Source organism: Amblyomma americanum, unplaced genomic scaffold (genome assembly GCF_052857255.1).
Source record: "Amblyomma americanum isolate KBUSLIRL-KWMA unplaced genomic scaffold, ASM5285725v1 scaffold_19, whole genome shotgun sequence".
Taxonomy (NCBI): domain Eukaryota; kingdom Metazoa; phylum Arthropoda; class Arachnida; order Ixodida; family Ixodidae; genus Amblyomma; species Amblyomma americanum.
In genome coordinates, this window is record NW_027526491.1 from 1328713 (window position 1) to 1472891 (window position 144179).

Sequence of the window (144179 nt, forward strand, 5' to 3'; positions counted from 1 at the left end):
CTCGCGGTCACACCGCAGTACCAACCTTGAATCCTAAACCGCCGTTCCACTTCAGCGAAGATTCCCTCCGCGTTTGGCCGCGAAAGCAACAGCCAAAATCCAGCTCGCGTGGATATCTTCGTAGTAGTAGCTCTATGCGTTCCACGACGTTACAGTGTAACGACGTTCCGAAGTCGAAATGGCGAACTTTATACTTAGGTCATTAGGTGGCGCCCTCTCATAACAGAATACTTTTTATTTTAGTTAGCTGCATGTTTAAAACATGATCTTACTTTATAGTTGGCAATTTCACATAATTGTTTTTTTTTGCGCATATACTATGTAATGTTTTTTTTTGTACGGAACTACCAATAAACAATGGCTCATGTCCACTACCTCGTGTTTCCGGATCGCCGCTTGAATGTGCACAGCTTTCGGTTGTGTTAGTGGTGTGGAGAGCTTGGTAAAGTCGCGTGGACGGCGCAGGTATGCGGTTGGAGAAAGACGCCCTGATCGCCGAAAGTCACGATGGACTCCGGAGGAACACCTTGGAGCTGTTCCTCAGCTGCAGGACAGGCGACCTTGCCCGGGTGAAGTACGCGAAAAATCGAGCACCCAAGTCGACCCTTTGTCGTGTGTCGAATCCGGCATGGCATGATGACAGCTGTCAGCCTCCCGTCATTCACTTCTCCCTTATTTTTCTGAAGGTACCTCGTCGAAGAACAGGAAAGCGAGCTCAACGTGAGGGACAGATGGGACGGCACACCTCTGTGAGCGGCTCGATATCGCGACCTGACAAATTACTCAGGTTGCTGGTCGAAATCGAGCAGTCATTTCCTTTTCACAATTTCTTATTTCTTTTTTAGATACTATGCCTGTCTCTGCGGCCACAAGGACGTCGTCGAATATTTACTCTCCCAAGGTGGGCATTGTCGCGGGTTTCGCGCGCACACAATTCATAGCATGCATGCACGTTTTTCGTATTAATACTTTCATTCACATGGGCAACTGGCGTGGTTATCGTTTCTTTAACATTGATATGCCTATTGTGCACCGTAAGGAGCTGGATCTACTGATGTCACATAAAATGATATTCACCAGTGTCCCCATTCATTTCCCCTCTCCAAGTTTCACTTTATACCGGCTGATCGTGTGTATGTGTGTTCAGGTAGCATATTGAGGTTCGGTTAAGTTCCACCGAATGCACTGCCGATCAACATCACTGAAAAAAAAAAACGCACATATTTGTTCCACATACCTCATATTGCAATGGGGCTAACAGTGCACTTAAAAGGAATGAGTTGCTTTTAATCGGTATGCTTTTAAATGCTGTACATGAGCTCATGCGTGTTTTTGCTAGCTTATCTCTAAACCTATTGCTATACATAGTGTGCTAATTTTATGCGTGCAGATTTGTTCCAGCAGCTTTCCTTTCGTGAGAGCACGCATGCTAGTTTACCTTTTCTTTTTACCGCACTCATTCGCAGGCGCAAGCTGTGTGGCCAACACCTTCGATGGCGAGCGCTGTCTGTATGCATCGCTGAGCCTGGAGATTCGAGATCTCCTGCGAGACCGAAAAGTGATCACGTCGAACACGATGCGCCGGGACACCTATGATGAATTCTTGCGCAGGTACGAACTTCTTTAAATTTTGCCACGATGTTGGACAGTTCCCGTTGTGGTATATGCAAACGATCAGGGCTGACTAGCCTAACAGCCCCGTGACCTCAATGACCAGTTCTGCATATATGGGCATTAACCCGTTAACCTTTTCTATTTCACTATATGCCTTATGTCTGCTCGTGACCGGCCCCTGTTTTACTCGCTTTCCGTTCTGAGCATGCTAACGAGCAAGCTGGCAGGACAAGGCACTGTATGCTGGTCCTTACAATGAGTTTCATGTCAGCTAGTTATCGAGGTGCACTGCAGGAGAGTCCCCATCAGTATGATTTCAATGACGTTGCGATGAGGACAGAAAATTCAATATTGTGGCTATTGCTGTCACTGCCATATCAGTGAATGTCACACATTATGTACTAGCTTACTGGTATGCCTAATGTACTGGGTCTTCTGTTGGTTTCGGAAAGAGGTATACCACACACTTTTCCTACCTACACCACGAGCTTGCTCTTACTCAATTTTAGAACGCAGCTCCTAGGCACCCGTTCCTACATTCCGTGTCGGCGTTGGTGTTGTCGGCGTAACCGGTTGTCCATGGATGGATGGATACGGCTGTTGTTTGATTTCTAACCTTGCTTGAACATCTGGTCCAACATCCAAGTAGCAGAGCGAAGCGCCACCTGGAAGGTGACTGCCACGGGAAGATGCCGGAGAGTGGTTAAAAGCATAACATGCCACCTGTCAGCGATGGCAGGTGTCGCACGAACAGCTGCGCTCAAATTTCGCATTACCGGCTATCATCAGTTTTTTGTGCAGTCTGTCAGTTTTTTGTGCAGTTTTTTCTGCTTTCAGTTACGTATACCAAAGTGCATGACTTTGCAGAACATCAACTTGCAGGAGTTCAGATGAAACCTAAGATCTGTTTTCTTACTTATTTTGATATACTTTCACATCCACATACTGACTTACATGGTACATTGTACAGTCACTGATGGTGCCCTGCTTCTCCTGCTGTGGTCTCTTTGGTGTGACAAACACAGTACATCTGAATGAATGTTCCAGCTGCCAACATTAGCTTTAAACGTACCGCTGGAATGCTTTTGTGGGTCAGTTGAAAGTTGTAACAGCAATGCAAGCATCATTTAAAAGACTCTGAACACAAATCCGTCAAGGTCTTGTTCTACTGACAGCCAATAGTTTCAGTTCTCATGGCTCTGTTGGTGTTTGTTTGAAAGCAAAAGATGCTCTCATTGCTGCAAAATTTGGAGCTAAAGCCGCAACATTTTTGTTTCACTGCTGCAATTAAAGCTTGGCAGTGGTGGCATTAAGGTTGATGGTCTTGCATTGCTTAGTATTTGATTTCGTGCTAAAGCTGCATGAGTAATAGTTCTAGTAAAAAAAAAAATCTCATTTATGTGCAAGTAGCTATTTGACTTTTTTTACCCCTTCTGCCCCGCTTCTGCTACAGAGGTGACGTTTGCTCGCTTCATACTAACTTGCGCCGGACTTCGGGAGGCACGCAAGCAATACCTCGGTATTCAGGGTTACCACCACAGCCGGCCACCAGACACTCGGATCTGGACTAATGGACCCCAATACCGGGCCTTGTTGGCATTTATAGCCGACACCGCCTTGCACAAGTACATATAACTCTCCTATGCACATATAACTCTCCTATGCCGAAGGGCATATTTGCGCAATAATAATAAAAAAAAAGTGGTGACCGATTAACCTAGGCCAACTTTAATTGTCCTCTCTAACCCTCTTTATTTGTTACTGGTGGCACAGTGTGCAGCATGGTTCGAGTGAGCAACTGTAAGGTGGAGAAAGGTGGCAGGGTTTGAGTGGAAATCTGCTGGAGGACATTTTTTTTTCTTCTAGATTCCCTGTCACCATACCTGACAGCTGCATATGGTACTGAAATACTAGACGTCAACAGGCTCTGCGGCCACTGCCAATTTTCTGTTTACAGCCTTGCAAGTTCACGAAGTTAGCATGCATTGAAAGTGAAACTGCCAAAACAGTTCTTTGAAAATGAAAACACCAAGTATTGTGGGTGCACTGCGTTGTCTTGGGAAGGCATGGTGACGAGAGAGAGTAGACCAACTGACGTGTAGAGTTGGTCTCAAAAAGGGTAGCATGGCCCTTTGTTCTCCTGGAAGTTCTTTACAATAAAAAAAATCCAGTCTACAATGAAAATTTCATGCTTGCAGGTGCTTGGAGGACAGTCAGCACTGTGATGTATCATTCAGTGTACAAGGGGAAATAATTCCTGCTCACCGCTGTGTGTTGGCGGCACGCTGTGACTTTTTCCGCCGTTCACTGCTTGACAAGTGGGCAGGACGGCAGTTGATTCCAGTTACTCACCATGCAGTAAGTGTGCCGTAATGCTGCCTGCAACAACTTGCCATTCTTTCGTAACGTCGTTTATACTAAGTATTTGTCCTCTGCAGCTATGTGGTTAGTATGTGCCAATTTTTGGGGCCCCAGTCACTGCGGCATACCCCTGGTTTCAATCACAGGTCACCATTTCGTCTACATTTGCCACAAACTACTTCCCGTGCATGTTAAAGGGGCCATGCAACAATATTTAATATGGAAGAGCAGTCGGTATTTTATCATTCGTCATCGCAACAGAAAAATTTTTAAGCTACTGTTGTATCGTAGTAATGATAATTAGCAATGAAACAGTACACGTAGCATACGGTCGAGCCGATCTGTATTCTCCTACTTCGTCGTCTTCTCTCCCCCCATGCGCGCGAGTGCGTGCAGCGCACTTGCCACACTTCATCTTTATCACATTTCCGCCGCACTTAAAAAAAACAAAATGTCTAGCGGATGTCATAGTCTTTGAACCATGCGGGCCGCTTCTTTTTGCGAGTACTTCGGCGAGGCGGCGCAGGAGGTGAAGCCGCAGTTGCCGCTGCGGATTTACTACACAAGGGTTGAGGAGCGGCTGCCGATTCCGGAGCAGGCGGAACGGCTGGCATCATATGGATTGAAGGCGCGTCCGAAGAAGGACCCTGGACCACGGTTCCGGACTGTGGACTGGGCGGCGGCATTCGGTTGCCGTCGATAGGCGGCGAAATATCAGCGAAAAAGGCCGCTGGAGCTGAGGAGGACAGTTGCTGCTGAACTACTTCTGGGCGAACCGCAGAAAACTTGGACGAGTGCCACACTCGCCCATCATCCAGCAGATAAGATGCAGGTCCACGCTGCTCCACAACCTTCCGAGGCTCCGAAAACCGAGCTGACAGTTTGCCTCGCACATTTGGTTTGCGGACACGCACGTACTGGCCAATCTGAAAGTCACGACACTGGGCGCCACTCCGCTGGTCCGCATAAAGCTTGTATTGCGCTTGTTTCTCGTCAAGCCTCTGCCGCAAAAGCTTAAGCGCTTTTGTCGGATCCATTGAGAAGGACTGATCTGGCAGTCCTACGACGTTAAGTCTTGTGCGGGGCAACCGGCCATGAAGTAGGACAGCTGGTGCAATTCCTGTCGTGGCATGGGGCGTACAGCGGTAGACACCGAGGTAGTCCACAATCGCTGTACGTAGGTCGCGTCGCTCGCACAGAGCTAGCTGAATGTAGGACTTAAGCACTCGATTGAATCGTTCAACGAGTCCATTAGCTTGGGGATGGTACACTGAAGAGTAGCAATGGCGTATCCCCCGTTCGCGGAGGAAAGTTTGCATGGCCATCGATGAAAATTGAGGTCCGTGGTCAGAGACAATCTCTTGAGGGTAACCCTCACGAGCGAAGAGGCCAAGCAGGAATTCTTGAACGGTTTGAGTTGTGATGGCATCAGCGAAGACAACTTCTGGCCACTTACTGTAATAATCCATGAGAGTAATCGCGAAGCGGCAGCCACTGGGAGCTTGGTCGAAAGGCCCCACGATATCAATGGCAACCTTATCCCAAGGTTTCTCTGGGAAGGCGACAGGTTGCAGAGGAGCTGCCACCGGACGAGCCGATTTGTCACAGGACTGGCACACGACGCATGTCCGTACCATTTCTTCGACGTGCTCGTCCATTCGCGGCCACCAGTAGAGCTCTCGCAGTCGACTTTTCGTGCGGCTGATCCCGGGGTGTGACTCGTGCGCGATGTCCATGAGGCGTCGTCGCAAACTTTCGGGAACGACGAGCCTGTCACCTCGGTACAAGACGCCTTGCACGACGGACAGCTCCGAGCGCAGGAGATAGTATGGCCTAAGGTTCTCCGATAGGGATTTCTTGTCCGGCCATGTCGCCGATGTAAACTGAATGGCTTGAGCAACTGCCGCGTCGCTGATGGTTGCCTCTTGAAGCTCTTGTAGAGTCACGGCTGGCGATAGCAGGCAGACGAAGTCGTCGTCACTGGCGTCGAACTCACTGGGCTCACTGCACGATGTGGTCGGTAAGGGAAGGCGAGACAGAGCATCCACAATAGAGTTGTCATTGCCTTTGCGGTACTCTACAGTGTAGTTGTAGCACAACAGGCGAGCCGACCAACGTGAAATTCGCAACGGCCGATGGCCCGTTCCTTTCGTCGACAGCAAAATGACAAGTGCACTGTGGTCGGTGCGTAGAACAAAAGGCCGGCCCCACAAATACACGTGCCACCGTTCGCACGCCCAAACGCAAGCTAGGGCCTCACGTTCACCAACAGAGTACTTTCTTTCTTGGGGTGTCAAGGTACGGGAGGCAAACGCAACAGTTTGCAGGGAATGGCCGTTGTCTTGCTGAAGCACTGCCCCAAGGCCATATCCGGAAGCGTCAGTCGTTAAGACCACGGGAAGGGCAGGATCAAAAAAATGCAACACGTCACATGACGTCAACATGGACTTCAGTAGTTTGAAGCTTGAATCCGCAGCAGCAGTCCAAGTGAAGGCGGAGTCGCTGCCTCGAATTAGGGCGCGCATAGGCTCAACGACGTCGGAGTAATGCGGGATAAACTTGGAGTAGAAACCCGCAAGTCCAAGGAGGGAGCGAAGCTCGCTGATGCTAGATGGAGTCGGAGCCTTCGTAATCGCCTCGATGGCAGAAGAAAGCGGAAACAGTCCTTCACCGCTGACAACATGCCCCAAGAAAGTGAGCTTCGGAACATCGAAGACACATTTGTGGTTGAGCTTGAGTCCAGCTTGGGACAGGCGCTCGAGAACAGCACGAAGGTTGGTCAGGTGCTCCTGTCGGGAGGTGCCATGGACTATGATGTCGTCGATGTAGAAGAGGACACCTTTGCACCCTTTTAAAATTAAGTGCATCATCTTCTGAAAAGCCGAAGGCGCCGAAGCAAGGCCGAAACACACTCGTTTGAAGCGGAAGAGGCCATCATGGGTAATGAATGTGGTCAATTCCCGACTCTCAGGGCTAAGTGGTACTTGATGGTAAGCCGAGGCAAGGTCTAACTTCGAAAAACGCTGTGACCCGGCCAAGCTATGTAGAAGTTCTTCCGTTTGAGGCAAAGGAAAACTGTCGACCACAATAGTCTTGTTCGGCTCACGCAAATCGACGCACATTCGGATGGAGCCATCTTTTTTCCGAGCCACGACTATGGGTGAAATCCCGTTCAATGAAAACCCGTTCAATGATGTCTTGAGCTTCAAGCTTCTGGAGTTCCTCGGACACCTGCTGACGAATGGCAAACGGCAGCCGTCGGAGCTTGCAAGCAACAGGAGAAACGGAATCCTGCACTCTTTGTGCACGTAGCCACGAGCAACTCCGAGTTCCTTGGAGAAGAGATGTTCGAAGTGTGGACGTAGCTCAGGAGGTAACAGAGGCGTATCCGGTGTCATGGAAAGACATTCCAACGATGCACCTTTGATCTTCATTTGTAGAGCGGCAATGGAATCCAGGCCCAGCAGCGTTGTGCCTCCCGAGACAACGTACAACAGGATGCAGGCGGTACGGTCGTGGAACTTTGCTGTGGCAACAAAACACCCTTGGACTATAATCCGAGACTTAGAATAGTCCAATAGTTGAACTGCAGTTGATTTAAGCGGGAAACATTTAGCGAAGAATCGGTGGTATAGATCTTCAGAAATAATTGACACAGATGAGCCGGTGTCAATCAGGAAGCGGATGAACTTGCCTTCAATCAGGACTGATGCGAAAATTCCGTTTTTTTGACTTTCAACATTGAGAATAGATGCACTGCTGGAGCCATCCGGCATCGACGATGTGTCAGCAGTATCTGCAACTTGCTGAACTTGAACAGGACGGTCGGACAACTAGTAGAGAGAGTCGAAATGGCCCACCTTGCCGCACCGACGACACTTGCGGTTGCGGGCTCGGCATGCAGGGTTGTTCGCTAGGTGAGTTGTAGAACCGCAGCGGTAGCACATGCGCTCTGGTATTGCAGCAGCAGGTTGTGATGGTTGACTTTGGCACTTGCAGCAATGGGCCTGAGGTGGTGTTTGTCTCGATCCACGCTCGCATCTCACACGATGTACTGGAGCGTCCTCCTCAGCCAATTCCCTGGCTTCCCGAGAAGCTTGCTCACACTGTCGAGCAAGGAGCATGGCGCGCGACAGAGTCAAGGAGGAGCCTTCCATGAGTAGGCGCTCACGCAGATGGCAACTCGAGGTCTTCTCCACCAGCTGGTCCCTGATCATATCGTCCGCCATGGTCCCAAACCCGCAGTCGGCGACAAGACTGCGAAGGACAGCGACGTATTCATCGGTTGTCTCTCCTGGAGCCTGAACTCGACGGCGAAAGCGATGACGTGCGGCGATTACATTCACGGACGATTTGTAATGCACCGACAGGATGGATATCGCCGCATCAAATTCGTCAAGGCGGGGCGTCTCGTCACCGGAGTGCGAAGCCGCAGCTGTAGGCGCTGGAGGGGACGACGGCGGCGCCAATGTATAAAAAATGCGCTGACCTTCCAGTCCGAGGCAATTCAGCAGGATGGCCTTCCGCCTGTCCGCGCCCAGAGTAGAGGCACCAGAGGCCAGCATGTAATTCCGGAACGCCAGCTCCCATTGCTCCCATGGAAGGGCAGGACGACCAGGAGTCGGCAGGAAGGGTGGTGGTGGCTGAAGCCCAGAAAAGCTCATGACGGATGGTGAGCAGGCCACGTGAAGGTCCCGAATCAAAACAGCATCCTCGTCGCCAAAATATGTTGTATCGTTGTAATGATAATTAGCAATGAAACAGTACACGTAGCATACGGTCGAGCCGATCTGTATTCTCCTACTTCGTCGTCTTCTCTCCCCCCATGCGCGCGAGTGCGTGCAGCGCACTTGCCACACTTCATCTTTATCACAGCTACCTTCGTTAAAACCAAAGATACCTGCGATTAAAAATGACGCTCCTCCTCTCCCGCTTCAACCCGTACGTGCCGAGGCTCCACACACACGAAAATGAATAAATAAACAAAACAGGTCGGGAGTGTGTCTCGTTCTGCCCACGCCACTTGGGCACACCCAATGAGAAGGCTCGCTCAGATTCCCTGCTCTGTGTCGGCGGGAGAACTGTGGCTAAGAACACATGGTGGGATGTCGCCCTAATCGGCTGCGAGCTGAGACTTTAAAAAAATTAATTGTAAATTGTAGGTATATGCAGAGCTTTTAAATTTGACTCGAATACTCACAAAAAAAAATGCTACAGATTTGTTGCGCTAGAATATGATCATCAAGATCATTTCAGGGTCCTTTTAGCACTACGTTATATTGCTGACAATTTATTTACCTGAACAGTAGCACTGAAACATGTTCTTTGCATTTTGTGAGGAGAAAACATTTTGAAGCCCGATGATAATCATTCTTTCGGTTTGATGTATTGCTTAATCTAAAGTACTTTGGGCATGTTGGCTGAATTCTGTGATGTGTGCACTTCTCAAGCATGTGTTGCTTGTAATCTTTTTATTGAATGTTCTTTTTGTTTGTTCTGTTAGTGTGCAGGAAAGCAGCTTTTCCTCATAGTACAGAATCGGGAAGTTTATGCTTTAAAATGAACCATTTGTTCTGATAGTGTCATGCACTAGTAACATCTGGTGGCAAGGAATGCAAGCCATGCTTTTTATTTTTGTTGCCCTAAACATAGGTCACAGAGCAGGGCGAAGAGTTCTAAACTCTTGCTGAAGATGGATTACAGGCTTTTATCAGTGTGCTTCACTGTGGAAAACGATAGAAAAATGAGTAGCTCAGTGTGCTTTAAATTGTGTGTGTTTGCTAAAAATGTAATAAAAAATGCTATAAAAGATGCAGCTCATGGGTAGACACAGTTACCTTCCTAGCTACTAGATGCCACTGGCATGCAACTGGTACCTAGCGCACTCTTTTGTTCTCTTCAGGTTGATGGTGCTGTGTTCAGGATCATCACTCAGTATCTGTACACAGGTGGGTATATTAAGTGATAGTTTTCAATAAGCATGAAGCAGTTATCCGCAAGCTGTTAGAATGCTTCCTTTTAAAATGATTTTGTTGAATACTTGCAAGTTTGCCCACTAATTAGTAAATTGTAGTCTATGAGGGACTTTGCTGGCTTAGTGTGCGACTCTTTCTTGTTTGTTTTTATTATTATAATTTACTTTTGTTGATATTTTATCTAGTCTGAAAAGGAAAATTTTGCCTTCTTGCCTTTCCTCTTGTTATGAAGTCAGGGTAAATGCCTAAATTAACTGCTATGCAGTTTTTCTCAGCATGCAAGGAGTAGCGGTCGCATTTCACTAAGGCAAGGCGCTATGCTATTTTCTGCACGGGAGCCAGGCTCACAAAAGGATTTTCTTGTGTGTATGCATTTGAAACATCATTATCTCAGTCATTATTAGGGCAGTAGAGCCAGGCCAGTAGTTGTGAGCTGATGGGGAATGTGGGCAAGTCCGTGGTTATAGCAAGAAGCCATTGCTGTTGGGACCACTGCAGCTTTCTGCACACGGCTACTGCTTGAACAATGCAGCTGGATGCAGAATAGAAATTAATGAGCTGATGCGCTTCTCTTGAACATCAGCATTGTACAATACTTGAGTGCACTGTCAAGCCACTAAGGGGAGCAAAGCAGTTTCATACAACATAGCTTCGTAAGCTGTCACTGTGGCTGCGGTAGCGTGTTCAGAGAGAAGTGTTTGTTGCTCCAAGCTATGATCACCTCCCTTCCATGTCATCCTCCCGAGTGAAATGGTCTGGTTGCAATACAGAAAGACTAGTGCACCTATGAAAGTGCTCAAAAGCAGCTTTTGTTGCGCAATCATGTACAAGCGCAAAAAACAAGGACAAAGAAGGACTGGACAACTGGTCCTTGTTTTTTGCGCTTGTACATGATTGCAATGCACCAACTCGCCCAAAGGTCTGTGCTTTTGGTGCACAAATTAAGTTTAACATGGCCTGGTGGGCTTAATGTTCAGTGGGAGGCAGCTTCAGAAATGTGGCTACTTCAATGGAGTTCCCTTCTTATCGAAAACCATCATGTAATGCGAGAGCAGAGGTGTTGCCAAAGGGTGTGCACTTGAGCGCACAGCCCCTGCTATTCAGTTGCTTGTCACTATAGCACATTTCTTGCTGACAGATTCAAAGCTGTTTCCAGAGCTCGTATCTAAGTAAGCACTGATACGTTGTTGCATTACTTGCAGGCCGACTTGAGATGCAAGCCAAGCATTTTGAGAGTTTTCTCGAGCTTGCATCACGATGCCAGCTCATTTCTCTCATTGCGGATGTCAAGGAAGCTTTAGCAGAAGTGCTGAATCAGGGTGAGTGAGTGCGCATGCGCTCAAGCACGGCTGTGATTTGGAATGTTTGGACATGTCGTTGCCTCTGAAGCCAGATAGGTTAGCTGAACACATAAATGACAGCAAAATGGGCGCATGGATGCTTCACACTATGAGATTGTCGATGCTGCTCGACGCATACTGTGTCGCATTAATCGCTTTGATCTTCTATTAATTTTTCATTGATCTTCACATTTAATAGTTGTGCTGTATTTTAGCTACCACTGAGGGAACCATACATCCATGGGGCAGCCTTTTGTGAAGGCCTGCAGGATGAAGTAGGACTTAACTATGGCTGATGACTCCAGCTGTGACTTTCACATGTCTTGTGCCCCCGACAAGCACGTTGGCACCTTCCTTCAGTGTGTTCAGCGAGTATAGCTTGTGCTAACCACTACTTTGTTTAGAAATGACCATTTGAGGACTCTGTTGTGCCTTTCATGTGTGAAGTACAATGGTATTTTCACATGGAGTTGCTCTGTGTCATCACAAGCATTCCTCTAGATTGTGCTGGGACTGTACAGCATGCATGCCTTCCTGTGCATGACATTATTTGGCTTTGGGGGTGCGCTTCAGAACACAGACCTAATCTAACCTATGTGAACACCTTTGACTGTGCATTGATTGTGTGCATGCAAGTGTGCATGCAAGCATGCATGTGTATGGCACTTCTTTCATTGCTGTCATCTAGAGTGGCATGTCAGGTGCATAGACAAGGTAAAGCCTTCACCATGGTAAAGAGTGCCTCTCAGTGTCTCTCTTTTCTGTAAAAATTGGGCTTTATAAGTCAGCATGGTCCTGATAGGGCCCATCAGCTGACGCTTCATGGTGAAGCCTTGTTGTTTCATTTAGGTGAACTACTGGTGTCCCTCAGATTTTTTTTTGTATAAAAGAGAGTTTGATTGAAACTAAAGTTGAACATATAAAAGAGGGCTTGACATTTGCAGAAATCTTAGGCTCAGTGACCTGGCCCAGTTATACGATAGCATTATTTTTCAGTAAAGATGCAGACTGAAATCTGCAATAAAGACAGAGTCGTACGGTATGGGCCAAGTACTCACAGTGGTGGTGCATTGAGTGCATTTCACCAATCACACTGTTGTGGTGCAAAAGCATTGAGGTTTTTAGATTATGTTTCTTGATAACGGTACGATAACAGGTGAGGATTTAAGCTTTCCTAACCTCACCTAGATTGCTGGGAGTAGTAGGGATATCGAAAATTTTATGGTTTGATTGGTACATACAGCATTGAACAGTATGTTCATGAAGCATTGCTCGGAACATCATAGATTTCACATTACTGTGTGATGGCTTGTGCATTGGCGCGATGTACGTATAAGTCCATGAACTAGTGACTGCGGAATCACAGCACTGTGCTCACCCTTTCACAGTTAGCACCATGCAGTCATGGCACAAGGAAGACGTGTTTCTGCATTAGGGCTTGGTGTTGGAGCTTAGAGTTGCTCACTTTCCTTGCGCAACAACTCTCAGTGTACTTACCCAAGCAGCAGAGGTAATCGGCCCAATATTGGAACCATATTGGCCAAGTCCGGCCCTACAAAGTAGCAGAGTGAAACCATCCATTTCCAATATTGGACTGATTACCTGTGCTGTTTGGGTAGTAAGTAAGTTCTTTTTTCCATGCAGGAAGCCAGAGAAGTGGTGTCAGCGCAGAGAGTGAGACCATCCTTCTTGAGCCCACACATTACCGGGAGCAGCTTCAGAGGGACTTCTCCACATTGCCCGTTGAGCTTGCATCAGGGGTAAGCTGCTGGGCTGATTTGTTATTTTTCTGTTTCTTTTTTTATTAATTTTTGTAAGGTCACTTGTGCTCTCTACTTGTTCATTCATCCATGTGCCCATTCACTCACTTGGCTTTTATGGTGCATATACAGGCTATGCAAAACTGGGTAGTGAAAAAGCAGCAGTGAAACACAACCACTGGAAACAGCTAGCTCAGCGGGGCGTGATAAGTCTGAGCTGGCTTGAGCTGATGACAGTTTCTCTTTGCCAATGGTTTGCTGGTTTTTTTTTAATTATGAGGCCTTTTGGTGAAATTTTCACAAATCTTACTTGTTGATTTGAATATGTTCTAGTATACGTTCATGAGTAATGAGTGCAGCAGGAAGTGATTTTTGTGTGTGTTGTGTTGTGGTTTATGGCACATAGGCAACTGAGGCCATCATGCGCCAAGAACAAGCTGTAGGAAAAGTCTTTTGTTGAATATTATAGAAGTGCAAGAATCACCCTTGCTCTAGCGGCCCTCAAACATTAATATTACCCAGTGAATATAGGTGATTTTTGCTTTGAATTTTTATTTTCTCTGTTATTAATTAATGGTCAATACATTACTGTTGCTGCACTTTACCAAGGGTGGTGGAGGCCTTTGTTGGGCCTTCTAAGTACCATTAGTCCAGGCCTTCCCTTGCAGGTTAAGGAGCGAAATAAAGTGAAAGTCAAAAAGACAGAGTAAAAATTATTGCAGGGTTTAGTTGTATCCCTGCAGGAATTTTAATACTGTTACTTCATTCAGTTCCCTCGGGTACATATACAAGTATTATTGCTGTTGCTAATGGCGAAGGCCTTTAAAAGTTCACACACATCTTGTCCTCGCTCTTTGCTCAGTAGCATTAGCAAGTCTTTGGCACCACTGCATTACAAAGAAAAGTAATTGTGACATCAAACCAGCCGTAGAAAGAAATTTGACAAGGCCAAATGCGAGAGATAAAATGACTTGGACTTCTCAAAATTTTTTAGGTCTTATCATGTATGTGTATTAAGTTCCAGGCTTTCATCATCAATTGTTACTTCACCATTTTTATCTTTTTTTTTGGTCGGTGTCATTATGGGTTTGTTGTGCATTTTCAGCAGGTAATTTTTTTCTGCCAATGAGCTTAGAAGCAAACCTGTCATTGTATTTATGTCAAAATGTTATTCAGGTAAGATGGTGAAAATATATGCAATGTAGTTAAACCAGGAGCTGTGGTAAGGCTTTTCAGACCATTGACAACAAGATGTATAGCATTTGCTCATTTTTTGCATGATGACAGTGTAGTTAGTTTTGTGTTAATGAAAACCTTTATTTTTATTCTAAGTTTAATAATTTGTCAATGGTGACCATTGCCTGACTGAGGGACCTGTTAAAAAAATGTGGCTGTTAGTTGCACAGCAGATTCAGTCAAAAATTATCCTACTTTTATATATTTAAATTAACCTGTTTGTAGTAATCTGCTTGTGCCAGTCTGAATTACTTGTTGCGTAGAGGTACGAGCAATGATGTTTACATGCCTCAGGTCACTGCTGGCGGTGCTGCATTCCCTGCTGAGGAACATAACCATGCAGACATCTGCATTAACGTGGATGGTACACACTTTCTTTGCCACAAGGTAAGACATACCTGCTGCATACCTTTGAAGTACATCTCCGCGTCATGATAGAAACGCACCTTAAGCTTGGGGGCACTGGTTGTAGAGCCACTGGCTAGGTAATGCCCCGCTTATGGTACTTTGAGTCATTGAGTCAGATATAGGGTTGTTCTGTAATCTGTTTGGTTTTTGTGGGAGCAGTGAGCATGGAGAGCTGAGAAGGAAGAGAGTTAAGTATTTAGTTTGGAGATATCAGTGTATGCGCTTGCTAGATGTGTCTCTTAATTTCTGCAAGCAGTTAGTTAAAATTCCCTAATTAGTTGAAGCAGTTAAGTTATGTTGTCCTGTGCATCATGCAAACACAATCATATCCCCTTTGGGCGCTGCGTCCACATATGTGGACGCGACCTAACGCAAGGCTAATTTCCTTCTTTGAATAACGCGCTCTTACGATTTTTACCCTCCCTGTCAAGTTTGTGGTGCCATCTCTTGTAGCTACAGCGAAATATGTTTGTAAAAAAAGAAAATATGTGTCTCACATCATTTGTCGGAAGGACGAGTAAATACCTTGTACTTTTTGCATTCTATCATAACAAATGATCGCGAATGATGCAATTTAGGGCTCAGAATGTGTCGATAGGTTAATGTAGAAACGGCACACCAATTTTCATCCTCATAGACGATGAAAAAATGCTGCGGTAGATGTTCGAAGTGGCGTGTCCACAAATGTGGACATGGCGCCTTAATGCAGAAAATATCAGTGGCGTTTTCTCCCCACAACGCGCTGTTTTTTTGTGCACGTATGGCACGAAATAGGCTTACTGTTTACGGCCATTGAAAACCATGCTTTTACAAAGAGAACGTTGTATGACTCCAGCGCAGAAGCGTTTTTCATGAAAATAGCCTATGGAGAAGCGCCTCCAAAGTGCTGCCGACCGAGCAATGAACATCCGCAGGTCGTCGCAAATAACCGCCAGTTAACTGAGCCACTGCCAACAAACACAGCGCGCTATGACCAATGCTTATAGTCACGGAGGTCTAGGAGGGTCTTAGGCCCCTTGCTAGTATTCAAAAAGGGGTCCGAGGCCACCTGTGCTTGATAGTAGAACACATGAATCCGAAGGAAGCAACAATTTTCAGTGACGGCCAGAACATTTTTTCAGTATCGCTTTGAAATTTTCACTGCAGTCTTTAGCAAGAATCGTTTCATTTTGTATGAAACTTGACACGGCGAAAAATACAAAGTGGCAGCACTACACAAGAAGGGATGAAAAAGGAGAACCCGTGCCCTCACACCATGATTAGTTCAGAGCTGGCCGCTCAGCTCCAAGGCTACAAAACAACAATCAGCACATTGGTAGAGCGAGGGGACAGTTTGTTTCAGGTCTCTGACATAAATTGAGCAAACAATGACCTTTAAAAATGATTTTTCATTTTTGCAAAAACCATGTGGAAAACAGGCCGCAAGATGCTATCTCTTTCTCCCTTTCCACCTGTGCTCGGATCACTCGAGACCCCTTTGATGCATGTGGACTTGAAGCATTACTTATGATGGAAGCAACCATTGGCCCCACCTTCTGAACACGTTAATTACACAGCGGTGCCGACATGAAGGCTGCACATCTAAAGCCACGTTCGGTGCATGAAGTGCCGAATTTTCCTCTGCCTGTCGTCACAGAATGGCTGTTTTTATCTGTTCTATAATTCACGACCAACAGAATAATACCCTGAAGCGCATATTCTCACATCTAAACATTTATTCGTGTCTAACGACCAGTTAAAGAAGGCAAGTAAATGTAGCAGTTTTTACGATCATGTATCAGGTTTAAGGCAGCGTGTCCACAAATGTGGACACGTATAAAATATGCTTAAATATGAATTTTTGCATTTTTTGCACATCACTTCTTAATATTGAGAGTAACTGTATCTTATAGCAAGCGCACTCCTGTAGCATGGCTTCTAGCACAGTAGTGATATTGATGTGAGATAGAAAACGTTGCGGACACAGAATTGAAAACATGACATAAGATGGTTCAATACTTGAGGTACATCCAACGTAGTGCTAAAGGGTGCTGGGCTCCCCCCGCTTGCGGCCCTTCAGTAAGGCAGGCCTAGTGCACTGAATGTGCAGTTCCATTCTTCGACATTTGTGTCAGGAATGCGATGCGTAAAACAAGGGCATGCCATACCTTCACTTGTCACACTTTTTGCAGGGAGTCTCAGAGCATCTTGCTGTGTCTTGCCTCACTGTCTGAAAAATTGTAATTCAATTTCTTTGTACTGATTCGGGACGTGCAACAAATTTTTTTAATGGTCAGTCAATTCTGAAAGCATTTGGAAATTCCGAGATTCACTATCATACCTTGCAATCAGCTGGACAGGTGATGGCATGTTTTTACATCCTGTGTGCCAATCTTGCTGGTAGATGCTGAGAAATAAATGCAAACATAGCTCATTGAGCCTGCTCTGCTAACTGGCAACAAGCTCAGCAAAGCTAGACTTTTTGCACTTAGCCAAGTGCCGCCGCTATAACGTTACAAACCTGGAAAGCCTGGCATTTCTCTGAGCCTAACTCTCACAACTACGAGAAATATAGATTGCTTTTGGGGTTTCTGCCGGAAAAAGTTCAGTTTTTCTGCACCAAAAATGGCACACCTGCTACTGTATCGCACAAAGACAGAAGTGCCGTCCCATTAGAGTACAACCCTGGTGTAATTTCAGGTGTTTTTGTGCAACCGGAGTGAGTACTTCCGTGCCCTCATTGAGGACCACTTCACAGAGGCCAGTCGGCTAGGCAGTGACCAGCAGCAGCTGCCAGTCATCGAATTGCAGCAAGTCACGCCTAACATCTTTGGCTGCGTGCTGCGACATGTTTACAGTAACTCAGATGACAGGGTAAGCGCTTTGTGTGCAGCCGGGATATTTTATATTTTGGGTTTGAATTGGCTTCAGTCCACAATTGACTTGTCTTTTCGGTGAGCTTTTTTTTATTATTATTGGATTCCCTCACAATTTGTGGCACCCCCTCAGCTCAGCCCCACAAGCCCAAATATTTTGAAGGTGCGACAAAGAAAAGATAATTTCACAATAAGCATTGTCATTAGCCAGTGTTTGGTTTACACATTTTTGAGACCACTACAGTTGTGGTGTGCCTTCATCTATGCGAGCTGCTCTTTTTTTGGAGAGGGCGTGCAAAAATTGTGAAATCTGGCTTTTTGGAAACTCATCTTTTAGATTTTTCTCAAAGTTTGTGGCAATATTTTGATTGGGACCTTGGCTACTAAATCAATAAAGTAAAGTTGGCTGACTTGTTTTATTAATTACATAATTAAGCACAGATAAACCCCGATGGTTAGCATTAGCTGCATCTCTTGACACACTGTCAAAGACATTAGCACAAAGCCTTGTGTTTGCGTATATCCCTGGAAACAATTGGGACACCTTGCTTATGGAGAAGGAACATTGCATGAATTCGGGGACAAAGGTATTTGCTTTGCAAGCACTGCAAAAAACAAAAATGATCAAATTTTTGCACTGCCTCAAACTCATTGGCACTCTGTACTGTTTACACATACTAGTTAAGGTTCTGCATAGTATTAGTTTTGAGCTGTGTACCTTGGGATCAATGATATTCACTTCTCACCGTGCCTGTGCTTCTGAATTTTGTCCCTGGGTGTGTGTACAGTTGTGTCCAGGTTGCACCTGCATGTTGTCTTGTGGAAATGGTGCAGACCTCGTCAAGACAGTTACTAATGGTTTTCCCAAATCTTTCACCAAGTGCATGTTATTGTAATTTTATCTTGGCAGGTGAATGCAACCAATGTCTGGGACGTCCTGTGTGCTGCTGATGTGTACCTGCTGCCAGACTTGAAGCGGCAGTGCGGGGCGCAGATAGCACGCTTGCTTGATGTTGAGAGCATCTGCGGAACATTGCGGGCATCGCGGCTGTTCCGCCTGCCACGGTTGGAGAACCAGTGCATAGAGTTCATGGCAAAGCACTTGGCCGAGGTGAATAAGGAAACATAAATGCTCCTTCCAACTGGTGCTGCTTGTTTCTTTATGGCTTCAACACTGCAAACTCTTTTGTTACTGGAAACACTTAAAAGGCAGTAGTCCGCAGGCTTCAAGCAGTAAATTTAAAATTCAAAGACACTTTGTCTCAGAAGCAGCACTAGACAGTAGTTAATAGACATGGTGGAACCAGCGGCCCATGTTGTAAAAGTGAAAACTGGAGATGTTAAAAGCTGTATCATAAAGAAGTACACATGTACTTACTACATGTAGTTGTACGCTGTAACACAGGATGTAGTTGCAAGACATCCCTTCGCATGTTACCAATAAATAACTACTGTATTCCCTCAGAAAAGCTTCTTTATGTAATGTCAAATGGCTTAAAGCACGAACCTGTCCAGAGAAGTGCATTTGATTATATTTTGCACTTGCCTTCGGCATTGAGACAGACCAATATTTTTTTCCATTTCAGGTCATTGAACTTCCAGAATTCCATGAGGCGATCCGAGAGGATGCGAAAGAGGTGAAACTCAGGCAAGAGACCGATTCCATCACCGTAATAGACGACATCCGCTACTATATCAGTGCCAATGCACGAAGCACAGCAGAGATTCTAGATGCCAATGTGAAGTTGAAGCTCATCGATGACCTCCTAACTACACTCGGATTAGATGCCTAAAGTAGTGCAATAGTGGAATGGTATCTGTGCCGTCCACAGCACCCGAGAATGAGTGCTGCTGCACATTATAGCTTACTGCAGCAGAGAATGTGTCCACAGCTGTGAAATTTCTATGCATTGCACAGACAGGCATTTAGTTTGTTTAAACTTTGATAGAATGAATCTGGCTTTGTTATTGGCTACGCACTTCATCATATAAAAATTTTGCGCCTTACATGGAAAGCTGATGCAAAAATTTTGCATGCATGAACTCACAGGACGGTTACGACTGTGTAACATGAAATTCAGCAATAGTGGTCATGTGATGCACCCCTGCACTGGCAGGCAGCGGTTCCAAACAGAGCCACCCGTAGGCTTATGCGACCCAGGTTGACCGCACAACCAACGCTGATGATGGCAACGCGAAACCCAGGGACGGGCGCCATAATGCATTCGAAAATTTTTCAAGCCCTTAAAATTCACCAGTGTCTTAAAGTGATCAGTTACCCTTTAGGGACAACAGGAAACTGCGGAACTGGCTGCCAAACATTGAGGAACTGTACAGTCTTGCAGCTGTGTTGTGCAACATATCTTTGCTGTGTGCAGTGAGCGGTTCATGAACAGTGGTGTGTGTGCACCAAGGATACATATTTATTGCCTTGCAAAGGCTTAGCATGAGCAAAGGATGTGATACGCTGTGTCTTACAAGCAGAGGGCAGCCTGTGGATCTTGGCCATGACAATCCCCCTGGGTCCGCATTCTAAAAGGATTGCTTTTTGGTGAATCACTTTTTGTTGGGTGGAATGTCCTTTACAATGCCATGATGCAACAACACGGTGATGTCGATGGAAGTAGTTGCTGATGTTGCATTTTATGCGGTGATGTTTTGTCTGGTAAAATGACATGCAGTGTGTTGGATTGAAAGCTCAAAGTTCTGCTTTTGGTGTGAAAGGTGACACAAACATATCTGTAGGCATACTGAATGGATAGCAGTATTTCAGAAATGCTCGTGCAGAATGGCTAGTCACATAAATTGATCAGGGAATCAAAAATACAGATCCCAAGTGGTCCTCAATGGTATCTGCCAGTAACCATGTTGCTTGACTGCATTGGCAGAACAAAAGTGACGTGGTAAACTGCAGCATCTCTGGCCAAATATGGGACAAAAGAGTTTGAAAAGAGTTCTTAATAATATACAAATAAATGAGTGCACGCCACTGCATAATTCAAGCATAGTCAACGAGCAATGGCTGAAGCAAATGCTTCTATGTCACTGCTCTGTGTCCCGAAATTTTAAAGGGACACTGAGGACGACTCCATTAATTGTTCTGAGTAAAAATTGATTCTCTGGCTATGCAGTTGATTCTCCAGCAACCAAAAAAAAAAAAATACTTATTTCTGAGGAAGTTGCGTTTAAAAATTTTGCCACCATTCGATTAAAACTCGTGAAGTCCACAAGATGCGTTCTACTTGCATCAGCGCCTACGCGTATACCCGTTTTTCTTTGTTTCGCAGCGCATACGGGTACAACGAGCTTAGCCGAAGATAAATCTACGCACTGTCACACTCGATAGGAGGCCAGAAAGGAAACTATTTTAAGCGCGGTGGGCGTATGGCGCCGACCTCTGGTTTAACTCGGGTCGTGTTCGGCAACGCAGCCGTGGGTTACTAAAGATATGTGGACGGATTTTCGGGTATGGATTCCTATTCAGGTCGCTCTCCTTTTTGCCACCGACTCATGGAAAGCTAGTTTTTTGAGCGTATAACATTATGGTTCTTCGCTTAGACGGGGCATGCCGTGAAAGAAAACACGCACACTAACCACCCAAATGCAAGCTTTTATGCATCTTCGCATATGACATCGCTTCGGACTTCTTGACAACGTGGCTGTTAACTTGGGGGCACTGAGAGATTATCGAAGGTAGCCTCCTATCGGCAGATTACGGCATTACAGCGATAAAGAGACCACTCTCACCGCAAACAGACCTCAGAAAAAAAACAAGAAGAAATACACGTGTGGCCACCACCGGCGGATTTCTGAAGTAAACTGCATACGTCAACACCGTTTTCATTACGCGGAGCTCAGGGGCTATGCTACACCGCCATTCACTTCAAAGCAACAGCAAGCAGTCCGCGGTCTGCATGCCACGAGTTCATTTTAAAATTAAATATTCTCCGCCATTAATGTTTTTTGTTGTCCTACTAACGTTAACATACCCAGAAAGAGGCAGAGAAGTATTTTTGGTTAAGAGCAATAAATCACTAGCGTTTTCCTGTGTCCTCTAAGAGAAGGTCATCCACGCAGGCACAAAGAATAACGGTCTATTAAAGCTAGATTCAACACTTTTGCGAAAAATTTTTCTTTATACATCTGCTATTTCTTACCATGGAATAAAATGCTTACGTTTCTCGCTGAAAAAAAAACATAACAAAGGCTGATTACCACCAATGTGAATAAGCCCACAAAAATTGCCATGCCCATTTTCTATCATGGAGAGCTCGATGTCTGGCATATTCGTGGAGTGCTTCCAATGCAGGGATGAGTTGATTTCGGCGAATATATTAGTCAAGCAGTATGCGTTACATGGAAACTTTAGCCTTGCTGGCGCCCCAGTATTGCGGGTGCCATCAAGTCGATTTACACTATATTTTTCCCCGCTCTTTGTTGTTGGAAAAAACACCGCCGCTCGCCCTTTTCTCCAAGATCTGCCTGTCGGCGCTGCAAATGGTGGCGATTTAGTAGAACAGATTGAAAATAAATCTATGTGTTACCGGTTCAGTTTATTAGCTGCAAACATTATCCTCCGTTGAGTGTCTTTCTGTAATGAGCTATTTAGTTCGTAATCATCCTTTAGCGCAACCATGTTATACGAAGAAACGAACAGGAAGTATACAACTGTTCTTGTGTTCAATATGTACGTACATACCTAGGCGACGATTGCGCATTTGTCACTCAATATTTCTTTTCAACCAGAGTAGATATCATGCAGTCAACAGGGTTTCTTTTTTGTGAATGTTGCAGTGTTGTTGCGAAAATGATGCAAAGGTCTTTGTGCAAGATGAGTAATCAATAGAGCGGACTTTCTAAAGTGTGCAGCTGCGCTCGTTGGTGCAGATGTCGGATGCTTTAATATTCTTCTTTCTTGCAGATCTTTTCTGAAGACTCATTTCTACTACTACTTCTATCCATTCTACCACGCTGTGTGCTACTTCACGGGGTGTATAACATTCTTCGCCGTTGCCAGTTTCAAGAGGAGCAAGATGCCTAAGGTGAAATAATGAGAAAGCTTAGCTGGAGCAGTGGGCTGCGATCCGTGATCATTTCCCGGATGAGGTCTCTGTCTTCAGACTTTACTCATAAAATAGTGGGGATATAACAAGATTCAGGCTACATTAACTGAGTGCATGTACTATGCAAAAAAAAAAAACGTGCGACGCACACGCTGTCACCTTATGTGTATGGCACCGGCAGTTCAGGACGTCACCTTGCCCCGGCCGTTATAGTTGAAAGGAGAGTTAAGTGAACAATATTTTGATATAGAGTCGTGTATTTTGTTTGTTTGTTAGTACTTCAAAGCACCCGCTCAGGCCATTACATGAGGAGCGGACTAATACGTAATTTCATTATTTCTATGATGAATAACTTGAAGCGCTCACGGGCAGCATGGCTAACGGCTTCCGCGGACACGCTGTTCCATTTTCTTGCAGTAAGGATGAATAATGATTTCAGTTGTGCAGAAGTGGATGCTCGAGGTGGATGAACGACTCTCGGATTGCCCATGCGAAGTGAAAGGCAGTGTGCAGGGATAACAGATTGACTCAGTGAGGAATAATAGAACTTGGAGAAAAGGCAAATTCTGGTTATTTTCTCAGGGGATTCCAGACTTGAGGCGGAAGTGGGGGGGGGGGGGGGTATGTTCAATGCAGTAACGCTTGTATGATATGAATATTAAGAATATAGTAATTCAACCACACGGATTTTTACGGACTCAAGCGGTTTGGCAAGGGTTGTTTGTCGGGGGTCCTTAATAGAGCATGGATATTCCAGTTTAGGAAGGACTAGAGTTAAATAGGCGGACAGTTTAACAGAAGGTGGTGCAAGTCGGAGGTTTTTTTTACATAATCAAAGACGCAGTTAGTTGTTTTGGTTACGTTCTTGTCGGTGGTGCGACAAGAGAGATGGTGTGTTAGGCTGATTCTTAGATATTTTAGTAGATGGTGTGATACTGCGGCGCCACATATACTGTAGTTTGGTGTAGGACGTGACTGACGATGAGGAAATAAGATTAGAGTTGTTTTATTAACGTTTAAGTGCATTAGCCAGTTAGCGCGCCAATTTTCTCTAAGTTTTAAGTCATATTCCAGATGGTGGGAGTCCCTGTTTTAAGTCAATGGTACATGGCGCCGTTGTCAGCGAACACACGAAGAGTAGAAAATAGATTACTTGCGTAATCGTTAATGTCGACTAACAATAATAGCACATGACCTGTTCAAGGGTCTTCAGCCGGACGGCACTTAAAATCTTAGAAAGAAACGGAAAGTAAGTGGCTTTACACGTTTTGCTGATGTCGACAGAACTGCTTAGTACACTCTCGGCCACAGTGTAGGTGAGGCCGCTGAAATAAAGACGATTTCTGAGTGATGGCGCGTAAACGTTATTCGTGTTGTTTACAGTTGTAAGTATGAAAAATTCACGCGATTGTCAGTTGAAGCTGACGTCGTAGTAAACCCACTATATCCCAGCAGTACCCACAAATCTCTCAGTGCATATTCCACCACTGAAATTGGTCAGGGAGTGAGGTAGATTTGCCAGTTTGCGATGTCCCGCCGAATAGGCCCATGCGATTTCACCTCCGCTTCCGTTGGGGCGCTACATGTGTGCATCTATAGATGTGTCTTGTGTTGCAGCCCAATGCACGCTAACCGAAAGATGGTCTCCTATTTGTCAATATTATTCAATCTCTGTGACAACCACATGAACACTTTGAGTCGATCGTGAAGCCCGTACAGGGCGTCTGTAACATCACGGCTGGACCGCCCGCCTGCACGGTCACGGTGAACACAACTTCGTAACTACAGTGGTCCTGTCATTGCTGTTCATAGAGCTGCATTTATTCTTTCTGATAAAAAAAAATATTTGCAGTTTGAGGCATGTTTTGTGCACTAGCACAAGATGCATTGCTCGCAAAAAAGCCATCCTGTCTGAGAGTGAAGCCACGGAGTAACCCGGGTAAGCTCGTGTAAGCTTTATATAGCTTCGCGCAAGCTGCAGCCAATGGGAGGAGGACGTAGCGCTTGCTGCAACCGAGTGGAGAAAGGGTGCGAAGATGAAGAGCGAGAAGCGCGGTTTTGTGCACATGCGGATGCCAGAAAGAAGAGGCAGGTGAAAGATCAAGTCGCCAGAGGAATGTGTAGCGTAGCAAACTGTACGTCATGGACAAAGCCTGTCATTCGACAGATTACAAAACCGAACGACGTCCACGGTGAGCTGAACAGCAGCGCAAAAGAAGAGAGCGCAACCTGATTCAACCGATCCAATGGATATAGAGCTCTAGGAGAGATGCCAAAGCAGAGCGGCGAAGGCAGTATAACCTAGATAAACTAGATACGGAAACAGCTGAAGAGCGAGGAACGAGAAGACGATTGGGTGAGAAGGGGCGATTGATGAAGTCGCCAGAGGAACTTGCAGTCGAGAGGCATGTACAAGTAGCTTCAGAGACCACCGAACAGAGAGAACGTGAAGACTGGAACGTTAAAAAACGAGGAAAAGTAGTTATAATTATTGAATGAAAAACGAGTGGGGTGTCTTTTTGACCATAAATAGTGGAAAAGTATATATAGGGGTCCCGTAGAAGTATCTGCGGATATATTGATTGTTAAGGTGCAGTCTTAAGATATGAGGAAAAACTCCGCTCATAAGCAACTTCTCTTTGAAAAAATGCGTTTGTCCAGAATTTCTGGATGGGAAAATGTCCCCATGCATGGCGTTTTTCTTTTAGTGTTCAAAACATCTGAAATTCAACGCTTTACAAAATCAGTTTACTTTACCTGCCCTACAGCTTTCTCCTATTTAACGTGCAAGGGTGTCTGAATTGAGACGGTAAAAAAAATTCCATCGCTAGAGTAAAATGACTTGCCAGTGTGCATGGGCCCGTTCATACGTTGTGTACTCTTGATAAAGCGTGAATCCATGGCATCTCGTTGCCGCACACCCAGTAGCAGCGGTTGCTGTGAAATGTTTATTAACGGGATAGCCTTGAAGTCACTGCACTCCAGAAAACCCAGTGTCGGCGTGGTCGGCGTCGGTGTTGTGAGGGAAAAATCACGGGCATGGCTCTGGCAGGTGCTCCCCAGAGAGCAACCTAGGAGGCAGGTAGGCCACCTAGGTCACGTGACGTTGCAATGTCATCAAAACCTGCTCACCGGATAGTAAGCAAACTACCCACAGTGGCAAGGGGCAGTTTAATTAATGATTGGTCGCTCGGGAAGGTCGACCTGATCCGCATAAGGCCCACCGCTGGTAGCACCTGCCATTGTAGGGCTGTGGCGCATCCCTTAAATGCTGCACCACTGCGTCAGGAGGGGTATGAGGACTCCCAGGGATCTATGAATGTAAAGAAGAGGATGACCTTCTGTGTATATGGGAATTAACCCATTACGCTATCGCGTCATACCCTCTAGGCGGGGCTTAAGTGTCCCCTCCAGTTTTGCTTGTAGCTTATTGAGGAAGGCGTTGATGCAGCCGACGCATCACTAGCAAGCTGTGACATTGAATGCAACAACAATCTACCTGAAATAAAAGAAGTTTGGCAGCCAGAAACAACCGGATTGAGCCTGCACTCGCGCTAACCATTTGCACCAATTCAGCCTCCTGCATCTAAGAGTTGCGGCTTTCCCTCATAATTTGTAAGCTTTCTGCGGCAACTCGGTAGACCTACGCGCACCTCTAGGTACTTATACAGTAGCTCTAGCCCAAACAGCATAGGAGCGCTGCCTAGACGGGCCTTGAGGAAATGTAGTGCGGGACGCGCGTATGCGTGCTCTCACATGTCGGCATTCATCCAGGCTTCCTTGATTGCGGCAATCACGGCCGCCTGGATTGGGCAACTCCTTCGCTCCTCCGGTCTACGTGGCGGTGCCATGACGCACGTGATGCGCGGCCTTCTGGCCGAGGAATTCTGCCCGCATCACGTAGCCTCTGCGTCCGTATAGCGCGTGGGCCGCCGCTAACTGCCTGTGCGGTTCGCTGTGATGCCTGCCCCTCTAGGTGTAAGCGTCGTTTCGGTTCATGTGCCTCGGCAGTCACGCAAATACGTGTTGCCGCACTACAGAGCGATCGACAGCGACGTCGTTAAGAAACTTACACTTAGCGACCGATGATGCGATTCTCTGAACCAGCCGTCGCTGACCTGTCGACCTTGAGACGCAGTAGCCCCGTAGCGACAGTGACGTCACGTTAATCGATGACGCTAAAATGACCCTAAACGCTCTGAGGTGCAGCACGCTGCAGTTTTTCTAGACTCCCTCCCCCGGTTCATGTGTGGCAAAGAAGACAATGAAAAGCTGAACGCTTTTGAACCGACCGAGCGACCAATCGTCCATGTCGCGTTTGGTTAATGACTGCGTCTGGACCCGAAGGCAACGGCTGCTCTCCGGCACGTGAGGACGCAACGAGTGACTGAGTGGCTGACGCTTGTACCTGAAGTGTACCCGACTGCGAGTCATTCGACTTTCTTCCCTTCCTCCATGTCAGCATTAAGAGCAATGGCGCGAGAAAAGTTATTCGGCGACACAGATTGTAAAGTTCGCGTCGACTCATTTCAAGCCGAATTCGGCTACGCCCTTCCGCACACTCGTTAGCAGCCGCAACTCACCAGCGTAGGAGCGCTAGTACACCGTGAGGCATTCCAGTTGAGGGGCAAGGCAACAATAACACAACTGAGGTAAAGTGATTGAAAGCAATAAAGCAAGCAATAAAAAATACAACCATTGCTAAAACCAACAGCTTAGGTACAAAGGCAAAACTCATTAAAAGATGTTACGCACTGTTTAACCACGGTTACACCCAAAGGTCGAGAGATCGCATTTTTGCAATGTCCGAGGCCAAATTTGGAGGTTGCCATCGTGTCGGGCGCGCCTAATTATGATTGGAAATCGACTATGATCCAAATAGGGCAATGTAAAATTTCGGGGGTGGGTCTAATGTTGGTTGGGGAATCAGTGAGAAAGCACGGATTTTGTGCTAGGTGGAAGACGATGATGAGCTGGCAGTGTCGCCGGACGGAGCAGATGGGAGTTGACGAAGGCGGCGTACTGCAGTGCGTGCGCAGCGGTAGAGTGTGGTGCAGTTCAACACGGAGGTGTGCTCGCCTGGTGGTCTCGCACAGCATTCTTTGAAGCTGATCTGTTCCCACCGTGGCGGGTTCGTCTCCCAGTGGTGGATTTATTTCTTTTTCGATCTAGGCACATTTCGACCTTGTTTAGACTGAAGGTCCATTTCAGACAGCGGACCGGCCACGCGGTGTTGAGCATTGAGAAGGTGCATCGAGAAAAGCTATTGTCTAAAAATAAAATAAGAATGGCTGGCGGTTAAGCATTGCGAAGCACAAAATACTATGCCAGACCACAGTGGTTTGAGGGTGGACACCACCGCCATGTATATGAAAGTGCGATTCAGGTGTTACGGCCAGTTATGCGCCTTATCTCTTTTTTTCACCGTCAGTGCCAACTTGCGCAATATGCGCTGGCGGGCTGTGCTCCAGCTCCGCGTTTGTGTTGCATTGCTGTCAACGGGAACTCGCATTCCTCTAGAGCCCTGTTTTTGCCACAACGTTGTCTGCGCCAGCGCACGCAGCGCACCTCTCTGTGTCACTATACCGCCGCATAGCTGAAAGCGCGAATATCAGTTTGATACTTGAATTAGTTGATGTAGACCATGGGCACACACACGGTTTCGCTCTATCTGTAGCAGGGGCTTCAAAAGAGAAATATCGTTTACCTTCACATAATTTCATTCAACGTGCTGTAGAGGCTTACAAGTCTGAGTCGTCAAGGGGTCGCTACGCCTATTAGCTCAAGACTTGTCCGCTTACGATATCCAGTAGGACGGCGCGTCTCACAGGTAATGGTTCTCGGCTGCTGCAAATTTTCCAGGAAGTGTTGGTATGAAGCTGATAATTCGTGCGCTGAGTGTCGCGCCCATATACGACGTTACGTAAATGTTGGTTTATGCTGTCACGCAGAAAAATACAAAACAAGCCTCCCATTTCTGGATTAACAGCATGTTCTGAAAGCTGGTCATTTGAAGAAAAAGGTTGCGTACAATGCCAAATTTTTTTAATGATTACCGCCGCACTGAATATGCATTTCGACAGGCAGCACGTTTGAATTTTTGAACATAGGCCCTGAATATTTTTTACTGCAATTGGATTCAAAGGTTACCCTGCAAAGGTAGTCGAAAAAGTATTTAGAAAATTCCGCGCTCGGACTTCAGATTTTGTGAACAGCGCATGTAAATCCCCATTTGCGGGGCCTATTGAGAAAATAAATCAAATAAAGCAGGTGCATGTCACTTTCGTGAGCAGAAGCATCGAGCAGGCTGACCACTTTGCGTTCATGTCAGGAAACGGCCGTGAATATTCTTTATGCGTGTGGAGTTTTTACGTAACATGTATGCCACCTGCCATAAGTATAAATGCGACTGCTGAATAGACATGATTAAGAAAATGAAAAGAAGAAACCCGAAAGGGGAAACAAGGCTAATTTAAGATATCGGTATCAGATGTATTCACGAGGACGCGATTTTTAGGAATGAAGTAATGGTATTCCAAGTTTTGCAGGAGCGACTGAAACGACATTATTCACCGTGAAAGACGTTATTGTGAAGTATTCACGTTGCCTGGTTATGCAACACGAGTCTGTAATGCTCAAAAGAATAGAGCAGTTGCCGTATTATATCCAGAGGGAGAAGATTACTGATTTATGGAATGCATTTTGTACACAACCAATATCTCTTCAGGTGCTGCAGGCCACAGCATGGTGCATTGCTGTCGCCTGTGGGATGTGCTGTATCTTCATGAAGACGGTGTGGTACCGCACCAGAGACCCCACCACGGAGTTTGGAAAACTATCGGCAGCGTTCTTCGACCGGATCTTGTGGTCCATTTTCTTGGCCTGGATCACCCTCTCCTGTGCCACGGGACGAGGAGGTATTTACGACAGTTTAGCATCCCTCGAATTAAGGGGTGAAAACATATTTTATGGACACTGCAGATAGGAAATGCCACAATACTTCAGTGAGAATAAAAAAGTTGCGGTGCAGGCGAGGGAGCTCGTGAAAATATAGAGAGAAGGGGAAGAGCACGACATTGTCCATGTTTCGCCAGAAGTCTTCCTTTCGTAAAAATATCTCAGCGTGAAATGTAACAAAGTGGCCATTCAGCGTCAGTGTCAGTGTTATGTGAACTTTCATACGGGCCAAACTCTTTTACAGCGATGCTAAGTCACATACATAGAAAGAGTCACGCACTCATACATAGTCACTGAGGCGAGCGAGGCTAATTTAGGCAGAGGCTTGCAACGTTCTACGCTGCGACATATGTCAGTGCGTGTGTGGTGAGTGTGCCCATAGCAACAATTAGGCGAATGTTTTTCTTTGGCGGTTTTCACACTCAAGCGAAGCTCCGCGTGCAGAGCGGCTTCATAATTTCCTTAAAGTCCGGCATTTTCACTGTCTGGTGAAGCAAATTTCTACGCCCTGGACTGCAGGAAACTGATACTTTTGTCTTTGGATAGCCCCAAACTTAGGATATGCCGAAAAAAGCAGAAAAAAAGTCGAGTCTAGTACTGCCTAATTTATAACGTGGTCAGATACGAGGGCGGTAAACACCATATTGCTATTGTGCGCACACGTATTTATATTCATGACTGTGACGTGAACGATTGAAGAAATGCACAAAAAATGCAGCGAAATTTGTGCATTCATTCTTTCAAGGTGTAGAGCAACTCTACCGTTAGGCGATCAGGGTGCATGCCAAGTCGGGTTTTCCTGGCGTCTATGTTGACCTCGACGCTCTTTAGCCGTGTCCCAAACTCCATTATTCACAACGAAATCTCCTCCGATTGGCAGTGTTTTATACCAGCAAAATGACTTCCCTCAGGACGGATACGTCGACGCGGCCATTTAAATGTAATGCGTAATACGAGCTCGTTCTTAGTGCCTCGCTGTGGGTCTTGCCCAGCAATGCTCACCAGCCAGCACTACGCAGCTTCTGCCGTGGCCCACGAGACTCTGTCCTTTAGTCGTGGCTGCCGTAACTATCCCAATTGAGCCACCTCGTTATCACTGGGGCTATGGTACACCTTACCCCTTCTAGATATTCGCAGTGAAAGCACCTTGGGTGATGCTACGCCTCAACAAGCTTGGCGGGGTCTTCATCACGCATATCACTGTGGAGCAAAGATTGCTGCTTTTGTTTACTCTGCCATCATGTCAACTATAAGAGCTTGACCACCAAATTGAAATTACGAGAAAATCCCAACTATTGATAGAATAGTAAGACATGTGCTACGTTGCGAAAGAGTTTCCCAACTAAGCCTCGAATTAGCGCTCTGTGTAGAACGCTTAAGGCGCAGTTGTATTCATGAAACCCTCATTTGAACGTGCCGCGCAAAATGCCTGAGAATGTCCGGCACTATTACGACTATAGTCAAGACCCACCGCCGTCACTAGGAGGATGAGGCGCCCTGCTAGTCAGTACGTTGTCGCGGAGTCTCATCCCAGCCGCAGAAGCACCATCGTAATGAGGGTGAAATTCGAAAAACGCCCATGTGCTGACCACTGAGGGCTCCTCCAAAAACCCTAGGTGGTGCAAATTGCACCATATCCCTCCACTACGGCGTCCCCAGTAGCCCTGTTGGAGCTTAGGGACACTAAACCACCCATACAACACTCTGGCTTTTGCTAGAGCATCAGGTTTGCCTTGCTTCTTTTCTCCTTCTTTCTGCTTACCAAGTTTCCCAATGAAACATGCTCTTACTTTAGCCTTTAGAATGCCAGAGCTTCGGGCCATTTTGTGAGACATGTCTAAAGGAGGGAAACGAGACCTTGATAAGGACGTAAGGAAAGCTGCATGCAGATGAGACGAGCGCTACTATCAATTGCGCATGTTGCTAATAACACTCGTCATGTCTGCACCGCTCCTTGCGTCCTGTCTAAATCTTCTGTAACCTCCCTTCGACACATTAGAGCCTGAACGAAACATGGAATCGTTCAAACGACTCTAACGGTTCTCGTTCCTTATGACCACAGAATGTCGTTGGGCAATGCTAAACTTTCACTGCTGCTAATAAGGTGCTCCATGGTTCTCTTCTTTTCACCAGTCATGTTGTCTGTTCCCCTAGGCTTTCTCAACAAGTTCCTCTCATGGAGCGCCTTCACGCCTCTTAGCAGACTGGCCTTCGGCGTGTACATCATCCATCTACCCTTCATACACCTGTGCCTGCACATCTCCCGGGAGAGGATATTTTTTTCGCACTTCTCTGTGGTGAGTGTCTGGACCAAAAACGTTAAGCTTTTGAAGGTGCAGCGGTTAAATACACTGGCCAAGGACATCGTTACTTAGGCCACCGCATATCTATACCTAAAAGCAATCCCCTCTAGGCATTTCAGAGCATTTGCGAAGGGCGTGCTAGTACTTCCGGCTCACCGTTTCCGTATTGCTGTGCCACCATGCAGATAATAATGCGCATCGCGCATGCACAATCACCTATTGGCAGGCAACGTAGTTGCAACACGGCTACGAATCTTAAGAAATGTAATGCGGGCGCGGAGCGTGTCTAGCATGCTGCATAAAGGAATAAGTCCTTTACCGCTTCAAGAAAATGGGTATTACTCTCAGTGAATTTAAAAAAAAAAATGTTTTATAGCAGAGAACAGAAAGGTAGAAATTTGTCTATAATTAAGCAACGAGCATCGACTTCAGTTGCATCGCGCATACATTAGTTGCTGCCATAGAGGAATGTCTGGCGGTAGATTTAGTAGTGTACCATAGCGGCTATTTTCAATCGTTGAGTGCTTTCTGCTCCTTGGCGCGTTCTTCGTTCGTACATAGGCGGATGAGTTAGCGAGCTTATATGAATTTGCGCATTCTCGAGAATGTCTGTTTCGGTGGCCTTTCTTCTTATCCGTCATGTCCTTTCTAACTTTGTAAACCGCACATACCCGAGTTTTATTTGAATCACTTGAATAAAAGGAGCTAAATGAAGCCAACTGAACCACAAGAAACTCAAGGAGAGCCCAATAAATCCTGTAGAGCCCAGAAGAATTTCAACGAGTTTTTTTTCTCAATATCAAGTTTTGTGCTTCGAATCTCTTAACAGCACAAATTAAACTTCGGTCATAACCGGGTAAATATCTTCATTGCTACCGCAATATAATGACATCTTCTGAGGGCACCAAGCGCTCTAGCAAAGAGAGTTCTTGCGAAAACCCTGGAAAGAAAAATAATTAATCTGAAGCTTTCGGCTTGACTCAATTTAGGACTTACATTAATTGAATAGCAGACACTCAAGAGTCAGAGTGATTGTGATGCGAGTGCAGAAAAAGACACCAAGCATTCGATCTCCTGTGCCTACCCTGCGACCCCAATGCGCAAGGAGGACGGCATATGTTCCAGGTACAACACGACGTTGCCAGGTTGCATTCTTTGCAGAGTCGCGCCGATCGCGGAAGCCATCAGGCTGAAAGTGCTTGCTTAGCATCGTACGTATCGTTTAGCATGAATGGCGGTATACCTGTCGGGCATCATCAGCGTTCCACCAAAATATTCCTGACTGTACCTTTCGCGTGGCCAGGTGTCTCCTGGAAAAAAGCTTTCAATTCCTTAATTGTAGAGTAGATAACAAGATATACCTCTATGTATTTATTTCTTTAAAAACACGCTGACAGAGGCCGCCGCTACACATTCAAAGCCTTAAGCGTCACTAGAGGCGCCAAGTTCAGCGATCTTATTCACTGCCTGCTCTTTGAGGAAACATGGTGGTTGCAAAAGTAGAAGAATTCTCTTCTGAAAAAATCCACCCTGGTGGCTCAGTACCTTTGGCGTTCACCTGCTGATCCCAAGGTCGTGGGATATAATCCCGTCCGCGGCGGCCGCATTTAAATGGAAGCCAAGAGCAAAAATGCCCGTGTGCTGTGAATACGTTAAATAACTGAATTAAGGTCTGAATTAAACCGGAACTATCCTCTACGGCATCCCTCATAGTCCATGTGTCGCATCATGGCGTTGTACTCCTACTACCAACACTGATCTTCTGGAAAGAGAGCGTCTGCTCAATTACAACAGCATCCCTAGCTAGTCAGGCTTTTCACTCGTTTCATCACGTGCTAATTGGCACCGTACGTTTACACGCAAAGTTTAAAATGAAATTTCTTCACAGATCACGCACTTTTACAATAGGCATTTGCTTGTAAAAGCCTGCCACAGCCTTACCCTTTGACATTGCTTTATTTACTGCTTGTCCACACAGCATTTATTTTTACATTATCTTCAAGGCACCATTTGTCCGGTATAGTATATATGTATCCTAATCAGCATTTGTTCTCTTCAGTAAACCTAAAACAACACCGAGACAATACTAAGTGCAAAACTTTTGGTAAGGAATCCGAACTTCCCAGAACGAAAAAGTATGGTCGTGTTCTCGGGTCATTGTAAAGTTTGAAAAATACAGGCAGCCTTTGAAATAAACACATGTTGTGTGTCTCGACATCTTTTGTGTACGCTGAAAAAAAAACGTTTCACCAGTTCTGCAGATTCAAAGCAAGTCGAGAAGTTTATCTCTGAAGAAAATATTAGATAAGTTGTTTTTTTTATTTTATTTTCTTTTTTAAGAACGCCTCCAGCCTTACATATACTATGATGTCATAAGAGCTGCCTATTTTTTGCAGCCGAAAATTAACTGCCAAGGACTGTGTGTCAGATATCACTGCCTCTGAAACGCTACCTAGTAGTTCTAACGTGTGGAATTGGTTAAATTTGGTTTAGGGGCAGAAGAGAAATCGCAGCGACTGAATGAAGCTAAATGTGCGTCTTATTTCGTGTTTTGTGCAGGTTTCGTTTTTCTTCAGCATGCTTGTGTGGAGCTACCTACTGAGTTACCTTCTGTTCATCTTTTGTGAGGCGCCGACAGGACGCCTGGACAAGCTGATTTTCGACCCTCAACGCCGCAAGACTGAGGGGAGAGAGAAAGACGAAGCGCCGAATGACAACTCTGTGCAAGACAAACTTCCGGACGCCGTTGTGACGTTCAGAGATAGAAAATTGGACATTTGGCAAACCAGCTCCGAGAAGAACACGTCGAATGGGATTCTTCCTGGGAATTGCAGCCGAACAAGCTGCCACCTTTGACTTTACTGGTGATGCCATAATTCATGCAAGCGGTGGAGAAGCGCTCAGAAAAGAGTCTTCACCGGGGATGAACGCGATGGGTGATAACGCTCTAGTTGCGCTTTCAGCGCATTTGCAGAGCACAGGAAAAGTAGAGCAAACTGGAATGACGTTTCAAGAAGTGTTTCTTGCTTCAGCGTCCACATCTAACGAAAAATCTGACGTCGGTGGTGACAGAACATTTCATCCCTTCTCTGGAGGTGCCAAAAATAAATGACATGTGTAAAACAGCGGAGCTCTATATCATTCGGCTGTTCCGCTACCCAGTCATTTTGCTTATAGCCACATCGAGCAAAAAATGCACTTCTGCAACAAACGCTTTTATCCTCATGCTGCCTGCTTGTATGGCGAAACAGCGTTTAAATATGCTCCCGATTTTACTTCTTCTATGTATATATTACCCCCGAGAAAAGGGGTCCTTTAAGGTAATAAATTGAACTAAGCTGAACTGCTGTAACCACCTTCAAAGATGAGTCGTGTACGAAACGACGTTTCATGCATATATCCTCTCGTCTTTACGCGGATATAAACCTCGTCATTCACTGTAAAATTTTCGTTAATAGCGTTATAAGCTCCTCAGGTTAACCGAGCGAAAGTTTTGTGAAAGCTTTTGCATCGAAAGCTGTATAGTTTGAGTTTGGCCATACAGCCCTGCATTTTGCCTTGGACTCTAGAAGAGTCAGCCGCAAGACCTTAATTACTTAGTGATTTGATTTAAAATATCTTCCTTATTTTCATTTGATTGAATCAAGTTATGTTCCGTCCAATGCCACCACCTACCATGATTGGCAGGTGGATAAGTAGAGAGAGGGAAATGCCCTCTCCACGTTTAGGGGAGGCGACAGGTGGCCAGATCAAATTTCCTAGCTTCGCATGCGCACGGCTAGGCCTTCTCGTACGCTTGACAGTGTAGATTCGATGGCGAAATTCAGCGCTAAGTGGCTTAACCAAAAAAAAAAAAACTATTACAACTTTAGCTGATTCATGGGCTAAGCAAGTAAGCTTTGCTCTACAAATTCCATCTGCCCCCTCCCCCCCCCCCCCAAAAAAAAAATTCGATGCGAACAGGTAGGAGCAAAATAACAAAAAGGCGTCAGGTTCTCCATCTGCCACCTATGTAGTATGTAGAGAGATATAAATCACGCACCCTTTGTAATGTTCATGGTCCTCGCATAACAGCGACTTTCCGATTAACTCCCTGAATTGTTGCTTCTTATTAGTATCTCATCCTCGCCCTTCCGCTGCCCTTGTGTCGGAAGACGGCGCGTAGCCATGACGGCAGCGTTGCAACATGATGCTGCATCTCGTAGGCCGCAGTTCTTAGGCGAGTCTTCTGTTTCCGTATCGCGATGAAACAACATTTACCAGAAATAAAATGAGAACGACCGGAACGCATCGCAGGTTTAGCTTTTCTTGGCACCTTCACTTCCCCTTATTCCTGTCGTAGGTAGCTGATGTAGCCGCTCGGCATCCTTACATGGACCCAGTGACGCGGTGTGAGCGTTTCGTGATATGACAGTAGAGGGTTACAAATTCTCACATCCCCCCGGAAGATTCCTGGAGAAAAAATAACCTACTTGAACGAAGTCCTCTTACGCTTTATTAGATGACAACAAGGTCAATCTTTTTCCATACACCGTTATATCCACCGTAACTCTGCTGAATTTACAAAACAGGGAACAGGCAAGAAAACTTAGACTAAACATCAGTTGCAAATGTCATCATCAGCAGCAGCACCACAAGCTCCTTCCTATCAGTGCATAACGAAGGCCGGCAATGACCTCCAGTTAACCCTGCCCTGCGTCATCCCGGGTCCGAACCATCCCCGAGCACTTCCTTACGTCATCTGCCATCCCGACTTTATCGCACCCTGCTGCATTGGACTTTCCCTGGAATACACTCTGTTACCCTAAGCGGCGATCGAGAGTACATTTTCCTCCTTACTTTAATTGACCATGCCCATTTCATCATTTTGATCATAACTGGGGTATAAATAACCCGTGTTTCGTCCGGTAATAAACTCTGCTCTCTTCCTGTCTCTTAACTTTACCCTTATCACTGTCCTTTCCATAGCTCGCTGCACTGTCCTTAATTTATATTCAAATCTTTTCGTCAGCCTCCAAGGTTCTCTCCAATAGGTGAGTACTGGCAATATACAACTATTTTATGCTTCCCTTTTGAGAGATACTGATGAGCAACTATTCATGAACTCACAGTACCAGTGAAATGCACTCCGCCCTTCTATTATTCCCCTAGATCTTTTCCTCTCATGATCAAGATCTGCTGTCACTACTTGCCCTGGATAAATGCATTCCCTTGCGTCTACAAATACCTCGCTGCCAATCGCAAACTGTTGGTCTCTTCCTAGATTGCTCAAAACTTTATTTCATTCACTATAATTCCTATCCCCACCATTCTGATTTCAATATTAGTAATCAGTCATGCACTGAAGTTCTGCTCCTGTAATTACATTAGCAGTTTTTAAAAAATACAGCACAGAAAAGAGCACCATTTGTTGCCTTACACCACTACACAGCTACATATGACAGTTCACGTCCCCTTCCATGATACATGGGACAATTTCGTTCCCCCTCAGTGCTTTGTTCGCATTCCACCCATTGCCACGCATCGGAACTGCAGTCTCCGTTGACAGCAAAGGGATGTCTTCCGCGGGACAAGGATAACTGGGCGCCGGAACAGAAAGGATTAGTGCCGCTGCTCACCCTAAGCGCGGGCGTCACGCCTCGACGTACATTCCTCGATTCCCCCCCCCCCCCCTGGCATGACCGCTCCTGGTAACAGGTGCGCGGGGGGGGGGGGGGGTCCCATCGGCCCTGTGGCCTTCCACTTAACAGTCTGTTTAATAATATTTCATAAATGTCTGAGCTCCGATTACCGTGCCCGATAACCAACCAGAGTGCAGCCCTTTACATTATATTAATGATGTCGTTAATGACAGTGTATTTCTTGCTCCTTCATCTGAAGATGAAGTTGTTTCTCTGTTGAGTTCCCTTGACAACAAATCTGCAGCTGGCGAAAATGATATTAAACCTTACCAATTAAAGTAGTTGCCAGTGTTATTTCAAAGCCCCTAACCCATATTTACAATCATAAGCTATCCCTTGGTGTTTTTCCACAAAGATTAAAAATTGCTCGTGTTACATTAATACACAAAGGTGTTAAATACTGTGAGTTAAACAATTACAGACCAATCTCAGTCTTATCACTGTTCTCCAAAGTTTCATAGCGTATCCTATATAAACGATTTAGTACTTTTTTATTGTCAAAGAAAGTTATCGTCGAACAGCAGTACGGATTTCAAAAAGGAAAGTCAACTGAAACGGCCCTACTGCGCATTAAAGACAAAATCATTTGTGATATGGAAGGTAAGTTTTTTACATTTGGAATTTACTCAGATTTTCGGAAGGCATTCGATTCTATACAGCACCATATTTGTGTTCAACACGATCGAAACATATGGCTTTAGAGGCATCACACTAAGTCTTATACGAAGTTATCTACATGCGAGGTCCGAGTTCACGTCCATACACGGCGATGCATCGGGGAAAGGTAACATTAAATACGGCGTTCCTCAGGGCTCTATACTCGGCCCGTTGTTATTCGCTCCGTATATAAATGACATCGTTAACATTTCGTCAGCGGGAGAAGTGTTGCTCAATGCTGATTATACAAGTGTACTTTTTTTCCGGAGGGAGCCTTGAGGAACTTGAGGCCACGTCAAACACATGGCTGCATGAGCTCAGTTTATGGGTATCAACAAACAAGCTTCAAATAAATACAAAGAAAACAAAATAAATGATATTTTCCTTAAAAAATAAGCCCAATGTCTTTAATATAAACCTGAACTTTAATGATGCATTGCTTGAGCGCGTAGATCGTCATTCATTTTTAGGTGTTACTTTTCAGTCTAACCTAACGTGGTCCTATCATGCAGAAAATATAAGAATGAAAGTAGCGAGATGTATTGGAATGTTATGCCGCCTTCGTAATCTTGTCCCTCCCAGGCTCAAAAAGCAGCTTTATTTTTCACTTTTACACTCACACTTTAATTACTGTGCCTTAGTATGGGGAACCGGAATTAAGACTGATAATGATAGACTATCTGCACTGCAGCTAAGGGAAATTCGAGCACTATATAAATATAATGTACACCGTGTAACCTTAATGAGAACCCAAAATATCCGACCTTTTCACGAAATATACATAGAGAAATTATCTGCGTACATATTTTCTGAAGTATCAAGCAATTACAGTCGATTTGTTAGTCATTATCTAAATAGAGATACTGGTCACAATTTGCGTAGGACTTTCATTGTTATAGAAAAGCCAACGACAAATTATGCTAAACAGACAATTGATCAACAAATTATAAAATTATGTAATAATTATCCAGACATTCTCGAGATCGCAAAAACATGTAGAAGTCTCAGAACTTTCAAACGCAGAATGCGACTTCTGTTCACTTCAAATAGAAGGCCAAATGCTTACGAATAATGATTTCAGATTGCATAGTTATTGTGTTCTGATTTCTATATGTGCGTACAAAGTGTTAACAATAACATGTGTTTCTCTTTTTTTTTAACTTGCCACATGCTTCATGTGCATTTTTGTACGGTGATGATTGTTATGTCCAATTGTATATGCACTGTCTACATATATTTTGGAACCGCTGCTGTTGCACCCAGTGGGGCCAGGGCCTCGTTAGGAGACTAATTACCTCCTTTTGTCCTCCCCAGGGGCAGTACCATGTATTGCCCATGCAATAAGCAAATGAATAAATAAAAGTCAGCTGGCAGTGGATATCAGTGGCCGAGTATGTTCTCATGACTTTATTGCAGATCAATGTGACCAACATGTGCGGCGGTCCCATGAAGCGATTCGCTGTCGTTGATTAGTGACGGATAGGTTTGCAACATTGCCAGCTGTTCTCCCTCGTCATCTCCGTTTTTCCTTTTTGTTTTAGTCCTCGATAGGCATTTAGCCCTGGCCGGAGTTTCCTGCTCTTCAGCGTCCATATCTGCTGCATTGTCATTGTAAGGGATCTGTGGATGACCGCGGCTTTGTTGGAACCATCCGTCGGTTTGTCGACGGCTCGGCGCCGAGAAGAGGTGACTTCCCTGTTAATCCCCGTCGGTGGGTGGGCAATAAGCGTCCAGGGCGAGGCAGGCGGGCGTTGACCGGCCAAGGCAAAGACCGAGCCAGCGGGAAGGAGGGGGAACGTTTTTCCCGGAACTCCCAGAGGGCCCCGTTTTGCGGCGACAATGCGGCTGCGTGCGGAGACACGAGCAGTGACTCTGTCGAATCCGTCACCCCCCCTCGTCCGTCTAGGTCCGAGGGGTCATCACCGGCGGGCGAGACAGGTCTGGAGGCTAGCGCTTGACTGAGAACGATTGAGCTTAATAGGAGGTGGTGGCTTAGCGCGCAGACAGCGCGGACGCGAACGGCGACGAAGCCGGAGGACGGGGCATACCAACGGGTCCCGAGAAGCGGGCCGCCTTAATGAACTTAATGAAGCGTAGATGTACAGAGGGGATGCTGAAGCGCGTTCAGAGGCAGCGACGACGGGCTTTCCATATTTTGTGGGGACGCCTGTCAACAGTCGTCACGAAGACGAGTAGTTTGCTACTCGCGGCGGTAGCGGCTTGGTTGAGGTCGATAATTGGCGTAAAGCTGGGAGCCGCCAGGGTCACGGGTTCCCAGGCAGCCGGCGAACCTTGAGAATGTTTTGGTGTATTTTCATGTTTCTCTTTTCACTTTGTAAGGGAGAGAGTTTGAGCAACACAGTGGAAGTATGGGGCAGGGCAGGTAAACCTAGTGGACCAATCATTTCGAGGGTCCATTCCCGGAATTACATTTTCTTATAGCAATTTTGATGTGCTGTGTATATTATTAGGGAGAGTGTTTGAACCTTGCCGAAACTGGAAGGTGTGCCATGCAGTTTGTAAACCAATCATGAGTCAGTTTGTTGTGATTGGGTGATGAAAGGGGTTGGTCTTTAAAACCGGACCCCGGAGCCTGGGAAATTGTTCTAGATTTAGATCCCTTGCATCTTCGGCGATGCCAAGGAGAGAAGATTTTTCCTTAGCCAGTTCCATGTAATCATGCTTGCCGTTTATTCTGTTGCAAATATCTGAATTCCTGTATAAAGCCTTCAGTTTACCTTCCTCAAGTCAATTGTTGCCGAATCTCGTCTTTTCACGGGCTCATAGCCGCCAGGGGGAGCCACAGCGCCGCAAACCGGATGGACACCCAGGAAACTTCCGGTCTCCCCGCGAAGCGAGCGAGCGAGCCGCAGGGTCGAGGCGAGTTTTTCTTTTGTGTTTGTAGCACGGCCAAAGTACGGCGCGGTCGCCCTGTTGCATTATGTTTTCGGGTGGAAAAACATCTTCCGTGACCCCATCACGACGTGGACCGTGCTGTTGTGTGCCAGGTTGCAGCTTGCGACCTGGAACCAACCTCCTGTCGCAGGTGCGCACTTTCAGGTTTCCGGCAGACGCCGAGCGTAGAAACGCTTGGATAGCAGCAGTTCGGCGGGACCGATGGATGCCTACGAAAAGCTCCCATGTTTGTTCTGCTCATTTCGTTCAAGGTGAGAACAGATTTATGATGTCTGCTTGTGCCGCAGCTAATTCCTGCACGTCTTATGTGCGCTTTGAGATTGAACGTTGACTGGATTGAACGTTGCGGGTTGGCAATCGTCGCGACCGCATTCGCCTAATCAGCGGCTGCATCTCTAGCAGTAAAAATTGCACCGTGAAGTAAGGAAACACTGTTTTGCGGTTAGTTGTGCGTGCAAGGCGTCGCTTAGCCATTTCCAGGGCAATTAGCCAGCTTGTGACGCTTGCAGTGCAGTTTCGATCATGCAGCAATGCGAGTGTGTGTGATTTACGGGCATTTAAAGTCCCGAAGTAACTCAGCCTATGATAAACGGCGTAGTTGAGTGCTCCAGAATAATTTAGACCACCTGAGGGTTTTGAATGTGTACTGAATTTGCACAGCACACGGTCGCTTTCTAGACGCGTGTCGCGTCAATCAAAACTCTGCCGCTATGGCCGGGATCGAACCTAGGTATCCCGGCTTAGTAATCGAGCGCTTAGTTGATGCTTAGTTTATGAGCGGCAGTTCTTGCTGCGATGCGGGCCCAAGCATCTTATTGTTGTAATGCCTAACTCGGTTGGTGTTCTTTTATGCGCATATCTGGCGCGATTGCTCAGGCGTCTGTTGCTAACCTTCTGGTCGTGTGTTCGATCCCGTTCGCTGCATCAACTTTTCTACAGGGACGAAATCCAAAAACGCTGGAGTATCATTCGATGCACTTTTTGTTCTACTATTCTCAGCGGCTGGAGAAATTAATTCGATCGCCTGCAAGTGCTGGTAAAAAGAGTGAAATGCTTCCAACTTGCTTGATTCAATATTTTTGTGCAGTTTCTTACTTACAAATGCAGAACGTAAAGTATGTAATCATACCAAGGAACCCTTAGTGTTTCTTCCTTTTCCTAGAGAAGTCCTGGGCAATATTGCTTTGGTGCATTTCAGCCAGTTTTTTTTTGTTTTTTTTTTGCATTTGGGAGTGCACATGTGGCTACTAATTTTCAAACATTCTTTTCTTTCTTTAGGTAAACCATCATCTGACCCCACACATCCCGACTATGTCCCCTCCATATTTCCTTATCGTGCCTCGGGAAATGTGGCCCAGAAAATTTCTAGGTTCCAACGCGCTGCTCGAAAGGATGGATTGAAGGAAGCATCCAGACCTGCTGCATGTAATCCTGGGCCAAGTGTGCTTGACTGTGGGCTCAACACGACTGGCGCAGGACAAGACGCGGATGATACTGCACTATCTGCGACTGCAACTGTTTCCGTGGTAGAGAATTGCCACATGGAAACAGAAACTGATCTCAGCATGCAGAGTATATCCCATCTTATTGAAGAGAATGGCAGGCTTAAGCAGCGTTTGGCCTCTCTGGAGGAAGAGTGTTCAGCAGCTAAGCAAAAGGCTGGTGAACTTGAAAACAAGCATACAAACCATGCTATTATAACCAAAGAAGTGGTAATGCAGTCAGCCAAAACAGTAAAGTTTTACACAGGGTTTGTATCTACAGCCATGTTCACTGCTTTCCGCAGTTTGTGCTGTCAGCATGGAAGCCGTCATGTGCCACATGGCTTGATGCAGAAACACAACTCATCATGGTACTCATGAGACTTCGTTTGGGTCTCCTTACCCAAGATTTGTCATGCAGATTTGGCATCTCAAATGCCACTGTCAGTTCAATTTTTCATGCATGGCTTGATGTTCTTGCTGCAAACATGACAAAGTTGATAATCTGGCCTTCCCGACAGACACTTCAAGCTAATCGGCCAGCGGCGTTTCAGGACCCTTTTTTTGATGGTGTAACTGGCATCATTGATTGTACTGAAGTATTCATACAAAGGCCGATATTAATGACAGCAAGGAGCCAGACATATTCTCATTACAAACACCATAATACAGTAAAAATACTAGTTGTAATATCACCTTCAGGAGCAATAACTTTCGTATCAAAAGCATGGGGAGGCAGGACGCCTGACAAGGAGATTACTCTACGCAGTGGTCTCCTAGACAAGGTCAAGGAAGGGGATGTTTTTCTTGTTGACCGAGGATTTAGATGCGGTGAGATGTTTGCTGCACGAGGTGCAACACTCCTCATGCCATCACTGACTAAGAATCGTGCCCAGCTACCTGGTGCTGAGGTCACAACGTCTAGGAAAGTCTCTAGCGTGCGCATCCATGTTGAAAGGGCCATACAAAGATTGAAAGTTTTCAGAATTTTCCAGACTGTGCTGCCTTTGAATTTCGTGAAGAGGACTGGCGACAAGAACCTCGCAACCATAGATAAAGTGGTGGTGGTGTGCTCTGCTTTAGTTAATCTGCAAACCCCTATCATTAAGAATTCTCAGCGCAGAAGTGCTTCATAACTCTCTTCCACGAAAGTGCGGTGCTGTGAGGAAACATGAATACAGACATGCTGTGATGGAACAGCAAATGCTCATGTGTGTGTGACCATACTGACAATCATTGCATATAGTTTCATAGTGTGTACTTATGTTTTCGACTACTTCCAGTGTGTCTGCACTACGTGTACACACACTGTGACAGAACAGCAAGTGCTCATGTGTGTGTGACCATGCTTTTCATTGCATGTATTTATCTTTTCTACTACATCCAATGTGTCTGCACTGTGTGTACACAATAATTCATGTTGTTGATGTTGCCCACATTGATCTTTTCACATTTGTTTATTCTATTTTCTTGCACTCTCTGCAGTCAATTACTGCATATTGTTTGACTCAGTTTTTAAGTATTTCCTGTTGCTTGTTCTCACATGTTGAGAATTGGGCTTTTTGTTTTCTGCTTGTATAGTTATTCTGTCCTCAGAGCAGGTGTTCAAATTTTTACTTGCTGTTTGCTTCTGTATCAGTTTTTTTTTATATGTTCCCTGCTTGGGACGTGAAGGCGTACTGTATTTAAAATCTATTATATTTGAGTTTGCACATCCGACAAATGCATCCGACATTAGTCCTTGAAGTGAACATATTTTGTCAAACAAGCAGTGTTTATCTGCCTTTCGAATGTGATAAAATATAACACTTGGAGTGTTCAGCAAAAAAAAAAAAGCTTGTGCTTAAGTTGAGATGCTGTAAGCTACAGGGTTAGCCTTGAGGTTTCTGCCTACAATTGCTCCACCGTAGCGGCACCTACAGTAACTAAATTACATAATCTAGCGCGAGCGCGACCTGTATGCGAGGCCACCCATTGAACATTGGAAGCGTATAGAGAAGCCTCTGCTGCTCAGATTATGCAACAAACTTAGACCGCTAAGACACAAAGCATCAGTAGGGAACCCACACTCTAACCTTTGAAGGGCAGGTTTTTATTCATCCGACAGGATAACAACAGGTTGAGCCGTACAAGACCCTAGCTTCTTGAGAGCTGCCTGAATGGCAACGCTTTCAGCTGTTGTGGAGGACGCGACTTCAGTAAAGCGAACAGACCCTGTACACTTCAAAGAGGGAATGTGAAAAGCAGCAGCACTAGCTCCTCTGGCCTTGTCCTTACTCATCAGCAGTCTGCCCATTATGTTGACATGCAGTGCAAATCCATTGTCGAGGTGTGCGTCTAAGTTTTACACACTTGAGGTGAAACGTTGCCTCACAGAGTGAGCATTCCACAATGTGGCCCAACTTGGTGCCTCGGCAGTGACATGTCTTCTTTGCACGTTCGATTTGACTGAAGATGTGCATTGACTGTAGTTCCGGGAATATGTAGGTGAAAAAAAAGTTTGCTGCCTTGAGTTTAGTAGCTGCCCAAAATGTCTCGTCAAAGCTTATGATTTCTTTTGTTAGAGAGGAACCTGTAAATACCACAAAATATGCCTGACACAGCCCAGTTAGAGCCATTTGAGCCTGAATTTGTGTGTAATAGGCATGGTTATGCTTGAGCTGCAAGTCTTCATTCAGATATGCCAGTTTAGTTAAGCCCTTCGTCAGTGAAGCATCTTTCATAGTTGCAGGGCATTTCACTTCTATAGTACTGATTTTGGACAGCATGAACAAGACACTAGTGCATCTGGAGATGCTCCAATAAAAGGCATGCTCCTTGCAATAAAAAGACCACAGTCTCGAAGACTGAAGTCCACATGTTTTTGAGACTCCGTTTCTATAAATGCCTGCACAGCTTTCTTCTCTGTTTCGGAGCCCCACCGCAGGTTGGAAACTTGAGGCGTCTTCACGTATCCCATAATCTCCGCAACAAGGCCTGCTGCACCTGTGCTGCATGCTGCGACACGGTGCATTACAGAGGCAGTGATCCTCCCTCGACGTTCTTGTAACCATCTTGGTGACCTTGCTTGGCCTCGAGTAGCTTCCTCAATTTCACTACAGCATGCAGCTGTCAGTTCCACTTTTTTTCCCTCGTCTATGTCGAGGTCTTGGTATATTTCAGCAAGGGGCGGTTTCGCAGAGAGTTGCTTGCATCTGCCCACTCGTACAGGTTCCAGGGCAGCTGTCTCAGGGGCAGAATCTGTGTCCTCGCTGTCAGAGATTGAAGTCAGGATCAAAGTGTTTGGTGCAATTTCCTGAAAAAACAGTATTGGAATTAGTGCCCTATTTGCAATGTCAGTGGATCTGGTTCTTTACAGTTGCACAAACAGTGAGCATTTTTTGTGTGTGTCCTTTCTCTACGTATGTATCAAAATTTATTTAATGAGAAGTCCTTACCTTCACTTGATGAAGAAACCTTGACACTTGCTCATCCGTGAGCACTGGTACTGAGTAGTCTGGTGCCTCGCTGACTTGGGGTGGTGCACGGCCTATTTTGGGCTTAAAAAATTCAATCTCCGAGACTGGTGCTGCCTGTGGAAAGTTCAGTGTCAATTACAATTTTGCTCACAACTCTGTTCATGGCAGAATGAAAACAAAGACTTACTGTGCTTCCCTTTGATGCCTCAATCCATTTACATACAACATCAGTTGGGGACGGGTCATTCAGGCCATACTGCGCAGTTGCCTCAACTCTAAACAAGAGTGCAGCCACGTGTGTGTGCAGCATTACCCAAGGCTGAAAAATAAGTAGGAAACATGAGAAATAAAAAGTTCACAAACAACTGTAATTATTGGTGAGAACTGTGGCCCTTGAAAAAGTTTAAATGCCTTGTACAAAAGAATGCTGGAGGGTGAGATTTGACGACTTTTGTCATCCACAAGGCAACTCGATTAGGATGAATGCAACATCATGCAGTCAAGCATCGACAAATGATCTGGCTAACTATGACATGAATATTGTCGCAAAGTAGTGGCTTTAATAAAGCAGACTTGCATGGAGACCAATAACAGCTGCCTGAACAAACGGATTATTGGGCTGAGTTGCGCCCCACGAATGAATAATATGCGTCGGTGATCACAAGCGCTCTCGGCGATCCTCGAAATAGACAGTATGGAAAGTTACAGATAACATGTTACAAATGACAAGTACAATCTAGAACAGCCCAGATGCGGCAGCGTGTCACAAACAAAACGAGATAATTCTGGACAAATCTGCATGCGGCGAGCAAAGCGATAAAGCCGCGCTCGGGCGGCTGTTAGCACAGGAAACAAAGTTTACAATGACGAATTACGGCAGTATGGCAAACATTTCATTACACGCGCATAGTTAGGCGAACAGTAGCGCTTTTCTGCGCTGTAACGCAACTAGTACAGAATTTTCGAAAACGGGAAAGTCTCCATTCTTTGTGGTTTGATTCATAAAAATGAAAAATAAGGCAAGGTAAAGGCTCATGGCATTGTAGCTCTTATTATGATTCGCCTACTTACCCGGCCATGCAAGTGCAATGCGCACTTTCGATGGTTCCATCCTCCTTCACGATGCACCACGCCTTGTAAGACTTCGAAAGCGTTTGGCTGGCTTCCACAGTCGCCGCAATAACAACAACGCCGTCTCCGTGCGCTCCCGCCTTGAAAGATTTCACTTGCTTCACCTTCCCGCATATGAATGCGTTGTACGCATCTTCAAGTTTGTAAGACTTAAACTGTTCGTTCGTGTAAAAACACACGCCTTCCACAAGATACAAATAAATATCTGCTACTGTCACAGGCGGCAGATTTCGTGGGCCCGATGTAAAGGCGAACCGGACAACGTCGTCGTCGAGAGCGTCAGGCAGCTCCTCACCTCTGAACGAAAGTTTCGCGCGGTACCGCACTTGCGCCTCGGTGTCCAGCTTCTTAAAATAATCACTTGACATTATTTTTGTACAAGCGACGCACAATGAACGTAAGCACAGCCTCAAAACACGCACGGATAGTCGGGGTCTCCGTATCGCGCCGCCTGAAAAACACTGCCGGAAGTTCTTCGCCGGAAGTTTAGTGGGAGCAGCCAATGAGCGCCAGAGGCGCGTGTTTGTAAACAGTGAAAAGGCGTTATTATTAGTGCCTGCACACAGGCGCTCGCGCGCGCATCGGAAGCGGGGTCCGGTTTGCAACAATCGAAGGACAGGGGCTTCTCGGTGACTCTTTTTTTCATGGCCTGAAGCTCTTTTAGGTTCCCGGAATTTTTCTTCACGGTTTGAGTTGCCCTTTCAGCGCTCCCCCTCCCCCCAACCAACACCCTCTATACTAGTCTAGAGGGTGTTCCCCAACCCGTACCTCTGTACTTTCTTAGCCCTCTCCCTGTCCTTATATTCCCGCTAATCGCAGCTGAGGTGCTTCAGGTTTCGATGGCAGATGCCGCGGCTGTTTTCCTTTTTCCCTTTCTTTTCCTTGCGCTGTTTTTTTTTTTCTTCAATAAATAGCCACTAACATGACAACTCGAGAGGGGGAGCGAGCCAGCACCAGAAGCATGGAGATGCATGCCTGTTTTCGACGCCCGTTCCGCCGCGGCGCGCAGGTTGGTGCTTGTGCGCATGTGTTGCAAGCGGCCGCCACAAGGATCGCTAGCGACCACCTCAATAGAAAGGAGGAAAAAGAAAAAGGTAAGGGCAGCAGGCTTCTGGCGCACACGCAGGCAGCTTTCTAAGGAGGCGATGGTTTAGCGTACGCACGCAATTTTCTGGAAATAGCGTATCGTCTTTGCAGGGCTTACGGAGGCAACATGGCGGCACCCTGCTTGCCCACTTCGGTTCTAAAATACCTCTTCATTGCGTTATTCGGCGCTCAACTGGCTTTAAATGGTTGCATTGGCTTCCGATTCTTGTTTTCTCACTCGGACACAATGCTATATGTGATAAGTTGTCGGTAATTTTGAGATAGCAGTCTATTTTCAAGCCTGTAAGCCTAACAACAGACTGTTTATGCTGTCGTCATGGCAACGGTCGTTTGTGCCATGTTTGTATGGCTATTTATTCAGAAGTTTCGGTTTCGCACATGTGTGAGAACTGAAACTGAAGAGCAGTACAGCGAGAGGGAAGTTCTAAAGCCCCTAGATACGCTTTGCTTTTTTTAGAAAAGCTCATGAAGGGACTTTAGGAAGTTCTTTTCTGACGTGCGGTGGCACTAGGTGCTTACTCAAACGTGGCTGAACTTGGGTTTTGTTTGGCCACTGAGTGCCTGTTGCGGAACGGTCCGCAAACGCTCATCTAAAAGCGTCGTTCACGGCTTGGATTTAGCGTGTGCAACCGTCTTGCGTGTTGCGTACGCAAATGTTATACTAAAACTGTCTATTGCTTCCAAAATTACGGTCGTGATCGCTTCTGTATCGAGTTTCAAATGTAGTACTTGCCCAGAAGATGGCACGGTCTAAAAAAGGGATATGGCAAATGGAGCATAAAGAGAACATTAAATAATCGCTTCACTAGCAAGATGGGCAGTGATAAACCGGCACGATGAAGCGCAAGCTTCACGAAACCTGGTGAGAGGATCAGTGGTGAATCCTTTGATGTAGACGGCTCAAGTACGACTGGCTACAGTCTGATCAACTTCGCCATTCTCCGCAGCTTGTTGCAAGACGTCGCTTGAATAAATAGCGCAAGGGAGGAATAACTTTGGAAGAAGCTATTGACAGGTGAGGCAGTTTGGCATCCTCTATAATTGTCACCTACAGCGAAAGCGATGCTCTAAATGCGCTCCAGACATCCAGGCGTACTGCTGGACGTCTTTGAGGTAAATTAAAAGCTAGTTTATGCACTTCGTATTTGGGGAAAAAGGGTGACATCTGGCCGCACCATATGTGTTTTGTAATATTGCCCTCGACAGAATGGATGGAAAAAGAGCGTGTTGACTGGACAGAATTCTCTCTGCTGACAGCAAGGAAGACTGAATAAAAAGAAACACTAAGAAGGGTTTGACACCTGCAAAAAAGTCAGTAGTATACAAACATAAAGCTTCATTTATCTCAAATTGCGTTTTTTATGAATTGCTCAGATTCAAGGTACCTTTTCTCATGAAGCATTCATCCGATTCTAGTGAAACTTTGCCCATCTGTACCACATCCAATCCTATATATTCTGAACTAAAAAATATCACCGATGATATGCGTAACACTGGCAAAAAGTTACACTGGAAGACACCCTGCTGTGGCTCTCTGCATGCAGAGATATTTTTGCAGCACGAACTTCAAACAGAATACGATATGTGTTTAGTTAAGATTTAGCGTATGGGTATTTATAATAACTTTACCACATATCATCTCATTCCTCATTGTGGCTGCAAAGAAAAGGTACACTGAATAATTAAACACCTGAAATCTTGGGAGTGAGACTCAGGAAAGGTAAACCATCTAGACATAAACAAAGTGTTTCATTTCATTCTATACCCAAGGGCATCTTTTGTGAGCACATGCAATTTAATGCAAATATCTGCACTCATTTCTAAAATATTACGTTCAAACTAATATGTGCCATTTACCCTACCATACCTCCTTAAAGTGTGACCATCGGTCAGTAAACGTACTTCAACAAAAATTCTTTTCTATTAGCAGTAGGCATTTACTTCTGGGAAATTGCATAGTTCTACTCTTAATGGTCACGTTTTCTGGGCTACATTGTACAGGTGCTAACTTGGAGCGTGAAGGAGGAAGAATCTGCCACATTTATTGTGAACAACTACACAATGGTGTTTGGGCAAAAACCAGTGGCCCTACTAGCTCGCAGAAATGCTCAGCACTATGTGCTAGAAACAGCAAAAAAAGGGCCCTGGACTGAAAAACTAAATGGTGGTGCCAGCACTGACACAACAAATTCATCAAACGTCTCAAGCAGGTATCAATACAGATGTTTCAAAGAATCTCAGGCCAAGAATTTGAAGAGGCAGCCCGAGATGGAAAGCAGCCAGCCTAATATGAAACCAGAACTTGCATGAAACCACTGAAATTAAGGAATTCTATGAGACTTTCAAAGGTTCTCTGTTGGTGTCAAAACACCATGCACAAAACATTTATAAAATTTCCCTGCTAAATTTGTCTGACAGGGAAAGGCAACCAAGAATAACATTTGTTTCCAGAACGTATACATACTCTAGCGTTTCTAGCATGCCATCCCCTCTAGTCATGAGAGACAGGCTAGATGCGATGTTTTAGATGCCATGATGGGGCACAAAAGAACCTTTAAAATCAGACGGGTTGGAGGAAATGCAGGAAAACGCAGAGCTAGGTACTTCAGGACCACCTAGGGTGCCGCTGAGAAGCAATCACCGTGGGCCCGAGGTTCGGAAGAGGAGGAGCCTTTAGGATGTGGTGGTAAAATCTTTATTGGATGCACTGGGGTGGTTTTTAGGGGAGAGTGGAGGGTTTCACTGCTACATTGCCTAGGTGGTAGTCCTTATTCCGGGACACCATTGACGGTAGCTGCTGACCGTGCTCTTTGAAGCAGAGCCCTCTGGGACTCCAGGTCCAAGCAGAGGACAGCGTCACCTCCCAGCCCTCTCTCATTGGCTCATTTATTCTCTTAATCAGATTTTTCTGGCAAAGTCCATACCATATGATATGTATCTGTCCACTTCACAAAGCTTGCAGTACCCAGAAAAAGTCTGGTCAATGTGTTTTAAAATTGCGGGGCTTAGAAATGACAAAGTTCACAGCTTTCTACAGTGCCGTTTTTCAGTTCTGTCCTTTATATAATGTACAGCATCAAGTATTTTCTCTGCAATGGTCTGTAAAACAATAGTAAACATGCATCACATTGTAGAATTTTCCCATACATGCCAATAATTTACAACTGCATGTCTCCTCCAACTCTGTTTGCATTTTGGGTTCAGCAGCTGAACCGCAACTACATGTCACAAGTAGGAATGCGGTCATGTGAAGCACAAGAAAACTGCAATGCAGTAACTGTCAGCCAACTTGCCATCTTCCAGTCTCCTACAGTAAGTTGATACAAGAGGAGAGAAATTTAAAACTTCGAAGCAGTAGTTCTTGTATGCCCCAGTGATGACATCGCTGTTCTAAATAAAGCGAGCATTAAAATTTCATACCCACTGTGATGGTCTAGTGGCCCAAGGGCAGGGGACCGAATACTGGCGGCCGCATTTTGATGAAGGCAAAATGCAAAATGTGCTAATGGGTTGTGCGATTTCTAAGCACATTAATGAAGCCTAGGCGTTCGAAATTAATCTGGATCCCTCCACTATGGCTGTCATAGCTACATTTTGCAGCTTTACCATACAACACCACACAATACCATACCATATCATACCAAGATTTGGTGTCCTTGCCCTTAATACCAATTTGACTATTTAGAAGATAAAATTAAGTGTAAGGCCATAGAATATGTTGACAGTTGTCTAGACGATCTAAAAACAATGGCCAGAAAGAATAACTACACCTGAAGGCCCTTGTTGCCGAAAATTCTGCCCAGCCGCCTAAAAACGCTAAGGCACTAAAACACAGCCAATACTAGTAGCCACCCGTGCTGCAAAGAACAACAAGTACTCAATTGTTGCCAACAGCTGTACTTTTATTTCAATAATTAATTTCGAATTCCGTCATGGTCAGCCTTTCATGCTCCATAAACATGGAGCACGGGATCAGCAAACAGCTCCTCCCTCTGCAAAGAGAGGAAAAGGAAAAGAGGTCAAAACAACACCATGAAGGCGATATTATAGTATGCGTTTGCAATACAATCCTGGATGCATTGCAATGGACGATTTCTCTTTCCCTGCTGATTTCAGAGCACACGCCACTTTTGCAGCCAAAGCGCCACTCGAAATCGCAAAGCACTAGACCTAGAGCCATCTGCATAATTTTTCAAAACAACCAAAAGAGGGGCATGACCCTCTGTACGGTCTTTGAATATGGCTACTTGGGCACCTGACATTTCACTCAGCAGCTAAGCAGCGCCAAGTCTGATGCACTTTACAAATAAATTGTTTTGCAGTAAGGAAGTAATTACTCATTGGCATCCACCCAAGCACAGCCAAATTGCAAAGGGAGTAATTACTCCCTTATTACAAATTTAACCACCTTGGGGGATTCCCCTAAACATTTGACCAAGAATTGTTTGGCAGTTTTCATCTAATGTATATTACCACCCACAAGTTGACTGAATATCAGTCGGCCTCTACCTACTACATAGTTCACGCCAGCAGAAAAAGTTTACAAAAAGAACAGTGTATACAACTTTTGTCAAAAATGCACAGCGCACACTACTAGCTTCTTAGCCTTGCTCTGTGGCTAATGGTGCAACCCCAAAGCACCAGACCTCTTGAAAATGGGAGGAATTCTCGTCCTCACCCCTGCAAAACTTGGCCCTTTCATGGATGCTTGCACTACGGCAAAGACCTCTGGTTGTACATTTTTGACAAAGCCTGCGATACTGTTCACAATACACCATGTATAATTCATTGTCACACGACTATGCAATGGTTCGTCTCGATTTCTTATGTCAGGGCCTCAGTAACATGTCACAACCTGAAGGTTTGCACCAAGAAATGGTGCAGTGTTGTGATAAAACCCATGTTTGTTTGTTTTTTCTCTAAATTAGCAAAGCCAAATATACGAAGTGTTCAAAGCTCGGCATTCTTACACCTGACTACCTCTCGATCTCTGCCAAAATGAAATGAGCAGCTTTTTGAGCCAAACCCTGCTTAATACCAGGGCATCAATAAGTTAAATATGTCAACCAAACGACTGACAAAATTTGGCCCGAGAAGGCAGAAGGAATGCAGATCCTTGCATGCAATTAAAACCTAAACCAATAGGTACAGCAAGGCAGTGCATTTCATCATCCCAATTTAATTTCAACAGTGCAGCACTTGCATTACAAAGAAGACAAAGAAGTCCACATGCGACTTGCCAGAGCAGTGGTGCCGTGGATGGTCGAGCAGGTGGTCTCTTCCGAGCAAACCGTCACCGTACGCAAGCAATGCCTCGGAGCCAAGCGCACTACTGGACTAACCCGGGCCCGGGTCAGCAGATGGGGAGGAGATGGAAATAGCGGAGATGTGGTGGCACTGTCCCACACCTCCGCTGGAGCTGGAAACACCAACAGCACCAGCAGTAGGTGAGGTGAGACCCATTATGTTCTGAAGGAGAATATCAGCGATAAGAATTTTCTCACTAAACTGCACTCTACAGCACAAAATTTATTGTGTTCCAAACACTTAATACTCCTTCATACACTTCACACCCCTTCACTATGCTGCGCAAACTACATTCTTCTTATTCACTTGTGGCCCTTCCAGCAGGTGCTATGCCCAATAACAATCTTCTCACAGCCGCACCAAGCTGAAGCTTCCCAAGCATCGAGAATGTTCATATGAGGTGGATCAGCCCAGCTTTACAGCGTCCCGAATTCCCTCCCAGTTGGCCATGGGAAAAACTCAGCAAAATATGTGCACATAAATAATCTTCAGCCGCAAATACAGAAATGCATTTCTCATGCTTGAACTTATGGATTTTGTTAATTTCTGATGCTAGGAATTTCATTTCAAAAGAAGATTTTTGCAGCCTGGTGGGTTGTGTCAATACAGTACACTCCCTTTAATACCACCATTAAAATTTTTTCGCGTTCTAAAAAGTGCCCCAAACAAAATAAGAGAATGGCAATTGTGTCCAAATAAATAATTGCCTTGCAGTGAGAATATATTTGAAAATAGAACATTTATTGCCTCATGCATCAAGTGAGCTAGAGAGTGAGGGCAGAAGAAAATCTCATGCCATCCTACTTACAGTAGAATCTCGGTGATATGAACACAGTTGATAACAATTTCGAGATGATATGAATTCGCAAAATTTCCCGACCAGAGTGCATTGTGTTTGATGTGCGGATTTTGCGAACTCTCTCCCAATTGCCTCTACGGATGATACGAACCCGCGAGCCGTGATCACACCCTCAAGCATTAAGCGCTGCCCGCACATTGCCGACTTCGCGATCGCGAATCCCGCGGTATGCACAGAGCACAGTGAGCGGCGGTGCATGGTCCACACACATCGCTGAAGTCGCGATCGTTAATCTCGTGGTACGCGCCGCGTGCATACAGTGAGTGGCGGTGCGCGGCCCGCAAAAATTGCGAAAGTAGCAATCGCTAATCGTGCGGTATGCACCGCGAGTAGTGAGCTGTGGCTGCAGAGCAGCGAATAAATGCCGTCGGCCATAAACAGACCGGTGTGAATGCATTTTTTGTGCTTCTGCATACGAATTTTGTTAGTTTGGATACAAAATTTTGGATGATATGAATTTTTTTGCGACACCGTGAGATTCGTATCACCGAGATTCTACTGTATAAACAGCACTGGTCATTTTTTTTACTTTCTCTCATCTTTTTTAGCCTCTTCCGCCACAAGCGATGGTATTTGTGTTCAGAGCACTCTGAAGGTTCCCAGCTCACCAGCTGGGCGCATACCTTCTGCAGCATGGCTGTAACCAACATTACGACCAGGTGCACCACGCGTATTTCTCAATGCCACAGGCAATGCATGTACAGTGCCCGGGCGCACAAAGGGGTCGGAGGCAGGTTATCTCGCATCGCGCCGCTGGGTTTACGCCGTCCATTCACTGTAATCGATCAGCAGGGCTTAATGGCGTTCGTTATACGTGATTTTGTGCCATTGAAACAATGTGCAGTTTGATGGTCGCGCAGGTCTCGTTCGTTATAAGCGAAAGCTCAAGTGGGGCCATTATATGTGGGCTCGACTGTAGTGTGTGCGTGTGTTGGGTTTTATGGCGCTAAGCAGCTGAGGTTTTCATGCGCTAAACTAAGGGTAGTCAGATCTCCCTGTTGTGCTGGCAGAATAGTTCTTAAAAAATCCACAATTTTCTGATGACATTTCTTTTTTTTGGGAATGAACCACTCGTTAAAAGTCTACTATTGCATTCTCTCCTAAGAGCAAGCTAGGGTGGAAAGGGACATGTTTGTGGTAAAATATTGTAAAGCACTTTTTTCTTCAGTTTTCTATTTTTCTACATGAAAATCAAACATGGTTTACTGTGACCACTTTGACTATGAAGTTGTGCAACGCGCATATGTCCAATGCGAGGATGGCATCACATTACTTCAATAAAGCATTCTTGGTATTGACACGACTTCCATACGCCAAAGATGTGCTTCACCACTCATCATCCCAAGTGAACTGCCATTTCTTATTAGTTTACTCTTTACTAGTTTTAACCAACCATTGTGCGGATTGTTTACATTGTCTAGTTTGCTTTGGTGAGCGCGTGCCGCACAACTGCCAGCTCTTTCATTATCGGCTTTGCTGACATGGCTCGGGACCTAGCATAATTTTACTGTTAGTCTATTTTTGGCTGCTGCTATACTGTGGATTATATCTTCTATTAATGGTTGTACTGCGTTACTGCAGTGTAGCCCTTTTAGAATGCTTACAGAGTGTGTGTTAGACCTCTTGTAATATTTTCCCCGTTGCAACACAGACAACGTAGCATTCGGCTTTGAAGAATGATGAGCTCTGCAATAATCTTATCGTCTACCAGTTGTCTTGTACAACTGCGCTTCCAACATAAACTGCTGTTTTTAACCCGTCTATGTCGAATTCAACGCAGTTCTCATACAAGTGTAAGGTATTCTCACAGGATGTGCTTCGGTGGGGTTTGATTCTTATGAAAGCGTGTCAGAGAAAGATCCCACACTGCAGGGAGGTTGTAACATGGAGGGAGTGCACGGTTTCAGCTTGTGCACCGTACCTGGCTATGTTTCCATAACTCCAGTTCGATGCATTTATCCTCAAATCGCATTAGTAATGGCCTGACTGCTTGTTGTTTATTACCGACTATTGTTCTGGACGTGCACTGGATGACTATGGGCTAGCAGAGGTGGTGTAAAAGTTTGGTCTATTTGGTTTATGGGATTCAACGTTCCAAAGCGACTCGGGCTATCAGAGAAGATGTAGCGGAGGACTCCGGAAAATTTCGAACACCTGGGGTTCTTTAACATGCACTGACATAGCACACTACATGGGCCTCTAGGATTTCGCCTTCATCGAAATGTGACCGCCACGGCCGGCATTGAACCCGGTCTTTAGGGTGAGCAGCTAAGCACCACAACCACTGAGCCACCGCGGCGGCCGGTGCTCTAGAAGTGATCGAATTCTAAGGATGTATGCGCATGTCACCATAGTTCTATATTCAAGGGGTGGCTCAATCGTTTCGACATAAAGGCTAGTTATGGGTGATGTTCTGTGCGCGCCTGTTGCAAGGCACAGTCCCAAGTTGTGCACCGGGTCTAGCTGTTTTAGGCAAGACGACGTCGCTGATCTGTAAATCGTACGCCTTTAATCTAAAGCAGAACATACTAGGGAAGGGTAAGTATGTATAAGGCAAGTCTTGTGGGCACTGAAGTGCACTTGAGTTGAGCAGAGCTAGTCCTTAGAACTAGCAGACATTATGGCCAGTAGCCACGGGCTGATATTGCAGTTTCTAGTAGCATTTGTTCTTTTCATGCGCTTTTTTCCTCACTCGAAGTCATAAAAGTTGTTTCTGGGTCCTAATGCACTAAAACATATCTGAAAGATAGGTGGCAAGATCATCATCATCAGCAGCAGCAGCACGACTACACCAACTGAAGGGCAAAGGCCTCTCCCATGCCTCTCCAATTAACCCGGTCCTTTGCCAGCTGCGCTCTCCCTATGCCTGCGAACTTCTAAATCTCGTCTGCTCACCTAACCTTCTGCTGTTCCCTGCTACGCTTACCGTCTCTTGGCAAGCGTAGCAGTTTGGAAGTGCCACATCGGCCACAAGCGCAGATGAATAGTACAATTTTTTAAAAATACATACAAAATTCGAGTGCTGCTTTCAGAGACGATGTAGTAGAGGACTCCGGTGCAACTTGACTCAAATGTACGGGACCATTCGCAGGTTATTCTACACTTCATATATTTAAACGCACACCACAAATTTCCTGAAACGTGTCGTGCAGAGCCCAATTTTACCCGATTAGATGACACAAGTACTGCTCGCAAGAATGGTCACCAAGTCTCTTGGGCAAAAGCCTTGCTGGACTCGCAGCATGATAGCATATCTGCGTGGTGCTTGTGACACGGGAAAGACCGCGTTGTCTGACACTTACGTAGAGTCCTCCTTTACTTCCTTTATGGGTATGCAGTAAGCAACAACCAAAGGTCGCTCAGGGTAGCAGGGTGCAGTCAAAGAATACAGGCATGGCAGGGGAAGGCATTCTAGTCCCCAGGGGCAATGGTATCAGGCATTTTACGTGGATGGGGTGGCTGTAGCTGGCCCTTAGCACACCTAATTAGAGATCAATAAGAAAGGTTCCATAGCAGACAAATCCTGCCTGTCAGTGGCGATTATCATCATGTGTCTCTACAACATCTCTCTAAATAGCATCAGAACAAGCTCAACTTGCACTTCAACTGGCCGTTTGCTAGAGGGGACCCACTACTGTGCATGCGCATCACCATTCATGCTTTTGACTGCACAGTCAGCAACAAGACTGCACTGAATGAGATGGCGCACAGTGCTGTGTGGAGGCTACACGTGCATGCAGAATGCCAGAGATATTTTATCAGTACACTGGAAAAAAGCTCTGCCTCCCCACCCTCCCTTAGAAAGTAATGAAACAATTCTACATTTTCGAGGCTGGCTCTGCAGGTGGAAAAGAAAATATTCTCGTGACGAAGGAAAGAAGATTACAAGATGAGTGGATGAGAGTGGCACAGATGAGGAGAAGATGGACCTTAATCTGAGCTCCTACAGTAAATGACTTGCACCGAACTAGTGGACATGAGTGAAAACAGCTTCACTCCCAATATAACAGCTATTTGCAACAAACAATGAAGCAGTGATTCTTTAGCTGAGGGAGTCTGAATACTAGCTCTTGGTTTTCAATTAAGGGGTGCAGAGACCGATAAATGAAAGTGTTAACGGACCCCGCCCATGTTTCGTCAGCAGCACCTAATACTTTTGTGTTCTTGTGTTCCCGCTTCAGTTAGTCTGTTCATATGTTTCATCTGACACTGATGGCACAGGTTTGAACTTTTCCACTGCACAAGTAGCACACAAGTCTCAGGGGGTAAATAAAGCAGGCATGCATAGCCTTCACTTCAATGTGTCCTACTGCATGGAGGCTTACAAATGTACCAGACACAGGCTGTCCCAGATCAAAAAACCCTGCTTAAAGGTCCCTCTGGGAATGCCAGGCGGCTGCTGAGGTTGCACTGGACATTCAGGTCTAACGTGCACCTTAGGAGAACCACGACCACTGTAAGCATGGCCGGCTAGAGAAAAGAAACCCCACTTAATATGAACCCATGCCAGACACTCCTTAGCTCAGCATATGGCGCACATGGACTTGGAGCCTAACACGTGCATGCCCAACATGTTTGGCATGCACATGTTGGGCATGCATGTTGCCCAACATTGCATGTGCAAGCAAGACAAGCTCCCAACTCTAGCAGAGTGCAGGAGAGATACGAGAAAGGGCAACAGCTAGTGCTCTTTAATAATAAATACAAAAATATTAGAAATCTCACTTAAGAAGAAACACAACATTGCCAGAAATGTGGTACCAAAATTTGGCCCCAAAAAGTGGTGCCGTAACAAAACTTGCAATTGGTCAAGAGCGGGAAAATACAAAATGAAACCAGTAGTTATTACTAGTACTTGCAACCCACCCACCACAAAGGAATAGAAAATAATTTCAGTGGACTGAGAATATAATTATAACGGAATTGCAATGCTTTCGCATTACTCGCATGCTCCTTAAGTGCCACCCAGTAATTTTTTTTCGGTTTTACCGTGCCAATGTGAGGAACATGCATAATGAAGAGAACAGAAATACTGCTGGAATGGAGAGTACGCCACACGATTTATTCTTTTTGCAGGCATGAGACATGGCAGCATGTGATTGATCTAGGGGGTATACAATATGGGTAGAACAGAGGGCACAGCATGCACTGCAATGATGGACTGGATGGTGTAATGGCTAGCAGGCAGCATTTAGAGCCAAAGGTGCCAAAACCACTAAAATAACACGCACTACGATACTCGGGGTCAACTTTTTGGCAATGCAGCAGAGGCTAGGTAGGAGAGGGAAAGAGATTGACCTTTGTCTCCGTGTTGTGGGGAGTGGACTCCTGAGGCGTAGTGACCCGTACCATCTCTCCCATTCCTCCCTTTTCACCCCTCCGCCCAACAACAAAACCCCACCACCCATGGCATGCGGACAAATGCCAGTCTGTCTGTTTCCTACCTAGCCTCTGCTGCATTGCCAAAAAATGTTGTCTGTTAACATAGTTCCTTGTGCCAGCCACACATGGCCAGACATCTTTTCACTGGGTCATTGCTACAAGAGATTGATTCTCTCCAGTGATCACTCAGCAGTGAGCAGTGAGGTCAAGGCTTGCGGCCTAGGGATGCGGTCGGTCACGTGATAAACGGCAGAGAAGGAAGGGGATAGGTCCTCTGTATTGTTTTCAAGTAATTTTTAACTTGATAGTTGGCTAAATTGGCCGGATATTGTGCTCTTGCAATGGTCAAATTTATTAAAGTTTTCACGGTATACGATCGCTGGCGAGTATTCGGGAATGCACGAATATCAATTTTCGAATAACAATACGAATCGAATATCAAACATATTCGATTAGTATTCGAAATTTCGAATATTCGCACACCCCTATTAAAGAGCTCACAGTGCCTACTGGTTTCACTAACAGCCATCATGAGCCTAACAAGTGCAGCGCTTCCTCCAGGCTACTCAAGGCCTGTACAAGTAACCTCTGCAGGAAACTTCCAATGACCTTTCGTATAGAGCGGTACGAGAGGTTTACAGTCGTGAAGCACCTCCACTGAATGCAATCGCCAACAGCAGAAATGAGCAAGCGTAAAGGCTCAGGTCATATAAAGCATTGAATGTCACATACCAAGCCTGTAGCCATCTGTGCTGTCTGCTGCTCCTGCAGACCTTGGACTGTGGACTGCAGCAATGACAAGGTGGATACGTTGGCTGCAGCACATTCATCCACAAGTTTCCTGGCTTCTGAGGTGTGTGCCACAAATGCAGCCTGGTGTTGCTGAATGAGACTGCACAGTGGTGCTGCAGGCCAAAAGAAAGTATGCGGTCAGATGGAGAGTTCTTATTCATGGCTTAAAAAAATGAAAAAAACCTGAAGGAAACTCAATGCTAGGTAGTCAATCTTTGCAAGCCAACCTTTATAAAAGCCATTCTCTCCTAAAAAGTACCCAGGTTTTCTCCATAAATTCAGTGCGTGGCAGGTAAATTAGACCTGCTTATTTGTATGCTTGATTCATTCTTTCATGACTGTCATAGGGCAAGTGAATTCATGTTTTGGGATAAAGTCTAGGTAGTTGTGCTCTTTGACCAGCTATTCGAGACAATGCCGTCACAACCCTGTGCAGCCTGTCAGCCACGCAAATTAGCATACTTTCCGTGCACAAAATACTACAGTAGTGCCTAAAAGGGCCCTGCCACGGAAGTCAAGCATTAGGTATTTATTCTTTATATGCAAAGCATGTGACATTTTGATGCCTTAAAGGCCAAAGACATCGCCGAAGTCACAATATTGAACATTTTATCTTCTCCAGAAATGCTGGTTTCGAGCCGATTGTGTCGAAACACACTGGCAATTTTCGGCGGTGGAAATAAGGTGGCAGCCAGATTGGGTGCTCCCTTTCAGACTGGCTAATTCTCAGATTGTTTTCTGCTCCTCTAGTGAGTTCCAGCCATTGACCTAATGTCAAAGCGTTTCACAACTCGCATCACACAACCCACTGAACAGATTATGAGCAAAAAGATATAGAAAGGTATATAACAACTTCAAGGATACAACTACAGAAAAAAGCAGCAAATGGCCCTTAGTAGAGGCCCCTTCCAACAAATGGCACTGATCTATTGCCACAACATCACGGTCAACTGCCCAGCACCTGCTAGCATAGCACTGCAGGTGGCTACCAGGAACAAAGTAGTTGACCATAGTGTCACACATTAAACTAACATCATTGGTTGCAAAGCCTCCTTTTAGGACCAATCCCTTGTTCGTTCTCAAAATGCATCTTACTATATTCTGAATGCAAATTGTCTGTTAAGCTCGAGAGGAGTGGATTATTATTACAGATCAAATATTTTGCACTCTTGTATACCTATAGCCCTCCAGCAACACCACTGATCACTAGTTAGTACACACACCAAGGCTTGCAAGCAAAGAGACAGGTTTCGAGTGTGGTGCAGAAAAATAATGCGTGAACATTGCATGTTTCAATTAGATACACGTCAAAAGAACATCGCCACAGCTGAAATCAGACAGGAGGACATGTCATGCAGAAATACTGCATGGTACTTTAAAAAGCCTGGTAGCGCACACATCACAGCACACTTAGGCTGACCACCGGGGGCTGATAAATTTCTTAAACCATGATCAACACACGTGACCATCTGCAGTATAATCTAGTGAACACTTGGCAGTTGCTCAACTCTGCATCTTTCCACTGTACAGTTTCAGAGGTTAAAAAGATTGAAAGGACCACTTTACACAGCAACCTAATTTCCAATTCCGCAATAGAAACAGTCCCTTTACACTACACTATCATAAGAAGTCTACTTCAGCTTTAGGGACCCGAAAGTGCTGACTACACCTCCGTTATTATTCGATGCAAAATCCAAGTGGTAGTGAATTGGGCAAGCAAAGGTACTGTCGAGTGAACCACCTAAAGCTGGTGTCCACTTGAACCAGGAGAAACAGAGAGAGAGACTGCAATGCAAATGCAAAGGCGGCTCTGCTTACTGACTGCTCCAGTGATGTCAGATGGCTGCAGACCTACTGGAGGTCTTGATGTAAGCACCTCAAAACAGCCATGGTCTGTGTCAGCACGGCCCGCTGGAACAAATCAATAAGCCGTACTTGATGTCACTGATGCCAAACAGACTTTTGATGAGCCAAGCACCCAAAATCAAGATTAGCCAAAGGCACACTTATACTGCACAAAAATTTCTTATGCTCCTTTCTTGCTACAAGCAGAAAGAAGACAGAGGATAAAACAAAGGCTTTTCAGCTTCCTCCAGGGCAAAGCTAGCATCAGTGCTCTCTCCACAACCCAGAAGCTGCAAGATACGAGAGTCACAGCTGCGGCATATTGTGTTTACAGCAATATAGCCCTAGTTTTTTTTTTTTTTTTTACACCGCGAGCTGTATCCGTCATGAATTACAAGTGGTGTCTGGTGGCGGTTCAGGGAAGCTTATCCGGACCAGTGTGCAGCTGGCATGACGTTGCTAGTCAAGCGCGCATTACGTCACACCTCAGAAGCAATAGACTGGAATAGGCAGCCGCTGCTAGATCCCCTCAATGAACTAAAGTTAATGACATCTCCTCCCTCCTCCTCCTATGCTGGTGCTCCTTCTCTCAACTCTTCTTGGACACCAACAGTGGCAGCAGCTAGGCCGGGTGCGCATAGTGGACGCACCCAACGCTCCCGCCTGTGGTCGAGCCCGCGACAGTGGATACCCTCGAAGTGTTTTTCGGATGGTGCCTTCTTCCAAATCTCACTTGGAACTTAACGCTGCCAAGAATAATTGGAACGACATGCACTCTGGGTGCGAATATTTAGCTTTTACTTTTGTTAGAGACACGTGCAGTCTAGGCTTTATATGAACCGGTGGTGGTGTAATGCTTCCGTAACATATTCTACACTCAAAGGCACGTTTTCAAGCGTAATCTGTTGTGCCTTTCAGGACGTAGTTGCCCACTAGTCTTAAATTTTATTTCAATTTTTTAGTTCTGCAAAGCTCGGCAATTGTTTTGCAGCGACTATGCCCCAGATACATCACAGGCTAAGGTTGAAAGGATCTGAGTGGCTGTAGTTACTTGTGTTTGTGTGTAGACTGGAGAACACGATGCCCTTTACATGGTTGTGATCGCAAGAATTTTGATGCAGGATGAATTGTCTTAGTTGACTAACGGCAACCACAAAAGTCTTAACCATAGCTATGCGCGAAGCAGCAGCACTGCGTGACTCAATAGAATGCTGTTCGCTTGGGTGACTGAATCTTGAGTCAACACAGGCAATATTAGCTGATAAGAGGACACTGGCTTCTGCTGTGTAATTTTCATGCATAACGTGAAGCAGCCAGCCAGTTTTGCACCTGTAATATGTGGCCACGACGACGACTGTGAATATGTTTGCGAGTACATTTAACGAAGGTCCTCGCTTGCATACTCAAATGTTAACTGCGAAGATCCAGTGCATTGAAGAGAGCTGCTGTTATTGTGCCTAGGCAGAGTAATGGCTGACTTTCATAACCCCGCCAGAGGAAATACATTCAGCAATAATAGCAACATCATAGCTAGACCTGCACTGCGAGCAGCATGAACAGTGGGGATGCAATATTGAGAACCGCTGCTTTAGTCTCGAATTTGTGAGTGAATGAATCCAACTACAACAAAAGAAATACGTCCCGCAATGCACGCAACGTCACAGCTAGACCTGCACAGTGAACATAGCGTGAACGGCGAAGCTCTAACATGAAACGAAACTTTTGAGACGAGCCCGCCAACGGGTCCAACTACAACCTAACGAATATGCCAGACAATCCCCGCAACATCAATCCTTGAGCTGCAGAGCCAGCAGTGGGAACAGCAGGGCTCAGACAACACGACGCGTGGTTTTTGTAGTCAGCACATCATCATCCTCATCATCAGCCTGACTACACCCAGAGCCAGAGCAAGGCAAAGGCCTCTCCCATGTCTCTACAATTACCCCGTCCTTTGCCAGCTGCGCCCACTTTATGCCTGCAAACTTCCTAATCTTGTCCGCCCACCTAACCTTCTGCCGCCCCTTCCCATGCTTGCCTTTTCTTGGAATCCACTCTGTTACCCTTAAGGACCAGCGGATATCTTCCCTTCGCATTACATGCTCTGCCCAAGCCCATATCTTCCCCTTGATTTCGACTACGATGTCATTAACACGCATTTGTTCCCTCACCCGCTCTGACAGCTTCCCGTCTCTTAGCGTTACACCTATCATTTTTCTTTCCATAGCTCACTGCATTGTCCTTAATTTGAGTTAAACCCTTTTCATTAGCCTCCACATTTCTGCCCCGTAGGTCAGTACAAGTAAGATACAGCTGTTTTACACTTTTCTCTTGAGGGATATTGGTAAACTGCCATTCATGATCCGAGAGAACCTGCCATATGCACTCCACCCCATTCTTATTCTTCTAGTTATTTCCCTCTCGTGATCCGAATCAGTGGTCACTACCTGCAATAAGTAGACTGATTCCATCACCGCTTCCAGCACCTCGCTACCAATTGTGAACTGTTGTTCCCTTGCTAGACTGCTGAACATTACTTTGGTTTTCTGCATGTTAATTTTTAGGCCCACCGTTCTGCTCTGCCTGTCTAACTCATTGATCATGCTTTGAACTTCATCTCCTGAGTGACTCAGCTAGGCAATGTCATCAGCGAATCACAGATTATTTAGGTATTCTCCATTAACTCTTACTCCAACTGTTCCCAATTCAGGCCTTGGAATACCTTCTGTAAACAGCCAGTGAATAGTATTGGTGAGATCGTGCCTCCTTGCCTGATGCCCTTCCTTATTAGAATTTTACTGCTGACTTTATGGAGGACTATGGTAGCTGTGCAGTTCCTATATATATCATCCAGCATTTTGACAAAAGGCTCTTCTACCCCCTGATTACGCAATCCCTGTATGACTGCTGATGTTTCCACTGAGTCGAATGCTTTCTCGTAATTTACTTCAAAGAAAGACTGCATTCGCTCGTGCTTCACACCAAATCTGCTTAAAAAACACTAATGAGTAGTAAAGATGGTCACTTGGCTCACAAAGGCGCAGATCCAGCACGTTAACCAAGTTTGTCCAGCCTATACTGTGGAGCCAAACCATTCAGTGAGCCGCGTGCTTTCTCCAAGATGGTATAACGAAAAGTATTTTGATGTTGACTCCTTGGCTGTTGCACCCATAAACACAACGAAAGCTGGGAAAGCTCAGTGTCATCGCAATATGCAAACACTCTCAACTCAGGCAAAACCCTTCCCGCTAAAATTCCGTCGCACAAAAACAAGAGGACGAATGCCTGGGAATGCCGTTGGCATCTGCTGTGGAGCAAAAAAGCCTGCTTTAATACATGACTATGGTGCTTCGACCAATGGCAGGATCAGCTCTCCCAGGGCGTGGTAGGCAAGTGGGAAAGCAGCACAGTTCACAGGTCATACTTGCTTTCGATACACTCAAGGGTTTTAGCAGCTGCACGCTTGGTGCGGTTATTTCAGCTGTATTATCACTGGCATGGAGCATGCATCAGCCACTACTGTTCAGTATAAGTATAGATGTAGAAGAGACTCATGTGCATGACCGTGAGCGAAAGCGACGATGAAGACTAAACCCAGCTGTGCTCGCTGCTATGCAGGAAACTATACAGGAAATCGATGCAGAGCTCAAACTGAACATCGTCACACAATGAAAACCAAGTATCAATAGCAGAGCACAAGCCACCCAGCAGAGCATACAAGATGCAGCAGTTGGACAACAGCACCCCGAAGCCACCAACCAGTGATCGCCATCTAAGCAGAATCACCTAATTGCAGTTTCATTTTATTGCAGTAGCATGTGCCAGTGCACTGTCATTATTGTATGCGCCACCGAGCGCAGCCCATTTTTTTTTTCGTTTATTCCCGGAATTATTGTTTAAAGAGATACTGCATTAAATTGCAGGTGCGATTATCCAAAGTTGCAGTCTTTATTTCATGTATTTTTGCACAAATGGTGTTATTTCGTACGCTTTGTGCATGCACGCCTACCAGGCGGGAGGCGGGGGTGACGTCACATGTCTCATGGCGGCCTGCACCCCGTCGCATCGTGCTGGCATCACTTAAGATGTCGCGCCTGTAAGCTCAGCGTTGGCGGCATGGAAGCGTGAAAGACAGAAAATTACAGCCTGGAGAGTAACAGTCGGAGTAACGATTATATCATTCAGATATCGAAATGACTATGGACCAGAGACATGGATAGGACCCCGCCGAGTAAAATGAGCCTTGAGGATGACATATCGCTCAGTCGGGCGCCGCGAAGTGGTAGCTGTGATATAATAATCCAGTTTGATATGACCCAGACAAATTTTCTTGAGTTAGGTATTAAAAGATTTCCTTTGCCAAAGGCAATTCAAGGTATCACCTTCATGAATTGCTCCAGCTACACAAAAAGAGCAGCCGCAGCGCTGGGATGGGGCGGGGAGGGGGTTTTGAAATAGGACTTGTATATCACGTAAGCAGCGCGAACAGTGGAGTTACTGCACGATGTATAAAAGCAGCCAACTTAATTGCATCGGCACAGCGAAAAAATCAACTTGACGCTGAGGCAGCATCCAAATATCGAGCGCTAGCACACCGAACATAGGTCGCCGGTGTGAATCTGTGCCGCGAGCTAGGCTCCAACTAGTAAGTTTATGCTGTACAAAACGCTTAATCGTATGACACCATCTGGAACATTCTGCGGCAAATGGTTGGCCCACAAATTTTACATGAACATCGGGACTGAGTGTCCAGACTGACTCCTGCCAGACAGTAATATATATATTGGATCGACATAGTTTAGTCTCGAGTTGGGGTGCTAGGGTATCGCGTTGCTACCTGTTATTTTATTCCATTACGTAACCACCTCGGTTACCATGGCAACCACTGGGTTAACATTTGTGTTTATCGATGACACCTGAAACGCTAAAAGTAGAGCTTAACGCTCTAAAAGTATCCAGCATGCAGTTTTTGTGACTGCAGCATTGTTACTACGCTGCCAGACTTGCGTGCCTAACTACCACGAAAGGGGTCTGGTGCGTGATGCTCGTGGCACTGGCCTTTTAGCAAACTGCCAACGTTGTTACTTTCTGAAGGTCTCTGATATGAGCAAAGAACCTCTCCGCTCATTTTTTCTTATAATGGCGCATGCTCGCATGAAAACACTATTACACGATATATTTTTTTTCTGCCCATTCAAGCATGCATATATATTGCCTGCTGGCAGTTTGGTGAATTTGCTGCTAATTCGGAATAAGGAAGCTAGAGCATTTATAATGTACATTTCTGTTCCGCCTGTCATCCAAGATGATTTTTCATCAAAGGTTGAATCAGCGAAACACTGGAACCAGTGAAAATATTTGGAAATTGTCTCTTGACAAGAAAAATACACCTGTAACAAATGCTGCATGCTTTAGCCTTCATATTCTCTGTAATTATGTGCACTAATATGTGCTAAAGAGTCACAGTTTTTCAGTAAACAGTGCTATATATAAGTTACCTGCAATTTTCTTCTAGTTTGGGTTCCTTTTTCGCTTTTGTACTTTCTAGGGAATATTACTGCCTTGTATTGCGAGGTGGCGCACAGCTGAACTGGAAGACGGTGATGTAGCGCTTCCGCACTTGCGCTATAGCTTATCAACCGCCATTACCGTGGTATTGAGGACAACAACAACTGCTTCCTCCTGCCTCGCTCCAGGTCTTCAAGAATGTCTCCCTCACAAGTATACTTCACATTATATATGGCAAAGCGTCAGGTTTGAGGCACTGTTGTTTCAGTGGGATGAGGATTCGCAACAGAGAAAGATTTATGTTGCAGTCGCTGTCGATTAAATTGCTGCGATAAAAATTCGAACCTAGAAGGTTTGTCGCGAAGGTTCGCCTGCGCCACATGGAACCATTCTTCAGAGCTTAGCATCCTTTGGGAAAGCATGACATTGCGTGTCTCTTCCCCCACTGCACTACTGTTACAACCTTTAGCGGAATAATACTTTCAGCACCCCGAACCTTCAGTGGCCTGCGCAGCAGCGTGGATCAAATTCGAGTTCAAACGACTCCGGACACAAGCGGTGGCACTCGCATCGCATCTCCTACGCAGCGCGTAGCATCCACGCAGCTGCAGCAGGTGCATGCTGCGACATAAGCGGCCAAGCCGGCCGGGCACAGAGGCATGGAGACATGTGAAGTCACAGCTTCCCAGGGCGCCACCGCCAGATGCACCAGTTTAAGGAAAAAATGAGGGGAAAAAGTGCTTTCCCCTGGCTTCGTGCAAAAAAACGATGAGGTTTCAGTCGACTTAGGAACGCCAGCTTTCATTCGAATACAAGCCGCCGCGGTGGCTCAGTGGCTATGGCGCTCGTCTGTTGACCCAAAGGACGCGTGTTCGACCCCGGCCGCGGCGGTCGAATTTCGATGGAGGCGAAATTCTAGAGGCCCGTGTACTGTGTGATATCAGTGCACATTAAAGAACCCCAGGTGGTCGAAATTCCCGGAGCCCTTCACTACGGCGTCCCTCATAGCCTGAGTCACTTTGGGACGTTAAACCCCTATAAACCAAACCATCATTCAAATACAAAATTAGACCGCCTGAAATTTTATGCAGTATCCCTTTAAGAATGCACCTCATGTTATTAGTGAGCTAGCACTAGATGGGTCATAAGTGAAAAAGACATGTCCAGGTGAAGCCTCCACCTGCCAGCTGTGGCCGGCAGTATTTAGGGGGATTTCCCTTCTCCACCTGCTAAAAGAGAAAAGGAAATCCAGCTCTCCACTTGTAGGCAAGAGGATAGACAGAATGTCTGAGACAGACTGAACCAAGAACAACTGAGTAAGAAACTGAAGAAGACAGTAAAGCTCAGCCTTAATACTATGATGCAATAGCGTTAATATGTTAATACCCCTACATGTGGAAATGGTAACTTGATTTTAGATTCACAGATCGCTGCGAGTCATCCTACCAGTCCTGGTGCAATGGTGTAGCGGTTGACCGCTGGACTACTGTGCCAGCAGTGGTATGAGCATTCTTAGCAATCAGTGAATGTGAAGTCAAGAATTATAAACGATCTGCCACTGCCCTGCGATGGCAGGTACTGCCCCCGGTGGGGCTTGTGCGATTCAGGTTGCTCTTCCCGGGCAACCTCTCGTGAACAATCATTATTTGTCACAGTGGTCACTTTGCTGTGACAAATAATGCCACCCCGCCAACCCGTCAAGTGGGAACTTTGCTCACAATCTAGTGGGTAGGTTGTGATGGCTGCACAAGGCCACATGACCTAGGTGGCCCACCTAGGTCGCCAGAGCGGCCAGTTGCTCCGGATGCTCTGGCTGCGAGGCTTCAAACAGTCGCCGATGCAGACACCAGACAATTTTTCCGACATTGGAATATTAATGCTCTCGTGTTAAAATGAAAATTACTCACAATGGGTGAGCAAAATTAAATGCATCTGACACAGGCAGCTGAAATTGCCGAGGAGAAGCAATGACGTGCGGCCCTACACTCCAGCTTATCGACCTAAACAAGGACGTAAATGATAGCGCAACTAAGCCATGTTTAGCTAAACCTGGTAAATGGGGGCCATTTTTGTTTTTGAAACCAAGGTGAGAGTAAAAAGATCCCTTTTCCGCTGCCCCTCAAGAGAGCTACAGCAACCTTCACCACACAACTCGTAAGACGCTGGCAGAAGCCGCCTTTTAGAAGACCCTAGAGCCATGGAGCACTCGCTGATAAGAGAACGCCCTGAGTGAAGCAGGGAAAGAAAAGGAGGGAGAACGGGCATTGGAATGGGCTGCACGAAACAGAAAGCAACGCTGACAAGGTAGTGACGGCATGAAAGGAAGGGCTCTGAAATACCTTCCGAGGAGAGCACATCAACTCACTCAATCATTGTATTGTTTTGTCATGAGAACCAGAGCCGAATAATACACTTCTGCACACAGAAGAGTACCCACAATCACGCCCGAAAGTTGGCAAGCCCTTTCCGAATGCTTTTTCATGCTCGCACCCTCCTCCATTGCACCGCTCCAATGTGTAGCTGTTCAGAGATGGCTATTGATTAGTCTTCCAGACATCACGCAGCTACCATGGATGTGACCAACAAGTGGCATAGCTCCAGCGAATCACGAAGCTGCACCTCCGGCTATGGGGTCGGTGGAGGAGCTCTGACCTTTCAGTGTGCACAAGGTGACAAGAGGTGAGGAAAAGGTGCGAAGACACTGAAATTCAAATTTTGACAACAGATAACAAAGCTTCCACACAGCACATCAAAAAAATTTTTCCTGGAGGACATTCATGAAGCAGCATCTTTTAACATCACAGGCACACGTAAACTTTCTTAGAACCCGTTTCAAAGCCCCTTTAAGATGTCAAAAAACTTTGCTTCGCCCAATGGTGCCACATGTATTTTCGTGCCTCAGAAATATGAACAAATTCATTGCTTCCGTGTATTTTACCAATCTCATTTCCTTTTTTTCCCCAAGTGTTTGGCTGTATTGGTTTGTAATTTATAATCAACTTGTTTATTTTGCGAGAACTGTAACTTCCTCATCCTGTTACATTTCATTGCAACGTCGTACTTGTGTAAACAAGTTAACGCTAGTGCCGCTAACCCCCAGAGAAACGCGGCTACCTGGAACAGTTTGTACCTATTTAGCACGGAAGAAAGCAGCAGCAGAAGGAATGTGCAAAAAGATCATAGACGATTTTTATAAGTGAATTTGTGTTCCTGAAGAGCAATATCTATTCCCACACAAGCAATGGCACCAATTTTTCTGCAGTGGTCGCATGATAGGTTTGTCCTCTTCACAATGATGCACACATGTGTGCTCTGCTATACTGCACGAATAATCCGTTGTGCTCCAGCAATCTCCTTGTGTCGTTTTTTTTGCATGTGCATTCTTTGTCGCACTACTTTTTGCTCACGCAATCGGTCATTGCAAAAGACTACACAAAGCAGAAGGAGATGGAACGCAGCACCTTAACAGTCATTTCAGAAAACGACATGCACTCACCAGCTTTTGGCGTGGTGTCATCAGCACATGTCACCTGCAATAAAAAAATGCACAGACATCAAAACTACACTAAAGAATGCAGGGCACCCCTTTTCTGCTCACCCACAACGGTGGCGAGAGCATGAATGCAGAGCCTATAGTGCATACCATGACTAACTTGCAGCACTACCAAAGGCAGAGACCTCCTCACCCAATCAAGAGGGTGCATTAAATGTGTTCTTGCGTGCTTAGCAGTCTGTGTGTCGTCTGCTTGCAGTGTACACAGATATGGTTAGGAGTATAAATCGACGCTATGTACCGTATTTACTCGCATAATGCTCGCACCCCCCACATTGGCTATCAAAAATAGGAATTTTTTTTTTTCCCCGCATAATCATCGCACCCCCAAAATTACTGCCGCGAGCCGTCTGCTTGTCATAGCGATCGCCATCTATTGACTGCGGCCACAACTAACTGCCATGGTTGGGCGCGCGTGCTACTAGGCGGCGGTACTGTGCTATCATCCGCTGCCACCACCGCTACCGCTCATCCACTCACCACCGCTACGCCATTTTGCGAAGGTGTCTCCAGCTCTCCGGTGTCTCGTAGGCCTCGTTTGCCTTGTTTGCGTGTTGCACCGTGCTCTTTGTGCCGCTTCGCCATGGGACGCTACGCAAGCTACACAGCTGCTTTTAAGCTAAAAGCTATTGAGTATGCGTTGGAACATGGCAACCGCGCCGCCAGCAGACACTTCGGCGTCAACGAGCTTTGCGTCCGGTATTGGAGACGGCAGCACGACGAACTCAAGACGACTGGTAAGTCGTGCCGGGCCTTCAGTGGACCGAAGACTGGGAAATTTCCTGCCGTCGAATCCTCTTTACTGGAATATATCAAGGCTCGACGAGCAGATGGGTGTGCTGTGTCGATTGATTTGATACGGAACCAGGCGCTCGTAATCGCAAGAAAGGAGGGCATTCCGGTGCAAGACTTCCGCGCTAGTAACGGGTGGGCCACACGATTTATGCGGCGCAATGGACTCTCGCTCAGGAGGCAAACGATGCTTTGCCAGCGCCTGCCCACAGCCTATGAAGAGAAAATAGTGGACTTCCATCGACTCGTTATCAGGATCCGGCAGTAGAAAAACTTCTTGCTCTCCCAGATAGGGAACGCGGATCAAACTCCGCTGAATTTCAATATGCCCAGCAGCAGGACAGTCGAACATGCTAGGCATGACGGCGGACGGGCGGAAGCTCCCACCGTACGTCATTTTCAAGCGGAAGACCCTCCCGAAAGGAAAGCTCCCCCCGGTATACACGTGCGCGTCCAAGAAAAGGGGTGGATGACCTTATGGTGGACTGGGTGAAGACTGTGTGGGGGCGGCGACCGGAAGCGCTTCTTTTTCCGTCGCTCCTCGTGCTTGATAGCTTTCGGGGCCATCTTCAAGAGTCGGTTCGGGCGAAGTTCAAGGAACTGCGCACGGACCTGGCTGTTATACCCGGCGGCCTCACATCAATGCTATAGCCTCTTGACGTATCTTTGAACAAGCCATTTAAAGATAACGTCCGGAGGCTGTCCGCAGAATGGATGTCCGAAGGTGAACATGCTCCGACGCCGGGCGGCAAGATCAAAAGACCGTCCGTGGAGCTGCTGTGCAGCTGGGTATCAGAGGCATGGGGGATGATTGATGTAAACATGGTGGCCAGAGGCTTCAAGAAAACAGGAATTTCGAATGCCCGGGATGCGACCAAGGACCACCTAGTGTGGGACAACGAAGAAGCATTGGAAGATGAAGAAACCATCGATTCCAGTGTCGGCACGGACTCTGATGAAAAGTAGGATTGCCCGCAGGACGTACGCAACGGGAGTAGTGACGGGGAGGTTGCGCGTGGCAAATAAAGTGCTTTAGCAGCTTGAGCTTACGTTCACCCTGTACTTTCATAAAGAAGGTAAGTTACGCTTGAAAGTAATGTTTTCGTTATATTTACAATTGCGGACCTGACAATCCTGATCTTGCACCCATTCATCTTTGCATTTAACACTCAGAAGCATTTCCTTGAAAATTTTCCCCGCATAATTATTGCACCACCAAACTTAGCGTTGATTTTCAGGGAAAAAAAGTGCGAGGATTATGCGAGTAAATACGGTATGTACCATAAGCGTAAGCACGCTTACATCACCTAACGACAAGCATTTTGCAGGGCGTTATGCCATTTGTCACATTTGCACTTTTAATTCAGTGTATGCAAACTCAGACTCAACAATAAGTCCAGCCAAGTGGTGCCATCTGGTTCTTAAAACACGAACCATTTTTGTCAACGCACTTCTTTTCAGGATTACAAACGGCACAATTGTCACTCTAAAAAATAAAAGCCAATTCATCGCTCATACGTTTTGTGACTGGAGTGAGATGAGATGAAGAGAAAGCTTGGTGCCTCATTTATGGCTAAGGAATGTACAGAGAACTGCAGTAACAATGATGAATTTAGTCTGAGGCAAAGGATCCTGCTTCGAAGGGTATCGCCATTTTGAAAACATGTTTTAGAGCACGTGAGAGTCGCAAACGTTAAACTCTGAGAGAAGTATATGTGACGTGAGTGTACGTTAAGTCTCAATATGAGAGTGTCTGGCACATGCACACTTAAAGAATGCTATCCCATATGCCTGTATGCTTACCTGCTACTGGTGCTACATTCCGCAGAGTGAGAAAGTTGCCTGTGCACTCATCACAGCTTTGATAGTGCTGCAAGGAACTACTGGCATGCAATATATTTTGTGGTCAAATGGAGCCAGAAAAAAAAATGAGTCGCTCCAAAATAACCCCCAAACTCTGGCCGCATAACATGCACAGCTACTGGTGCATTGCATCTTGCTTGCGCCAGATAACAAGAAATTTTGCAATGCAGACACCTGTTGATGACTGCTCTTAATCTTTCATTCCAGAATCGGTGGAATGCATTGTTTTATGTGTTGAGATGCTCATTGCCTCATGTGCTATTCTGGGTTATTACCCAACAAAAAAAAGTTCGCAAATCTACTACTGCAAGAGTGACATGACCATGTGCTACCAAACCCCATTCCATCACAGCTCAAGAAAAAAACTCATTTCTTGTGCGCAATAGCATTTTGCATGCATCTGGTTCTGAATAAAAAATTGAACCAGGCAGTAAAACTAAAGCAAGAAAAAAAGCACACAGGAGCGTATCGCGCTCCTTGCCAAAGCTCTCATGTCATTTAGAAGCCACTCAAAAGAGTGAAGCGATATGATCATGAGGGAACTGGATGATTGACGAAAAGATGCATGATGTTTATATAGAAGATACAGAAACATTGGCTGAACTTGATTCCTCAATGCCCTGCTGGGCCAGTACCCAAAATGCAAAAATGGGAGCACGCGGTTTGGAAAGAACTGCGAATTTGGAAGCAGGCAGACAAGAAATGTGCAGTGACACCAGTGAGAAGCTGAGAGAGATGCAGAATGCAGGAGGCAAACTGAGGGGAGAGACAATAGAACAGTGAAATTTTAATGCAATGTCTGGAACAAGATTTCAAGGCACGGCAGCAAAGACGGGAGGCAGGACCTGAAATATGGCTTGCTCGAGAGACAATTTAAGTGGTGTACATTCTAGCATGAACAGCAGTACACAGTAGCCATCGTGTTATGCATGTGCTGTTGAAATGCAATTAAATGGGCTTCATAAATTTTATCTTTACCATTTGTTTGTTCATTCATACTGGTTGTTAATTATATACGGCCAATGCCACCAACAGCAAACTATTTAATGCATCCACAGGCATCGCCACACTAACAGTACATGAAAGATGGTATGATATTGGGTCGGGTTCCCGTTCCTGTTGGAAACAGCTGCGTGCAACACTTGCCCAATTTCACTGCAAAACTAGCATTTGTGGCAACATGCCAAGTGCAGATTCTGTGGTGCAGTTAGGTACTGTGCAGCTGGTGCAGCATACCACCACTGTTTCCTGCATCTGGAAGCCAGTGAGGAAATGCTACCTTTCTTCTTTTTCTGTATAAATCCAGGGAGAGAGCTCGAACAATCAATGCAGCGGAGGCCAAGTGCAAACAACTCACAGGTGCACCGGGACACGGAAAGAAGCGACAAACCTCTGAGTTCTCCTGGCCTTGTGGTGAAGGTGGTGGTGAGGCAGGACTCTGCGAAGCTGGGCAGCAGAACTGCACCAGAGAAAGAAACAACTTTCTTGCCTGCAAGTGAATGCTAAGCTTAAAGCAGACGTGTATAAACTGCACAAAACAGACTGTCAGTCGTGTGTAAGCATAAAACAAACATCCACCAGCGTTTCAAATGAACCAGCAGCCCACCAAAGGGTAAGTGAGTGCCTGCTCTATGACGTCCAACAAGAACTCCAAAGCAAAGCTCCAGCGGTGGCATAAAAGTCTCACTACAAGGATGACACAAGCTTATTTCTGGTGCAGAAACACTCACCCCAAAAATTGTTTGGTTTTAGTTATGGGGCTTGACATCAAAAAGAGACTCAGGCTATGAGGGATGTTGTAGGGAGGGCTCCAGACAGTCTCGACCAACTGGGGTTCTTTAATGAGCAGCAACAGGCCTCCAGCATTTCGCCTTCATCGAAATGTGACCACCGTGGCTGGGATTGATGGTGAGTCTTTTAAGATCAGCAGCCAAGCACCATAATTACTGAGCAACAGCGGCAGCTTAGCACAATAAAAAGAAACAGTGCCTTGGTACACCTTATACAAAAACATCTTTCCCACTTTCCCGTTCCTGACAAGTCTGCTACAGTCTTGATAAAGCCACCAAAGCATGCAGGCTATCTGAAAAGTGCTAAATTCGACCAAATAAAAAAAAAACTAAGGTTTCCTTTAAGCAACTCATGCCATCATGCAGACACTCAATTTCTACCCAAGCACAAGGATTCTCACGAGATTTTGAGCCTCTTTCTTATTTAAGAAGATTTCGTGCAAGTTACTGTCTCAAGCGAGTTAACCACATAAAATACTAGAACATTTGTTGACCAGATTTTTGTCATATGCTGTCAAAAGCTACTACATTTGCTATTCCCTTCCTATGAACGCTGCAAGGAACATGGCAAAGCCAAATTATTGAGGAAAATGATGAACTACACCTCATAGAAGACTTCAAATTTTAGTTCAGCATTTCATGGAGCTTCTATTGCATTTCTCGCATGCCAGCAGTACAAGGAGACAGGCAGGACATCCAAAAAATCTGCCCTCTTCACATGGGTGTAGTGTGGTGCCTTTGCCGGTTACCAAATGGTTTGGTTTGGTTTATGGTGGTTTAATGTCCCAAAGCGACTCAGGCTATGAGGGACGCCGTAGTGAAGGGCTCTGGAAATTTCAACCACCTGCGGTTCTTCAATGTGCACAGACATCGCACAGTCCACGGGCTTCTAGAATTTCACCTACATCGAAATTCGACCACCATGGCCGGGACCAAACCCGCGTCTTTTGGGCCACCAGCCGAGTGCCATAACCACTGAGCCACCACAGCGGCCAGGTTGCCAAATGCCTCAGCACAACTGACTAGGACCTACCGTTGCATCTAGAATACTAGAATAGTTAGCCAGGTGCATTTCCTACTATGCACATGGTTACCTTGCTCTTGTGGGTGGTAGGAATGATCAACGGCCTCAAAGCATTCCCATAGAAAAGCCACAACCTGAGGTTTACATCAAAGTTGACAAAAACTTTGTAGCTTTTCGATAATCATTACTCTTTGACAAAGATGTGTTGTGTCACAACGCAGAATGTTGCCTCAAAACTTTAACCAGGCTTGTGTTAGTACCACGTGCTCGTTTTCCTCAATGACCGATAACCACGTGTGCTTAAGGATTTTTTTAGAACAGAAATGGTGCAGTAACTGTCTCGCTTCTCGGCGAACACCTCAACAGCCCCATAAGGGAAGGAAGGAAGGTGGGAGTAACAGAAGAGAAAGGGCTGCCGTAGTGGAGGGCTCTGGAATAATTTGACCACCTGGGGATATTTTATGCACTGACACTGTTCAGCACAATGTTACGTGCACTGCTTTTGCATTTATTTCACTGCGTGGTTCAAGTGTACACCTACAAAGTGAGCCAGTCATGAGTCTTTCCTTTCCTCAAATCCAGCGGGGAACCTAGATTGCAAATAAGGAATAAGGCTAGTGCCATGAGATAGAAACACGAACGACGACTAAAAGCTTGTTTCCAACTAGAGATCCTATTTTTCACTCCCGGCATGTTTGAATTGTCCACCGGGAAAGTGAGTCAGTTAAGTGCTTTTCCTTCACTCAAATCCAGTGCAGGACCTATCTAGCCCACTTCTAGCAGCGTGGTTAAGACTGCGAATAAGGCTGGAGCTGGTAACCAGACTGTCTAACTTTCTTCAAGCAAGTGCGCCGTGGCCTGTGCCAAGGATGATTGAAAGGGGCAGTCCACGATGCAGAATCAGGCATGCATCTCTGGTTGTGCACACTGCTTTCTAGTCCCGTCCTGCACTGCACCCGCAAGCAACGCTATTTCAGTCCCGGCCGCGGCAGCCTCATTTCGACCTTCCCATCTTTTTTGGTGCTGCACACTTTAGGTGTCCACCAAAAAAATTAGCCAGTTTTTGCCTTTTCCTTACTCAAATCCAGGGGAGGATCTCTACTGTTGTGAATAAGGTTAGACTGGGAACTCAATAGTATTATTTGCTTCGTGCAAGCGGGCCCTCAAGACCATGAAGTGCGCAGAGAACACAATCGATCTGAGACTGCTATCATAAGAAGACAGAGTATGCACGTGAGCATAGAGGTGCACAACAAGACAGTCGCCCGTGAAACGTCGAAAGTAGCCTGCAGCTCCAGGTATCTCGACCACTAATGCCAGTCGGCTTTCACTGATTAGTGTGGTAAGTAGGTAAGCTTAGCTCTACTAATTATTTCACCTTTCTTGAAAAACTTCTTGAAACAAGTATGATGCTACTACCTCTCTTTCCCCATTTTCCCGCTTACTTTAGCGAAGTAAGTTCTACAGAGAAACCTTGTTATTGCAAGAAAGTAAAAAGTGTTAAAATAGTTCGCTATAGCTGAAATTTTTAATATAAAATTTCGTCAAAAACACTCCCAACAGCGGTGAAATTTAGTCATTGAACAACCCACAAACCTCGCGATCTTTACTACAGAAACGAAGAGACGTTTTGTCAGGTTTTGGCGGCATTTCGAAGGCGCTCGCGGATCCTGAGGCCGCAAAAAACCCCCCGCACAGCACAAGCGCAGGTTGAGCACCGGCTATGGTGGCTTTCTGGCATCACAGCAGTGTCGCGTGGAAAGCGGTATGTCAGAGTGAAAGCTATCGTTTTCACCACTTCTGCGACAGCAGACATGAGTGCAGAGTTGTTACTGCAAGCTTACAACCACTTGCGCTGTTTTTTCCAGGGTGCTAACAATGGATGCCAGAGGTGTGAATGTCTGCTGACTGCAACCCACAATCCGCTGTTGGCAAGTGCGAGATAAAAGTGCAAACCTTGGCACGAACGCTTGCCACATCGCCACCAGTCACTTTTGCAGTGCGGCGAAGCCTGCCGCCTGCATCTGAACGGGCAGTTCAATATATTATTATTATTTATTGATACCTCACAGGCCCCGAAAAGCATTGAGTGAGGGGGACATCAAGGAAAAGGCATATAACAAAATAATAAACAACAATAACATTACATTGGACATGGTACAATATTCATTTCATGGCCAACCGCGTTCGATATATAAAGTAGAAATTTTGTGTGTTTGTCAAAAATATTTACGAGGAATTCAATATTGCCAATAATTAGAAATATTCATGCTCGTTATATCAAGATTTAACTGTATATGTTTCTACTAGGGAATGATTTTCACTACAGTTCCTAAATGTTTACCCCACCCTGTCTTAGCCCGTGTGCATTTTTCAAATAGGATCTGTGCTGAGCGGTGCCATGAGCATCTAGTAATTTATTCATTGTGCATAATGGTGGCCGGTCAGTACTTGCTGCTTTACAAAGGTATAAATTATGGCAGGTAGTGAACTCACATGCACAGGTGGGGTAGGCTCAGGAGCCACATCCCGTCGAACGGCTGTGGCCTGTGGTTGACTGTGCCTGTGCACCGACCCGAATCGCCTGAAACGACATAGCAGAATGAACCAACTCTTCTTTTGAAAGATATCAGCTCAGAAGACAACACATTTATGTGATCGATGTTAACGAACTAGAGTCAACACAAAGTGTAAGCTTTTCTTGTCGTCGCCATAAACAAAACAAAAACAGAAGACATGTAAAACAGATTCCCAGACTTCATGCCCTGGGCCGAAGAAGTCCCAGCGATAGCAGCACTGCCCTCTCCCTTTCTCTGGTGGGCAATGTCCACGTGACTTCGGCAAAGTGGGATCACATGAGAAAAGCTTGAAAGTTGACCCAAGCATTGATTTCTTTGAAGTTAGTCCTTCAAAACACTGGGTTCAATTGCAGTAGTGCACGTTGCCCATTCAGTAATTAAACCAGCCATAATTCCACAAAAAAATTGATTCCCAAATCTGATGAAATGACGAGGTGTTATCAGGAATGATTGTAGCAAACCACAAGCGATCGGAAATGTCAAGTCCTTCGCATCTGCAAAAAGCTCCGGCCTGCAGCGTGTATCATGTAGTAGTGGGCCCGTAGAGCGAACAATGGGAGATGGTGAAAACGCGAGAAAAACAACCAACCACACTGCACAGGACCGAAAGCGACAATGCAACACTCAGTGAACCAAGGTTATGAGTGGCTAACTTGCACTATTTCACAAACGGAGCATACATCCATCATGGTGCCATTCCTGCTACCCTTCCCTACAGTTCTTTCTTTGTGAGGGTTTTCTTGTTTTTAGGCATGCGCAAATCATTTGAAATTTTGAAAAACCAAATCAAATATATTCTTTGAATGAATCGAATAATCCAGGTAAATATTAATCGAAATGAATCTAATCCATTTCCAAGTTTTTGGATAGTTTTCAGATAATTGGCATGAAATTCGAATATCACACAGCAATTTTTTCGACAATTGTTTCAAAAACAAGGCACACTCCGGCATCACACAGCATGCTCCCGCAGTTGGTTCTGTGCATGCTGGAAAAAGTCGTCCAGTGGGAAGAAGGGCTCCGCAACAGCACTCGGTCCATTCGTATGACGTTCATAATACTCATACATAAGATCTTTAAGATTCAGCGACCCATATGGGTTCAGCCAGGTTAAGCAAACCTTCCCTTCATGACCAATATTGGGGGCATAAGGTTGAAATTCATCTCTCTCAACAACTCGGAATTTCCACTAGTCTGTTGGCAAGTTGCCTTCAGTAGCCAACAGCAATTTTCTTATGCGTACAACATGACCGTCATAGAGTGAACCCTCACTTCGCTATTTGTGTAAGCTCTTGGATATCAGTGTTGAGTCTTCTGACAGAGCTTTATGTCCATGACTTATTGCGCCACCTATAGCGCTTTGTTGTTCCGCGCGAATATTCCTTTTGTTTAATAATCACTCAAGCAACAAATATACACAGATACATTCAAATTGTATTAGATTCGGTTACATTACTAACCCAATTCATGCAGGATTCCGTTTTTAAATACATTCTTTCCTTAGCTTCTCTATTCCAGTGCAAACTATTGGGAATAAACTAGTCTGAAAGCGGAACCCATCGCAAGTGCATCGTTCCTTAAGGCCTCTCCATGCAGTCTGGTGGGCCATAATACTAGCTCTGTGGTTCCATGCGGCAAGCCTAAACAGACAAATAGTTTATAGATTATGGGGTTTATCATCCCAAAGAGACTCAAGATATGAGGAACACTGTAGTGGAGGGCTCCGGATATAATTTCAACTGACTGGGGGTTCTCTAACGTGCTCACACATAACACAGTACACTGGTCTCTGGCATTTTGCCTCCATCGAAAGGCGACTGCCACTGACAGAATCGAACCAGTGTTCTTCGCGTCCGCAGCCAAGCTCCATAACCAGTGAGGCACAGTGGCGGCTAATCAGACAAATGTCATTTTCAAAGTGTCATTCCATTATCTCTGGAGTTATTACTGCACTGAATGCACCAGTACCACGGGCTCCTATGTTTGCTATAATGGCTTTTTATCCGGTAACTGAAGAAGACAGATCGAGCGTGGGCCAGGCTACATCTGTTATCTTGTGACCCAGCAGCCTCCTCTTCAGGAAGTGCTTGCCACGTCATTTTCGTGCATGCACTGCTGCCTATTTGGCAGCAAGCATGCAACGGTTTTGTTTCTCGGAATTCATGCGAGTGGGAATGTTATGTGAGGACGCTGCTTCGTGCTAGTAGCAAAATGAAGACGGATTCCACGAATGTGGCGCCAAGCGCTAAACCTTGAGAGACTCTCGGCATATGTCGCCATAGGGGCAAGCTTCTCGGCATATAGGTACGGTACTGAAGAGTCATTTTTCTCATAAAATCAGTGAACGGGAAAGTCGTCATTGAGCGTGCATTAAATAGACGTGTTAAAAACGGCCTCGGCAGAGCATTGCCTGGCCTCTATACAGGGTGTGTCACCTAACTAAGCCTTTCCAAAATTAAAAAAAAAGTAGGCTTTTTGACTTTGAAGAGCACTTTTTCAGCACAGCATTGTCACCAGTGTAGTACATCAGAATTCAACTAAGACATGCTAACTAGCAGGCTGGACAACTAAAATTGATAGTTCAACTTTTTAACCACAGATCGGCTCATTATTTATTGAGAGGCATGTAGCCCACTATAAGCAATATCCATATCAGTGTTTATAATTTTGAAAATGTGGTTGCCTTTGCTACTATGGCCCAAAAAATTTTGGCTGCATGACGAGAAAATACATGCGCATTCGAGAAGCTTGTAGGCAAAGCGACCCCTCCTATGCATCTAACTTGTCGAAATAGCCAAAATTGTTTGGGCCACAGCATCGAGGGTAACAGTTTTCTGATATGGATATTACTTACAGAGGACTACCTGCCTCTCAATGATTGAGGATCCTAACAGTAATATCAGTTAACTATTCAATATCATTAACAAGCCTGCTAGTTAGCATGTGTTAGCTATATTCTGGTGTACTATGCTGAAAAAAGGTGATCTTTAACTCCAAAAGCCTATTTTCAAAATTGTGGAAAGTGAAACCCTCTGTACAGAGGCCAGATCTAAGTGATTCAGCCAATGCACGCGTAGTACGATTGTTCGCGGAGGTCGCTGTAGAGCCGGCGAGCGCTATGGGCATTCAAACAGCGAAAGGAACCTTACGAATGCGCCAAGCAACGTTGCACGCGCCAGCTTCGCGAAGAATAAGCGGCTGCAGTCTGCGGCGCCTATAGCAGCTGTAGCGACCCTCGTGACTAGCGCGGGATACGTGCCGGAGAAGAGCAGATGGCGCCCGCACGCGGGAAGGCTGCTTCGACGCTGGCGTCTACTGAACGGCAGAAGCGGCGTCCGGCAGAGGGCAAGGCCCCACACCGTTCTGCGCAGGGTGTGCTGGCGCCACCTCTTCTTCGGCACGCGACGCTCGTCACGCGGACCGCTACACACAAAGAGTGCCCAAGGAAGCCGAGCGCGCGGTCCAGCTTACAAAAATGGCCGATGACGGAACTTCCTCAAAACACGAGTGCGTATTTTATGTAGTGTACTATTTACCCCCCCCCCCCCCCCCATGTCTTTCTTCTGTCCCCTCACCTCTTTTATTTCATTTCTCCCACCTGCCTGCTATCCTTTCTTTCCGCTGCCCCAGCTCAGGTGCCGCCGCACGTGATGGCAGATGCCGGGGCTAGCAAAAATCTTTTACCTTCCTTTTATGTTATTTTAAATAAACCACTACTACTACTACTACTACTACTACCACCATTTATCAGATGTCCTAGAATGGGCTACGCCTTCTCTGCGTAAAGCATTTCATGCTTACATGTGCTATTGACGACGAGATAACTTATTTCCGGGCCTGTCCACTGAAGCACAGCATAAACGATGCTTAGGTCATTACTGAAAAAGACAGCTTGCCTGTTAGGGTTGCAACTCTCGCCGCGCATGCAGTCGGCGCAGATGCAAATCCCCTGGATCGTCACCTTGCAGTGGAATTGAATGCTGATGGGAGGCAGCTGCAGTCTACTCGATGGCCAGCGAGCGTCGAGGCAGTTGTTTCGAAGCCGACCGACGCCAGACACTGCGAATATATGCGCGCGTAGGAGATCGCCTTGCGGTGGAAATGAATGCTGATGGGAGGCAGCTGCAGCCCACCAAATTGCCAGTGAGCGTCTAGGCAGCTGTCTCGGAGCCGACCGACGCCAGACACTTCGAATATATGCGCGCGTAGGAGATCGCCTTGTGGTGGAAATGAATGCTGATGGGACACAGCTGCAGTCCACTCGATTGCCAGCGAGCGTCGAGCCAGTTGTTTCGAAGCCGACCGACGCCATACACTGCGAATATATGCGCGCGAACAGGTCTCAGAACAGCCCAGCCAGCCACTTCGATTCTCGGCTTACCTGGCTGCTGGGACGAGGCCGACCAGACGGCTTGGGCTCCCGCTTCGGGGACCCTGCCCTTTGTCTCCGATCTCGATGGATGCCGGACATAGCCGGAGCTCATGGTATCAGCGGAACAAGGCTGCACAAAATGCCTGCGCGCACCTTAAACAGAAGGCATAATAAGGCATCACGCCACTGTGCAATGCAGGCACCCTCACACTGTGGTGGCGACAAATAGGTTTACCTGACGACCAGATGAGTAAGCCTTGCATCCAGGACGCCCACAGTTCGCCGAAGAGCGTCCCTGCAACTAGCCACGACGATAAACGTGCTCTGAAAGAACGCCAGCACACGAGATGATCGAAGCCGAGAGCTCGCGACTTTTTTTTTTCTTTCTCGGTGCTTCGATTACATGATGATGATAGTCGTTCGCTGAAATCCGGTTGTGTGGCGCCCACATTCGGCGCTGGCCGAAATTAATTCCGTAACTGACCCTTTTGCGCTTGACTTGTTCCTCGTGTGCCGCAGCTGTTTCGACTGCGAAAGAGCAGCAGTTATCAGTGTCATGTTTTGCTTTACGCCGTTGGCAGACGAAACAAGCTACGAAGATGTGTTGTTGTTGGGCTCATAAAATGGCACATGCCCCCCAGGGGGATTGGCCAGTGGTAGGAAATTCCGGCTAGTTTCGGTTTCAGCTACTTGACTGCACCTGGCGACTGGAGATGAACTGACACTTAAAAGTGAATGATTCCTGCCCACGCAGGTAGCGCGCGAAGGCTGCTACCGTCGCCGTGTGGTCTGAGCGGCCGCTGTATGCGGCTGCTGTTTTTTCGATGGTGGTGGTTCTAATCCGTCACGGGGACGAAGTTTTTTCTGCTGGACACCGGTCATGGCCACGATACCTAAGTAGCACCGAACACTAGAATAGTGTTATAAAAATTGTATGTAAGTAACAGTAATGTTGCATGTTCCATTTTAATGTTACATTAACATAAACAATTAACACATAACGTGAGTTAAATAGAAAGCGCACTTTAACGCAGTCAACAAACATTGTTTTAATATAGCCTTCAAAATGTCATTATAATGTTAGTCATAACTATAGAACAACATTGCAAATATATTTCCAGCACTAATCATCCCCAGGATTCTGGACCATGCGCCTCGAAAAACCGGTCGCGCCATCTCGTCGCGCGTAACTCAATGGCGACGAAAAATAAAAATTGATATTTCGTCGCGCATAACAGTTAGAAATTAGCTCTCTCGCCTAGATGTTAAATGCATCTTAAAGTTTCATTTAGTCGAGTTTCATTGATGTAGCTTACATATTGCGTTTGCCATGAGCAATGATCTATGACAGCATGGAGCCTATGGCGAGGTCCTGAAAAATACCCCACTTGACTTCAATTTATCGCTCACTACAGCCCTATTTTAAAATATATCGACAAGCTCTAGCAGGTTCACGTAGGGTAATGTCCTACCTTTAAGGAAGTATAAGGTATTTTACATTTCAATGGCGTAAAAGTCTTCCTGCGCTATTTCACTATTTATCATGCATCATCAGCTTTTTCATGAAACGTGTGGCGCCCTCTCTCGGTGCGTTGGAAAGGCACACGTCCCTGCTCGCGGCCGGGCTCGAGTAGCGGAGGCGGCTCGATTCCGGCCGTGCCCTGCTACAGTGTCCCTGCTTTGGTAGGTTGCTTTGGGAGGTTGAGCCTGCCGTACGAATGCGCAGTTTTATCAAAAGTGCCCCCATCGGAGGGAGGCTATGGCCATGGGCTGCTACATAAAATGCTACAAGAAAGCGTGTGCCTTCTATGAGGTATATAGAGGAATTTATAAGACTCTTGCTTGACAGGTACATTTTTCATTAAGCGCGTACAGTGACCACACCGGCATAGGTGATAGTGGAATTGCGTACGCAATAACAGTGCAAAGCAATGAAGCTTCTAGGTACTTTCGTTCAAGCAGTGAAATTTGTAATTCCCGGACGCTCATACTTAGAGCTCACTCACCGATACTTGTATATGGTGCTTGCACTGTGCATTCAAAATTGTAAAATCGTGTCTTAATGTCTACATTTCAACACTCATGTTATTAGCCTCAATAGCAGAAAGCTCTTCCAATCTTCTGTCGATGTGGTGCAAGTGCAGCAAGGATGCGTTGAAGTGAATGTTGCATGTGTTGCACATAAGACGCGGCAAACCTGATGCTGCGTTTTATGCCAGTAGGTATTTGTCCAATGTAACAATTAGTAGTGTGGTAGTTCACATTTTTGTCTAGGTTGGTAAAGTGCTTCTCACGATTCGATCGTTCGCCGTCGAGAAGGGGTTTACCATTGCTGTAATCGATGCTAGTTTCGGCAATTCTATCAAAGATGTACGTGAAGGATGAACCGCTAACGAAGACTTCATAGAGTGGCATGCTGGGGACTATTCTGAAGAGTGTGCCATCAGTTCGGCAAGCCAGTAACTACGCCGTTACCCAGAGCAGCAATCAAGAGTCAAACTCTAGTTAAATGTTCTTGATTATAATTTAAATCTGCTAAGAAATGAACAGAAGTTATTGTCGGATAACACGATGTTTAAAAGATTACTGGTTTTCTCCAGTACGGTGACTCGGCGCTCCACACAACCCGTTTGTGCAATGCGCCGCTAGCGCGATTCATTAGCGACAGGACGCTACATGCTCGCGGCCCTGAATATGCAGTGAATTTACCGTGTTGCGAATATGTGCAACAATACCCATAAGCACTTTCGCACGAGTGGCGCGAACATATTTTTTTTTTGCATAAGTTCCAACCTACTCTCGTTTTTTTTTTCTGCCGCTCTCCTATCTACTTTTCGCTATCCTCTCTCTTTGCTTTTAATTCCACCGGTTGCAGTTCCCGTGCTTGAGGGATTAGATAGCAATCGCTGGGCCGGCAACATTTTTAGCTTCCTTTTTGTATTCTCGTCAGTTGTTGTTGCCTCTGAAGCTGTTGGCAAACTAATACTTCTTGGATGTGTGACTCCCGGGGAGCTAGCGCGGCTTTTTAAGCGCACAAACCGCGGGAGTCAGAAGAGGGAGCCGTTTCCACGGAACGATCCAGCGACTTTTAAATGTGCCATGCATCTCCATGTTCCTGGTGCTGGCTCCCTTCCCCTGTCGAGCGGACGGAGAGAATTTCAAGCCGTGGAGAGAAGGTGTTGGGGGGCGATGAAAGAACAACTTAAACCGCGAAGAAAAGTTCGGGGAACCTGAAATAGCTTCAAGCCATGAAGAAAAGAGCCACCGAGAGCCCGGCGATCCTTCCATTGTTATAAACCGGACCCCCCTTCCAACGCGTACACGAGCGCCCGCGCGCTGATGCCGACATCTAGCACGGACGCCTCACCTAGGCTTGCTGGCGTCTCCTGCAGTGCGCATGCGCAGACCGGTTTCGGCTTACGCTAAGAGCGCGGACGCTGAGCGCGTACGCCCAGGAAGGGCCATTCGAGTTGGCGCCTCTAGGCCTTTTTTGGGGTGGGATGACTGTCTTTGAAGTGGCACAGGAGGCCTCCGATAATGATGTCCGGCTTGTGTGTAGTTTGCATCCCTTCCTTTCTGAGAACACTGGCCAAGGTTTCGCAGACACCCTTTACGTACTAACTGCATACGCGTTTTTGCCACCAGCGTGTCCTTAGCATAAGCATATCGAGTTGTTTTCGTTGCATCCTTTTCAGTTTTAGATGATACATCGAGTGAAGAATCTTGGGTATCCATTGCCTAGAAATGTTTTCTTTTGCTGATGATGAGTTTTAATGGCGCACTGGCAACCTCGCACCAAGCGCAATGGGTTGAAGTGTTTTCTTCAACACAATGTTAGGTGGAAGACCATTTTCCGAGCACTTCAACTCAAAGAAACCAAGCGCCAGGCTTCGAGAAAACTTCTACCCATTGGAAATCAGTGGGTACACGGCGACACTGCGGAACGAATCACACACCGTCCTCGAGCCGCATGCTCAAAGCGATGTGTCATTGCTGTTGTCGCTGATTTTAAAACAAATATGCAAGAATTGGGAATCGTCTTAACCAAAACTTGCTTGAATTCCACCCTACCCTTAGGGCACAATTTTCAGCACTGTTCCTCCCAAAAAGGCTACGGGAACAAGACGCACAACTCGCAGCATCAAACGGATGAAGAACGTGGAGAGGCGGTAACGGAAAGGGCCAAGGATGATTTGAGCAGGTGCATAGGTACGGAGAAATTCTTTTTCAAGAGCTACACGGGCAGCCGGTAGCAGGGTGGTAAGAGGGAGGAAGAAAAGGACAGTGGGGAGGGGTCTCCTGCTGTGCCTTTGCCTGCCTTTCTTGTTTTTTCTCCTTTTACTTTTCCTCGAATCGTGGAGCGCAGTCCATGGTTGCTTTTTGGATGCGCTATGTTTCTGTTCCCTATGGTGCGAAGCACGAGCTGCACGACATAGCTCTGCGAAAACGGCCCCGAAAGGTCATGGACGCACTCTTGCCTCCAGGCTGTCACAAAAAAAAAACTTACAACCGCTAATGTGTCAGTCCTGGCAAAGGGTTTCTCCACACGCAGACAAAAATCTCCCAAAAAAAACATCAGAATTTCTGCACAAGATTCTTTACTGCCTTCCGCCAAACTAAGGAATTCCACCAGCCTTGTTAAAAGCACAGCGCATGGCACAGGTAGACAGTGCCACCAAAATCAATTTCGGACGAGTTAGCGTGGTTACGCCAGTTGCAACTAGGAGTGCTAGCACTTCGGTTTTCAGTGCTGTTTCAGTGTTCGGTTCCGTTGCGCATAGATGCAGCTGATGAAGACGACGATATCCAAAATACAGCGCAAGAGACTGGTATTTTATGACGCAGAATGTTCGGCTGCGGCGGTGTGGCAGTCGACGGCGGCAAAAAAGCGCTCCGCTGCCGCCGACGCCGGCGAATCGCCCGGAAAAACGCTCCATGCGGGCCACGCTTAACGCAGTAACCAGCAAAACGTATGCGTTCTCGCCGCCTCGGGTTCGAAACTCACTCGCAGCCGTAAAACATTTTCGATTATTTTATTTCAGGTCAAGTAAATTTCAGACATACAAAGAGGCCACGTCGAAATCCAAAATTGAAGCCTCAGTGCTGCAATGAAAAATGCGACATGTAACCAGTAACGTTTTTTGGTTCTTACGTTTTCCGCTTCGGTTCTATTTTATGCATTATTTGGGCTTGGTATTTGTTATTGCGCGTTTCTCTTAGTTTTATGGCACGGCTGTGCCTTGAAGCTTCTACTTTATCACCGCGCTTTTCTTTGGCGCGCCGGGCATCTTCCCGGGCGTTTGCTAGGAGCATGCTTTGTTTGAATCGTTTATTGTTCGTAACTATTTCTTTTTGTCTTCTTAATGCTGCATATTCACAGGCTAAGTGTACTTAGCTGTGACGGTTACGGGTCTTCTCATGTGTGCATAACTTTAACCGAAAGTTTGTCTTTATGTTGATTTGTATCTGCTGAGCTGTTGATTTTCTGTTAATCGTCCATGACTCCAATGATTTTTATGGAAAAGCCTAATGTCTATACGGCACTCTTGTAATAAAAGGAAGTTGGTGCTGCATGTGTGTGGTGTAGTCTTCGCTGCAGCATGTCTCTCCACGATGGCGATGCTGTAGAACTGGAAGATATATTTCCAGCATGTGTAGAATTATTTGGTGATCCTAAACATCTTCACAAAAACAGCGCGTACGAAAGTGCGGATGGCAAGGGCACGCTGCATGCTATGATCCCGTCAATATAGTTGTTTGAAAATACACAGACATACTATCGGTTAGCAAAAGACAAAAACCAACGCAAATTTGGCTGCTGCACAATGAAAGACATTTAAAACTAAAAAAAAAACTCTCATTTACGGCAAACGTTATCACGACTGCGGCTTTCAAAACCACTGAAGGATTTCTGTGCTAGGACAGGCTTAGTTAGGCTTTTTTCTGGGCGCTGTACAAAGTGACACTGAAAGGCACGCACTAACGGTGCTACTGTTCCCTAGTCAAAGGTGATTCGGCCAAGTCCGGGAAATCAGCTGCGAAGGCGCAGCAAAGGTGTCTGCATTGGTGGAAGGGGTGGGTGGACAATTTTCAATTCTCAGAAAATAAGAATGGTTTAGCCGGGGCGAACACATGCGCATGTGCATGGAAGAAACACACGCCAGAAGTGGAAACGTTTTGCATTCCATACGTGAAAGGCGTGAGCGAGACGCTGGCACGCATTCTCGGTAAAGAAGGGTGCTAACAACGCACAGTCTATTGAGTGGCTTTACGACTACCACCATCGGACGCCTTCTTCCCCCCCCCCCCCCCCCCAAACGGCCGTCACCCAAAAGAAAGGGCCCAAGAGGTTGTATACCAAATGTCCTGCTCGGTCTTCCCGGAATCGTACATAGGGGAAACGAAGAACTTCGCCGAAATAATGAGGCAACACAAAGCGGACGGCCGACAAATGAACCGTGACCGCAGCGCTGCGGCCGAACACTGCGAGGCATGCGGCCACCGAATGGACGTTGACGGCACTAATGTACTGGAAACCGAAGCTAACCCGCACAGGAGGCTTCTACTTGAGTCGTGGCACATCCAACAGACAGGGAAGAATGTTAATCGCTCCCTGGGGACACTTCCCGCTTCTTACATCCATGGTTTGCAGCCACTGACCCGGATGTCTTCAACACGAGGGCTTAAAAAGCCGAGGCTCGAACCATCCGAGGGTTTGTCGACAGCCCGGCGCCGAGATGCGGCGATTTCCCTGTTAATCCCCGTCAGCAGGAAGCGTGCATGGCGAGGCAAGCGGGCGTAGACCGGCGAAGGAAAAGACCGAGCCAGAGGAAAGGAGCCAAGACGTTTTCCCGAAACCTCCCGCCCCCCTTCGCCCGTCTAAGGAAACCACCGCAGTGATAGCGTAGCATAGCGCATGGTCAGCGCGGACGCGGCAAGCAGACGCCGCGTCTAAGCCGCGACGGCGTCGAAGTCAGAGGATGGGGCATACAAACGGGTCCCGAGAAGCGGGCCTGCTTAACGAAACGCTGAAGCGTGTTCAGAGGCAGCAACGACAGGCTGGCGCCTCTTTCCAGATTTTGCGGGGACGCCTGTCAACAGTCGTCCCGAAGACGAGTAGTCTACTACTCGCAGCGGTAGCGATCGGTTGAATATCGGTAATTGGCGTAAAGCTGGGAGCCGCATGGGAATGTTTTGATGTATTTTCATGTTTCTCTTTTTACTTTTTAAGGGAGAGAGTTTGAGTAATACTGTGGAAGAATGGGGCGTGGCACGTAAACCTGTTGGCCCAAGCATTTCGAGGGTTCATTCCCGGAATTACATTTTCTTATAGCAATTTAGATGTGCTGTGTATTTCAGGGAGAGGGTTTGAACCTTGCCGAAATTGGAGGGCGTGCCATGAAGTTTGTAAACCAATGATGGGTTAGTTTGCTGTTGATTGGGCGATGCAAGAGGTGGGCCGGGTTTCTAGGTCTTTAAAACCAGGGTCCGGAGCCATGGGAGATCGTTCTGAGCTAGATTTAGATCCCTTGCATCTTCGGCGGTGCCAATGAAGGAAGATTTTCCCTTAGCCAGTTCCATGTAACCGCCATCGGCCCCCATACACCTTGCCCTCGTCTCCCGCATCCTTTAAGCTCCTCAGGACCTGGCTGTCTCGCTACTGTCTGTCATCAGCTGCATCTGGTTAGCCTGTTCCCTGCGTCCATTCACTTTCTTCTGCTGAAGTTTTGATGTACCACCTGGTCGAGAGAGTCATTGCCAAAACGGTAAGTAACAACCTTCCCAAGCCATTTCTTTAAGCACCTCGGTCCATGTTACGTTTTGTGTTTGTTTGCATGTCCTGATTACACAATTCAGGGCGGTCCGTAGAGCTTGTTGGTAACTTTTTTTTAATTCCTACAGCATGACAAGCGTAGAGCTTACATGCGTGTGCAATCACTGTGGATTTGGTTTGTGTGGAAGGATTGTCACGGAAATTCAGTGTGTGGTCATCGTTTCGATTAAAGAAGATAAGAGGCTTAGGCAGAATTCGACACAACCACTAGGTTGCGAACCTAACGCGCTCGAGGCCACAAGCACGCTTTGGTGTTTTGGGGAAAGGAAATGGCGCAGTATCTGTCTCGCATATCGGCGGACACCTGAACCGCGCCGTAAGGGAAGGGACAAAGGGGGGAGTGAAAGAAGAAAGGAAGAAAGAGGTGCCGTAGTGGAGGGCTCCGGAATAATTTCGACCACCTGGGGATCTTTAACGTGCGCTGACATCGCACAGCACACGGGCGCCTTAGCGTTTTTCCTCCATAAAAACGCAGCCGCCGCGGTCGGGTTCGAACCCGGGAACTCCGGCTCAGTAGTCGAGCGCCCTAACCACTGAGCCACCGCGGCGGGTAATGATCTGGGAACAAGAACAAACAAAGGACGCGTCTTCGTTTGGAGCTATCCACGAGGGCCACGATTAAACATTATTTCTTTCGCATTCCATGATTTCACAAGCAGTCTTCAGTGTCCTCAAAATTTCTTCGTTTTTTTTTCTGACATATAACTGCGAATTTGTAAAGATAATACTTGTACATAGTTCCTGACCACTCTCCCTCCTATAGTTTATGGCTATAGTTATTTCATTTCTCTAATCTGCCTGATGTCCCTTTATTTGCGCTGCCCCAGCTCAGGTGCTCGCAGCAGGAAAAATCTTTCCCTTCTTTTCTTTTTATTATTTGGATAAAATCACCGCTACTACTACTACATAGAATTGCCACCCATCACAGTTAGCATTCAACATTGCACATGCGACACGTGACACGCCGCCGCGGTGGCTGAGTGGTTATGGCGCTCGGCTGCTGGCCCGAAAGATGCGGGTTCGATCCCGGCCTCGGCGGTCGAATTTCGATGCAGGTGAAATTCGAGAGCCCCGTGTACTATGCGTTGTCGATGCATGTTAAAGAACCCCAGCTGGTCGAAATTTCCCAAGCCCTTCACTACGGCGTCTCTCATAGCCTGAGTCGGTTTGGGGCGTTAAACCCTCATAAAACAACGACCATAAAAAATGTACACAACGACCGGTCGTTCATGTTTATAGCATGCAAACAGCTTAAGGCCCTTGCTTACATGGTGCTAATTGCGGTTTACGTAGTGCTCTCATATTTTATTAGGTAAAATTACAACATTTGGCCAGAAAAAAGCAGTACAGGGAGGCGTCGGAGCAAATGTATTATTATTCCAAAGGATATGCAAGGCACTGCAGATAATTTGGCGAAGCTTAAAGAGATAACATGCAAAGGTCCGAATAATGCAGAAATGCAGCAGGCGCCTTCTGCTGGACATATTTCTGAAGTACGTAATTAACAAGTAGCGCTATCTCTCTTGTTATTCATAACTTTAGCTCAACATTTTCAACATAAATGTAGACCAAGTGAGGACTTTATTTACTAATGTACGCATGCCAGTGTTACCGGATACGTTGTCATTCACAAGTAGACATGATGCAAAGCATGCAAGGCGAGCGAATTAAAGAGGAATCGCTCGTGGGCGATGTAAAACGGTATAGCATACCTACTGACAGAGGAGTGAAGCGGCAAGATTTGGCACATAAAAAAAAAACCTGCAGCTGCTTCGCTTTCCCATCTCGAGGAATAAAAATAAGCGCACAACAATATGTTTGGATAGAACAGATGACAACCTAAACCTTGCAAGTGCAGAATATTTGCAGCGCGCGCATTTGTTTCTTCAAGCTTTCCTTAGCATTAGCTGAGCGACTCTGAATACCAGGTGTTACCTGAAAGACGTTTCAAAAATATGCGTTTTGGCTTTAAAATATGGCTTTCACGGCACAGTATTACCAGTGTGAATTGTTTCCGGTGAATCGTTTTAACTATTCAGCTGGTTAACTAGATTTTAATAATTAACTTTTATCAATTGCAGTTAGGCGCTTAGTCGTAATTTTAGATTTGTAGCCGGTAGTTAGTAATAGCCATATAAGTTTTTAGAATTTCCAAAACATGGTTACCTTTGGCCATATGGATCGACAAAATTTGGCTGTTTCGACTAGTTACGCGCACTGGAAAGGTTTCTTTGCTTGCATGCTTTCGAAAGCGCATGTATTTTGGCGCTAACTGGTTCTTGAAAATTGGCTTTTGAGGAGAGGAAATGACACAGTAACTGTCCCGCCTATCTCGGCGGGCACCCGAATTGGACCGTAAGGGAAGAGATGAAGGAGGGAGTTAAAGAAGAAAGGAACAAATAGGCGCCGTTGTGGAGGGCTCCAGAATAATTTCGACCAACTAGGGATCTTCAAAGTGCAGTGATATTGCACAGCGCATGGGTGCCTTTTGCGTTTCGCCTCCATAGAAGCGCAGCCGCTGCGGTTGAGTGCCAACCCGGGTACTCCGGCTCAGCAGATGAGCACCTTAACCACTGAGCCATCGCATGATGTAGCCAAATTTTGTCGAGCCACTGCGATGAGGGTAATCGCGTTTTCGAAATTCTAAAAACTGATACGGATATTAGTAACCTACCTCTAACTGCAACTAGGCGCCTAACTAATAGTTAAAAGTTAATATCAGAATTAGTAAACCAGCTTCCTCCCGGTTTACTACATGTTAACTACTGGGTAACTACCGATTAGCTACAGTTTGCGGGCACTGGTATACTATGCCGCAAAATCCATATTTTAAAAGCGAAAGCTTTTCCTGCTTTCGTCGGAGCGATTTCGCCGTCACCTCACGTTTGATCTTGAACGTCCTTGCTGCGCCGCTGCCATAGCAACCCAGCAAGTGACTTCGCCGCGCCGCCAAGCCTAGTCTTCGCCGTCTCTGCGCAGGGGCTCCACAGCCGTGCAGCGGCTGCTGCCTGACCACGTTATCTAGCCGAGTATCAGCTGGATAGAAAAATATTAGCTGTTGCTCAACTACTGCTGAACCTTGTTAGAGAGCGAGAGCTGTGATGTATCGCAAGCAGACGCGGCTTAGCGTCTGTAGCGTTGAGTGCGTTCCGCACACTGGATGAGCAGTGCGCCCAACCTGCCACCCTGGCAGGTGGCATTTGAATTAATGGCTGATCGCGAGAGGTTGGTCAGGCTGCGGCCTATTGCTGCAGTGCCGCGTGTCTGCCACAACGTTGTCAGCGCTAATGCATGCAGCCCACATCTTTCTCTCACCACCATCACGTACCTCAAAGCGCTATTGAGGCGCCCACTTACACAGGTGGCCAGTTATATGCGCCCTTCCTTTCCACAAAATCACCAAGAAAGTTGTCAACGCCAACACCAATGAACACAATGAACGCCGACGACTTTCGCTTTGTTAGCCGAGCTAATCCGAGAAAGCTTAATTTTGATGATGACTTAGTCTTCTCTGTAACACCTGGTATGTGTTACTGCTGTTATCTGTATAAGAGAGCCCAGAAAAATTCAAACCTTTTTCTTTTGCATTTGTTTATTGATATTTGAAAAAATGTTGTTAGCTTGCATATAAATAAGCTGCGAGGAATATAAACTTAAGAGGTGTCTTGATCACGTTTTCTTTAGGTTTTTAGGTTTTCATTGACTAAAATGTGTTAGAGAAATTGGTAAAATTGCGCAGTAGGAGGCCCCAAAGCGCGGCAGTCAGGGAGACTTCCTATAACAAAATGTCTCCGCAATTGGTATACCGCCAGTTTTCACTCGGACTCACAAAAGGGACGACGAAAGGCGCGAGTGGACTACCTGCGCCGCACACACCGACAGGCACGAAATGCTGTATACGTCGACGCAGCCATGTACCCCAATTCCACGAACGCGGTGGCGGTAGTTTTGGACACCAACTTCAAGGAAATCGCCAGCGCCTCTCTACGCAACTGCTCTCCCACAGTAGCAGAAACGGCCGCAATCGGTCTCGCCATCCAGCACGGCGATACCACGCGAAACGGACTAAAAATTGTTACAGACTCCCAGTCGGCGTGTCGGCTCTTCCTCACTGGCAGACTTCCACACTCCATCGCTCCCATTCTGACTACCCCACATGTTAAAAATTCCACATGCAAGCACCAAATCACTTGGGCTCCTGGGCACGAGGGGCTCGAGGGAAACGAGGCCGCGGACAGTCTAGCTCGAGATACACCAACCGAGCGACTAACCTCCCCGACGTCCCCCCTCTTCCCTCTATGTACGGCGAACGCCTCCTCCTTCTCCGAACGCAAAGGCAAGTCTATCCCCCACCACACTCGAAGCTAACGGCGGCAGAGGCGAGGGGCTGGCGACAACTACAGACGAACACCTTCCCAAACCTACACAAATACCATATCATGTTTCCCGATAGAGACGACGGAATCTGCCCCTGGTGTGGCGGAATTCCAACAACATACCATGTAACATGGGGCTGCTCCGGTAGCAAGCCCCCCGAACTAGACAAACATCAATCCGAGGAACAGTGGGAGTCTGCCCTGCTCAGCTCCGATTTGGTGGCCCAGCGTAGCCTGATATCCCAAGCAAGAGCAACTGCGGTGGACATTGGGGTCCTGAAATAAGGACTCCACCCAAAATCTGTTTTTCCCGCCTCTTTATCCTACCTGTCTATGAATAAATGTTTTCTACTACTACTACTACTACCGCCAGTTTTGAACACTCGACTTCCAAACTTAGTGATGATGCCAGAGACAAAGCATTTTTCATAAATATATTTTTTCGCGCTAAGCGGGCAGCCTGAGTCCAGTAAGGTAGATATAACGCGGTCAAGATTTTGAGCAAACCCTTCAATCCCCAGTAACTTAAGTCCTCTAAGGCACTCATTTCGTCACAAATGGATATGTTAACATTTGCATAAATTACCATTCAAGTTCATTGGCTCTTCATTTCGTAGTGACATATCTTTCCTTTGTCTTTTCTTTGGTTCACTTGTGCTTCGTTTTGTCGTTCCTCGGCGTGTGTGAGTTTTCTTTCGCTAAATGTTTCACCATGCCATCTTTTTTTTACAGAGCAAGGGATACCTTATAAAATGGAAAGGATATTCCAAGTGGCATTGCTCCGTTGAACCAAGAAAAAATCTGAACGGCGCCTGTCTCCGGGAATTTAAGCACCCAAGCAAGCCATCGCCACAACGACTGGAAGCTGCTGCTGAGGAATTAATTTACGCTGTGCAAAAGAAACTTTCCAACAGCCGTCGATCCAGCGGGCTTGTCAAGGTGAACATAGACCTGGACATCTTTAGATGGGTTTTCAGTAGGGAAGGAAGGCCGCTCGAAAGGGGTTGGATTGTTTGCAATGAGTCAGACTTTTCAAAGCTGAATCTTTCCTTTGGGTGGCATACTCGAGAAACGAAACTTGGCAGTGTAGTGGCAATTGAGTTCCCAGTGCGTGTGAAGGCTGCTGTGACACGACAGAAAGCTTGCAAGCTCTTTCCAAACGGCTATCATGTGGAAAGTCTGCAAATGTTCCTTGTGTCGAAGGTTGTTGCATGCAGAACCTAACCCACAGAAATAGTGAGCCTTCCGCCTTTCACATATATGTTGCCAGCAAACGTTTTGGAACTTTGTTTTTTTTTTCGATATAGTATTGATTCTTGCATTTCAATTTGTGTTGTTTAGAATTTCTTAAAAATGAGTTCGGGAGCTTTGCGCTTAGAAATTTCTGAATGTGCAGTTTCATTTACATTGACAAATAAGACAGTTCTGGAAATCTTTAGCAACAAAACGGTTTTGGAGAAATCTTATTTTGAGACAATGACATCTTTTATTCCACTTGGCATGTCCATCCCAGAGAGTTTAAAGGTTGCAGTAGAGACAAGATTTAGAAGCCTCTGCTCCTCGGTAGATACTCAGTACAGAAAAATTAATGGCCGAGCAAAAGAGTGGTTCCTTAAAAAAGAGCGCCATGTAAAAATTCCCTTCGATAAGGAAAGTTCTGTTCAAAATTCAAATAACAGTATCAAGGACATCATTATTCAAGCTTTACAAGAAGACGTGAAGCGAATGGAGGGTGTATGAGAACGGTCTCTTTCTGAACTGCGTAAGTCCATTCAGGATTTTGAGGCAAAATGCCTTCAGCTGCAAAAAGAAAACAAAAGCCTGTCATCACAGGCAAAAAACTGCCGCTTGCTCAACAACTGCGGAAAAAGGGTCGGGGAAGGTTCGAAAAGCACCGATAGAAGAAAGCTGCATTCTGTAGGCAGCGTGATAGTTCAAGGGCTAGAAGAAATTTTGGAAAGCTATGGCTTGGACTTATGCCAGTTGGTTGTAGAAGACCTTCGAGGGCTACTGCACAAAATTACTTTTTCTGACATTGACGGAATCTCCGTGGAGCGAGGAATCAAAAAAGAATACCGCAGTAATGGTAAAACTGACTATCAGGATCTTCCCCCGAGAAGAAAAGCGTCCGTGCAATCACCGCGCTCATAGACAACCACTTTGTAAGCAATGTTTTTTGGGAAAAAATGTCTTCAGCTGTCCCTAATTTACCCTCGCTCCGTGTCATCAATTCATACAGGCAAAAACTAGACGAAAGCACTGCTGTGTTTAAAACCCTAGGAGAAGCAGCTGGCGCTCAGGTGTCTTTTGTGCACGAACTTGAAACTGCCGTTGCGGAGTACGCAGTGAATAGAGGTATGACAGGAGAACAGCTCAGGTCGCAGCCAATTTTGGTCAAAATAGAAGGAGATGACTGTGTAGTCAGCACACGAACAAGCTGGACAACTCTATCTTTTCTCCTGATTGACAGCAGCCGGAGGCTGCAGAGCCATACCTTACATCGCCTGCTCGCAGTCGTCGAAGTCTCTGAAAACTATTTTCAGATTAGAGAAAGTTTGAAGGATTTGATAGACGAAGTTAACAGTGTTGTGAAAAGGGGCAGTGTCAGCTTGGAAGGACAGGAAGTTCCCGTCATAGTCTGTCTGGGCTCAGATCTAAAATTCTTGCTCATGGTTCAAGGATTGCAGTCAGCGTCTTCTAGGCACCCATGTCCTTTCTGTCGTATTAATTTAAAGGAACGAAGCAGAGCTGGGGCAAACACAGAGGAGTGTAATAAGCCGCCTCTTCTGCGCACTCTAAAAAACATGAGGGAGGACGGCATTGTTGAAGAATTCGGAATGAAAGTCGTTCCCCTATTCAACATTGAACCTGCATTTGTGGTTCCAGACATTTTACACATGCGCATTAGAGTCGTTAATCGCCTGGTTGATGGATTGATTGTCGAAGCAATGGACAAAGACAACCGCGATAAAGTTACGAACTTAAACACCAAGACCACTCACGTGGAAGCAATTGTGCAGGCAATTAATAGCTGTGGTGTAAAATTTGAACTGTGGCAGGACGAAAGAAAAGGAAAAAATTTCACCTGTATTCAAGGAGACTCCTGCGAGCGCCTGCTCGAAATGCTGCCAGAGAGGCTCACTGGAAAACTCAGCCCGGAAACAGAAAAAAAAAAATCCTCACTTTGGAAAATGCTTAGTCGCATTTTTGATCATTTTGAACATAACACGACCGGCGAAAGCATCGAGCAAGAAATAGCCAAATTCCATAAAACGTACTTAGAACTTGGAGAACGAGGGCATAAGAGTTACGGGGCTGAAAGAATGACGCCATATATGCATATTCTTGTCTGTCATGCCTCAAATAAGCATAAAGAATTCAAGTGTTTGGGGTGGTTTTCGAGCGAAGGCATTGAGAAAAAGAATGATATTCTGAAGCATTTGCGTCATGCAAGATCCAATAAATGGAATGCGGCCGCCGATGCGCTGAAGCTGGCAAAACGCCTTGAGAATAGCGCGCACGTAACAACAAGTCGAGCGTACAAAAAACACGATCGTTCATACTGGGTTGAGGGTATGATTGAAGAGAGTCGCACAAATAGGGCTCGAAGCGCTCCTGAAATGGAGCGCGAGGATACACCTCCCGCTTGCATCGAGGATATGGACGCGGTTGAACTGCGGACCGAATTGAAAGCTGCTGGCATTTCAACGAAAGTAAAATCAGTTCCCAAACTGCGTGAAATGCTTCGCAAAGAAAGAGAAAAACGATGTTTTCAGCAGTAGACTTGACTTCTATTAGCAAAAATTGCCTGCAATTAGCAATTGCCTGCTCGCGATGTCCCACAAGTCTGTATGCCTCAGTTTTTATCATTTCTTACTTTTTTAATGAAATATTCATCAAAAATTTCTGTAGTGCAGTATGTGCACACTTGCAGCTTGAACGGTTTACTATGTCTCTTCACTCAATGCTAAAACTCGCATTCTCGCTGGTACGACTAAACGAGAGTGAAATGCTTTGTTTGTGCTTGTGGCGACTTATATGTGCAGTAAATGTTCTTCGTTCTTCGCCATATTTGTGATAATCTTCCTTGATGTGCAATATTTACACGCTGTATCTGTATTCATGTATGATATGTTTATATTTTTTGTATCGCGCCACGCTGTGTTGTTTCGTGTTTTTTGGGTTTCATCAAGATTAGGCCAATTGTGTTTTATAATTACTGCAGTGCACGCTTGAAATGCCTTCGCAGTGCACCTCTGGCTGCCTATGTTCCCTGCGAAACGGCGCGGTTCATGTGGCTGACCTCATTGTAGCGCGAATGTTGCACCTCTCCATTCCTCACAACCAGCCTAGTGATGTATGGCGGTTGCAAGGGGTACACGTCTATGTAGAAAGTGTAAAGTTTTGCCATACTTAATATTTACTACCGACACTTTCTCAAGCTGGTTCTGTGCATAAGTGCATTGTGTATTTCTAGCAAACTGTCGAAATGTATCGTTTAGACTTTTTCTGCGCCATGATGTGATGCGATAATAAATGTATTCTGTCATGTCAAGTAAACTGCCGCTTTGATTTTTTGTACGAGTTTTTGTAGCGATTATTACGGCAGCATTTCGAGCCTTCAACGTGGCGGCGCCGTGGTGGTGGCGGCACCGCCACCCTGTGGCTGCGTTGACACCCTGTAGATGCGCCGCCACCCTGTCACGTGGTTGGTCACGTGGTGCGGCTGATCACGTTGTTGGTCAAGTGTTTGGTCACGTGACCAAGTTCCACTCGGGCAGCTGTAGCTATCGCGTCACTCCAGGTTTAACCAAAGCTTAACCACCGTTATTATTTTTTTTGCAACTTGCACAAAAGGACAGGAACAAAGAATTGAGCAAAACACTCAACAGGTTAGGAAATTCGGTAGGCTGAAGAAGTTAAACTGAATGTATGCATTGCTACATTTAATTTTCGCTATTTTCAACTTCACTCCTGAACCTAATATGGCCTCCTTTTGGAGATTCTCATTTGCGATGGCATGTTCTATCTGCGGCCGCCTCAGCATTCACAGTTGACGGCGAGGGGACCAAATTCCCGGGGGTATTCAGCGTCGGTCGTAATCGAGTCACGTCACCATGCTGGTGAGTAACGTCATGTAGATCCGGGCGTCAGGGTACGTTAGTAAATTTCAGCTTTAACATAAGTGATGTGTCTCCACTTGGATCCCAATTTAGATCAGTTACGAAAAACAACAGAAGGAACGAAGAGGACCGGGTGGGACGCATTGCTGCCGTTATATGATCTCTAATCGTCTTTGAAACATTTGTCAGGCAGTGCTTTCAAATACGTGAAAAGGTATGTTTGGCGCATCACAGCTCCAGCTGCCGCTGAGCGAGTTCTTACAACGTGAAAGAGCAATGCTTGCTTTCCGATCCCTCATAGTTATGTCACACCCAAAAATAATTGTGGAATCTCCTTCATCACGCTTTTCCATAAGCCGTATAATATTTCCATGCGTTTTGGTTTATGGTTTATCGTCCCAGAGCGACTCAGGCTATGAGGAACGCCGTAGTGAAAGACTCCGGAAATTTCGACCAGCTGAGGTTCTTTAACATGCACTGAAATCGAACAGTACACGGACCACTAGCATTTCGCCTACATCAAAATCCAAGCGCTCCATAACGATCGCAAAGTACAACATTGATGACTTGACTACACAACTCCTCATTGCGGCAGCAATATGAGCAGTACTTTTGAACAAAGAAAAGAAATCGCGCTGAAATTAAGAAATTTGGGGAACACTTAGCTCCGCCTTGTTGGTATGATGCTCTAGCATTAACAGGTCTTTTCTGCGGCTTGGTGTCCTCTGCATATTTTGTATTCGAAATTTCAGGCTATTTCGCATGGTCTCATGACGTAACATTTAGCCCGGCGAGCAATGAGCACTCGACCGTATAACCAGCCAACAGCCACCCGCTAGTGCACCTCCCATCTCGGACATGTGACGGCGCTTGGTCATGTCACCAGGTATCGTAATCTAGTATCTTAACCCCGCTCAGCCACAGCGTTTAATGCCGGGATGCATGAGGCGTTTTTACGGCGTGAGGCCGGCGATTTTCACCCGATGGTGAGCGCCGCCACCAATGTGGACCTACCAGATAATTTTCGCACGTCGTCCGACGACGGTTGATGAGGCGGCGGCTGACGCGAGCGAATAGGTGCTCAGAAAGCCCGCTATTTTCCGATATGACTGCTTGCGCACGTCGCCGTCGACGAGGCCGCCATGGCCGACGAGCACGTGACGACTTGGGGGGCGGGCATGGAAACGTGACTGTCTTGAATATAAACGATTCATCAAGCATAGCATGTCTTTTTTTTATGGGGACCAATTACTGTCGTATGAAAATGGGCGCGCGCGTTTCCTCAAGGCCGGTGGAAGAAAACCACGCGCGCAAAAAGCCTGTGTTGTCTCGAGCGTGTGGTTCTCGATATCTGGACATGTTCATGCGGAGTAATGTGATGAAAAAAAAAATCCGAGGGATCTGGTTGCATGTTACATTCTCGAATTTCCTGTTTACATTATCTCTACGTCATAAGACAGGCCGGTGATCAGCCATGGAACTTAAAAGCTTCACATCCTGAGCCGGCCCTCGCCCTCCTAACCAAGCCAAACTTGCGACAAGCCAAGTGGGAGCTCCGCGTTTTTGCGCCACTGCATGCAATGGACTCTACCGTGGCGCGCGCGCGCACACCCACACACTCAGCCCAACACACACACACACACACACACACACACACACATGCAGAAAAAGGCAGTGAACTAGGGCGCCAGAAAGTCACGTGCATGCAGGTACAATTCCTATACAAGCGCATCCCGAAAATGGTTACACGTTTAAATGGTATTATTCAATAATTTGTACGCTGAGCAACCTGTCACCATACTTGTGTATAAATGCAGGAAACACATGTTGTGTGCAAGCAGCCTAGGTAAAATGATCAGCGCCGTTCGTAAGTAGAAGGCAGCATATTTTCATTTTTGCGAAAGCATAGCAGCTCATAAGGAGGAAAATCAGGCGTTGTCCTCCCCAGAGGTTTGGAAAAACCACGTGACCTAATCAGAAAAAGAAAAATTAAGTTTCGTTAATAAAATACTTTCCGAAGTGGGTTCCGCACCCACGAAGGGAACCCGCCGCATTGGCTCAGTGGATAGATCGCGATGTCAGTGCACGCTAAACATCCCCAGGTGGCCTAAATTATTCCAGAACCCTCCACTACGGCACCTTTTTCTTCTTTTTTTTCACTCCCTCCATTTTCCCTTTACGGCGCGGTTCAGGTGTCAGTGGATATGAAAGACAGATACTGCGCCATTTCCTTTCTCAAAAAACCAATTTTCAATTTTTACTTTCAAGGTTAGTTTCTAAAATTGGTTTTGAGGAAAGGAAATGGCGCAGTAACTGTCTCTCATATATCGGTGGACGCTCGAACCACGCCGTGAGAGGACTGACCTCTGGCCCACTTGAAGGTCAAAACCGTAAGCACCGCGAAATCGTTACGAGGTAGCATAGTGAAGCTTTCGCATCAAAAGTGAAGGAAAATAATGTTGCCGGCCGTGGCAATTGCTATCTAATATCTTAACCACCCGAGCTGCAGCCGGCGGAGGAGAAAGGGAAATGATATCGAGGAGAAATATAAAGGGGAGCGATAGCAAGGAAGCACAGGATCGAGTATTCGGGTGTGGCTCAATCCCCGGTCCGCTTTCGAAGGGGGATGCCATTCACATACCTGGCTTAATATCTCATATGTACCCTTGAGGCTTGGGTGTTACGCATATTTTTGAAAGTATGGCGGAGTGCTTGGCGTAACGCACTCTGGCACAGGTCAGCCCGGTATTGCACTGCCTCCGGGATTGGCCCGTGGCCTACGGGCTATTGCGCGCGCTTTTCTTCTGTCTCTTTACTCCCATCTTTCACCTCCTACTATCAGCACGCAGGCAGCTGGGCGTGGCTCCGCATTGAGCCAGTAAGCAAGCCCGTGCTTTTCCTTTCGTCCTTCTGTCGACAACTCAACTCAACTCGAAAAAAGGAAGCACAGGGGCTCGAGCTGGGTTTGGGTATCGTCGCCTTTATCAACTTCCATTCGGGCGGCGTGAACTGATCAGCTTGGCTGGCCATTGCATTAGAGCAGCACGCCATCGCCGCAGCCGAACACCACGCTGCAAGCTTTCTCCTTCACAGCTCGTCAGTAGACGTAATTGTTGTCCGTAATTTTTTTCCCCGTTGCGAAAAAACTTGACAATTATGGTGAGTCAGGTTATAACTGCAACCTCTTTCGAAAAAATAAAAACACTGACGTGTAAACAAATGCGCAACACAAGGTTCTTACTGATGCTTATACGGCCGCTAGTTCTGTTCTGTCACCAGTCATCAGATTTTCTGTACAGCAAAACACCATTTACCATGAAGACACAGACCGTCCCACGGGGAGAAGTTGGGTGCAGCGCTAAAAAAATTCTATTCCACGCATTATGCTCTGGACTCACTGAGTGATAGCTGGGCCTTGGCACAATTCTGGAACGTTTAGCCATATCTTGTGTGATGTGCATATATACCGCCAGTAGTTTTTGACAAATGGCCCCTCAAAGTCGGACAAAGACGGAACGTGTACACCGCTTCAACACCCACCCGACTTCTTTCTTTTCTTGCACCGCAGTAAAGGAACAGGCTAGGGGAGCCGCACAGTCAGCCCGTTTCGAACACGCTGGGTGGAAAAAAAAAACAGAAACGCGAAGGGTGCCCCCCTCCCGAGGAGCTTGGCTTGAGGGGAGGACACACAAAGCGGAAAATGGGCGAAGCTTACTAGCGTCTCTCTCTCAAACCGGGAGGAAGAATGTAAGAGAAGGAGGAGGAGCTCAACTTCATGCGGCCCGTGGTGGCGGCGTTGTGAACTAGGAGCGGATGAACCAGAATCCTGGCCATGCCCAAGATGGCGGCTGTCCGGTTAGACGTCTAAGTAGCCGTCTACTTGGGAGTATTGGAACGCACCCCAGTTGTTCGGCCATTAGCGATGGCCGGCGAAGCCTGCAGACAAGCCACTCTGGCGATCCGTTCCCACGCTGGTGCTCTGCCCGTGAGGCCAGGGGTAGCCGGGTCGGTGGAGACGTCGGGGAAAATCGGAAGACAGCCGGCACCACTTCGCGGCCGGCGACCGCGACTCCTTAAAGGGATTTTCGCAGAACCTTGCTCCCCGCTTGTCCCACGCAGCAACGACCGGGCGAGCGCGGTAAATTCACCCCGCAGACATCTGACGTGATATTCTGTCTTGGTGGCAATCCTCGAGACAACGACCGGGTGAGCGCGGCAAATGCATACTGCAGACACATGGCGAGAGATTCTGTCTTGGTGGAAATCCTCGAGACATGTTGGCGCCAATCCTAATACCAGCTGGCGGCCATTCCTAATAGGGTGTTTCCATTCATGTTCGGGAGCATCATCGGTTTGAATGTTTGCCAGATTTCACATGCGTGAACAACGAGTTTGAAACAGTTGAAACTGTGTGTCGTAATGTACTCGTTGTTGCAGTTCACCGCCATCCCCATGGCATCCTTGATAATTTTATTAGTCTTGTTGAAGGACTGCTGGTTCATGCAAATGTCAAAAAATGGCATGCAGCTAGTTGTCGGCGACTTCAATGTTGACCTGTTTTCAGCTGAACAACCGAAACGCCAACTTCTAGAGGCTACGCTCGCAAATAGTTGTGAAAACCTAATTACCGATGGCGCATTCAAACACGTTGATTGATCTGTGTTTCACGAACATTCCAAAGGATACAACTTTGTCTGGTGTCCTGTGTTCTGATATTAGCGACACCTATCCATATTTGCAGCACTTCCAAAGATGGAAATTCTCAAAGTATAAAATACACTAGAAGACATATTAATCACCATATGTCAGTTTGCTCGCGTCTTTAGTTGCTAGCTCACAATGGGTAAATGTGTACTCTGAATGTGGTCCCTCTGAGTCATACGATGCATTCATTTCCACACTACAACATTACTATAATGTTGCCTTTCCTTTATCAACTGTGCCTCAGTACAAAAAAGCCCGGAAACCATGGATAACTGAGGATCTTTATAAGTGCATCAAACAAAAGGAAAAAATTTTTTGTGCTTCTAAAAACCTGTGACGTTGAAACACCGCATGAATTTAAACGCTTCAGGAACAGGTTAAAACCAGATTTAAAAATAGCCAAATTCGTGCTTTTTCAACATAAGCTTGAGAACTTAGCGCGAAATAGCAGCAGAACGTGGAAAGTTTTTCGTGAGTTGACCAACGCCCCGACAGCAGACTTACCGTCTGAACTACAAATAAATGGAAAAATATATTCTCGCGAATCGTTAGCCTGTCTGTTTAATAATTATTTCATAAATGTCTGAACTCCAGAGGCCGTGCACGATAACCAACCAGTCTGCAGCCCTTTACATTACATTAATGATGTCGTAAATGACAGTGTATTTCTTGTCCTACATCTGAAGATGAAGTTGTTTCTCTGTTGAGCTCCCTTGACAACAAATCCGCAGCTGGCGAAGATGATACTAAACCTTACCAATTAAAGTAGTTGCCAGTGTTATTTCAAAGCCCCTAACCCATATTTACAATCATAAGCTATCCCTTGGTGTTTTTCCACAAAGATTAAAAATTGCTCGTGTTACATTAATACGCAAAGGTGTTAAATACTGTGAGTTAAACAATTCCAGACCAATCTCAGTCTTATCACTGTTCTCCAAAGTTTCATAGCGTATCCTATATAAACGATTTAGTACTTTTTTATTGTCAAAGAAAGTTATCGTCGAACAGCAGTACGGATTTCAAAAAGGAAAGTCAACTGAAACGGCCCTACTGCGCATTAAAGACAATATCATTTGTGATATGGAAGGTAAGTTTTTTACATTTGGAATTTACTCAGATTTTCGGAAGGCATTCGATTCTATACAGCACCATATTTGTGTTCAACACGATCGAAGCATATGGCTTTAGAGGCATCACACAAAGTCTTATACGAAGTTATCTACATGCGAGGTCCCAGTTCACATCCATCCATACACGGCATTGCATCGGCGAAAGGTGACATCAGATACGGCGTTCCTCAGGGCTCTATCCTAGGCCTGTTGTTATTCGCTCTGTACACAAATTACCTCGTTAACACTTCGACAGCGGGAGAAGTGTGGCTGTATGCTGATGATGCAAGTGTACTTTCTTTCCGGAGGGAGCCTCGAGGAACTTGAGGCCACGTCAAACGCATGGCTGCATGAGCTCAGTTTATGGGTATCAACAAACAAGCTTCAAATAAATGCAAAGAAAACAAAATACATGATATTTTTTTCAAAAAATAAGCCCAATGTCTTTAATAGAAACCTGAACTTTAATGATGCATTGCTTGAGCGCGTAGATCGTAATTCATTTTTAGGTGTTACTTTTCAGTCGAACCTAACGTGATCCTAAATGCAGAAAATATACGAATGAAAGTAGCGAGATGTATTGGAATGTTATGCCGCCTTCGTAATCTTGTCCCTCTCAGGCTCAAAAAGCAGCTTTATTTTTCACTTGTACACTCACACTTTAATTACTGCGCCTTAGTATGGGGAACCGGAATTAAGACTGATAATGATAGACTGCAGCGAAGGGCAATTCGAACACTATATAAAGATAATGTACACCGTGTAACCTTAATGAGAACCCAAAATATTCGACCTTTTCACGATATATACATGAAGAAATTATATGCGTGCATATTTTCTGAAGTATCAAGCAATTACAGTCGATTTGTTAGTCATTATCTAAATAGAGATACTGGTCACAATTTGCGTAGGACTTTCATTGTTATAGAAAAGCCAACGACAAATTATGCTAAACAGACAATTGATCAACAAATTATGAAATTATGTAATAATTATCCAGACATTCTCGAGATCGCAAAAACATGTAGAAGTCTCAGAACTTTCAAACGCAGAATGCGACTTCTGTTCACTTCAAATAGAAGGCCAAACGCTTACGAATAATGATCTCAGACTGCATAGTTATTGTGTTCTGATTTCTATATTTGCGTACAAAGTGTTAACAATAACATGTGTTTCTCTTTTTTTTTAACTTGCCACATGCTTCATGTGCATTTTTGTACGGTGATGATTGTTATGTCCAATTGTATATGCACTGTCTACATATATTTTGGAACCGCTGCTGTTGCACCCAGTGGGGCCAGGGCCTCGTTAGGAGACTAATTACCTCCTTTTGTCCTCCCCAAGGGCAGTACCATGTATTGTCCATGCAATAAGCAAATGAATAAATAAAACTCAGCTGGCAGTGGATATCAGTGGTCGAGTATGTTCTCATGACTTTATTGCAGATCAATGTGACCAACATGTGCGGCGGTCCCATGAAGCGATTCGCTGTCGTTGATTAGTGACGGATAGGTTTGCAACATTGCCAGCTGTTCTCCCTCGTCATCTCCGTTTTTCTTTTTTGTTTTAGTCCTCGATAGGCATTTAGCCCTGGCCGGAGTTTCCTTCGTCTTCTTCTGTGATTCTATTCTTGTTGGAAATAGTTCTGTGCAGCGCGTGCAACTGTCTCTCTCAATCTAGAGATCACCTTCGCTGCGCGGCACATGGGGAGGGGGGAAAGGGGGAGAAAACGGGTCTGGTCGGGGGAAACTGACGAAGGGAGAGGGCACAAACAGCCCGGGGTCAACGCACGGCGGTGCGAGGGGGGCAGCGGGTCTGCTGGCATCCGAAGAGGGGACGCACGGGCTTTGTGTCAGCGCTGGCGGGCACAATGCGAGGAAGTGGACTGCTGTCAAAAGCGTCTGAGGAGACCCGCCTTGTCAATGTGGCGAGCCAGCGCGCAAAGTGCACTTTTCGCCTGTTGGTGCGGCGCTTGGGGAAAGGTCAGAGCCCCTACGTTGTCCGAAGGGAGTCCTAGTTCTTTGAATGTCGCGGTCATTTCTGCTCGCGCACTCGCGTGGATGGGGCACGACCACAGCAGGTGCTCCACAGTTTCTGTTGCACCGCAGTCCGCGCAGAGTGGGTCGCCCTCCTGGGTGAGGCGGTGTCGGCGTTCTGCTGTCCAAACGCAGCCGATTCTCAGCCGCAGGAGAGCAGAGACAGCGCGGTTGCCGAGGGCGAGGAATGGGAGCTCTTCCCGATGCCACTCGTGGGTCCGGGTGGCACATGTTTATCTTGTAGCGGATGATGTGGCGTGCCACATCGAAGGCTGTGATATTTGCGCAATATGGCACAGCCGGGTCACCGTGCGCAGCCTTCGCTAGTCGGTCGGCTGCCTCGTTGCCAGGGAGCCCCACGTGTGCTGGCACCCACTGCAGCACGATGTCGCAGCCTCGCGCACTTAGCGAACACAGCTTATGGAACAGCCACTGCACACACATCGCGGCGCGGTAGGGACGCTGCAGCTGCACGAGAGCTGATCGCGAGTCGCTGAGTATAGCGACGTGCTTCAGGTCTGGCGTCTCGGCGATCACATCAGCTGCCAGATGTAGCGCAGAGATTTCCGCCGTTGTTGACGACGCAAAGAAGCGCACGCGGCACTGCTTGGTGATGCCGATCGCGGGCGCGGTGCAGGCAGCTGTGGCCGAGTTGCCATCCTGCGAGACGGACCCGTCCGTGTAGAGATGGACACGGGAGGCGTAGTCCAATTCCACTCGCTGAGCGGTCTCCTGCCGAATTGCGCAGTGCGGCGTGCGTTGCTTGCTCTGCACTCCCGGGATGGTTGTCTCGATTCGGAGCGCCGGTGCTCGATGGGGCGGCTGGCGAGGTGGTGCTGGGGCTGGCTTCGCGCGAACAACAAAGTCGAAATCTCGTCGCGCCTGTCCCATGCGTGAGCGCGGCGACGCTCTCATGTCGGCGATGATTTCTGCCGTGCCAGTTGCTCGATGCAGGCGCTCGATATGATTGAGCGCCGTGCGCTCCGCGCGAAGCGAGACCGGCCAGACACAGAGTTCCGCGTGAGTTGGACCGATGTTGAATCCCTTCGGGAGGCCCGCGAATCTCCGCATTGCTGTGCGCTGGTCGCGGTCCAGTTGTTCCCACTGCGCGGGGCGAAGCTGCAGGAGCGGCAGCGCGTATAGTACGCGCGCCGATGCGGTACCCTCGTACAGGCGAACGGGAAGGGTGGGCGTGGCTCCCTCTCCGCGCGCGAGCAGACGGGACGCGAAAGCGGCGACGCGCTTGTTGATCAATCTCAGCTCGCCTACCGCAGCCTTGTAGCTGAGCTTGGAGTCGATGCTCAGGCCCAGGTACTTTCCTCTGTGCTGCCATGGGAGGGGAGTGCCTTGTAGCTGCAGGGGCGGTGTGGTGTTGGTTGCCAGTCGCCTCGGGCTGAACAGCATCGCCACAGTCTTTTCCGGGGAGGCTGATAGGCCGATTCCCGTCAGATACCGTGAGATGGCATCCAGCGACGCCTGCACCTCTCTCCGAAGATCGGGTCCATGCAGGGTAGGGGCCGTAGCGACGATGGCGATGTCGTCGGCGTAGATGGCCACCCGGATGGAATGCTTGGAGCTCGGCAGAGAGAGCGGCAGCCGTGCGAGCGCCAAGTTGAACAGAAATGGGCTGATGACGCTGCGGGACTCCCTTGGTGACCGCTCGCTCGGTGCTGCAGGTGCTGCCCACTCGCACTTGGAATGTGCGGCCAGTCAAAAAGGCCTCCACGTAGCGGAGTAGCCGCGCGGAAACGCCCAGCCAGCGGAGTGCGTCCATGATGGCCTCGTGCGGCAGCATGTCGAAAGCGCTGCGCACATCGAGAAGCACCAGATATGCCTCCTGGCGCTCTGCCTTTGCCTGTTCCAGCATACACACCACTTGGGCGATGCAGTCCGCTGTGCAGCGTCCGGCGCCGAAACCGCTTTGCTCGGGAGACAGGGCCTCGCGAACGGCGGCTATCCATTCCAGTCTGTGGAGCGCCACCGCCTCCAGGATCTTGCCCGCCGCTGAGGTAAGCGACACCGGCCGGTACGAGGAAGTCACAACACCCTGTGGCTTGCCCTTCTTGTGGATGGGGACCACGATCGCGCTCCTCCACTCGGCCGGAATGTCTCCACTGCGCCAGATCTCGTTGTACGCCGCGAGCAGAGCTGGCCGCTGCCCCCTGTCGATGTTTAGCAGCATCTTGTATGTGATGCCATCGGCACCGGGGGCACTGCGGCGTGATTCGAGCGCACGCTCCAGTTCGTGGGCAGCCAAGTCTGCCCTGCACAGCCTCGCGATGGTGACGCCCAGCCGGCTGTTGACAGGTGGCAGCGATGTTTTGCGCCCCGCAGTTCGGTGCAGCGAAGCTGTCTGCCAGCGTCTCCACGAGCGTCGCGGTGTCGTAGCCGTGGGCGATGGCCAGTGCAGGGCAGCGCGTCACAGGGGGGTGCAGCATGGCGTGGAGAATTCGCCACGCTCGGTCAGGGCGGCGAGTGTCTCCCAGGGCAGCGCAGAGGCTTTGTTCCAGCTCTGCTTGAGGCACTGCGTGGCGACGACAGGCCGCGTCCAACCGGTTGCAGAGCGTCCAGTGCTCCGCTTTGCGCCTCCGGATCGCTCTGCGCTGCGCGCCTTGCAGCCCGAAGGTTGAGTAGCTTGACGTCAGGAACCGGGGCGCCGATCGGTACCGTGCACCGGGCTGTCGCCGTGCGCGCAGATTGCGCTACGTGAGCGAAATAGTCCTTCCCGACGGGAACCGGGCCACTGGATAGTTCGCGGAACCCACCTCACCACACTGTAGCAGCGCGTTGCTGCTCGATCACGGTAGGAGGGGATGAGGGTCATCGGGTAATGATCCGACCCCTGCGTGTCAGCTTCGCGCTCCCACAGGTAGGCGCCAGTGACGAGGGAGAGGTCGATGGCGCTGTGTTGCCCCACGCGCTGTATATGCATGGGGCTGCCATCATTGATGATGTTCAGGCGCGCCGCCTGAGTCGCGGCCAGAAGCTCCCTTCCCCGTCGGTTGGTTCCCTGGCACCCCCAGTGTGTGTTGTGGGCGTTAAAGTCCCCGCAGATGACGTCGTCCTTGCCCAGGCGGTCGCTCAGCTTTTCCACGAAGGCCGCATTCCAACTCACGCCGGGACGCACATACACACTTGCCACAGCTGTGTCTGTGTTACGCACCCGGACGATCACCGCACAGCACTCGACGGCGTCGCTCACCAGGTCACCCACGGACACAACCACATGTGGTAGGGACGTTCTCACATAGATTGCCGTGCGAGGGGCCCCAGTTCGGTGAGCGGCGTCGTAGCATGGCACAGCGCTGCAGGACGTAGTGGCGCAACTGGTTGGTCCGCTGTAGCCAATGTCTCCTGGTATTTTAATCTCCTCCGCGCGCACGTGCGTTTCTTGCAGAGCAAACACGTCGCAGTCGATACGCGGGAGGAGTTGGACCAGATCAGCGTGGCGGCGGCGCAATGAACGACAGTTCCACTGCCTTATGCGCGGCCTGGGCACGTTTCTCTCACTGGCCATCTCGGTTCAGGGCTTGGTGGGCGTCGCATAGCTGACGCGCTGGTGAGTCGACTGGCAGGAAGTCTGCCAGTGCCCTGACGGCTGCCGAGAGGGCGGCGATGACTGCGTCCTTGCGTTGTTCCGTCGCTTGGCTGCGCACCTTCGTCGTCGCACCGGTCCGTCCTCGCAGGGCGTCGCTGTAACTTGGCCCCGTCTGCTGCAGTTGAGGGGGTCTTGTCGCGCCGTCTGTTCCGTTGGAGGATGGCTGCCCGGTGGTGGTGATTGTGGCGGGAGGTGCCGGATGTTTTGCCCTCACCGCTCGTAGGGCTTCGCGGCGTGTCATGGAATCACTCGCGGTGGCGAGGAGTGACGCAACCTTGCGCTCCTCCTGCCATCGTGGGCAGCGCAGCTCACTTGATGCGTGGGCGCCGTTGCAGTTCACGCACCTTGGAGATTCGGCACTGCAGTCATTAGTCTGGTGACCGCTGCCGCATCGGAGACAGCGCGCAGGAGATGTGCACGCCGCCGTCGCGTGTCCAAGAATCCCACACTGTCGGCACTGCACCGGGCGCGGGAGACAGGCGCGCACAGGGCGTCGGAGTTTATAGAGTGCCACTTCCTCGGGGGGGGGGGGGGGGGGGGGAGGGGGGGGGGGGGGTGGCCCACAAAGCGCAGGACACGGTTTCGGCCTCTCCTTGTGCATCCGACGACTGGCACTCTGCTCTGTATGTTGGCCGCCAGATCGTCCTCCGAGGGGGTCAACGCCGTATAGCACTCCCGCGCATGTGTTCGTCCGAGCCTCGCGAGCGCGAACCCGCACGCCGCACACCGTGTCAACAGCCATGAGGGGCTGCAGGTCCGTTGCGTTGTTGGCATCCACCGCCACTACATTGCGGCGGTGGTTGACGCGCACGGCCTGTACTCCCGGCAGCTTGGACAGCTCGGCAGCTATTGCCTCCTTTGTTGAGGAAAGGAAGTTCCCCCTGCTGCCGATGGGTCTATATAGCACTGTCTCAGAGCCACGGGAGACTTCTGTCTGCCGAAACCGTGCAGCGAAGCGGGCGGCTACGGCGGCGAACGGTGCGGCGGGCCCGCCTTCGCTAGCAGACGACGCTCGCGGGGAGTGGCCGCTGCTATCCGGCTGGCGCTGCTGTTGCGAGAGCGTTGGAGAGGGGGAGGTGGCTGCGCCTGGGCAAGGTAGTCCGCCTTGTGTACTGTGCGATGTCAGTGCATGTTAAATAAGCCCAGGTGGTCGAAATTTCCCGAGCCCTACACTACGCCGTGCCTCATAGCTTGAGTCGCTTTGAGACGTTAAACTCCCATGAACCATAACAAACCTTGCATTCCAGGTTCGTGGCAGACGAAAGAATGCTGTAAGTACGGCACGGTATACTCTGCGGCGCTGGGAGGCGACTCAGCCAAGTGACGGACGAGAAGAGACGACAGTGTGTGTGCGATGCTCGACGGTGCGAGTACGCGAGCGGTGTGCGAATTTGCGACTATGTATTTTGGCGTGTACATAAGTTTTTGTAAATATATCCTTTTGTATTTCCTTCACATGAATGTTTAATCGTTTTATTTCTTCAGCGCGTATTTGCAACATTAATTTAATCTTAAGCCTCATTTCTAACAATCGCCTTTCGAGTGCACTGGAGACTTCTCGCCTTGACGTTCCTGGGCGCCTTGGACGGGCATGGCTTCGGCAGACCTTTGACATGGGCGGTTTCCTCTAGTGGCGCAGCTCTATCAGTATTCTGCAAAACGCAGCGAACCAACGAAATGATCCAACATAGGATCTACTGGGTACCGGGACACGCCGGAGTCGAAGGCAATCTAAAGGCGGACAAGCTAACTCGCGAGCTTACTATCCGAGCTGGTGCGTCAAACGCCTCGAACGGCCCGGAGATAACGGTAGAGCTCACGTACGCAGCTATCATCTTCATCAAAGGCAGAAGACGCAAATATCCCCAGCCACATCCTCTGCTAACACAATATGAAGCGACATGTTGGAGAAGACTCCAAACAGGAGCCTTCCACAACCTTCACATTCTACATAAGATGTATCCGGAGCAGTATAGGGATACATATCCGTGGTGCGGGGCAACCCCCACTCTGTATCATATCACATGGGAATGCATACACAACGTAGCTTTCCGAGATAACAAAGAGCCAAATGCGGAGCAGTGGGAGGACCGGCTAACCAGCAGCCAGCTCAAGGTCCAAAGGGACCTAGTGAGCCACGCATGTTGGATGGCCAGGGACAGTGGTGCCTTGGACTAGGGGCGCCAACCATGCTCAGCCTGGAAGACATCGGCAATCTTCGGGCAAGCAGCAAGACTCCTTTATTAGAGCAATAAAGTTTATTCACTCACTCGCTCTAAGCACGGCAATGAATCCTCCAAAGCAAGCACGAGAAATGAGCACAATAAACAACAACGACAAAAAAAACGACTCCCAAGCGCATGACCGCACCTACTTGTGCCGCGGCGACTACAGTGTTCGGAACGGCGCCGTTACCTAGCGCGTAAGCGGGAACTAAAATTGTCGACACCGGCGGCTTCACCTCGGCCTACGGAGACGCGGCGCAGTGAGCACACTACCTAAAATTCTAATTCACTGTAGCTAAGGCGAACGACACGCTGCCGCCGCCACTTCGCCGCTCGCGGTGTACACAGGTATGGCTCGAAAAGAACGTAAATTGATTCTGCCTGAGTACAATAAGTGTATGCATGCTGATGTGTGCTAAACGCAGGTATTTTGAGGGAGGTTACACCATTTCTCACATTTTCCACATTTAGTTTAGTGCATGTAAGAAGTAGTAAGTGGTTGTTTATTAAAAGAATAATAAAAAGGAAGTAAAAGATTTTCGCTTGCGCCGGCATCTGCCATCGATACTACTGAAGCACCTGAGCTGGGGCAGCGGATACAAAGGATAGCTTGCGGAATGGAGAAATGAAATGAAAGAGGTGAGAGGACAGGAAGAGAGGATATGGGTAGAAAGCGTATGTAAACACAGGCGCAAATGTTAAAAACACCAGCCTAATGGCGCCATCTGGTTGTTAGGACGTGAACGATTTCTGTCAACAATTATACAGTCTTCTAAGCCAAGGAGCGGCAAAATCGTCTCTAAATAAAAATAAACGAAATTTATCACTCATACGTTTTCTTATAGGCGAGATGAGACCAAGCGAAAGATCTGTGCCCCATTTATGACCAGTGAACGCTACAAAAAAAAATTTTGAGGACGCTTAAGCTGTCTTTAGTGAGGCGGGACAGCGTGTTGCAGCGTTGCCAAAATGTCCACGGAATGGCACCGCCCGTTCATTGCGACGCGTGGCCCGTTGCACAATTTAAGGAAAGCACGCCTGTCTCACATATCTCAGTGGACAACCGAACCGGGCCGTAAAGGAAGGAAAATGATCTGAAAATTGGTTTTAAGGAAAGGAAATGACGCCTGTCTCACAATTCTCGCTGGACACCTGTACCGCGCCGTAAGGGAAGGAAAATCTCTTCCCTTTCGGCGCGGTTCAGGAGTCCACCGAGATGCGACATATACTGCGCCATTCTTCGCTCAAGTCCAACGCCTACGACACCGGCTTTTCTGCGACACGGCGCCCTTAACGTTGTCGCGTTAAAAGGCAGTAACAAACGACGAATTGAGTCCGAAGCGAGGGGTCCTGCTTCGAATCGCGTCGCCATGTTTGTTGCTTCCTGCTTGCCGCGGCAGAAATCGGTCCCGGAGCGATCGAGCTTCCGCTGGGATTCCGCTTGCTCTAGCCGCGAAATGCCGAAGCGTGAACGCGCCATGAGAAGAGCGCTACTGCAAGCGGATAACAGACCTTTGACGTCGGGAGTATACCACGCCTTGTCGCCTGCTCTTTTGGTCCGTCGTGTGGATGCTGTCGACGGCCAGGACACGCGCGGTAGACCTCACGCGACCGGTCCTCGGTCTCGTCCGTGGCCCGCCGTCTGGATACGCCTTTACCATCTGTCAGTCCTGCTTAGCGAACAGGATTGCTTGCTAGGCTGAAGCTCTCACGTCATGACTTCACAAGTCGCGGCTACCAATTGTAGACGAGGAAAAAGTTGAAGCTGGAAAAAAAGCTGTTCAAAGTGCGACTTTTGGCGAATGCTCCTTAATTGTCACCACCCGGGCTGTGCGAACTTACCTTGCTTCACTGTTTAGGCGAGTCCCTTTCAGCTCAGGTGAACACTTAGAGCGATACAATTACCGTAACTCACCCTACTCCATCGCCTCTTACACTATAGCGATAGGGAAGAAGGCTACGAAAATAACAAACGGTCGCCTCTAATCGATAGACCGACTATATGCAAAATATGTCCCTCCCTTGATTCTTATCAGCAATAAATGCAACGCATTAATGCCACAAATGCCCGTAGGGCTTAAACACGTTAAAAGAGCACTAACCACTTTACATCGGTCCATAGAGAAAGAACTTGCAAAAACAGCTGGAGAGCTCATTTTTAGCCCACAAACTCGGATGTGCAAAAAATTTATAGACACTAAATTATAAAACAGAATAACAAATGAATAACCTACAAAATGAACTATTATTACCCATTGGAACTTATACATATAGGAGTGCTAAAGTGCACCTCCTTATATCACAGAAAAAGCACATGGAACTCGAAGTGCAGCGGGTTTTATTTAGCAGGCAGGTATCGGCAAGCGACCGGAGCTCAACGACGGCTGTGGATTGACTACATTCGAATAGACGAAAGCTCCGCGGAGAGACCAAGAATTTGCGCACAATCTCGGCTACGACGTCTTCGGCCCCACCATTTCTGTTACTGCCAAAGTTTCTGCCACCACCTAATGCATATTCAACAATCCGCAGTGGTCAAAATAATTGCACACTATCAACATGCAAAACCAACAAGCTTCAAACAAACAAATTACAGCAAATCACATCATTGAAACAGACGCTGTGAAATATTCAAAAGGAGCAACCAGGGACAGTACATATGAAAAATCCACAATGGCGCGAACCCCAATAAGAAAAAAATACAGCAAATCACATCAAAGAAACAAACACACTGAAGCTACATGCGCACTACCAACATGCAAACAAACTGGATGCACGAATGCTTGAACCGGGGCATTTTGTTACACGTAGACTTCACCATCGAAGGAGCCTGCGGTGTAAAATCTCGTACACAATACGCCTGCGCAAGTACGGTATGTGCCTCTGCTTGAACAAAATGGGTGCGTCCCGGGTCAGGCACTCGGCGTACCGACATATAAAGACACCACAGTCGCTGGCGTTCTTCTGGAGCGGCACTGTGCGAGGGTAAAAACGCCAGCCGCCCCAGTCCAGGTCACGGCCACGCAAGTGGCTCTCCTCTTGCAGGTAATGCGCCAATGCATCAATGCTTTCGGCATGCTTCTCGCTTGGGCCCAGACTGTCGTAGATGACCATTTCGTGCGTCCGGAAGTCCACCACGGCGAGACACCAGTGGGAGGCGTCCGCAAAGTTCACGGGCACCAGCAGAATTTCGTAAGCGAAGAGGTCGACGCCTCGCGTCCAGCGTTTCACGCCCTCATATCCACAGCGGTACAACTTGGTGAAGAAATGTGTACTGAACGCGTACACGCGCGGACCCCCTCGCTTCTCAGAGCGTTCCGCGATCAAGGCCAGGTAAAAGTTCACGACAGTGTCATTAAGCCACTGTCCTTCCCTTAGCGTGGCTACGTCACGCCGACGGACAGCAATAGAGAAGGCCTCGACCAGCACCTGTTGCGGCGGGCCCGGCTTCAACGCTTCCGACACTTCTTCTTGCATGGCAAAAGTGAGTCGGCTATGGTGCTTGACGTCTCCCTCCAAGTGGGCGACGATGGTTGACGTCTCCATCTTGCTGTTGCGCGTTTGTATTACACGGGCGCTCAGAAGACTAGATCACTCTCCAAACAATCGATCCTGAACGGCCGTGGGTTCGAGCACCGATCGACGGACAGACGCGTGCGAGGATAAAGGCTCCGAGGACGCGCAAGACGTGAACCTAGTCCGCCCGCAAAATCTCACTAAACGCGGCTCGGGTGTCCACCGAAATATGCAAGACAGGAGGCCATATTACGCAACTGTCGATTACGAAAACTCAAAAAGGTGCCAATAAGCATCGCTCCTATTGGTCGGTCGTGGCCGGCGGCCATTTTGCATTTTTGCGCCATGGGTGGCTGCAGATTACGTCACGGATGTGGCAGAAGTGGTGACGTTGCACAACTAATTATGCAAGCGCTGACAGTTAGCAACGTCTGAGGCCTTCCTTCTTTCCTTCCTTTGACAGTCTCGAGGCGGTCAATTTCACCGTTGCGTTTCTTACAGAAAATGGGGGCGGTGTACGCGGCCATACGACTGAGGCGGTGCGTCAGCGCGAGCAACGGCGAAGGAGGGCGCACGAAGACGCGTTTGACTTGCCGGACGAGCTGTTTCGACGCCTTTTTCGACTGGAGAAGCAGACGGTGGAGTGGCTTTGCGACGAAGTCGCCGATGAACTGGGAGATTTGCGTGCGAGTGCGCTGTCGGTGCGGCGGCAGGTGCTGTGTGCACACAGCGGTTCTTTGCTATGGGCGGCTTTCAAGCTGCCGTTAGTTACGAGGCGCACGTCGGCATCGCACAACCGATGGTAAGCAAATGCGTGCGGCAGGTGTTGGAGGCAATGTGCACAGTTAGCGCGCACAAGGGGTGGGGGCTCCCGCGGTCACCTCTGTGCCACAGATGAATAAATAAAGCACGCCTATGCTGGCAAAGCACTTTATTTGTCCCAGGAAATCGCACTTCGTGGTCGTCTTCTGTTTCCCGAGGGAAAAGAAACAGACGACCACGCATCACATACTGCAACATCTCAACTTTTGGCATTTTTGTCATCGATCGAAAGAGCCGAAAAACGCAGACTTCAACAAGTTGTCTTCCTCGACTTCGCACCAAGTGCTTCTTGCAAGTTCGCTCGGTAGGCACGTAGCCTTCACTGCAATCGTTCAAATTTTTCTGCACACTTAGGTCCACTGCACAGTAGCTTGATTTCAGACGCCGCGTAAAAAACAATAACAGGGCGTGGAATCGGTTGCTTTCTTGTTTTCGTGTGCTGTGCGATGTCAGTGCAGGTTAATGATCCCCATGTGGTCGAAATTATTCCAGAGCCCTCCACTACGGCACCATCACTTACGGCGCCCTTCAGGTGTCCAACGCTATATGAGACATACTGCGCCACTTCCTTTCCCCAAAAACCAATCATATAATTCGTGCAAAGCGGCTTGACGTTTTACCGCCGTCAGCGCATCCCCGCGGGAGCAAAAGTTGCCCAAAAGCAAATTTAAAGTACATCTTCGAACGCTTTTGAAGCAAAAAGCTTCACTACACCTCGACACTTGTACTCTTAATCCCTTCCCGCGTTATTTCAACTTTATTTTCGCGATATATTTCCCGCAGAAAATCAATTACCTCGTGACCGATACCTTCATCTTTCAATATGTTCCCCAGGAGTTCCCTGTCAACGTTGTCGTATGCACCGCTTATGTCCAGGAAGGCTAAATACAGAGGTCCGTTTTCCAACTTAGCTATTTCTATGCACTGGGTAAGCACGAACAAGCTATCATTTAAGCGCCTACTTCTGAACCCGTCCTGAAGTTCTCCGAGTATTCTATTACATTATACCCATGACTGCTTTTTCAATTTCACCGCCTGCATCGCCAGGTGGTTCAAAACTGTTATCGTAATTGGTCGGAAGGATTTTATGTTCATCTTATCGCCTTTCCCTTTATAAATGAAATTCATTTTACTCTGTTTCCAGCTGTGCGGGATTTGCTTATTTCTTATGACTGCCTCCAATGCTTTTATCAGCGTTTTCTTGCCTCTTGGCCGAAATTCATTAATGAGCTTGATTGGAATTTGTCTATTCCTGCGGATGTGCATTTTGGAATATTTGCTTCTGCCTTTTTCCAGTTAAGACTGGTCAGTTCTAACCTGTTTTCAATTGTGCAGTCCTGTGTTGCTCCCTCGTTTGGGGAGATTACCCTTTCATCGCTCCTAAATGACTCAGCTATATATAACTGTGCAATTTACTTCACAGCATCGTCTCCCTCTAAACATTTTCCCTCAACATCTTGAATCTGTTCCTGGTTTCTTTGATTTGTTTTACCCAGCCAGCTTATATGGTTCCAGAACTTTCTTGACCCCCCCCTTTAGTTGCATCGCGAACTTCAGCCAGCCAGTGATCAGAGGAGTGCTTTATTTTAGCCTGGACGAGGACCTGCACTTGCTGTTTCTTTTGTCGATAAGATTCCCATTTTTGGCCTATTTCCTCTTCAGATAACTCAACCCTCTTTGCTTCTCTGTGTTCCCTTGAAGCCAACCGTTGTTGTTCGATGGCCTCCCTAATTTTCTTATTACACCAACTTCGTGGCTTCCTCTTTCCACTCCAACGGTTTACTTCTTTTACTCGTTTTATTTTTGTACTAATGAGTAGTTCTAACTGATTATAATCCCACTTTTCCATGGGGCGTTTCTCGATTGCTTCCTCTACGCCGGCCGCCATTAACGCTATTTGTTCATCATTTAATTTTGCGTTCTCTTTTTGACTTCTATGCATTTGTCTTTTGATCAGGGCTCCCAATTTTAGACTAATACGCTTACAATCACTTCCCAGGCTGTGCTTCCCCTCTCGTCTATTGCCATTATTGCGAGCTTGCTAGATCTTCTGCGACATTAGGCAGTAGTCAATGGTCATCTGCCTGTTACGGGATTCCCACGTGATTTGTCCCTCACACTTAGTTTCTCTATTTATAATAACTAAGTTGTATTGCTCACAGAAGTCTAGCATTAACTTCCCGCTACAATTTTCCGCCGACTGGCGCGCCGTGGTGCGGGCGTTTCTTTGAGGATCGCGGGACTGCGGCGGCTCCGCGGCGATTTACTGCCCTTAGGGCGCTAAAGAAACATTGCCGAGCATACTTCCACAGCGCAGTTGTATTGCAGAAGTCTTTGTGTTATCAAAAGGATGAAACTGATGCGTTAATCATGACATTCAGTTTGACATTTACGTTTATTGTGCCGGCACTTAGCATGTGCTCGTGCTAAGCGCCTTGGTGCTCAATCGCAGAGAAAGCTCTTTTGGTCAGTATCAAGCATTAGGTGCATCACTAGCCTGCAGTTTCAATTTTAATGCACTCTTATCCTTTGCGCGGGCCATAAACCATCCCCCACAAATAGGGCTTTGTTGTCGCCTTCGTAGTGGTGAGCCAGTTACATCAACAAATTATCGTTGTGAGCTCAACTATGGTGGCTAGAAGCTTCCAGCCACCATAGCTCAACTGAGTTGCAGGGTTATCATCAGGCAACAAATTTTGACAGTTTATGCTATATGGCGGATAAAAACGTATTTTCACTTAATTTATCAAGCTTGAATCAATATTCGCAGAGAAACCAGGTTTCATGAATTCTGCAGCCTAAAGCCGCATTTATTTTATTCGGAAGCTCTCGGTGCGTGTGACAGCGTCACGTATCCGTTTCGCTAATTGTCAGATTGTAAGAAAATCGTGCGTATTTTGCTGTGATTCCAGCAGATACGAACTGCAGAAACATACTACAGGCAGTCCTTTGCTCCGTCAATCCCCCTGACATGAACACGGAAATAGCAACTTAAATAGGCAGCGGTCGTGCTTATATTCACCTACATGAAATGTGCTTAATGGGAACAATGGCAAGCTCTGCGCATGGATGCCAGAGACATACGGTGATCGAAAACATGCACTTCGCCAGGACAACCTTCAGTCTGCAGCTGGCCGATCTGGTTACTGCTTGCACATCACTACACCACCGAGTCAAACCAATAAATATACATGCTGATGCATAAAATTATCGCAGACAGCAGTGCACGTAAAATACAGCAACAAACGACACGCCAGTTCAGAAATCTGCTTGTAAGCATTGGTTTGCAGTCCACAACCTACCTGGTCGACTACCCTCGGATGTCGCCTTAACGAGTAAAAATGCGCATCATATAAGCACAGAACAGTTTGGTGGAGGGAAAATGTGAGTAATGATGCACAGCACAAACATAGGTTAGGTGACGGAGCGCATCAACGACGGAAGTAAAGAAGACGTAAACATGTATTCTATGCGTGGCACCGGTGCGACCCGCAGTCCACCGGGCCGCGCGCACCGACAGATGGCAGTTGGTGTCAAAGAGTAGGAGCGCACCCAAAGCCTGCATGTGAGGGTAAAAGAATGTGGTGCGTGTCGGAGTAAGTGAAACGCAGCCATAGTGGGAGTCCAACAACCTAACTGCGCGAAGATCTATCCACTTTTCATTGACAATTGCTTTTTTTCAGTTAGTCCTCCAAAAATTTTCTAAAAACGTGTTCTATTGTCTCTGGTTGTTTCTAAGTTTAAAAAAAGAACCTCCATGGTACAAACAAGCCCGTTTCCACAAAGAATGTTTTCAGTGATAATTTTCCGCAAGAAAAAGCAGTTTACACCCCTTGGGGAACTAGCAGTTTACGATTCGTTTTAATATGTTCTGACCTGGGGCTCTGCTGTACAGTTATGTGCAAAGGAAAACCCCTTTTTCCTTCTAACACCTAGAATTTAAATTTTGCTCCAAAAAACTCGCGCACAAAAACCGGACGCTGCTTACCTCTTCAAAGAAACAAACAAGAAAAGAAAAAGTCCTCCTGCAGTGTTTGTAATGGTGACTGCAAAATTGCGGAAGGCCTTACTCGGAAAACCATGCAATATAGTGTCAGTGAGATCGCGACAAAAAACAAATCCGTTTACAGTATGGCTCAATAAACCTGGCTTCCCTTCCCAACATCGAAGCTCTAACATGGAAAAAACTCCCTGTAACTATTGCACACTCTTATCCTCGAAGAGTACAGAATTTGCATGACACATTAGAGCTTTACTAAGCAGGTTGGTTGGGTCTTCAAACACTTTATGACAGTGCTTTTCAGCCTCCTATCAAGATATGCACGGTAGACTTTATGCCTGAAATCAACAAGAGCTGCTTACTTTAGTCACCTGTGAGAACAGCTTTTCCAAGCAAAAAGTTGCCAACAAGCGCGGTTGTCTGAAATGCACTGTCTGACCGCTGCAGCTGCACTGACAGCATCTTGTAGAGCATCGCAGAACAGACGAAGCCTGGGAACCATATATACGGTACAGTTCAGTCAGTGGAGTGGGAGAAGGGGCGGTACCCTGATGATCCACTGATTTCCCTACACAACTGCGGGGTGTACAGGCCTCCTTGTTTTTGTGAAGGCGCCCCTTTAATTCGTAATGATTTTTTTTTACACAAGACTGGGAATTTTTGTCCTCTTTGTCAGGAGTGCTCCAGTCATAAACATTGCTAGTCCTACGCGACGCATTCATGACACAAAAAATTAAAAATGACTACCGCTTCTGCTCTACCCTCAACACACCGTCCCATGTAGAAATTTAGACATCCTTCCTAATCTCAATTCCTGGGGAAACTCCTGAGTCTGTCCCACACTAAAGAAGTGTGTCTCAACTGGTAACGTCGCTCACACTCGCAACATCTTGGGGATCCAAGCCTTCTGATACTGTACTGGGCAGGCCTCATATATGTGCCTTCGGTGTAGTAGAACGTCAGGGAAACTGATTTCCCCCCTTTATACTGAGGGAATCTCAGTAAGAAGGTCCGCTGGTACTGGACGCCACTCACCAAACACGGCCCTGCAACGCCTCGGCGGTTGGCCGCGCCGCCTCAATCACAAACACGGTGTGCATGGCCAGCACTCCTGCTCTGAACACCACTGGTGGTCCGATCTCTTCACCGTTATGCAGCCACTGCTGCGGTCACACGTGCATTCACCTCGCTCCTGGTGAAGAACTTGCCATACATGCCCAGTGGTGTCGCACCTGAGCACACATGCCTGCCCCCGAACGCTTCCGAATCCGCGCACGTGTTGCGCCCAACACATGGGCCCCACAAGGCCCACATGAAGATTTATGAATGAATGAATGAGGCCGGATCTGCAGCCTCCGATCAGGTTACGCGTGCTATATACATGCATGCAGTCACCACGAGCGGCTTTTATGGAACTTCCAGACATAGTAAAAATATGGATTGCAGAAACGGACACCTTTGTATCGTGAGGTGCCAATCATATTCTAAGCTGAAAGCCAAATGATATTGAACATGTGCTTTTAGATTGTTGGGACAGGGTGTTCCTTTGAAGCGTTATTACACTGTGCTTTACAATGATTTCTCTCTAAATCCTTAGAGAATTGGATTTTTACCTGTGCAAGGTGGCACGCAGTGCTCCATATGATTTTGTAACGCCAATAAAGAGGTGATGCTGACCACACAGAAGATAAGGAGAATCAGGTTGAGGCGTCTCGCGCTAAACTGGGCCCAGCTGATTTCAGTCACCGGTTATGGACTCAATGAACCCCTGCTTCTAACAATATGTTGATGCCAATAGTGTTACCTAACACGTGGGAACGCCAAATGGCTATTCGGCGTGGTGATGGTGACGTGATTTTAGCGAATCCGTGCACAAACTAAAAGTGAGGAGATTTCGTTACATAAACCTTACATAAAATGTGCGTGAGAAAATTACAAATTTCGAGCAGCTCTAATAACACTAAGTTACCCGTAATCGGCTGACTGTTGCGATTTGAACATTGTTTTCATTGTTTGTTTCCTGTGTAGGCAATAAAAATAAGAGGGTGTAATTCAGCAGTAGAGCGTTCGCTTTGCACGTGAAAGGACTCGGCTTCAATCCCAGTCACCTCCACGTGGCGTGCACTCTTTTTTTGTTTCATCATTGCCCATGCGTGAAGAGGAGGAGGAAAATCATTTATTAAGGGTATAAATACTGGGTGGGTTCAGTAGGAGAACCCATTTGTCACCGTCATAATCCGGCCCCTCTCAACCAATGATTTCTGGTCGAGGGGTCTGTGGTTATGAAGGGTTGCCTCCCAGCGCTCATATGTCCGATCGGCGATTTTGAAAGAAAGAAAAAATCACAAATGCTACAAATTAATGTATACCGCCTTTGCCGAAAGTAACCAAGGTGTTGCGACCGCCGCCGCCCCGGGCCTGCTCTCGCCTGCTGCAATAGCCAAGGTAGATTGGAATAACCTGGAATAACACAGCATTTGCCATACAAGTTTGCTGGGATTCTCCTCATACACGTGCATTTCGAGATGATCGCCTCGAAGGTTTCAACTCAACATGCATAGTTACGAATGCATGCATGGTGGTGGCGATCGACGTCGAAGCTACTCCCTAGTCTGAGGCAGCTGTTGTGTAGTGCCTCGCACAATCACTCCTTGTGAGAAGGCAGTTAAGACGGTTCAGGGAAACGAAGTGTAAGCATGCATAGGTTACACCACTGAGGCATTTTCAGCGTGTTGCCCTCCACGGGTTCTGCCACCGTCGTTGGGACGAGCCGGTGGAGTGCACTGATTCACACACCATATCTTACAACGCTGCGTCGAGGAATACACATTCTTCACACAATGGGGGCATCACCTGAGGACGGACTGGATCAAGCTTCGATCTGTGCAAGGCACACAGCCTGCTCCGTTCTTGTGATGCGTTGGGTGAGCCAGTAGGCCCAGAAAACCGGTCCCGCTCGCATTCCACGTCCAGCAATAGGTCTTCGTCCGAAGAGCCGCCACCACTGCAGCAGGGACTACGAACCCCGTGCTTCAGTGCACGTCTTTCGGCCGAGGAAACGGCCCCGACAAGGGCGGAGGCGTGGCTGATGGCCACGCTAGACCGCGCCCCGACAGAGACAGACAACGCTTGAGGCAGGGGCGTCGAGAATGCAGGCGGCAGAAGTGAGGGCAAACCGGCCACTACCAGCATGCCGGGAGCTGAAGTGGGGTGGCAGGGCACCTGCGGCCACAGCTGAACGGCAGCCGCAGCTGGTGGTCCCGCCGCGTCCTTATGCAGCGCCTCCTGGACAGCCAGGAACTGGACTTCAAGTCGAGCTGCATCAGAAAGATCCAATGGGGGTCGGCCAAACTTTCGTGAAACGTTTCTCAACTTTCTGAACAGTGTGTCTAAAGAGAGTATTAACACTCCTCTTGGTCGGGCTCATTTCGCTGTAGGCGAAATGCAAAGACGCCTGTGCACTTCGCGATGTCAGTCAAACCTCAGGTGGTCGAAATTGACCAGCAACCATAGAACACGGAGTCTGTTATAGGCCCCATGTGTAGGTTCGGGGCGTTAAACCGCACACATCACTATAAAATACTCTACTAAATGTCAAACAGCATTTTTGTGAAGCGTCAACTGTGCAAAGAGACAGGTGGCCCTTTATAAAATGTTCTTTGAAGAAACTACTTGGCAGTGTTCATTCTAACCCTTTCAGACACACATTATTTCCTATTATTGACAAACACCTGAAAATTTACGTGCATGTTTAGAACCTTATGTTTCAAAAAACGAACATGAATGGCTCAAGAACTTGAAGAATTCACGGACGCCGCACACTTGCACGCTCACGGAATGCCAAACTTATTCTTCTATCGAACACACTAATGCCCCAAAATTATTTTCCTTATTATCCAAAGCTGGTTCCGGAACTAAAACTCAGCTTCAGTGTCCTTTAGTAAAACATTTAACCGCGTAAGAGAAGCAATAAGTGAGAGCAACAGACAGCACGTCCTCGGCGCTCCGTAGAACTTTGCGACGTCTATCTGTATTCCATGTTTGCAAAAGCGATCCTTTTTTGCAGACCCGAAATGGCCCTGCTGTTCTGTCCAGTATGAATTTCAAATGTAGCCGGCATCAATTACTTCGTGAAAACAGCGCTAGACGCTCAGAAAAAAAATTATAAATCATGTGCACAATCATAGACGCCATTCCACAAATAGATAAGGAGCATATTTGCTTGTCTAGGCAAAAATTTGCTTCCCTGTGGAGACACTGAGTTAAGACAGTAACAAAGTGATCAAGTCATACTTTGGTTCTGGCTAGCTGGTTCATATTTTTAACGGATTGTGAAGGCGGTGTACATAAGAGAGAGTGGAACAGAGAAGGCTCGAAGGCACCAGTCCCGTCGTTTCTATCTGCCTTCTTGTCCCCTTTTGTGCAGTCTTCAGAATCCATTAGAGACTGAGTGAAACAAGAATGTGGTGATATAAATGCAACGAGAATAATTACAATATTTCGGTTCATGAAGAAATCAGCGGTTTGGTTTGCTTTCAGTTATTGTGCGAGATCGGAGGATCGGTACTTGTTCTCAAATTTGATTTGCAGCCTTTTCGGGTTTTATTACTTTAAACGGATTTATATTTGAAACGAGGAAATGGCGCAGAGACGATGCAAACTAAGAACAACAATTCCTCACTTTTAATCTTTAGACTTGTCTCAATGCAGAGACTCTGTTTTAAATATAATCAGCAAGCCAGCACTTCCTAGCTGCCTTCAGCTACGTGTAAGTCACCTGTAACATTGAGAGGTTTACCAAGCTGTGAAAAATAACCTGCGTTCAATAAAACATAACATCTATTATGCCCGAAGGTGGCCTTTAAATAACTACAAGCATAACATTGGCACATTCGATAATCAGAGATTCATAGTCTTCATGTATAACAGAGACATCAGGAATGACATCAAAGCATAAGTTGCATTTGACCCTAAAAGGCTACACCACCTTCTTTTTTATTTTTTGCGGACAGTGAAGAGCACCTATACCCCGAGAAGTGCACTGCATAGTAATTATCTCGAAACAAAGTATTCACCTAGGAGCATGCAAACAGAATTGTGCTACTTTTTAAACTTTGTGCATTCAATTAGAACAAGAAGAACTGGTTATTGTGACACAAGGCTCTGCTCTCTCTAAAAGAATGCTGACCATAGTACTTGCATCCTTGACAAAGGACTTAATTTGAGAGATGAGTAAGCAAATAACTAAAACTGTTGAGTCCCTCTATCATATTTTGTCGAAGTCATCCATGGTGGCAACTCTAATAACTCAGGGCCGAGGACAGCGGCGCATGAATACTTGATCATTTTTGTGCCAGAAAAGTTTTTTGTAGCGTAAGCTACACTGGCCGAGGCTGACCAGTTTCGCGTGGCTCCTGGAGAGCCATGCTGCGCTTGTGCGAGGAGCAGTGACGTCACAAAGTGCACAGCTGGCGTGTCAGAGCCGCCACCGCGCACGCCTGGCCGGTCTGCGCATCCTCTGGAAACTGCACCATGTGGCCAACCATGTGACTGGTTACGTGACCAACCGTGTGACAAATCACGTGACCAGCCACGGCGCCGCGCCGGCGGCAGCTGCTCCACACCATGTGACCAACTACGTGGCCAACCACGTCATCAACTCCCACCGCACACTCACTGAATAAAAAAAACCCTGTGTCGAGGCTGGAAATCGAATCAGGGCCTTTGGCATTTGAGGTGGAGACGCTGCTCTTTTTTCTTTATTGCATGGAAATAGTGCCGAAAAAGAAAGTATAATCATGCTTACGCCACAAAACACCAGGCCACCTTACCCCTGCAGGACCCCTCCTTCTAAAACATCAAAAGTCTGGGAGGCACAAACATGCATCCAGATAGGGGAGCCAGCTAGGCAGCTCCTGCAGGGTAGCATACACTCCTCGTGTCAAAGTGCAATGTTCATGAAACAAAGATTTTGACGACAGTGGTGATTCGGCGTGGTGGTCCTTCATGCGGCTCTTCCAGAGAATAAATAGTCCCAGCAACATAAATAGATCATACCGCACAACACTGTTTTTCTCCACAGGCAAAAAACGAATACTGTAGGGTGTGATGTCAATGTCCTTCTTAATTGTTCGTTGTGAAATGTCCCAGAAGAAGATAGCATCAATGCACAGAATAAAAAAATGGTCAATTGTCTCTGGTGTATTGCACAGGCAGAAATTCACCGTCCATGGCACAAGCATCTCCTTAGCATGAAGCCATGCCTTCACAGGCAGCGTTGACGCGTGCAGCTTAAAAAAGAATGTTTTCACAGCAGAAGAAATGCACATTCGCCTAACAAGTTTTAAAATACCGGCATCAAGGAACTCCAGAAAAGGTTGCTGATACAACGGTACAGGGAACAAATACTCTGTAAGTGCCTGAGTCATCTGCCGTCTGGAGAGGCTACACAGGTAGTCTAAAAAAAAAGTGGACAGTGAGGAAATTGAAGGTGTCAGCAACTTCCTTAAGGAGTCCCCATAAAGGCCCCTCAAGAGTGTGTCCCATCGGTGTGTATAGGAAAGGCAAATGAGCACTGAGACGCCTAATAAGCACAGCTACTAAAAAAGGGTGGTTTGACGATTTGAAAAAGAAAAAACACGAAACAAGCTGACGCACGATTAAGTGAACAAGGCCGATTCCACTAGATTCTAGAAAAAAAATAGGTTATCGCAACACGAGTTCCGATTGGGAACGCCATACGAATGTAGCAAATATTCTGTGCATCACCTGCACTTTCTTCCTCGCATAGTGGAGAACCTGCAACACACAGGCAAATTTTGCAAATAAAAACTGTATCAGACTTAAGCCCAAGCAAACACTCATAGTTCCCTACCCATCCAAGCCAGGGTTCGTCACCTCATGGAGACTATCTGTGAATCCCAGTAGGTGCCACTGTTGCAAATTTGATGAAGGGGAACTCCCAGGTAGTGAAGGGGCCTGCAGTCCCAGCTTATGCTACCATAATGACTTGTCATTGTACCCCAATGACCCAACCAAAACCCCTTGGATTTATCTAGATTAAGAGCCGCACCTGAAACCTTGCAAATCTGTTCAGTCAAATGCAATGCCTCAAGCACGCTCTTTCTGTCAGAACAAAAGAGGGCGACATCATCGGCATAGGCTAAAATCTTAATTTCACACTGCGCCAGGGAGAAACCACAGATAGATATGCAGTTAATAATACTGAGGCAAAGGGATTCAAGGCAAACAACAAAGGCGATAAGGGACAGCCTTGGCGAACAGATAATTTCAATAGAATAGGTTTTGTTAGCCCTTGGTTAACAAATAGCATTGTATGAGACTCCTTAAAACAGTCTTATGCCCCTAAGCAAAACATCTCCAATATTTGCATGCTCTAAGACCGCAAACAAGAAATCGTGACGGACTTTATCAAAGGCCTTAGCAAGGTCAATCTGAATTAGAGCTACTTGTCCGATCTCATCTGATACTGTCTCCACTACTGAACGTGCAGTATGAATAAGGGTTTGGATGCGGTGGCCTCTGATACCGCAGACCTGATGCGTGCCTATTAAGTGAGCGACAACTAGCTGCAGACGATTGCAAAGAACCTTTGAAAAAAGTTTGTAATCTACACTACAGAGGGAAATCGGACGATATCCCTCAACTGTTTTCCACCAATTTGAATCTGTGCTTTTTGGAATCATTATAGTATGCCCAGAATAGAAAGTGGGGGGCAAAAAACCAACATTGTAAGAAGCCTGGAAAACCTCCATCAAGACAGGCGCTAGGCAAGTGGAAAATGTTTTATAGAACTCGCTAGCTATGCCATCTGGCCCAGGAGATTTCTGAGCCATCAGGTAAGAAATGGCAGCTTTAATTTTGTCCGAAGTGATAGGCCCCTCCACTACAGCGCGCTGCTCATCGTCAAGTCGGGGCAAGGCTTCGAATAAGTGACTGTAATCTGATGTTGCATTTGTCCCCGCACAACCACCAAACAGCTTCCAATAATAGTCAAAGAAAGCCTCAATAATACCAGGACTACCGCTGTATGTGCAACCACCATACTGAATTTCCAATATTTCTTTAGCTAGAGCAGTCTGCCTTTCATCACTCAGGGCCTGACGAGATGGTTGCTCATCCAGAAATCTATGGGTCCTAGATCTTATCAAGGCCCCTTTGTATCTTTTGGTTTCAAACTGCTGAAGCTCTACTTTTATGGCAGTGACATCTTCTACATAGGCACCTGGGCTAATCCTCTCTAACTCATGTAGCTCAACCAAAGTATGGCTGAGCTCTCGAAGGTGATGTCTCTTCAAAAACACGATTCTTGCTGAGGCTTCAATAGCAATGTTTTTTGTTTCTTGTTTAAATAAGTCACAATTTTGCAAAACTGAGAGATGAACGCGTGACCACGTGTTCTTCAAGCAATTAGATACAGCACGTTTGAAGGTTTCATCTGAAAGTAGGCAGCTATTCAGCTCCCACAGCTCCCATCGAGGATGGAGTATGCGCCGACTGTACCTCCCTATCTGAAGAGACACCATGCAGTGATCACTGAAGAATATGGGTGGCATCCAGTAACCAAAAACGCTGGATAACATGTCTGCTGAAACGTAAATCCTGTCAAGCCGAGCACTAGAGGAGCACTAGAGGAGCACTGAAAGTGAGTGAAATAGGTGCTTTGTCCCTTATCTTGCCCAACATCCGCCAGGTTGTATTCGCATGCCAAATCAGTGAGTAAAGCAGCACTAGGGTCATATCGCTTACTTAACACTGCTCGGTCTTCATCCCTACAAACACAATTGAAATCACCCAACAGCATAATTTTACGATACGCGGACAAATGGTCGACTAATGACAAGAAAAATAGCCTTCTATCACTCTGCATTAGAGGGGCATATACACAAACAATTCGTCACTGTACACCAGAAACTTCGAAGTCACAGCAGATAGGTCACCCGTCATCACCTTTGCTATACGCAGTAATTGCTATATTGCAGTAATCCCCAAAGTGTCAGCCAGAAATAGCATGCATGCACCCACCTGATAAGCCTCTCGAGTGACTAATGATAACATTGAATTTTGACATGAAAGGCTCGACAGCAGCTTCAGTGACAGCTTGGTTTCAGAGGACAGCTTGGTTTCCTGGATGGCTGCCATTGTCACACCCCATTTCTTTAAAAGATGCCGTAACTGTTGTTGCCTTCGACGACTACACAGACCCCTAATGTTAAAGGGGCTGCGAAACACTGCTTGAACAGATGCCGGATACACTACAAATGAATTCTTTATGTCACACAGATGCTGACTCAAAAAGAATTACGAGAATCGATGCATAGGAACGTGAGTTATTCAAAGAAATTTAAAAATACAAGCAAACAAAATGCTGCCCTCAACTCGATTTTCGCACAGCTTCCCATTTCACTCTCCCAATGACGACACTTAGTGCGACCAATCAAGACATCCTATCTGAGCACGTGGCGGAAGTCTGCACTCCATGGTTGCCTGTTCTCTGTAACTCGCTCATGCCAAGGCTGGCAGCGCCGTTTGCATGGTTACAAGAACCGTGTGAAAGCCCGGCTGGCACAGCGCTGCTTCATCGTCACATCGACGGAGCAGAAGGGAACACTATCAGTGACGTTCCCTTATGGAATTGAACTCGAGCGCGAGATACTGCAACGGTGTGACAGCCTGTGCAAGATATCAGCCACATTTAGCATAGCGTGTACAGCTACTGCTTACCGCCTACCATCGCTCGTCACTCCTAGCGCACTGGTTGGTCACGGCGAGCAAGGAGCGCGCGCTGTTGACTGGAACGTGGCGCCATCTGGCGCCGCCGCCCGGTGATCCTCAACAAGCTGACGATGCGCATTGTCTGCTAAATGTGAAATGAACGCATCCTTCCTTGGGACCGAAACGAACACTTATAGAGTGCAATGGCTTGATCCGATCGATTCTGCAAAGCCGCTCTCAAATATATAGAGTTCCATAAGTGTTGAGTGCTAGGTCGTAGGATGTTTACAGAGGCGCAAAGTCCTTTGATGCAAAAAGTAGCCAGAGCCTCTGGTGGTGTATTTTTGTTTTACTGGCTTACTGGCTTAACAGTGATTTTATCTAAGACAAACAAGTTGGTTTTGTTAATGCAATATAAAACACAAAACTTGACAAAACGTATCTCTAGTTATTAACACAATTTGTGGTATATTTAATCTTTGTCCAATCATCAAGCTCCCACTAAGTGATGTCATATCCGCTGCTAAAAACCGCCACTGTATGCTGACACCGTCAGCGCCACGAATTTGTTTTTGCAAGCTAATTAAAATATTAAAACCGCAGTATACATGGTACAAACAATGCTAATAGCATCACTATAACTCATTCTATGCAACCAACAGGCAAAACAATGCACTGAAAATGTGTTTCGGGGCCCCGTTAAGGGCAGTGACATGAAATGCTGTGACGCCCGCCAGTTTTGGTGCTTTTCTTATTGAAGGCCATCCCCTGTACTGCGGTGGCCGGCCTGCAAATCGGCGGCTTGTAGGGCAGACGTCACCCTTCGTTTTGACGTGACCTTTCCCAATGCCACCACACCAGGAGCCTTTTGCACATCGTGACCTCATCATCTGCAGGACGCTTCAAAGGTGCACTGTTGTCCATCGCCTCTTCTGAGACAGCCAAGGCTTCGGCCTATGAAGCCGAGTGGACCACGACCCTTGCAACCACGCTGACAGCCGACGGGGCACCGAACATACTAGAAGCTGACAGTTCAGGCAACACACTGCTGCACTCTGGTGACGAAGGGGCATCGCCAGTGCAGAAGGCATGTCGCACATTCACTGGCTGAAGCGCCTCCACTGACTCTACAGCAGGCGTGTTCTGCTCTCGTGATGGTTGGGTGACAGGTGGCTCCTGAGCAGCAAGCACAGGACTCACCAAGTAGCAGACCCGGGTAGACACGGGTCCGGTGGCTTTGGGTCCGGAGACGGGGATTCCTGTTTGTCCGTACTCGCAGGCGGGCCCTTGCCATTATTCGGTGCAGAAGCCTTTGGTTCACCTTCTGTTTGGAGCTCATGAGTCAGTTCACCCGACGCTTCCACAACATCCGACACATCCATAATGTGCTCTGACACCACTTTATCCTCATGTGCCCAGATGCCTTGGCGTAACCTGTCAGCATAACACATAACACAATTGTCTACTGCGTGCCCAAAGTGTCGGCACTGGGTGCATCGAGGCACACGACACTGACGCCGTACATGGCCCACACAATTACAACGAAGACACAGCGGAGGCCTGCCTGGGATCACAACGAAAGCTTGTACCCCGAAAAAGTTGAGCGTGTGAGGAATTGAACTCGCTGACACTCCGTCCTGGAGCGTGAGCGAGATTTCATGGTTCGCTCCAGTGCGCCGCCATATTGTACAGTTCCAAAAGGCTCCAAAGCTTCCACAATCCTCCGGTGCTCCATTTAGCACGGGAGCCAAAGAAGCTTAAACTTCACCTTTGTGGCGTCCGGGTCAAACACGATACATTTTACACCTTTGACGTTTAACTATGCTTTGTCAATAAGCTTCTGTTTTGAGGAACTGCTCTCGCAGGTAAACATCCAAACGTGGCTCATTTGGTACTGGCCAATACACAGAATTTCACGGAGGTCCACAATCTGCACAAGCGTTTCTCGGAAGTCGGGAGCATGGTATGGGCGACCCTTGAGGTCAGCATACAAAAGGAAGGTGTTGAGGACAACATTACTGGTAGGTAGTCGAGGGAGGACAAATTTGTACAAGTCCGTGGCAACTTCAGGTGTCAGGAGACCTCGGCCTATGGTCGATACGCTGTTTCCAGCTAGAAGAATTTCAACACACAGGCCGTTCAGAACGGCTTCCTCTTCCCCCACAATGGCTCAATGTTTAACCGGGAATAAAGGCGCAAATAAATAAGCGCAAGATATTTGACATAAGAAAGTTTAATATGGAGAGAATCGAGCATGCTCTAAAGAACGAAGGTAGCATGAATGCGGTGAAGAGGAAACTACGCATAGAGAAAAACCAGATGTATGCGTTAAGACACAAGGAGGGCAATGCCATTAGCAATATGAATAAGACGGTTAAAGTAGTCAAAGAGTTCTACACAAATTTATACAGTAACCAATGTAATCAGAACGTTAATGATAGAGATAGTAGCGCACAGCAATGCGTCATCCCGCCAGTAATGAAAGAGAAGATAAAGAAAGCCTTAGTGGCAATACAAAGGGGAAAACCAGCTGGTGAGGATCAGGTAACAGTAGATGTGTTGAAAGACGGAGGGGAGATTCTGCTAGAAAAACTAGCCGCCATGTATACGCAAAGCCTTATGACCTCAACCGTACAAGAAGGTTGGAAGAACGAAATATAATCTTAATTCATAAGAAAGGAGACGCCAAGGACTTGAAAAATTACAAACCGATATGCTTACTGTCCGTTGCCTACAAGATATTTACTAAGGTAATCGCTAATATTTACTAAGGTAACATTAGACTTAGCAAATGATCAGGCAGGCTTTCATAAAGGATATTCCACAATAGATGATATTCACACTATCAATCAGATGATAAGAGAAATGCGCAGAATATAACCAACCCCTGTATATAGCCTTCATTGATTATGAGAAAGCATTTGACTCAATGGAAACCTCAGCTGTCATACAGGCATTGCGGAATCAGGGTTTAGATGAGCCTTATGTCAAAATACTGAAAGATATATAGGTATAGGAACTGTACAGCTCCTCCATAAAGTCAGCAATGAAATTCCAACAAGGAAGGGCGTTGTTGTGTCTGCACTTCATTTATTGCACAACTAAGAACATGGTACAATACTGACACACAACATGGAAGCCATGCCGCCGGCACAACACACACACACAGCGTCAATACGCACGCATGCAGCTTGTGTCCACAGTTGCCAACACACGCACGGTACGCCGCTGCTTTTGGCACACAACACTTCCTCCCTTGTAAATTTTTTACAAGTCCAGTTTCGATGGTGGTCGACGTACCCTCACTGGGCGACCTGTGATAGGATCAGGGAGGCTCACGGGAACTGCTACCCGAGGAGTATTAAGTTTGTCTTCTGGTGCACTCACACATGGATCACGTTGAGGTGATGCAGATTTGTTTTCATCTGGAACACAAGCAAGTGATGTCTCGTTGTCCGGGGAGGTTTGCATACTGGGTAGGAATTCAGGTTCCGGATCCAGATGGCGTTTGTCGTCGGTGTAACCCTTGCGCAGTTGATCAGTGTGACATTTCCAGGTTGTTCCTCCAACTTCCACTTCATATGATAGAGGCCCTGTTCTGGTTGTGATTGTTCCGGGCACCCATTTACTCGTACCCCTATAGGAGTGCACAGAAACTTCTTCCCCCTCAGAAAAGGAGCGCTGAGGCTTACTTGGTTGAGATGACCCTTGTTTCTCATACGTACGTCCACTGAGTTGTGGGCGTAATAGTGCTAGTCGACTGCGTAGCTCGCGCCCGAGATAAAGGTTTGCTGGTGTCTCACCAGTAGCACAGTGGGGTGTCATACGGTATGCCAAAAGGAAGTTTGTCAACTTCTTGATGATGGATCCCTCTCCTTTCATGGCCTTCATACTGTGCTTGAAGGACTGCACGAACCTTTCTGCAAGACCGTTCGTCGCCGGATGATATGGTGCGCTAAATGTGTGTCGTACACCATTCTGCATGAGAAAGGTCCGAAGCTCTTCCGATGTGAATTGAGGACCATTGTCCGTGACAATGCGTTCTGGAATGCCGTGAGATGCAAACATAACGCGCAGTGCATCCATGGTGTGCTCTGCCGTAGTTGAACTCATCACATGTATTTCAGGCCATTTTGAGAATGAGTCAACAGCAATAAGAAACATTTTGCCCAGGAATGGCCCTGCAAAGTCTAAATGAACTCGGCGCCATGGTCCACTCGGCACTTCCCACGGGTGCAGAGAGACCTTTGGTGGCATGTTGCTCTCGCTGGAGCACCCTGCACATTTCTTAGTGATGGCTTCGATATCGGTGTCAACAGATGGCCACCACACAAACGAACGTGCAAGCGCTTTCATTTTTACAGTGCCTTGATGTCCAGAGTGCAGGTCGCTGAGGACTGCTTCTCGCAATACAGCTGGAATGACAGTTCTTATGCCCCAAACAATGATGCCGTGGTGTAAAGAGGGTTCATCTCTACGCCTGTAGAATGGAAGGATTTCGTTGTCTTGTTTGCACGAGTCCCACCCGTTCACAACATGGTAGCGGACTCTCAATAGCAGACGGTCAAGCTCTGTGGCTTGTATGACTTGATGAGCTGTCACAGGTAGTTGCTCCATTTGGTTCAGGTAGAAAAGTTAAGCTTCATCTGGTTTGTCTTCAGGACTGTCTAGAAGAGGAAGGCGTGACAATGTATCTGCATTGGCATTATCCGATGACTTGCGGTACTGTATCTCGTAGTCGAGCCCAGCTAGAAACAAGGCATAACGTTGAATGCGTACTGTTTGCATCGCAGGAACACTGCTGGTTGGGCCAAAGATATGTGTCAGAGGCTGATGATCTGTGATCAGCTTGAAGTGTCTTCCATACAGGTATGCATAGAACTTTTGTATACCCCAGACAATGGCTAGTGCTTCTTTATCTATCTGAGAGTACTGCTTTTCCGAAGCCTTCAAGGTTCGAGATGCAAATGCGATGGGTCTTTCACTCCCATTAGGCATTTTGTGCGAAAGGACTGCTCAGAGTCCGTGGGGGCCAGCATCACATGCTAGACGTACTTCCAGGTTTGAGTTGTAGTACACAAGGACAGTTTCTGAGGCTTTAATCTTCTTTGCTCGCTGAAATGCCACCTCACATTCTTTTGTCCACTTCCATGGTGATTATTTCTCCAGAAGTGCATGCAGTGGTCTGAGAAGATTAGCACTATCTGGAATAAAATTCCCGTAATAGTTCACAAGGCCAAGGAATGACCTCAACTCAGACGTGGACTTGGGTGTAGGGGCACGTATCACTGCTTTGATCTTGTCCTGTCTTGTGTAACCCGGTTCCATCGAGCTTGTAACCACAGTATGTTACAGAGTCTTCAAAGAACGAACATTTCTGGAGGTTAGCTCTGAGCCCATACTCTTGCAGTCTTCTGAGCACTAGCTCTAGGTTTTTGAGATGAGAATCTTCTGACTCACCAGTGACAAGAATGTCATCTTGAGTAGCATGGCACATTGGGATTCCCTGCAGGATTTGATCTATTGTTCTCTGCCACACAGCTGGCGCACGAGAGATGCCAAAAATCATTCTGTTGTACTGATACAGCCCTTTTTCTGTGTTGATGGTCAAGAGCGGCTTGGACTCATCTACTTCCATTTGTAGGTAGGCTTGTCTCAGATCTATCTTTGAAAACTTCTGTCCTCCTGCTAACTTTGCAAAGATGTCCTCAATGCAGGGTAAGGGATACTGGTCCACCACCAAGTGAGGGTTGATTGTGGTTTTGAAGTCTCCACATATGCGGACAGTTCCATTTGCTTTCACTACAGGCACTATGGGCGTGGCCCAATCACTGTGATTCACTTTTGCCAGGATGCTGACTGCTTCCAACCGTTCAAACTCAGTGTTCACTTTCTCCTTCAAGGCATAAGGCACTTGTCGTGGCCTGTAGAACTTCGGTTGCACACCACTTTGAAGACGCAGTTTCAGTTTGATGTGCTTGAGTTTTCCAATGCTATCATCAAAGACGTCCCTGTATTCTGCGAGGATCTTGTTCAGTTGATCTGCACGTGGCCCCAGTTGGTTGTCGATCCTCAATACACTGCTCAGCTCGAGAAGGTTGAGTTAGTTATATTGATTTTAATGGCGCAAAAGCAACTGAGGCTATGATGCGTCAAACACACGGTTAGAGCTCTTCTTAAAGGTTACGCTTTTTATATCTAAAGTTTGTTCAAAACATTGCCTTCTCTGAGAAACTTAAAAATGCTTGAAAAATCAACCAGTGCTTGATCTCCTAAAAGTAACATGGGGTGTAGTGTGATGTATTCATTGTAGAATGTTGTGAAATATTTTTTCCTCAGTTGCTCCAGTTTTGTGCATACAATTAAAATGAGGTTTACCGTGAGTTCATCGCCACACATTTCGCAGAGAGGTTTGTCTTTTTTTGTCAGTAAGAAGTTGTGTGTAAGGTGTGTGTGTCCAATGCGTAGTCGACACAAAATAACATCTGTAAAACGCTCCTGATGTTTACATGATATCCATTCTCCCAAAACAAGTTTTATAGAATGTAGTTTGTTGTTTGTCTGTTCGTCGCATGCAACCTGCCACTTATTTCTGAGTTTACTGTGCAGTAATTTAGAAAAATCCCTCTGTGGTATGCTAACTTGTTTCATATGACCAATTCGAGCTTGTGCGACGCAAGTATCTGCTCTCTCATTACCTAAAATTTTAACATGGCTAGGGACCCAGCAGAATATAATGTTATGTTTTTGCTTCGTGATTTTAACTACGTTATGTATGATTTTTCCTATTATGGGTTCAGCAGCATTTGTAGAGTGCAGTGCTTTGAGCATACTCAGTGAATCGGTGTAAATGATGCTATTTTTTATATTTTGTTATACTATTTGTTCTACGGCTACGAGGATGGCATAACACTTCGCAGCAAATACCGATGCATACTGTGGTAATCGTATCATTTTTTCGTTTTTTCCTTGAATTACTGCACTTCCGACATGACTCTGTTTTTGAGCCATCAGTGTAAAAATTCAGTGTAGGTGTCATATTTTTCTTGTAAGGCAAAGAACTCTTGCAGTATGTGCTCATGTGGCATTTGCTGGGTTGGGTGTTGGGTTTTATGGCACATAGGCAGCTAAGGCCATCATGCGCCAAACTCAAGGTGTAGAATTGGCTTTCTGTAGAATGTTTACGAATATCAAAAAATGCCGATGGCGTAGATGACCTAAAAACATTGTGCTGCCTAGTAAAAAAAGAGAAGAAATTTGGAAATCGCTAATGGTAAAAGCCTTAAGGAAGGTCAGGCAGCCTTAGCGGCTATCCTTGGCTAGGCAAGGATCCTGAGGCTCCCAACCAATCAAATAAAAAGCCTCAGCCTACTTCTCAGGAATGAGAAAGTGGCTGAGGTGTATCATGTAATAAAGGGAACCAGTGGTTCAAAAATTACAGTTTTTCGAGGACGCCCGCTGCTTTTAAAAAGCTAAAAACGGAGGGTATGTTAACAATGGCATTATCAGCTAAGAGCAATGTTGGGTGAAAAGGAATGTATTCATGATAAAATTGAGTGAAGTACTTTTTTCTTAGTTTTTCTAGTTTCACACATGAGAATAGAATGTGGTTAACAGTAAGTTCTTCTCCGCATTCCTCGCAACCAGGTTTATCTTGTTTTGTTAGCAGGAAGTTGTGCGTGAGGTGCGTGTGGCATATTCGCAGACGGCATAAAACCACTTCTTTAAAACGTTCCTGGTGCACACATGACTTAAATTCACCCAAAACTGGTTTTACAAAGTGCAGTTTATTATTCACTTCGCTGTTCCAACGCGACTGCCATTTTTGTCTTAATTTCTGTTGAACTAATTTCATGCAGTCATTAAAGGGTATATCTACTTTTTTTATTTCCTTGCCCCGAGCTTGAGCGGCACACAAATCTGCTCTCTCATTTCCTTTTATTCCGACGTGGCTCGGGACCCAGCAGAGTTTAATGTTTTGTCCTCGAGCTGTTGCTGTTACAATGTTGTGTATGATGTCCCCAAGTATGGGAGTGGTTGCGTTTCTAGAGTGGAGGGCTGTAAGTACACTTAAAGAGTCTGTGTAAATAATAGTGTTTTTGAGGTTCTCATTTAATATTTTTTTTTGTTGCCACACATACTGCGTAACATTCTGCGCTGAAGATGGATGCGCACTGTGGAAGTCGCATTGCTGTCTCCGAATTTCCTCGCACCACTGCGCTTCCTACGTAAACATTCGTTTTTGAACCGTCAGTGTAAAAGTCCGTAAAACTACTGTATTTTTCTTCGAGTGCAAGGAATTCCTGTACTATATGTTGTTTTGGAGTTTGTTTTTTTTGGAACTGCGTAAGGGTAAAATCACAGATTGCCGGAAAATTGTGCCATGGAGGCAGTGGAGCTCGTCTTCGAGCAATGGCAGGTAATGTGTCCAGTACTCCGAGGTTTTGACACATCTCTTCAAAACGCAGGAGGAGTGGCCTGATAGCTTGTGGTTTGTTGTTAAAAAGTGTTCTTGATGGGCACTTTGTGACTATGGGGTAACATAGGTGTTTGGGAAGCGAACGGATTTTTAAAACGTACGAGCACGTGAGCATAGTTCTTCGGTCCTCGAGTGACAGTTCGTTGGTTTCTACATAAAGACTGTTAATGGGTGATGTCCTGTAAGCACCAGTGGAGAGACGCAAACCCAAGTTATGCACTGTATCTAGTCGTTTAAGGTATGATGGTCTCGCTGACCCATACACTATACATCCATAATCAAGGGTAGAGTGTACTACAGAGCGGTAAATTTTTAGAAGGCATGTCCTGTCGGCACCCCAATGTTTTCGTGACAGTACTTTGAGTATGTTGAGGGATCGGGAGGCTTTCTTTTTCAGTGCATTTATATGAGGCAGGAAAGTGAGCTTTTTGTCAAAAGTTACGCCTAGGAATTTGTGCTCATTTTTCACCGGTAGCTGTGTTTTGTTCAGGTGTATAAATCGGTCAGCCTGTAAGCCTCGCTTAATAGAGAAAAGAATGGCCACGGTTTTCTGTGTGGAAAACCGGAAACCGTTCTCGTCTGCCCAGGTCACCAGTTTATCCATTGTCAGCTGTATTTGTCTCTCGCATGTTACCAGGTTTGAGGATGTGCAGGCTATTTGCAGGCTCTTTGTTTACGTGTGTTAGTGTGAAGTCACACACCGTAGGAAGGCTGTACCATGGTGGCAGATATTCATGTCCTTGTGCAATATTCGGTATGGCGTCCAGCACTGCTAACTCTTCATATTTATCTTCAAAGCGCATTATTAGTGGCCTGATGAAATGTGGTTTATTATTGAATAATCTTCTCAATGGGCACTTGGTAACAATGGGATAGCAGAGATGTTTAGGAAGAGAACGGGTTTTAAGGATGTACTTGCATGTAAGTGTGACTCTTCTATCCTCTAGTGTGGGCTCATTAGCTTCAACATAAATACTATTTACTGGGGATGTTCTACATGCTCCATTTGATAGGCGCAAACCAAGATTATGAACAGGGTCCGGTCGTTTCAAGTAGGATGCTCTTGCCGAACCATATACCACACACCCGTAGTCCAGCTTGGAGCGCACCAAAGAGCGATATATTTGCAATAAGCATGCTCTATTGGACCCCCACCGTTTTCGCGAGAGTACCTTTAATACATTGAGGGCTTGGGATGCTTTCTTTTTAAGGTTGTTAATGTGTGGTAGAAATGTAAGTTTCTTGTCATAAGTGACGCCTAAAAATTTATGTTCGTTTGACTGGCAGTGTGGTTTGATTCAAGCACAGATTGGGATCAACCTGTAGACCTCGTCATAATGAGAACAGAACAGCTACTGTTTTTTGAGGGGAGCACCTGAATCCATTTTTCTCTGCCCAAGCAGCCAGTTTATTTAGTGAATTGTATTTGTCTCTCGCAGGACAGTATGCTGGAAAAAGTGTATGCTATCTGTAGGTCATCTACATAAACTGAATACATTACGGACTTGGGTATTACTTTGGCCAAAGAATTCATTTTTACTATGAAGAGTGTCGTAATTAAAATGCATCCCTGGGGTACGCCATTCTCTTGGGTGAATGTCATTGACAGAGTTGCTCCCAGACGGACTCTGAATGTGCGGTTGGTCAGGAAGTCGTTCAAGCAGTTCAGCATCCTGCCGCGGATCCCTAGCTCTGCTAGGTCATGGAGGATGCCGAACTTCCACGTGGTATCATAGGCCTTCTCCAAATCGAAGAAGACCCCGATACAGTGCTGTTTGTGGATGAACACCTCTCGGATGGTGTTTTCTAGGCGGACAAGGTGATCAGTGGTCGAGCATGCTTTCTTAAATCCACATTGATGTACAGTCAAATCCCGTTACAACGAACACCACATTAACGAACATTTCAGATTAAGGAACTTTTAAGAAATCCCACGCCGACTGCTTATAGTTTCAAATGTAAAAATATTTCACTACTACGAACTTCAGAATAACGAATATTTCAGAATAACGATCGTTATTTAATTTCCATGTCATCTTAACAACACCTCAGTACTACGAACTCATATCCCAAAATGCGAGGATTCCAGTGTGACGAGGCGACGTGGACCTCAGCGGAGCTTACCACTGGTGACATACTGCAGAGCGTCCAGGGCACGGCGACTCAAGATGAGGAATGCAGCGACGACATGGACGATGGCGTTACGGCAGCACCCGAAGACCGCGACGAGTCCGTGTCGGCCACAGATGCGTTGGACTGCTTGCGAAAACTGCGCATATTTATAGCCAAAAGCGGCACAGCGACCGAAGGCGTGCATAAGAATGCGGACGGTCTGGAATCGTTCGTTCTGCAGAGTCTCTGCTGCACCCGTCAGAACACGATCACGGACTATTTCAAATAAATGTGCCTTGTCCGACGATCACGTGTGCATTGTGTGAGAAACGAGTTCAAGGAGGTACCGTTTCAAAGGTAGGACGTTTGCGTTACTGTAATGCTATTTTTATGGCTAATTTTTGGGCTTTCACTATAACGACCTTTCAGAATAACGAACGTTTTCCCGCGGTCCCCTGAAGTTCGTTGTAACGGGGTTTGACTGTACATCTAAGAGTCGATGAGATTCAAGTGTGAAGGTCAGTCTAATGCTTATTATGCTTTC

The 144179-nt window shown here is 46.7% G+C and overlaps 3 protein-coding genes and 1 pseudogene across 10 annotated transcripts; 2 read left to right on the forward strand and 2 right to left on the reverse strand.

The window, feature by feature from the left end:
* Nucleotides 1–352: 352 nt before the first annotated feature.
* Nucleotides 353–34997, forward strand: LOC144111932 (ankyrin repeat and BTB/POZ domain-containing protein 1-like). 3 transcript variants are annotated; one of them, XM_077645020.1, is made up of 16 exons: nt 353–574; nt 687–749; nt 846–901; nt 1467–1611; nt 3813–3972; nt 9878–9923; nt 11153–11269; nt 12935–13050; nt 14581–14673; nt 17374–17547; nt 18460–18660; nt 19136–19197; nt 22471–22591; nt 29340–29529; nt 31724–31866; nt 34432–34997. In XM_077645020.1, the coding sequence occupies exons 1-16, from the start codon at nt 468–470 to the stop codon at nt 34726–34728; spliced, it is 2091 nt and encodes a 696-aa protein (XP_077501146.1). In that variant the 5' UTR covers nt 353–467; the 3' UTR covers nt 34729–34997. The 3 variants fall into 3 exon arrangements, with proteins under 3 accessions (XP_077501146.1, XP_077501147.1, XP_077501148.1); XM_077645021.1 differs by lacking the exon at nt 17374–17547; XM_077645022.1 differs by lacking the exons at nt 687–749; nt 846–901 and having other exon boundaries at nt 354–574.
* Nucleotides 34998–42841: 7844 nt separating this feature from the next.
* LOC144111960 (uncharacterized) lies at nt 42842–43927 on the forward strand (annotated as a pseudogene).
* A 6-nt stretch (nt 43928–43933) lies between these two features.
* Nucleotides 43934–47711, reverse strand: LOC144111942 (uncharacterized). Its single transcript, XM_077645039.1, has 4 exons — nt 47137–47711; nt 46253–46384; nt 46045–46179; nt 43934–45902 (listed from the first exon to the last, which is right to left on the reverse strand). Exons 1-4 carry the CDS (start codon nt 47308–47310, stop codon nt 45351–45353), a joined length of 993 nt encoding a protein of 330 aa, XP_077501165.1. The 5' UTR covers nt 47311–47711; the 3' UTR covers nt 43934–45350.
* A 4476-nt stretch (nt 47712–52187) lies between these two features.
* Nucleotides 52188–84576, reverse strand: LOC144111940 (uncharacterized). 6 transcript variants are annotated; one of them, XM_077645032.1, is made up of 10 exons: nt 84202–84576; nt 83976–84109; nt 83491–83909; nt 79512–79599; nt 75592–75660; nt 71490–71523; nt 62462–62554; nt 60584–60756; nt 53544–53772; nt 52188–52295 (listed from the first exon to the last, which is right to left on the reverse strand). In XM_077645032.1, the coding sequence occupies exons 2-9, from the start codon at nt 84063–84065 to the stop codon at nt 53641–53643; spliced, it is 1098 nt and encodes a 365-aa protein (XP_077501158.1). In that variant the 5' UTR covers nt 84066–84109; nt 84202–84576; the 3' UTR covers nt 52188–52295; nt 53544–53640. The 6 variants fall into 6 exon arrangements, with proteins under 6 accessions (XP_077501158.1, XP_077501157.1, XP_077501162.1 ...); XM_077645031.1 differs by having other exon boundaries at nt 83976–84119; nt 84202–84575; XM_077645036.1 differs by having other exon boundaries at nt 83491–83653; nt 84202–84573.
* Nucleotides 84577–144179: the final 59603 nt, after the last annotated feature.

What these genes read in the sequence shown, in the direction of transcription:
- LOC144111932 (XM_077645020.1), top strand. Translation starts at nt 468, where the DNA reads ATGCGGTTGGAGAAAGACGCCCTGATCGCCGAAAGTCACGATGGACTC. An exon ending in CACTCAGTATCTGTACACAG is followed by an intron (nt 9,924 to 11,152) that starts GTGGGTATATTA and finishes CATTACTTGCAG; the next exon opens with GCCGACTTGAGATGCAAGCC. An exon ending in AGAGGAGCAAGATGCCTAAG is followed by an intron (nt 22,592 to 29,339) that starts GTGAAATAATGA and finishes ATATCTCTTCAG; the next exon opens with GTGCTGCAGGCCACAGCATG.
- LOC144111942 (XM_077645039.1), bottom strand. Translation starts at nt 47,310, where the DNA reads ATGCGGGAAGGTGAAGCAAGTGAAATCTTTCAAGGCGGGAGCGCACGG. An exon ending in CATTGCACTTGCATGGCCGG is followed by an intron (nt 46,385 to 47,136) that starts GTAAGTAGGCGA and finishes CTTATTTTTCAG; the next exon opens with CCTTGGGTAATGCTGCACAC. An exon ending in AGGCATCAAAGGGAAGCACA is followed by an intron (nt 46,180 to 46,252) that starts GTAAGTCTTTGT and finishes AACTTTCCACAG; the next exon opens with GCAGCACCAGTCTCGGAGAT.
- LOC144111940 (XM_077645032.1), bottom strand. Translation starts at nt 84,065, where the DNA reads ATGTCCGGCATCCATCGAGATCGGAGACAAAGGGCAGGGTCCCCGAAG. An exon ending in TGACACCACGCCAAAAGCTG is followed by an intron (nt 62,555 to 71,489) that starts GTGAGTGCATGT and finishes GATTTGTTCCAG; the next exon opens with CGGGCCGTGCTGACACAGAC. An exon ending in TGACATCACTGGAGCAGTCA is followed by an intron (nt 60,757 to 62,461) that starts GTAAGCAGAGCC and finishes TTTGGCCTGCAG; the next exon opens with CACCACTGTGCAGTCTCATT.